A 144,179-nucleotide genomic window follows, 5' to 3' on the forward strand; every position below is an offset into this window, starting at 1 on the left:
AGTTAGTAGCCAAGCGATCCTCCGTTGGGTGCCACTGAGCCTTTTGAAGGACGTGTTTCCAGGAACACACCAAATGAGTAAGCAGCGATGAAGAAGAACTGGAAAACCGCGAATCAACATTAAGAACGTGCCACCAAGAACTCCGGAGTTGGGTATTGCCATGCCGAAGCCCATGGCCCTCGAGGAAATAACGGGCGATAGCGACCCACGGATGATGATCATCCGAGCACATGGTGCGGAAAAGGGACCAACGAAGCGCCTGCATGTGAGTTTGGGCATCTAAAATAGCTCCGCCACCCATGGTTTGGGGGTGCACGCATGCGACCACAAGATCCAGGAAATACCTGCATGCAATGAGTCCTTCTTCCATAGCATGAAGCGAATAGACTGAGTGAGAGCATTCAGAGTCGTAGGAGTCCAAGGCAACAATGGCAAGAAATATGTGAGCATTGGCAACATAATTATCTGGGCTACTTTAAGGCGAACATGAAAAGGCCAGGCCTGAGACTTCCAATACATAAACTTGGCCACCATTTTCTGAGAAATCCACTGCAGAAGCTGCTTTGGGGGAACATCAACACCCAAAGGGTATCCAAGTTGCCTGACAATGGAACCTCGAGGAACAACCAGACCCTGCCAGTCCAAGGACTGCAAATCCGACTCCGTGCAGCTTAGAATGGCTGATTTGAGGGCATTGATACAAAGGCCTGACACCTGCCCAAAGAGACCCCAAACATCCAATGCTTTTCGAAGGTTATCCTTGTCCGCACGCAAAATCATAAAAGTATCATCCGCCAGGGATTGGCTAATGAAGTGTTGTCCTGTAGGAAGCAACAGTCCGGCCAACTGGGAAGAGGCGGCCATATGTGATAACATGGAAAGAGCTGGATGTGTCGCAAGGGCAAAGAATAAAGGGCTCAAAGGGCACCCCTGTCTGACAGAACGGGCAAGGACAAATGGCTCAGTAACACCTCCGTTCAGCATGACTCGCGAAGACGCCGCAGCACTAATGGTGTAGATCAGACGAGACATCCGAGCACCAAAGCCCATAGCAGACATAAGGTCAGCAACGAAAGACCAGTCCAGATAGTCAAAAGCCTTTTCCAGGTCCAGTTGAATCAGTACCACCTCCTGATTAGAATGCCGGGCATAATCAATGGCCAATTGGGCATTCAAAACATTGTGTAGAATATTTCGGCCCTTAATGAAACCATACTGGAGAGGGTGCACAAGGGCAGGGAGATGCTTATGGAGCCGATTCACCATTACTTTGGAAAAGATTTTGTACATTGAACCCATCAAAGAAATGGGGCGCCACTGTGTCAACTTAGATGGCGAAGGAACTTTTGGAAGCAGTTTAATAAGTCCTTGTTTCCATGAGGGAGGCATGATCCCCGTTTCCCACACCTGCTGAAACAAAGCCTGCAATGGTTTCGCCAGTTGGGTAGCAAAGGCTTCAAAGAACTCATTGGTGAGACCATCCCAACCCGGACTTTTATCTTTGGGCAAGTGTAACAAGACATCCATAACCTCTGCTTCACCAATATCTGACTCCAGAGTAGCTTCCATGTCCTGCGGGAGCTGATTGCGGACCAGGTCATAAAAAACCGAACGGGCCTGAGTAATTTGGGCTAAAGGTGGAGAAGCGGAACCGAGAAGGTCACGGAAATAATTCCGGCACATATGCACAATAGTCTGTGGATCCAGGATAAGGTGGCCTTGTGCATCCTCGAGTCTGGTCATATTCTCTCGAGCACGAGAGGCATGGAGAGCTCGAAAGAACATCTCTCTCTCTCTCTCTCTCTCTCTCTCTCTCTCTCTCTCTCTCTCTCTCTCTCTCTCTCTCTCTCTCTTTTTCGTAAAAGGTAATTGTATTAATTATGAAAAAAAGGTACAAGATTACATGATTACATGATTACAAGAGACACGAGGGCCCTAGCCCAACGTGTGGGAAATCCCCGTACTAATGCACGAAAAAGGTTACACCAATCATGGCAACGACCTAGAGGCAATTGCCATATGCCAGGGAAGCAAATCCTCCCGAGGGAGCAAGTCGGAGTGCCGGATGAGATCTATCTCCAATGCAAGAGCCCTTTAAGCCTGGCAATATGTCTCCGTACATTAGAGGCCGAATCAAAGAGAAAAGCATTGCGCGTGGTCCAAATGTGCCAGCATCCCCAGTATCTGAAAAAGTGAAATAAGATCTTCATATGTAACTGTGGCGGTGTGGGGTACTTTGGGCGCACAAAAACCCAATCAAAAGGAGTTAGTGAGGACCCCACCACTGCGCGCCAGATTTGCGACAAGAGTGACCAGATGTTCTTGGCGAGCGGGCAAGAAAGAAATCGATCTCGGGCCGATTCCGCAGTAGTGGTACAGAAGAAACAATTGCCATTCGAGATTCTACGCTTGGAAAGGGCCGAGGCAAGAGGAAGACCACCAATCATTACCCGCCAAAGAAAGACCTTGTATTTGAAAGTTGCCCTATTCAGCCAGCCCTCCATCACCGTTGCCTGCCACCATGACTGCGATTTCCGCAGTCCCCAAACAGTATTAGCTTTCACACCCAGCCATTGGTGATCTTGAATGAGAAGATGATACACCTGATTAGTAGAGGCCTTTTCCAGACTCAACCGGCCTGCAAGGTCCCAGTCCTGCCAAGGACGATCCACAGCCAAGGCAGGAAAGGATTGCCTACCCTGAAGCTCCGACAAAAGTTGTTCCCATGAACCACGATATCTGCGCGGGATCCTGAAAAGTCTCCTAGCAGTCCGAAACGATGCGAGGACATTGCGAGTAACAAGGGTAGCATCCGCAATCGAGTCACACCTAAACGGGCCATGCGGTTAAATCTCGATCTGAGCTGCTGTTTGTCTTCCCATGAAAGTAATCTCGATACTGCCAACAATTCCAACTGAAAGGAGTTAGTCTACAAGCGGTCCCCCACTGGATGCCAACGGGCCTTTTGGAGCACCACTTTCCAAGAGCCGACCAAGTGCAGTAACAAAGAGGAAGAGGGACTGGAAAATCGAGAGTCAGCATTAAGGACATGCCACCAGGAGGCCCGAAGTCGTGTATCACCATGGCATAGCCCGCTGTCCTCAAGAAAATAACGGGCTATAATGGTCCACGGGTGATGATCCACACACAGGGCACGAAAAAGAGACCAACGAAGAGCCAGCATATGAGTTTCTGCATCCAAAATAGCTCCACCACCCATGCGTTTAGGGGTACATGTATGTGTCCATGAAATCCATGAAATACATGCCTTCAGTGAATCCTTCTTCCATAGCATGAAACGAATGGGATGAGTGAGAGCCTTCAAAGTAGCAGGCGTCCACGGCAGCAATGGCAGGAAATACGTTAGCATTGGTAGCATAATTGTCTGAGCCACTTTGAGGCGGACATGGAATGGCCACGCTTGCGACTTCCAATACATAAACTTCGCCGCCAGTTTTTGTGAAATCCACTCCAGTAGTTCCTTTGGCCGTACATCCACCACCAATGGGTATCCAAGATGCCTGACAATGGAGCCACGGGAAACCACTTGGCCCTGCCAACCTAATGACTGTAAACCGTGCAACTGAGTATGGCTGATTTAAAGGCATTGATACGAAGACCAGAGGCCTGACCAAAGAGCGTCCAAACATCTAATGCCTTTCGAATGTTGTCCCTGTCCGCCCGCAAAATCATAAAGGTGTCATCAGCCAAAGATTGGCTAATGAAGTGCTGCCCCAAAGGAAGAGACAATCCAGCCAGCTGAGCAGAAGCCGCCATTCAGGATAACATTGAAAGGACCGGGTGAGTCGCCAGCGCAAAGAAGAGAGGCCTCAAAGGGCAACCCTGTCTGACCGACCGTGCAAGGACAAATGGCTTTGTAACCCCACCATTGAGCATAACTCGTGAAGAAGCCGCAACACTAATGGTGTAGATCAATCAGGACATGGGAGTACCAAAACCCATAGCAGACATGAGATCTGCAATGAAAGACCAGTCCACATAGTCAAAAGCCTTTTCCAAGTCCAATTGAATCAATACCACTTCCTGACTGGAGTGCCGCGCATAGTCAATAGCCAATTGCACATTTAAGATATTATGCAGAATGTTGCGGCCCTTAATGAAACCATATTGGAGGGGATGCACAATAGCTGGAAGGTGCTTGTGAAGCCGATTCGCCAACACTTTGGAGAAGATTTTATACATCGAGCCCATCAAAGAAATTGGTCTCCAGTGTTGCAGCATTGACGGCGAAGGGACTTTTGGAATCAGTTTGATAAGGCCTTCTTTCCATGAGGAAGGCATGACCCCTGTTTCCCAAACCTGCTCAAACATAACCGCCAATGGCTTCACCAGCTACGTGGCCGAGTTCTCAAAGAATTCATTAGTGAGACCATCCCAACCAGGACTTTTATCCTTAGGCAGGTGTAACAAAACATCCATAACCTCCTCCTCGCAAATATCCGCCTCCAAAGTGGCTTGCATATCAAGTGGAACCTGCTAGCGGACCAAATGATAGAAGACCGAGCGGGCATGCGTAACCTGGCTAGAAGGCGAGGGAGAAGAACCAAGAAGTTCCATAAAATAATTTCTGCACATATTGACAATGGTCTGCGGACCAGTGACCATGCGACCTTCCGAATCCTGGAGTCTAGTCATATTTTCGCGAGCAAGAGAAGCATGCAAGGCGCAAAAGAACTTATGAGACTGGCAGGCACTATCTTGCAATGTGTCAGTCAAGTTATGCAGCTTGGCCTGCTGATAAGATTTCAACTGAAACACTTGAATAAGATGGGCCAAACGCATCTCCAGTGACAACAGAAAATCATCATCTGGGGTATCCACGAGCAACGAATGGACCAAAGCCAGTAAGTCCTCTGTTGCATGTCGACGTCACCGACATAGAGAGGCATGATGGATCCCATACTGCCGAGCAACCCGCTGCACATTAGAGAGCAGCCGTGCAAATGAAGCCAAGCCCTCAGAGGTGAAGTCCAATAAGAACCTCTCAATCAATTGCTGCATATAGCCCTGAAAAATTGGATGCTTTAAATAAGAGGAGTTGAAACGCAAAGGGAGCCTATCCAGCAACTGCATAAAAGGTGCAATAGGTTGTGCCCGCATCTCAAGCTGGAGGGGGAAATGGTCCGACAATGCATATTGCTGCAAGACCTTCATTTCCAGCATCTCGGGAAGAAAATCATCCCCCTGCATGATATACATTCGGTCCAACCGCGACCAACTAGTTGCATATTGTGCGGAATGAAAAGTGAACCCTGAAAAAGAAGGGTGAAGCCACGACCAAAGATCTTGCTTAAGTACGCGCAAAGCAAAGGAATTCCACACCCGACTTTCCGGCGCATCCATTACCGAATGCCCTGAAGTGGACTGAGAAGAGTCAACACACATATTGAAATCTCCCATCAAAAACCCCCTTCGGCCAAGTGACATCGAGCCCTGCAGAGTCAACCAAAGATCCCGTCGGGATGCGGGATCATTCGGAGCATAGAGGCCCAGCAACCATAAAATCTCTCCTTCAAATAAGACTTCGATTACCAGAAAGCGGCCCTGCACATCATTTTTAACAAGAATAGGCTGGTATTTTTCATGGACAATCATCAGCACGCCCGAATAGTGCGTAGCATGTGTTCCTGCATAAAACAGACGGAATCCATGACAATCCATGACATCCCACTGGTTCTCATGCAAGACAGTCCACATGGCATGTTGCTTATGGCGAGAGCAAATGCCTCGCACATTCCACGTGGCTATCTTCATATATCTTCAAAAAAGGAAGTCAGGAACGAGGCGCCTGTTGCCTCGATTTCACCTTTTCCGCAAGAGCATCCAGGACACCCTCATCCAGAAAATCAGCCAATACTGCAAACGAATTCTGGCGACCTGCTTTAGAGGTAGAAGGAAAATCCACTGCCTTGGGAGTGGGGCGGGGATAACGCCGATCCCAGGGTGTAATCACATTACCTTTTGCATCAAACGCCAGCTTACCAGGTGGGCCCTTGGGACCATCTGTATAGACTTTCCTTGTAGACTGATTACGGGGGGCAGACAGGGCCATAGTACGCGCAGCATGCTGTGAAGTGAACATTTCTTTCCTGCGCATATACGTGCGCACGGAATCCTTGAAGCATTAGGCCCAGGATCCGCCAGGCCTGCATCCAACTTTTTACCTTTTGAAGGGCCTCTTGTGTCGGGGCATCAAGCACCATGTCATCCTTGGGCAGCACAACATGCGCATCCTCGGAAGACGGTTGTCTTTCGGGGCATTCGGCCATAAAATGCCCCAATTTACCACATGAAAAGCAGTGTTCTGCAAAGTTGCCCCATTTCAAGCGAAAATGCAAAGGATGCATGCCAGAAGCCACGCAGGCCTTTTCCTGGCCGTGTCCCATAACATGCATAAACGGTTTCGATTCATAGCCCTGAGGCTTGGGGGAACCAGTACTGTTCCCACAACAGCCATCGCATCCTTCAACAATGGGCAATAGACCGCCGGACAATTTTCCACTTCCACCCACACCGGGCATTCTCGTTGAAGCAGACGCTGGAAGTCTCCCATAGGGCGCCATGGTACAACATGGACCAAGCGGCGATCAAAGAATAATGGCAACTTGGACAGGAGCTCAGCTCGATGTGTTTCCGATTTCAAACATAAAAGCCGCGAGGTCCAAGGAAGATCTCCTCAACACACTCCCCTTGCAATAAATGGTGCATCCATTGGCGAATATGTGAAAGCACTGGGATCCTGCCAGTGAAGAAAAGTATAACGGCACGGTCATAAAACACCGAAAAAGACCGCAAGACTGATTTCGGGTCGACCGTGGCTTCCAGCACGTCATCAGTTCCCGCGTCAGAAAAAGTTTCATTATTATGCTGGACATAATCGCCAAGCAGAGTATTGGCAAAGTCCAACAAATGCTCCCAGTCAATCTCCTGCGAATCCACAGGATCAGAGGCAACCTGCGCATAGGAACGTTCCTGAGGACCCATTGGCTCGTCAGAACTATGCTTGGAGCGTTTGCTCGCAGGCGGCAATTCAGAACCCGGAGGCATCTCCTCCGTGCACGGCACCATATCCTCCGGCTCCTCTGTATCAGAATCAGGGCAAAGGGCTGCCACCGTCCGGTCTAGAAAATCCATATCCAGGCCAGCCATACTGCTGTCTTCTCTCTCTGTCAGGGTCTCTCTCTCTTTTTTTTTCGTAAAAGGGTCTCTCTCTCTCTCTCTCTCTCTCTCTCTCTCTCTCTCTCTCTCTCTCTCTCTCTCTCTCTCTCTCTCTCTCTCTCTCTCTCTCTCTCTCTCTCTCTCTCTCTCTCTCTCTCTCTTTTTTCGTAAAAGGTAATTGTATTAATTACGAAAAAGGTACAAGATTACATGATGACATGATTACAAGAGACACGAGGGCCCTAGCCCAACGTGTGGGAAATCCCCGTACTAATGTACTACAAAGGTTACACCAATCATGGCAACGACCTAGAGGCTATTGCCATATGCCAGGGATGCAAATCCTCCCGAGGGAGCAAGTCGGAGTGTCGAATGAGATCTAGCTGCCAATGCAAGAGCCCTTTAAGCCTGGCAATATGTCTCGGTACATTAGAGGCCGAATCAAAAAGAAAAGCATTGCACGTGGTCCAAATGTGCCAGCATCCCCAGTATCTGAAAAAGGGAAATAAGATCTTCATATGTAATTGTGGCGGCGTGAGGTACTTTGGGCGCACAAAAACCCAATCGAAAGGAGTTAGTGAGGACCCCACCACCGCTTGCCAGATTTGCGACAAGAGAAACCAGATATTCTTGGCGAGCGGGCAAGAAAGAAAACGATGTCTGGCCGATTCCACGGTAGTGGTACAGAAGAAACAATTGCCATTCGAGATTCGACGCTTGGAAAGGGCCGAGGCAAGAGGAAGACCACCAATCATTACCCGCCAAAGGAAGACCTTGCATTTGAAAAGTGCCTTATTCAGCCAGCCCTCCATCAACGTTGCCTGCCACCATGTCCGCGATTTCCGCAGTCCCCAAACAGTATTAGCTTTCACACCCAGCCAGTGGTGATCTCGAATGAGAAGATGATACACCTGATTGGTAGAGGCCTTTTCCAGACTCAACCTGCCTGCAAGGTCCCAGTCCTGCCAAGGACGATCCACAGCCAGGGCAGGAAAGGGTTGCCTACCCTGAAGCTCCAATAAAAGCTTGTCCCATAAACCACGGTATCCGCGCGGGATCCTGAAAAGTCTCCGAGCAGTCCGAAACGATGCGAGGACATTGCGAGTGGCAAGGGTAGCATCCGCAATCGACGTCAGACCTAAACGGGCCATGCGGTTAAATCTCGGTCTGAGCTGATGTTTGTCTTCCCACGAAAGTAATCTGAAAACTGCCAGCAATTCCAGCTGAAAGGAGTTAGACTGCACGCGGTCCCCTACTGGATGCCAACGGGCCTTTTGGAGCACCACTTTCCAAGAGCCAACCAAGTGCAGTAACAAAGAGGAAGAGGGACTGGAAAAGCGAGAGTCAGAATTAAGGACATGCCACCAGGAGGCCCGAAGCCGTGTGTTACCATGTCGTAGCCCGCTGTCCTCAAGAAAATAACGGGCTATGATGGTCCACGGGTGATGATCCACACACATGGCACGAAAAAGAGACCAACGAAGAGCCACCATATGAGTTTCTGCATCCAAAATAGCACCACCACCCATGCGTTTAGGGGTACATGTATGCGGCCATGAAATCCATGAAATGCCTGACTGCAGGGAGTCCTTCTTCCATAGCATGAAACGAACAGGATGAGTAAGAGCCTTCAAAGTAGTAGGCGTCCATGGCAGCAATGGCAGGAAATACGTTAGCATGGGTAGCATAATGGTCTGAGCCACTTTGAGGCGCACATGGAATGGCCACGCTTGCGACTTCCAATACATAAACTTCGTCGCCAGTTTTTGTGAAGTCCACTCCAGTAGGTCCTTTGGCCGTACATCCACTCCCAACGGGTATCCAAGATGCCTGACAATGGATCCACGGGAAACCACCTGACCCTGCTAGCCTAATGACTGTAAATCAAGCTCCGTGCAACTGAGAATGGCCGACTTAAAGGCATTGATGCGAAGACCAGAGGCCTAACCAAAGAGCGTCCAAACATCTAATGCCTTTCGAATGTTGTCCCTGTCTGCCCGCAAAATCATAAAAGTATCATCAGCCAGAGATTGGCTAATGAAGTGCTGCCCCAAAGGAAGAGACAATCCGGCCAGCTGAGCCGAAGCCGCCATTGAGGATAACATTGAAAGGACCGGGTGAGTCGCCAGGGCAAAGAAGAGAGGACTCAAAGGGCAACCCTGTCGGACCGAGCGAGCAAGGACAAATGGCTCTGTAACCCCACCATTGAGCATAACTCTTGAAGAAGCCGCAACACTAATGGTGTAGATCAATCGGGACATCCGTGGACCAAAGCCCATAGCAGACATGAGATCTGCAATGAAAGACCAGTCCACATAGTCAAAGGCCTTTTCCAAGTCCAGTTGAATCAAGACCACTTCCTAACTCGAATGCCACGCATAGTCAATAGCCATTTGCACATTCAAGATATTATGGAGAATGTTGCGGCCCTTGATGAAACCATATTGGAGGGGATGCACAATAGCTGGAAGATGCTTGTGAAGCCGATTCGCCAGCACTTTGGAGAAGATTTTGTACATCGAGCCCATCAAAGAAATTGGTCTCCAGTGTTGCAGCTTTGACGGTGAAGGGACCTTGGGAATCAGTTTTCTTTCTCTCTCTCTCTCTCTCTCTCTCTCTCTCTCTCTCTCTCTCTCTCTCTCTCTCTCTCTCTCTCTCTCTCTCTCTCTCTGGCTCTCTCTCTTGCTCGCTCTGCAGGTCCCGCAGACCTGCAAAATCAGTGCACCACCCGGCTGCAGCAACAGGACTGCAACGGAGAACCGGGCAGACACGCGCAGATGATCCGGGGTGCCGGGTAACAGGAGAAACACGGGGGAGGCGTAAACGTGGCTGCGTCAGCCCCGCACGCTGACGCAGAGGAGTCTACCACAGGCGGAGCAGATGTCAGGCAGGGCGGACGACAGGCGGGGCAGACGTCAGTCAGGGCGGTCGTCAGGCGGGGCGGTCGTCAGGCAGGGCAGACGTCAGGCGGGGCAGCGTTCGACAGGAGGGGCAGATGCCAGACGTCGATGCAGGTGGGCAGACGAAGTCGCAGCAGGCGTCCAGCGAGCAGGCGCGAGGCGTGAACGAAGGCGTGAACGGGCGCAGGTACAGACGGGTGGTGGTACCTGCGACAGGCAAGGCCACGAGAGGGACTGACGGGCGCAGCAACGGCACGTCCTGACGGGGTTCGCGGCTGCACAGGGTCAACGACTCGCTCGCTAGGTCAGGCGGGATGAAGGTCCGCCATCGCTCCTCACTCCCGGCATCGACTTCAGCTCTCTCTCTCTCTCTCTCTCTCTCTCTCTCTCTCTCTCTCTCTCTCTCTCTCTCTCTCTCTCTCTCTCTCTCTCTCTCATTATTTCATTATTTCTGTCTTGCAATGACCAGCACTGCAAAGAAATCCAAGCTAAATCTAATGTATGCTATATGCAGTTCTTGGCTTCTGGTTCTCACAGTGACTAGCACCACAAAGAAACACCAAACTTCATTATTCAAGACCTTAGGTTGAGATGCAAGTGCAGGGAAAAGATTGCTTTCTTAATTGTACAAAAAAGATAGAGATACAGGTCTGCTCACACAGCAAAATAATCAACCTCTGTGACACCAAGAAAAACTATAGAGGTATGTAAATTTGAGCCAATTCATCAGCAAACTGGTCCTGGCAGCTTGAGTTTCAAGTAATCAAGGACAGCTTTTGTTCCTCGGTCTAGTATGGTGCGGCGTATGCTGTCACATTATACAGAGCCAAATAAACAACCACCAATCAGGGAACTTCGAGAAAGCCAAAAGTTTTGACATACCTACTTAATTAAATATCATGTTACTTTGAGACCATACCTTCTTAGAGGATTGCCATCAAGCTTCAAGACATGTAATGTTCCATCCAAAAGGCTCTGCCGAGATGCATAAACCCAACAATGATGCCCTTAGAAGTAACAGAGAAGCGAAGAAAAGCATGCTAAGGGATAACAAACCCATTATACAGACCAATTCAGCTGGCAGTGTGGAAATAGAATTATCTGATAGGTCCAATTCTTCCAGAGACTTCAATGCAGTTAGACCCTAAAGCCAGAAAACAAGTAAAGATCAACCACTTTTACACATTAATCTGAAACTTGCATGCCCATACTTATTAGGATATTGCTTACCACAGGAACAGCTGACAAAGAATTTTGGCTCACATCCAAAATTTTCAAGCTCACCAAACTGGGCACCTCCTGTGGAATTTCATGCAGTTGCATTCTCCTGTAATTTGTGCAGGATTTTCATGAACATTCATAACAGTCCTGCTAACAGCTATGACTCTCTTGGGTATGTCGCTTCAGAAATTTAACATGATGAACCTTACTTCAAGCGAAGCTCTTCCAATTGATGCATACTTGAAAGGGTTGGTGCAGACAGTAGTCTGGCAGGGATACCACTCAAATCCAGGGATTTTAGACCACCAAGACTCATAAAACAACCTGCTGGAAGCTGCACAAGACAGTCGTCATGATTTCACAAGCAGATGTAAGATATTCCATCTGCATGAAACACACACACACATACTTCGGTGCATAAATGTGCGCACTCTTTTTCTTCATAAACCCTATCTTGATATTAAGTTTGCACATGGAAAGTGGAATGCCTAAATGTGAGAAACTACCACTAAGAAAACAGTTGGCACACATATCACTGAAAAAGAGACTAACTAGAATTGCAGATCACCTGCTTAATAGGATTCCCTGCCAGAATCAACTTCTTTAGATTTGGGAGTGACTCAAAGACAAGACTAGGCCACTCTTCAATCATGTTATTGGACAGCATCAACACCTGCATTGAAACAGACACGTTATGCACATGCTCTAAATTTCTACAGCAGACATTTCACAAGTCAACAGATGTGATATATTATCTACATAGCTGCAGGATCAGGCCTGACAAGTTTAATCAATAGGAGCTGACTTTCAGGAGACAACTCAATCTGTTGTTATGCAGATTGTTAAACCGTTGCCAGTACTCCAAAGAAATTAAGATAATTACAAAACAGAAACTGAAATACTGGAAATCCATTCACCTGAGATTTATAGATACTTTTTTCCCTTGTTGCATGCAAGCTTTGCAATTGTCTGGTACCGACATGCACAAGCATCAACTTACTGTATTGCAACTTAAGCAAGTGTGTGCTGCATCTTTCCTTTAACATCATTGCATTCACAAATTCTAGGCACTGGCCTTTCAAAATCCAAGGTAATATTGATTACTGAGACATGTTAGACTGAGGAAACTCTGAGTAAGAATCTTGTCGATCCTGTATCTGCTGGATGAGAGATATTATCATATCTCAGCATGAAGCTACCAAGCTACCCTGATACAACCCATAGCCATCAACGGGGTTTTCTAGACAAAAGCCAAATGCAGTCATGCTTATAGATGTCGACAATAATTTCGAGATGTTTACTACAGGAGATATTCTTCTGCTGATGCTAAGATACACTACAGAATGAGAAATTGGCAAGCAGACTTTCTGATCTGATGATGCCCCCCGCCCACGCCCCTGGGCGGTAGGGTGCTGCATTGCCACCAGCCCTCTGCTCAGCTGCCTGCATCTCTTAAGAACCCACTCCCTGCCCTGCTCATCAATATGCAGCCAGCGCCAGCTCATGCTGTGCTTGCAGCCCAGCTCATGCTGCACCTGCATCCCTGTCCTGAGCCCCTTTACACCATTTTCACACTGCCCTGCACTGCCCTCCACACTGCCCTGAATCCCTTCACCCTGTGCCTGCCCCTCAATGTTGCTTCCACACCGTGCCCTGCACCCATCACATTAACCTGTCCTGCAAGCACCCCACCACTTTGTCCTGCTCCATGCTTTACTGGTGATGCGATGCTCCAGGCTCATAGACAGGAGGATATCTGAAGCAGCTTGAGATGGCATAAGGGCAATCCTCTAGAACCCATGAATGTCAACTGGAGTTGGAAAGAATAATCTCCCGTTGCAATGTACACATACTGCATGGAATAATGTTACTATTGAAATGCTTGCCTGATGACTTTATTATTCATCCATCAGTACTTTCACATTGCCAAGGAAATATTTCGATTAGCAGATTTGTCCAACTCTACCTCACAGCATTGAGGATGATCAAAAAGTATATGAGAGAAACACCGTAGTACACTGCTAATCTGATATCAAGTCTGATGAGGCACTCTGAAAAATGCCAACAATATAAAAGTTCTAAAACAGGTCTGAGCTAGTAAGGCCAAGAGTAAAAATCTATTTATCACCATGATGACCAGATCTGACACCATCACCCTCCAACCCCCTCCCCAGAAATGGGTGTCTGCCTCAGCCATCTGCATCTCTCACATTCCCTTGCCCAACCTGCTCATCATTTGCCCCTTGATTCAGGCAATCAATTGGCCTTCATCCGCTTTGATGGAGATGGAAAATGCCCCAAATTCAATTATTTGTTGGTCCCTCCACTTGAATAGGCTAAAAACAGCTCCAGCCCTGTTGAATCCAAGTCTTGGAGCTTTCAATTTTCGGCACATTTCCAAAGGCTGCTGCTAAACCCTAATTTCTGCTGCAGATTAGGGTTTACAACAGAGAAATCTGAAATTTCTCAGCCTTTGGTGATCTCAATGCTGCAATCTTTGGAGCAAGGCTGGGAGATGAGAGAGAATGCTGAGGAGACAGAAAATTCAGACTTTCATCGTGAAGAACTAAAGAAAATCTGTCATTTATTGCTACTGCCCTGTCTCAACAGCTTGTAGATGCAAAGAACTGAAGAAAATCAGTCATTTACTGCTGCTGCCCTATTTCAAGAGCCTGTAGATGCTATCACCTGTTGTTGATTGGTCACCCCTAGCTGTCTCAGAAGGTTCTCCAATGGCTGCAAATTAGACCAATAGGATCTCTTCCCTCTCTCTTACAAGCTGAATACACTAAAAATGCCTCTCTCCAACCTCTAAAGATGCTTTTCAGACTTGCATGGGCATTTTTGACAAGTGCTAGCCTTCCCAAATGGTTTTTCCAATATTATCCATAACTAAATATTAATTTACAGTCTTTAAATACTGAAAATTAATCTAATAATTATTTTGGTACCCTGAAAAATAATCTGACTAGCCAATAATTAAATTGGCTAGACAACTTCCATTCCCGAGTATCTTTGCACCATCTTTGACCATCAAATTGGCATTAGGTACCATTAAACGCCACTTCTCTAGTGTCACCAACTGACACTTATGGCTAATAACTGGCACCAAATACCACCAAGTACCTATGCGGCATAACTTATAGCAACTTATGCTTTTGACATCGCGTGATTTCCTAGAGTCCCAAGCTTGTAAATTTACTCTAACCCTAATTACACCTCACATGTGCAATATTTACTTAACAATGTGATTAAAAATTAATCCACATGTTAAGTGAGGTTTCAAAAATACATGTCCTCATGACAATAGGAGAGGATTCTCCATTCCAAAGAATTGGTAAATAAGATGCTAGGAAAATCTGAAGCAGCTTAAGATGGCATAGGAGCAATCCTCTAGAAGCCACGATTGTGAACTGGAATTGGAAAGAATAATGTTTGATTGCCATGCGTGCATGCTGCACATAATAAAGTTGCTATTGAAATGCTTGCCTGACAACTTTATTCATCCATGAGCACTTTCACATTGCCAAGGAAATGATTCAACTAGCAGAGTTGTCCGACTCTACCTCACAACATTGATAATGATCAAAAAGTCTATGAGAAAAACCCCACAATACAATGCTAATCTGATATCAAGTATGATAAACCACATTGAAAAAAGTCAACAATATAAAAGTTCTAAAACAAATCTGCGCTAGTAAGGTCAAGAATAAAAATCCATCTATCGTGGATTTGCCATGACGAGCTGATCAGATGCCACCCGCCCCCCCCCCCCCTCCTCTTCACCTTTTTTCCAGCACTACATAGCCACTATCCCTCTGCCTCGGCCACACACCGCCCTGCACTACCCTCACTCTGCCCTGCACCCCTTCACACTGCACATGCCCCTCCACATTGTGTCAACACCCTACCCTGCACCCGCCATATTAACCTGTCCTACACCCGCCTCGCCACTTTGTCCTGCTCCACACCACCACCCCCCCTCTCCCAACAGTGTCTTGCCACTACCCACTACCACAGCTTGTCCACAGCCTCCACCCAACGGCTGACCTACAAAACCCTCTCTGTCCCCCTCCCCCCTTTTGACTAAATAGACAGTTGCTCCCTTCCTGTGCCATAACATCCACTCATGTAGCTCCTCAGAGTACGTGCAATGGAAACCTCTGCTCTAACGCCGGCACACTCTAAAAGTGCTCCCTAGTGAAACACCTTGTGTGTCATCCTCACTGAGAAACAGCTCCAAAGAGTTTGCACAACCGAGAAGCTGGAAGAGACTGCGATCTCTGAACAGGTTATGGGTCACTCCCCTTCAAGAGAGCAACTTTGAGACTAGCTCTACTCTACCTTGCACATTGGCACCTTTCGGATAGCAGAGGTAGTATTACTAAGGAAAGTCATCTTCATGGCATGACTTACTCTCGCAACTGTAGCACAGGAGCTAGTCGACAAGAGTCATCGATGTGGTTCTATGTACAACACGTTCACAATTGAGAGCTTTGCACTCTATAAAAGATTTTCCCTCATATCACTCACTCTTCTCTTCCTCGGACTTGTTGTTCTCAACTTACAGCTAGTGGAGGACTTTGGGCACAAGCACTGAAGACAAGGGTTGCAGTGCCAGACCCAAAGAAGATCTCTAAGTTTTTGGAGATCGAGGCAGATAGACATGGATTCCGACAATGGATCATAGTGACACAGCAGCCCAAAAAGTATTTTTGTTGCCATGAGATTGGGCACTAGGCCTCAAAGTGTACATGCCTAGGGGCTAAGGCCAGAGAGCAAGCGACTGCACAAGCAAAGAACAATGACTACATCAGAGTCCAGTGACGTCAAGGCAAGAGGCAACCAAGGCCCCAATAGGGCACGCAACCCCAGCAACCTCAATCGAGGGCAAGTGGCCACATTGGTCCCACCCCCACCCCTGCTTCAACATACAAACCACCCCCCCCCCCCCCCCCAGCAGCGCTCTTATCTCCCCCTCAACCGCTCCACATACACTTTCACCCCTGCCTTCAGCTACTTCCCCCACTCCCCCTCCAGCAGTCCCCCCACCCTCAGCCTCCACACCCACAAGGAGTGACCAATCTCACACACTCATATCTTCTCCCTAACAGCAGCCAAGCAGGCCTATTAAGCTAAAAAAGATATGTTACACATTAAATCTTCATTAGCTCATTAAAAAGCCCCAAAATTCAAAGATTACCAAAGCTTCTACGTCCCATAAGTCAACACCCTAATTTTGGGAGGTTCCATAGCTATAAATAAGAGGCCGCCCAGACATTATGTTTATCTCTTTTTTGCAGGTTATAGCCATCAGCTCATGCCACCTAGTAGCTGTCCAGCCCATTGTGATTGCTGCCACACCTTCACCAGCCCAAGGAGCCCAATTTGCAGCTGTCATGTGGTTTCAGCACTCAGTATCCACCATCCATTTATTCACTTCAGAATTATCTTTCTTCTCCGTTTGTGTTCTTGCATTTTACATTTTGAATTTTTGTTTTGAATTCTTGTGTTTTAGCCGTGTTCATACATTATGTGTTTTCTCCACGCAAACCCTTACATATCTTCACAAGCCCTTCCCATGATGCTTCCAACACCTCCACCCCGTCAACAAACCACACCTTTCCACAGCACACTCATCTCATGGGAGTTCTATCGATGTGGCCCTAAATGGACATGAAAGTTATGTGTTGGGGGAAGTCCAATTCCTTTGGAAGTGGGGAAGTGGGAATCTTTGTAATCCACAAGTCTTGGAGTGGCAAAGCGCATTTGCCAACCCCTCTTGATGGGCCAAACTACTTCTTCCTCCTAGTTCCACTGTCGCAAATGGACACAAGACCTAAGTGGAGGTCTTCAATGACTAGGTATTTGAGCATGTTTCACAATGGCTTGGAAAGACATGGCTCAAGTTATTTTTGGAGTAGTGGCTGAGGTGCATTGTGCATGATGGACATTAACTGATAGATGGATGCAGAGCTCCTACACCTATGTATCTTCCTCCATGCAGTGAGGCATGGAGGAAGATTACCATTACAAGTGTTCATGTGGCCCTTTTCCCAGGCTGCCCAACACTACCAGATGGTCCAAGACTCAAAGGAACACTTGATAGCCTAGCTCTTGGAGGCACTTATAGTGGCTCAGGGAGCAAATATTGCCCCTGCTCTCTCCCCAAACCACCATGGGGGACTAGAGCTCACCCTCTAAGCCTGCCATCAAGCATCCATGCATGTCATGCGACTCTTGTTCTTTGTCTTTGACCATGTCAAGCAAGAGCCTATTCGACAAAACCTAGAGTTTCCTCATGAGCATACCCCTAGCATCCTAGAACATGAACCCCACTGCCACACCCATCATAAATCCATTTGGTCTCAATTTTAACAAAGGAAACCACATCATTTCCCACTTCCATACAAATCACAAATCCTTTTGGGCTTCCTCCCATCCCACCCCCTCCATTAAGTGCACCACATGTTCCAGCACACCAACTTGGGGGGTTCTGCACAGTTAGGCACATCATTTAGGATACCTCCTTACACCTATCTGGGTAGCATACCTATGATGGAGGCTCCACCTCCCCCACACACACTTTCACGCTATCCCTTTGGGAGTGCATCCCAAGCAAACCTCAGTGTGCCCTAGTTGGTATCATAGTTTGCCTCCATGGCATCACCTAGTGCACTGATGAGTCATTATTCTATTCCCCAGCCGACATTTGGACAAGGCTCATGTGTCCCATTGCCTCCATCCCCATCATTGGCACCTTATGGAGACATTCATGTTCAAGTGCCTCTGCATCAATTGACACTCATTGGGCACTCACAGCCTATTTCTCCCTACCCACCTAATCCATCCCTCTTATCCACCACCACCAAATCTACCTTATCCACCTCCATATCCTACACTATCTACATATCCCCCACCAACATCCCATTCATCCTCATCAACCAAGCATGCATTTTCAAACAAAACTCATTTGATCGGGTTGAATTTTATCATTGGGTCCAATCTGAAGACCCATATTTTGGATTCCCAAGGTTTGTGGGAACTTGTCCTCCAACAAGAACCCAGCCTGTACCCCCACTAGTTTCCATATGAGGTTTGTCACTCTTGGAAGAGCCAAAATGCCATAGCCATAATCGAGTTGATGTAAGGTCTCCTTCCTGAATTCTATTCTCAGCTCTAGCACTTTGACCTTGCCTATAAGCATTGGGCCCATCTCATTAACCACAACATCAACTTAGACCATAAGCTGCAAAACTTCACAATCATTGGAAAGGGTCACTTGAAACTCAACTTGGCTCGGTATTGACATCTCCTCAACTTGGCTCAGTATTGACATCTCCTCACCAAGTTCTAAACCACTCGAACCCCAAGGTCCCCTGACAATCAAGTTACCTTGTTCCTTAGTAAGTTGTCGAGGGAATATTTCCATTTTGTGCAGTACATGATCTCACAGCTTCACATGCCCACATTCTATGAACTTGAGTGTCAACTACTACTTATGCTCAGCTATTTGATTAGTTTCATGGGACATCCTCCACAAAGGGGGCCTTTGATATATCTTCTCAAAAGAGGCAATAACAACAAGGCAAGCAAACTAAAACTTCCAATCAAAATCCAAATCAAACCCAAGCTAGTGAGTCACAAGGAACTTTCTAGTCAAAACTCAAAACCAGGTTGCAAAATTTATCAAAGAGAAATCAATATTGCCAACGTTGTCAAAAGGATCGTCACTTTGACAATGAGTGTCATTTAAAGACTAAGGGCAGTCTATCGAAGACTCGCATCTCGAGCACATCCGATGAAGGCACTCCCGCCCCCCCTCGGAAACCGAGATAGAAGGGTAGATTCACTCCTCACATGGTAGTTGGTTCTTCTAGCTCCTCTTCACCTGAGGAGTTGTCAGAAATGTTTGCCCATCCTATTGTTGTAGACTTCAGTTATGCTCAGGTACGTGTTGTCCTTCTTGAGACGACAAACTTGATGAGTCCCCTTCCTACTTGGACTTGCCCTCTTCTTGGAGTTTGCAATTAAAAGCACTTAAGCCCACCTTCTCAAGAGACCATTTGGCCCAATAGATTGTGAACCTTCCTCTGGTTCAAATATCTATGATATTGATCGTGATTCCTTACCACTTCCCACCTACACATCACTTGATCCTTGTAGGGCGCACTCTAGTTTGTCTTCTCTTTTCTACTGCACATTTCTCCTTTTACTTTTTTACATTCTTAGTATGCCTGTCTTTTGATAACGGGAGCTTTTTCACATTTGTATATCACACCCACTTGCACTTTCTAATGAAGCTAAGATCTGTACGTTTTATAATCTAATGTCGTCGTTTTTGCTTCCTTTTGCAAGTTGACATTTTCTTCTACAAGATCTACTGCCTAGCTTGGAGCGAAAACTTGGAATGTTTGGTACTCCTCATGGTTGCACCTTTTGGTGGCACTTCTTTCCCCTTGATTTGTCATTGCCTCTTTGGAGGCCACCTTCGAGACTATTTATTTCACAACTTTTCAGCTATACATGTATCTCACTCTTCTTCTTTGGGTGCTACTCCTTTCCCCCATTGGCATCAATATCTTGGGGACAAAGGGAGTGTTTACTTCTCCTTCCACCATCCGATGGTAAGAGGGGGGAAGCTTTGGCTTTCCCCTCCACTTTGAGAGGGGGTGACTTCTTCTCTTGATAGTAACAATGATGATGCTTGGAGGTTTTATTTCAAATATTTTATTTATCGTGCATTCTTTAACATTGTATCTTCATCCCCACTATCAAGATGACATGATTGTAAAAGAGCGCTTGGGCAAGTAAACAATTCCCTTACAAGGGCACTGTCCAAGTGGCACCATTGCATAGTATTTTGCATCAGCATGGCATCTTGCATATCCCTTTGCATAATGCCAGTGCATTGTCATTCTATTCATGGAAACATGCTTCTTTGCACATTTATCCCTTTTCGGTCACCTTGGAGTGGTCGACTCTAGATCCACCATATTTGTGGCATTCCCATGGCAATCTCCAACCCCTATTATCCTCTTTTTTTCTCTAGTCTCTCCACATACCCCCCATTTTTTATACACACTCCACTAGCCTAATCCTTCGTCATCGACACCTAGTAGTAGTAGGGATAGCTTGCTTATTTTATGGAAGCCTTTGGATTTGCCAAGGTAGTCAACTATGATCCATAATTGGTCAACCTATTTTGTGGTAGGACAAAGCCTTTATTTTTGTCTATAAAAGGAGGGTGTGTAGCAACAATCCATTATCCATTCATGCACTTACAGATTCTTGGTGTGGAGAGAGGGAGCCTATGGAGTGTGTGAGTTAGCACTTAACCATTATATTCTTGTCATAAGTGGATGGTTTTTCTTGGTTATATCTTGTGCATTGTATCTTTCTTTGACATTGTATCTTTCATTATTCTACTCTGTGTTTTTCTCTTCTTATATATTAGCAGATGTTATCATTTGTCTAACAAGCATTTTCCATGATCTCATCCTTCCTGATATTGTTCTTATAAGCCAATATAGATTTGTGTTTTGCCATGCATAGCAAAAGTAGAACATTTACTAGTATCATAATGATAAAATTTAAAATTTTAATTACCTAAGTCAACACTCTTAAAGCCACGACCTCTCTCATGGAATGAGTAAGGAAGCCTATAGTGGTACCCTCCATATTTGTCATGCGAAGAACCTTATACAAGGGTGTGATCACAATAACTACAGCTTGCACCTCTGCCCAAAATGATTCTTTTAGGCAAAGCTGTTAAATGGCTCTGCTCTCCTCCATGCTTCCTATGGACCCCTCGTCCATCCATGCTTTAAATTCCTCAAAGACCATACACTTTTCCACCTTACCTTGTACGGCATAGAGTCACTCAAGGAGCAACCATGCGCATTTTACTTTTTTTGTGATAAAATTGATGATTGCATTTGCATACTTCACCCAACCGTCTCAAAAAGGCCCTAGGGACTTGTGTTGATCCTCTCCCTCTCCTCATCTAGCTTCTTTATGCGCATGTCGTTGTAGATAACTCCATGTCACCCCTCACATGGACCCACAACAGCAATAGCCTTCACCATTCCTTTGTCGCTCTCGAAGAAATGAGAGTGGGCTCGAAGCACATCATGTTGCCTCAGCAAGTATGGCTTATCTCTGGAGCCTCTTGGACACATCGGTGGCAACCGAGGTGGAGGTAGCCGAAGCGGAAGGGAAATCCAAGGGATATATGAATCCCTTCATAGTAGACATAGATGTAGCCAAAGGGGTGGCCATGATGTGCATATGTCAAGGGAGACTCTCTCCTCTTAAGCTTGCACCATACTAGAGCATACCTTGCCCGATGCCTTTGAAATGGAGGAATATTTCTTGATGATCTCATCAGCTATCCCTTGAGGGATCTTCAAGAATCGATCACATTCTTCACCTATCTTGGACATGTCAATGAGAAGGCATGTCACACTACTTGTTTGGACCTTGCCACAATACTTGCAAGTCCAACGATAGGCATTGGTGAGATTCATGGCTTTCTCAAGGTGTGAGGTATGAAGAGAGAAGGCTTCATGAAGGGCTTTAGGCATGGTGAAGAGATGGAGGTGGAGGTGAAGATGGAGGTGGTAAGAGAGGTCAAGGTGTAGACAGAGGACGTGATAATAGAGATGAAAGAGGATATGATAAGAGAAAGTGGTATGGAGTAACTTGGAAGTGATAATGGAGAAAGGGAGGAAGAGGGAGATGGAACTTGGAAGTTAAAAGGAAAAAAGGAAGAAGAGGGAGATGCAACTTGGAAGTTGAAAGAACGATGAAGAGGTGGAAAGATTAAAAAACGAAGAGGTGGTAACTTGAAAGTTGGTAGAGAGGAAGAGAAAGCGGAAGAAAGAGAAAAAAGAAGGAAAAAGAAGAGGTGGAGATGACTTGTAAGCTTGAAGAAGAGGCTTGAGCAATGAGGCTTGAGTGGAAAACATAGCATGCTTGAAAGTTGAGGTGAAGATTGAAGAGGGAGAGAGCTGTTTATAAAGGCTCAAAACAATTTAAATTTTGAAAAAAAAAAAAACTTAAAACCCTTCAAAAAAAAAGGACAAGAAAAATGGTTAAAAAGCGAGTAGAAACCGTCAAATTTGACCTTGGACAATGGTCAAAAAAATGGTCACTTGCACAAGTACAATCCGGACCGACAATCTTGGACAAATCCGACAGATTCAACCGGAATGGATGAATCGGATGGGATGGTTCCGTCCTTGGACAGAATGCAACTATGGGCTTGGCTACTAGTCTCCCGTCTGTTTCTTAATCAACCACCTACTTCCTTTTTGAAACTATCCTCATCACAAAAAAAACAAAGGTTCATTGTGGTTCCATCTGCCTTTGTAGGACTTGGTTGGCCACTCGGTAGCCAACATACACCCTTTCTTCGATGCCCTAGCCTCTGGGGTGACCACTTGGACTGCCTACGTAGATAATCATCGTCTTTATAGTCTTAGTAGGCCACTCAACAATCACCGTGCACCCTTTGTTCGATGCCCTAGTTGTTTTGGCCTGGGACGCCTTGGGGTAAAACATATCAAAACCAAAAACACTCAAAAATTTGGGTTACCCTTCCTTTTTAACTATGTCTTTGGGCCTGAGAGGGGGTGTTGCACTAACATAAGCATTACGTCTGGAATTGGCCACTTAAACAACCCCAAAAATGTTAATTAATCAGATTTTGAAAATGATGCACAGTTCAAGAGAGTTTTAAAATGGTGTGCCATACGAGGTCATGAAACTTTCTATAAATAGGCAAGTTGCACTCCATTCAGCCCCAATCTTGTTTTTGCAGGTTTCAAGTATTGTAGCTTTGCTGCCCACACCCCGTTCGTAGAGCAACTCTCAGTTCAAGTTGCCCCTTGCTGGTTGCATCCATTTGGCACCTATTTTCAGCCTATCTCTTTCATCCAACTATCACTTGCTCATCCAGTCACTTTCCACATTGTGTTTGCTACCAAGCCATTTCCCCAGTTGTCGTGCATCACCCATCACCATCCATGTTGCGTTTGCATCATCTAGGCCATCAAGAGTTGTCACCTTCAACCAAGAGCTGTCCCCATCAACTGTGCAAAGCCTGCGTTTGATCTTCTCTCTCCTACTAGAGCTCTTCTACACTATCGCCATAGTAACAGGGAACGGCCGTCCCAAGGCCTCGAACACGAAAACGCCGTCCCGAACGAATGTGCGGAAACATTCACTATCAATGTTGCATTTGCATCATCTAGGCCATCAAGAGCTGTCGCCATCAGCTGTGCACAGCCTGCGTTTGATCTTCTCTCTCCTCCTAGAGCTCTTCTACACTATCACTATATAGTAACACGGAACGGACGTCCCAAGGCCCTAGAACACGGAAACGCCGTCCTGAACGAATATGCCAAAACATGATGCCGATATGGGATGGGGGATGCCCCCAATAGCCATCCCCCTATCCCCTTGTCATGTCCCTTGTTAGGGGACTTCTTTTTTTATTTTGGCTATGGGTGTCTTTTGGGCGGACTTCCCCTTTTGTAACACATACACATATAAAATCAGCATATTTGATATAAGTTGAATCAAATCAATCCAAATTACACATGCAATTTTTCTACAATGGAAAATACATGTATGCATGCATGTGCATGCATATGTTCTTTGGTAGTATACATTCACCCACACACAGTAACATGGGACCAGTGTTGGGGATGGGGATGGGGACAAGTATAATGAATTGCCATCCCCTGTTACCATGACAAGGGGCTCTAACATAGGGATGGGACCTGGATGGTATGGGGATGGGATGGGACTAGGATGGGAAGCTACACAATGGGCATCCCCTATTACTATACCCGCACATCCACCCACCACATCAAATTCCCTATCAATTCCCTAGTTAAAATTACACAAGTAGGGAAAGTAAATAACAGGGAAAGTGGAACATTTCCTAGTAAGAGAAACTAGGGAATTGCATAGGAAATTCCCTACATAGGAAATTTTTTCCTATGTAGGGAAAGTAAATAACAGGGAAAGTGAAACATTTCCTAGTTAGAAAAACTAGGGAATCGCATAGGAAATTCCCTACATAGGAAAAAATTCCTATGCGATTCCCTAGTTTCTCTAACTAGGTACATTTTCAAATGCTATTTATGTATGCCATCCCTTCCCCCATCCCCGTTTCCTGGTTTTAGCCATCCCTCATCCCCAACCCTATCCTCATCCTTGTTCTCGTCTCCCATTCCATGTTACTATGACTATCGCACTTCATCCAACTACTTGCATTTGCACTCCTCTTCAGCTGCCCAATTTTTCTCTCTCCTTAGGTACCTACATTTTTAGACTTTCTCTCTTCTCACTGCCCGTCTACATCAAATCTATCTTTCATATCTTTGTTAGTTGGTGTTCGACCGTCAAAGTTGGTGTTCGATCCTCAAAGGCTGTTGCGTTTTTGGGATCTATTCAGAGTACGATACACACCTCAACTCATTACCTACACCTTGGTCCTCGAGACAGAGGAGTTCAAGGTTCAATATTCATTCACTGCATAGTGTGTTTGCTGCATGAGCACTATATTTTCAATAGACATTCACTTCAGTATTCTCTATATTCATTGTCTCTGAGTTACCCTAACCCTAACTGTATTCTATCAGTTTGTACTTTGTCATACAATTGGTTTTAAGGATTTTCATACGGTGTCCTAGAAAGAGGCACAGAACCTCATATCCTTGCCCACCTTTTGACTAAGACACAAGGACATGACTAGATGATCTACTAGGAATTGCTCCGCTAGCAAACTATGGTACCAAATTGTCAACACTCAAGACAGAGAATGCATGGGTAGGTAACTCATGCAAAGAATATCCCAAAAGTGCTCAGTTTGGAGAACGAGCCTCCACCACTGGTGCACCTCCATCACCTGTATATGCTGAAACCAATCTTTCTTCACTTATATAGGGTAGTAGTTTTTCTGAGTAAACACTAATTACCTCAAACATAAAATGAATATGTAAATCTTGCCACTTAATCTTGGACAATTAACTCCTAATTGGCCCCAAAACAAGCATCCTTGTGGTGTTTCTTTAGCTTCTATTAGAATTGGATAAAATACACTGAGATTTGGCTCCAATCTCCTTCAATTTCCAGTACCTCCCACCATCATTAAAGACCAGCAAGCCTTCAATCTGATTTGCCCCTTGATAGAACCATAGTTGCCAAGGGTTTTTGAAATGGGAAGTATGAAACAAGTTTCATATGAGTTTCGTAAAATGTTAGAAATGGGTCTCACTTGAGATGAACAAAAGTATGAAAGCTTTATATGCATATATTACATGACTTGTGTGACGTAGAAAACACAATTTGGCATTATTCATTATTTTACACGATGCAAATGAGCATTCAACATAGCATCAGTATTTGCATGCATAATCATCCACTACCCATGCCCAACATCAACTTTAGCTATAAAAGAAGTCATCAATATATGCAATCATAAATGGATAACAACTCAAAACAAAACTCCAACAATCAATACCAATATCCATGTTAACATGTTAAATAAATTCATTGTAAACGATAATTATAAAAACCCCAAGACATTTAGAGTATAGCGTTTCTAAAAGTTTAAAATAGGTGTTTCATACGTTTATGAAATGCACAAGTATGAAATGGGTTTCTTTGCAACTATGGATCGATGGCCTCCAATTGATCATTGGCTACTCAAAATTAGCCCAAAATCCTATTGCTATGGATAGCTTCTTGAAATCTTTAGCAATTCCTCGAATTCTAGCTGCTGATACCAAGTAATAAACCTTCCAATTTTTAGCATAAGATTGAAGGTGGCTACCAAACCCTAATTTCTACTATAAATTACGATTTACTACAGCAAAAACATAGATGCTTTTCACTGGAGAAGAGAGAATTTTATTTTTTTTTTGCAAGAAAGTGCCAAAATTAGCTATACCCTGATTTTTAACAGCAAAAATCCTATCGCAGCTGCTCCATGCCTGGATGAACCTGTCATCTGCAGTCCCGAAGGTTGGAATAGTAGTCGCCTATAGCCAAATGACCTTGCAAGCTCATGGACCTCTTGGTGGCTGGAAAATGGCTCCTCTCAGCTGGTGCTTGCTGTCTATAGCCTCTCTCCAATCCCTCTCCCCTTGGCAGCCTTCTTAATGGATTATTCAGCCATTTAGAATCATTTTCAGAATTAATAGTTCTGAAAATTTATTTAAAATGCCCTAGGCCAAAATTGACACTAACTTTTACCTTGGACACCCGTTGACAAGTCAAGGTCCTTAACCTATCATTATGATTTAATTGACTTGCACAACACGTGTGCACCTCATTTTGCACATTTGATTAATAACTATATCAAAAGCTAAGTAAAGCATTAAAAATTCACATCCCCATCACATAGACAAAGCTTGAGGAGCCAAGAGGAAGTGAACTGCCTATGTTTGTAAATCCCCCCATTGTGATGTGTGGTGAAACAGGTGGAATGGTTAAGGATGATGTGAATTAAGGTGTAAAGGTAGATGTAGAAGCAATGGAAGAAAAGGTTGGATGGGTGAGATTTGTAAAGTTGATGGAGATGGGGTGAATGCATTCGATTGAGACTTGAATTTGTAAATTGAATTATGGAAATTGAAATGTAGATGCAAAATGAAAATGAAATACCAACATCAAACAAAATATGAGAAGCAAATCTCAAAGAAGGAAAGCTAGAAGAATGTTAACAATCACTCCTCTTTGAGACTTATTCCATATTTAAAAAACTGAAATTTATCTTCTTTGTAATCCATTCTACAATCTTGTGTATAAGGCATATAAGAAAAAGAAGAAGTGGCAAAGGAAGAAACTTGAGTACCTTGCATCGAAGTAGATGGATCAATTTGAAAGAACATAACATATTCTACATTTCTTTTTCCAATAGGAGGACCCATCCTTGATAGAGACTCTAATAATCTTGCAACATCTTTAGATTTATGCACAATATCTAAAGGAAAAGAGTCATATTTACATTCAATGACTTGCTAGGCTCAATGCATAAGAATTGGGTAGTGTTCAGCTGTGAAGTCTAAAATGGCCGATAAGAGTCACGATAGTTATATATTTCTCTGCTAAGGTCTGAATCTCACGAAGCAAGCTATGAGGCCCACTCCTACTCGATCCTGGGATAGGCTACTCTAGGGACTGCAGTCGTGAGGAAGTATTCGAAGTCGTCTTCTCTTTGAGAGTCCATGTTTCTGATCTCAAGCTTTTGGATCAAGGCATAGGTTTCTTCAAAGAGTACCTAGCTCTAATACCATGCTCAAATGGAAGATAAATATGAGAGAGGGACAGATCGAAGCTCAACTAAGAGTACACAATTGACAGTGAAGAGAGTGTGAGAGTGAAGATACGACTCCCAATGCAATAATCAAAGACTAATGTGCAAGCAAAAAGTACAACCCTTAAACCTTAGGGTTGTTAATGTGCGTTCACATCTGAAAGGTCTAAAACACGATAAGTGCCCGAACTATGTAACATGAGCACATTAAACAAAGAAGAATATAACTGGGGGGGAAAAAACCTCTCATAAGGAGAGTAAAAAGTCTCTCAGTGTCCTACCAAGGATCACGAACAGTCCTCTATGAGCATAGGCATGAGTAAAACCCAACAAACTCCCCAGGAGTGAAAATTGATCAGCATACAAGAATCATCCACCAAAGGAGATCAAATTTAAAGCATTGTTGAATGCTTCAAATTTGTCACGAGGAAGTTTTAGTGAAGATGTCTACCACATTACTGGTGATAGGACAGTAAACAAGGCTAATATCTCCTGCATGTAGCCTCTCTCCGACAAAGTGATAGTGGATCTCTATGTGTTTTGTGCGTGCATAAAACACTGGGTTTCATGCCACTACAATGGTACTCTGATTGTCAATAAACAAAGGAGTAGGCTCCGTGACACATACATCAAGATCAGCCAATAAATGTCTCAACCATACACATTCAACTGTGGTAGTGAAAGCTGCCTTGTATTCAGCTTCACAAGACAACGTGGCAACAGTGGATTGTTTCTTGCTAAGCCAAGAGATGCAAGCTGAGCCAAGAAAGAAACAATTTCCACTCGTCGAGTGATGTAAATCAAAATCACCAACCCAATTTGAATCAATGTAACCATGTAGTTGTAGCGGTCCCCCCTTGGCATAAAGCAATCTAAGAGTCCTAGTCCCTTGCAAGTAACAAAAAACACACTTCATAGCTTGCCAATGTGACACGCGTGGGTTGTGCATATATCTACTCAGGGCTAAAACTACAAACTGAATATTTGGCCTTGTGTTGCATAAATAAATGAGACATCCAACTGCTAGAGCATATGTATGGATGTCAAACAAATCATTGTCATCATGCAAGGACAGCTTGAGTCCAACCCCCATTGGTGTACAAATTGGCTTGCAATCCTATAAGCCAAACCTCTCAAGAAGTCTATCAATATATCTAGACTGTGACAATCCAATGTCTCTAACATCATGAATAAACTAAATGCCCAAATAATAGTACAAAGGTCCTAAGTCTAACATTTCAAAAGTTTGCTACAAACTTTGTTTGAATGCTCAAATCTGATCAGCATGTGTCCTTATGAGCAAAAGATCGTCTACATAAAGACATATGACCAACAAGGATCCCCTCTCTTTACATATGTAAAGAGTAGACTCTGATAAGCTGTTAATGAATGCTTGGCTCAGTAAAAAGGCATCAAATTTTACATACCAAGCTCAAGGAGCTTGCTTCGAACCATACAAAGCCTTTTTCAGCTTGCATACCATGTTTGAATCCCTCAACTACAAAACCAATGGGTTGTTGTACATACACTTCTTTTTGAAGTTTTCCATCTAAAAATGCAATCTTAATATCAAGCTGGTGCACAATCCAACCATGATGGTCAGCCAAAGCAACCATAGACCGAGTGGTAGTCATATATAATGAGTTATTTCGCAAAAAATAGGATCACATAAATACAACCAAGGGAATAAGTTTTGCATGTTCTAGTAGGTGAGAGCCAAAATGATATAAAGATAATGCAAATGTATATGTTACTATTTATACTAGTAAGTGAGAGTATGCATTGGTGGTACAAAAAGGACTCACAAGGACTACCCTTTAAGAACACTTTAAGATCCTTCCTTTAATAGGTCAAATAGAAAATATACATTGTATTATAAATAATTGTATCAATTTCAAAGAGAAAAATCTAAAAATAAAAAATCTAATAAACTTTGAGTTTAATTATAAAAACTTAGTAGCCACATATTTATTCTTAGTAGTACTCCAAATGGGATAAAACGTGCACCACGGATCCATGCTTTGAAGGAGCAAGTGTCTCCTCATAGTCAATGCATTTCTTTTATGCATAGCCTTTGGCCACAAGCCTCCCTTTATACTTGTCAATGGATGCATCTACATTTCTTTTCAAGTTATAAACCCACGTTGTATCAATGGCTTTCTTCCCAACAGGCAATGTCACTAAATCCCATGTTTGATTATTTATGATAGTATCAAATTCAGCTTGCATTGCTGCCATCCAATGCACACTTTGTTGTGCATCTGCAAAACATTCAGGCTCCTCATCATCAAGTGTATGTGATGTCATAACAAACTCCATTGTACGAACATGATCGTACAAATGAGCTTGTCTTCTAGTGAGACCAACAATAGAAGCATCCAAATGACCATCTTTCAATCTGCAAGTACCATCTAGGCATCTGCCTAGCTTCTTGATTGTGTACAAGTTCCTGTTGAATCTCAAATTCAGCATCTTGCTAAATATTCAGATCAGCCATAGCTGAATTTCTGCATTGCTCAATGGAGCAGCTCACTGAACATTATGTTCATTTATCAATGCTTCAACTCTATCACCAAAAGAAATGGGCAGCAGCCCTTCAAAGACATCATTGGCAGCCTTATATATATCAAAACTGGCAAGGGATAATTCTGATTTTTCATCAAAAACCACATCCTTACTAACAAATACTTTCTTGGAACCAAGATCTCTCAATCTATATCCTTTGCTCTCACTGTTATACCCTACAAAAATGCATTTAACAACCTTGTTGTCCGACTTCTTTCTTAGTACTTTTGGAATATGAGCATATGCAACACACCCAAAAGTAGGAAAATGGCCAACTGAAGGTTTCCGGCTGTTCCAAGCCTCAAAAGGAGTAACATTCTTTAATGCCTTGGTAGGGCACTTGTTCAAAACATAGCAAGCACACATAACTGCTTCCATCCAAAAATCATGTGGCAAACTCTTAGCTTTCAATATACATCTGGCCATCTCCACAAGTGACTGATTCTTCCTCTCTGCAACCCCATTTTGCTATGGAGTATATGCAATAGTATACTCATGGACAATGCCATTCTGCTTCAAAAAGTTATTCAGCATGGAAGACATGTATTTCCCTCCTCACTCCAAACAGAGTCTTAATCCTACAGCCAGATTGATTTTCAGCAAGTGCAACAAAAGCCAAAAATGCATCATACACCTTTGACCTTTTCACCAATGAGTAGACCTAACAAAAACGAGTAAAGTCATCAACGAAGATGATGAAATAACAACCACCACCCAATGACTATGTCTACATAGGCCCACATACTTCCGAATGCACAATCTGTAATCTGGCGGTTGCCTTAAAAGCAATATCACAAGAAAACAAGAATCGATGCATTTTCCCCAAAATGCATCCCTCACAGATATGCTCAGGAGGTCTCTCTAAGAGAGGTAAGCCATCTAGCATCTATGTACATAGCATAAGCATCAAACTGCCATAGTTAACATGCCCCAAGCAAGCATGCCATAACTCTACCTGTGATATAGCAGGAGTTAGAGTAGATGCCAAATAGACCAACAAATCAACCGAATAAGTATCTAACTCATAGAGTCCATGACATAATGTGCAAGTCAAAACCAAAGTCAAGAATTCTTTATCCTTGACCATACATTTGTCATCATCAAATGTGACCTGCATACCATACTTTGCCAAAGAAGAAATGGACAGCAAATTCTTCTTTATGACTAGCACATATAATGCATCCTGTAAATGGAGAGTAGAGCCATCAATGGTTGTCAACACAATCTCCCCAATACCTCTAACAAGGTAAGATGCATTGTTGGGACACTGCACAAACTTGCCAACACGAGATACAATAATAGAGGAAAATAAACCCCTACAGGATGTAATGTGCCTAGAAGCACCACTGTCAAAGAACCAAGTGCTAGCATCCTTAGTAGAGCTAAATACTCTATCAGCCCAAGAAGAGTCACCACTGCAAGTATAGAAACAGTAGTTACGATCTACAACAAAAGACATAGACTCAGTAGTAGTAGAAGATGCATCACATACAAACATCCCCAACTCCTCCTTCCGCTTGGCTATGTGCTTCTTACATTTCGTGATGTAATGACCTGGCTTCTTGCAATACTGGCACTTGCCCTTCTTGGCTTGCGTGCCCCCTATTTCTTGCTGCTTTGTGAAGTACCTGAACTTCCAAAACTCTACGGAGCATTTTTAGACTAGCAGCCCTTGCCCTTCTGCCTCACTAAACATAAAAGCTTGTTCATAGGCTATTACATCCACCCCACTGTTCTTTCTTGTTTGCTCTTCTTCTAGGAGCAAACTAACCAACTGAAGGAAAGTAGATGGCTGCAGAGACATTCTCATGGTGAGATTTAGAGCCCTATGAAAGGCAAAATAAGAGGGCGGCAATGAATCTGAAGTAGAAGAGATCAACTATACATCCAACGAAAACGCTCCCCGCCATCGCGTTGTTGCTACCCCCCGTCCCCGTTCGAACTACCGTTGCACCAATCCTCCTCTCCCCCCGCCTGTGCCAGTCCCCCCCCCCCCCCCCCCCCCCCCGCCTTTCTCCAACCCTCCTCTCTCCCATTCTACAAAACCCCCCTCCCCCGTTTGACAGCTTTTCTCCCTCCCGTTCGCCAGTCTCACCCTTCGCCAACCCTTCCCCCCTGCTTTGAGGCTGCCTGCTCGCCCTGAATCCGCCGCCTGCCCGCCCACCTTGCATCCACCTGTCCTGCTCACCCTGCATCCGCCCCGCCCGCCCACTTGCCTACACTAGGCCTGCCCTCACCCCCCGCCCGCCCACCCTGAGCTTACTCCCTTGACCGCCTGCCTACGCTCCACCTTTTCTCCCCTAGCCGCTCCTTTAGGCAGCAGGTCATTGTGACTGGGCAACCAGGGCAGTACCTGCACTGCCACAACTTTGGGCACCACCCTTCGCCAACCCTTCCCCATCCTGCTTTGAGGCCACCTGCTCGCCCTGAATCCGCCACCTACCCGCCCACCCTGCTCGCCTTGCATCCGCCCCGCCCGCCCACTCGCCTGCACTAGGCCTGCCCTCACCCCCTGCCCGCCCACCCTGAGCGCCTTCCTATGCTCCACCTTTTCTCCCCTAGCCGCTCCTTTAGGCAGCAGGTCATTGTGACTGGGCAACCAGGGCAATGCCTATGCTGCCACAACTTTGGGCATCATGCAGCAGTTTGTACGCGTTTCGGAGCCAAGGCGGCTCCGCCCACAGGTCCGCAGGTGGACGCCAACGGTGTCACACGGGTCCAAAGACGATAGAGAGGGAGATGGCAAGGGGGGGCGCTGCCAGCTCCTCAAACCCAGCCTCGTCAGGCAGGGTGTTGGCGAGCGAGTGGCCCCCTCTTGGCAAAGCACTCCACAGCCCCCTTGTCCACCCCACCCGGCAGGACCATACCCCCCCCCACATGCACTACCCGCGCCACAGACTACCTCACCTGAGATCCCACAAGCCCCACACCTACCCCCCCACCATTGACCCTGGCCCACAGTCCCCCCTTTCCAGGGCCACCACCCCCCCATACCCGCCACGCACCTCCGTCTATCCCACCATCCCTCGATCCTCTTCGCCCCCACCACCTCCCCTACCAAGCACCCCCCCTGATCCGCACCTAGTTCAGGTGAACCACCCTAGACCCACCCCCCCCCCCCTCCCACAAGAAATGGTGAGCCACACAGGCCTACATCCTCCTCACACCAACAGTCTTCCCCCTCCCACACAGTAACCAGCTCACGCCCTCTTTCTTCAATCCTCTCACTGAGGGGATTGGACAACTACACAGATAGAGGAGGAGTTGAAGAGCTAGGTGGCGGACCACATCTCCCAGTGGATGGGAGAAGAAGAACTAGCATTGTTTGCACAGCAGTGGCCTAGTTGCATGATGGACATTAACTAGTGGGTTGGTGCCGAGGTCCCACACTTGAGCATTATCTTCGAGCCCCTCCACCGTTGAGGGCTCCGAGAGATGTGATCGAGTGGCTCCTGGCACAGGCGGCCCATTTCTACCAATGTACAGAGTCACGACTCTTAGCATGGCTAATAGATGCATTGATAGTACCACCTAGAGCATCTATCACCCCTATGGTCCAGTCAAGGGCCACCATGGGGGACTGGAGTTCGCCGCTCAGACCGGTGGCAAAGCGTACATGCATGCCTCATAGGTTTTCCTCCTCATCAGCCGCTTCCACACCGAACAGATGCCTGTTCGGTCACTCACAGGTTTTTCCATGAGCTTACACCATGCATCCTGGAATGTGAATAGTCTCCACTACAGTGGGGCACGTGGTTCTAGGAAGTTGATTGTTCGGCAAGAGCTGCAACTTGCCCTTGTTGAACGGATCGACATCTTACTTCTACAGGAGCCCAAGCTCACCCCCACCTAGGCCCAGCAAGTAGGGAAGGTACTCCCGGGCAGCTCGTACACATCCTAGGAGCACGCCATAGGTACCCATGGCAAGAGTCGAGGCGTATGCACCTCTATCGGCCCGAGTCTCACCACATGTGTACGAGACCACAGAACGATAGTGGCACGGAAGGTTCTATGGATCAAATTCGATATTGGAGACTCGTGCATTGGAGTCCTCAATGTCTATGCCCCTACGAAGGTTAGGGCACGTAGCAAATTCTGGGTGGAGATCGTGGATGGACTCCCAGAGGTGGACTCCTGGATCGTAGGAGGAGACTTCAACAATCTGAAGGCTTTGGAGGACCAGCACGACAGAGGCACAAACTATCAGGGCATGGCTAGGGAGGAGCAGGAGGCACGGGAGGTCTTTCTGATGGCAGTAGGAGCACGTGATACCTGGAAAGACCCTGCCTTCCACAAGAGGGAGAGGTTGTTGGACTTCTCTTGGGGTACATGCGGCTAGGTGGAGTCCTGCTGGAGCGGCTGGACAAGTTTTATGTGGAAGACTGGAAAGGCTCTCCTAGAGGCCAGATAGAGCAGTTGGCGGGCACCACGTTATCCGATCATTGCCCGGTTCTCCTGGCACTTGATCCCCCAACATCTGCTCTAGACACACGATCCTGTCGAATCCCTGATTCGATCTATAGGAGGGAGGAGGTGACGAGGCAGATAGAAAAAATTTGAACCAGAGAGTGGGGCAGGAGGGACCGGATAACAGAGGAGATTGCTGAGGTTCTAGCCGGTTCGAGCAGAATTTGCCAAGAGGCAGCCTTACAGGCCAGGCAACAGTGCTAGGAGGAGGAGAGAGCACTCCGGCAAGACCTTGCAACCACGCAGAGATTACTACGAAGGCACCAGGAGATCCCAACCTCCGCGAACATGAGGTGCGCGCGTGAGCAGCCATTGCTAGCCTAGAGAACAAGCGCTTTGAGTTCTCTTTCGGCACCTCAACAGCCTCTTGGGCACGGAAGGGGGATACCATATGCAGGGAGTTCTTCCAGTTGCACCAGCCTCGCACCGCAGGAGAGCAAATACGCAGCCTCTTGGATCAGTATGGGAGGACTCGTTCTAGCCTAGACGAGGTGATGGAGATTGCCACAGACTACTACACGCGCCTTTTCCAGCAGGAGATAGCCTCAGCTACAGGGACTAAGATGTAGGCAGCAGGTCTGGGATCACATCCCATCCCTTGTCACAGAGGAGATGGGACGCTCCCTCCTAGCACCCTTCCCAGTGGAGACCGATCACCTTATTATCAATGGCCTATAAGGCACTGGCAAAGATGATTGGTAAGCGACTACGCCCCATGCTTCCAGACATCATCCATGACACACAAACAGGCTTTGTCCAGGACAGAAGCATCCTAGACAATGTATTTACCTTCTTTGAGGCGACAGAGTGGGCTCAGCACAGTGGGCAAAGACTGACAGTACTACTTCTGGATTTCGCGATAGAGCCCCGAGAGGTATGGGCCGCTAGGTTTTTACCAGCAAGCATCTCCCTACAGGTGGCAAGTAGAGTGGGCGGCGCCCCGCAAGGGACTTTCTTTAGTGTGCAAGAAGGGGGGCGTCTGGCCTTGGACAGAGGGCAGCAGGATGAGGGGATAGCTACCCTTTCGTGGAGGAGGATTCGGATGGTGCGCCTACAGGGGAAGACATGGCAACTGGACCCCTATGTCTTCTAGAAGGAGCTCAGGGAGTGATGCCTCTGGATCTGGGAGGGCAGACCACTTGATGAGCTGGAGTGGGATCCAAGAGAGTGGCTATGGCCGGCCACTGTGGTCGGTAAGAAGCCACCAAGGTTCCTAGAGTACACTGCCAGGATTGGCAGACACGTATTGATGCAGGAGGATATGGATTGGACGTCGTCACGTAGCAGGCACTGGGCGGAGCAAAATATCACAGAGCCTTTCCTACGAACCTTTTGGCGCCGCCTATGGGATAGCTGGAGGCGGAGGAGGGTTTCGTATTTCTTATGGCTGGTGGCACATGGAGGCTTGGCGGTGGGAAGTTGGCTTGCCTAGATGCAGAAGGAGGGAGGTTGTAAGCAGTGCATACAGCAACCTCTGGAAAACCCAAAGCATTGTCTTTGGTCCTACGAGACAGCGCAGCTCGTGTGGAGAGGAGCATGCCGCATCCTTCATCGTATAGCACCCAGCTTTCGATGTATTTCATGGGGAGCTTTCTACTGGCAGGCAGTCAGCCAGGGCCATCACCTTCTGTATGAGGCCGGGATGCAGGACACGATTTTCATTATTGAGGCAGGTTCGTGCGCAGTGGTTGGTTTGGAGGCTCTACCCATCTACCAGGTACTAGACCCCACAGCAAACTACTCGGAGGTATGGGAGATCATAGGGAGTCTTACTGGATGGCATATCTGGAAGGTGGAGTGTCAGGAGGCTTTCAGTGGAGAGAGACTTTCACTACAAGCGACCTTAGTAGAGCTATGGAGCTCCATCATCCACTCCCTCCGTGATTGATGGGATTAGGTGCAGGGCGAGTCCAGGGCTAGTCAAGAGCTACGTTGTCAGTTCATGCGCACATGATGCAGCTAGAACCTGTTTTTCGTAATGCAGGCAAGCAGCCCCAGATGGCGATACAACCCCCCTCCATGGCTTCTTGCCCCTATCCCTCCCAGACTGCCTTGAGAGGCTTGTATACATGATGTATTTGTGACTTTGTATCAGCTCCAGCTAGTCTGTTGAGCATGAGCACCCCGTTGTAATCAGTTTTTTTGAGTAATATAATCAGCCACTTTTTACTTGACCAAAAAAAAAAAAAAAAACTGTGCATCCAAATAATACTTATCTACATTCATTAGCTACTCTCACAAGTCCTCAATTTTGTTAAGATGATCCTACATGGAATCACCTTCATACATCTTCACATTCTCAAGCTCTTTCTTCAAGAAAGAGATACGTGTCGTTTTTTCCAACAATGACACCCGCTCAAGTGTCAACCATGCTTCTCGTGAAGAAGCTGCAGACCATATGTGCGGGATTATAGACCGCTGAACTGCCAATGAAATCAGCGACAATGCTTGAGCATCCCGTGTGTTCCAAGTCTTTTGTATTGCTAATCTCCAAGAAGTGGTTGAGTTGGAGCGGGCCTTTGATCACGTCCTCCTTAAGGAGGTGTTGCAAGAGCCATAACTCCAAGATAAACTTCTTCACCACTAACATAATCCCAAAGACTTTTTGCAATCAATATATTTTTCATCGTGAAAGACCATAGAGAATAGTTGTTGCCATCCAATCTATCCTCCTTGGATACATATGTGCATATATCACTCTGTCCTTGATTTCCCATGACAAATGTCACCTTTTCAAAGAGCACAAGAGCAAGACCTAAAGCTGGACCAACTTGGAAATCTGAGAATTTCTAGAAATTGCAGCAAACACCATGCTGTAATTAATAAATCTGATCACACTCTGTCAAAACTGTCCAATGTACACAGTGTTCAATGCACAAATAGTGCTCAACAGCACAAAAAAAGCAAAAATCCCAAAATTTTGTTGTCCAAAATGCACAATTTCAGTCTATTTCAGACTGAGCCCGATGTACATTTGCCAACTTCTACACTGAACCAAAGAGCCCCAAATTTCTAGCCCGAAATTCAAGAAATTTCTCCAATAAATGTATCCCAGACACGTCTTGCAGCAGAAATAGCCTGCCCGAGCAAAAGCCCCTTATCTGAAATTCAAATTTTGAATTAAAAAATGGATAAATTTCTCCTTTTACCTCTAATGCTAGCTTTGAGCCAACTAGCCTGGTATCAAGATGCTGGAGGCGCGGAGCTGGAGCAGAGACAGGTGGCACTCAGCCGAGATGGCGGGTGGACCAAGCTAGTGACAGCATCATAGGACAGACTGCATGCGACTGGGGTAGGGCACAAGCGGCGCTGGAGCACGGCGCAAGTGGCAAACCTAGCACAAGCTAGGGAGGTGCTAGCTGCTGGCGCTACTGCTGGTGGCACTATTCGTGGTGCTGCAGATGGGCAGCGCTAGCTGGCAGCTAGCGAAGTAGCTAAGCTGTCGGGTGTTGGACTGGACCAGCAAAACTGGTGCTACAGTCAGCAAACAGATCCAGGTGCTGCTGGGAGGAGCTGAAACTGAGCCGAACCTCAGCTCTGATACCAAATGTGAGAGACAAACAGATAGAAGCTTAGCTAAGAGTACAAAGTACACCCCTTAAACCTTAGGTATGTTAATATGTGTTCACACCGGAAAGGTGTAAAACATGATAAGAGCCCGAATTGTGTAACATAAGCACATAAAATAAAGAAGAATATAATTGGGTGGAAAAGCCTCTCATAAGGAGAGTAAAAAGTGCTCCGGTGTCCTACCAAGGATCACCAACACTCCTCTGTGAGTGTAGACGTGAGTCAAACCCAACAATAAATACATACATTATGTACAACAAGGCACAGAGTTATAACAATAGAACTCGCAGGTGAAGAGTAGCTCACAGACAATAAACACAAAAGAAGAATGAAGAATGAATAGTACAATGCTCAATGCAGTAGAGTGAATACGATACCTCAAACTCCCACATCTCAGAAGGAGCAAGGAACAGAGAAACGAGCTAGAGAGTGTGTCATCCATTGAATGGATCCCAAATTGCAGCAAGCAGCTTCCAAACAGTGATCAGCTGCTGTAAACAAGAATGCAAGCTGTCCCAAAAACACAAGGCTGAGACTGAAGATGACTGATCCGATGAGATGAAGAGTCCAGAACAATAGCGGACAGCTCCAGATAGCAGTGGAAGATCAAGGTGGCAGCTGCAACCAGTAAACACTTGGCAAAAATCACCTAGTGAAAGCAGCATTGATGACCTTGCAGCTGTATGGACTATCCAGTCAGCAAAACGCAGCCTGTATGATGACATGGCAGTTGAACAAACAGGGCAGACTGCAAAATGCAGCCTATCTGATGGCATCTGCTGGCTGGTGATGGATGAATGGCAGCAAACGCCACAAGAATGGAGGCTGAATGTAGGAGCCTAGCTGGTAGACAGCAGCACAAACTGAGGTTTCAGCCTGGAGAGGGGTCTAGACAACAGTAGATTGGGCATCAACAATCTGCAAGACAAGATAGGGCTAAGTGGAAGGGCAGCCTCCTATTTATAGATGTGGATCCTCCCAAATTAGGGTTTGGCTTATGGGACATATACACTCTCTAGGAAAATCTAGTAATTTTAATGGAATTTTGGCAATAGCATGTTTTGGAGCTGTTTTAAAGAGCTGATGGAATGTTTTAAGTTTGTCATGCACTTTTTAGCTCAACAACATCTTCTCCGTCAAGTTGCACCAAGCCTGGGGTTGAAATCCTAGGGGACCTTTTGTTGGCAATCGGTTAGCCAGGCTGCCATCTACTATACAAGGCAAAGATGCATGATACAATCTTTATCATTTAGGCAAGCTCTTGCACTATGGTCGACTTGAAGGTACTGCTGAACGGCTACGTACTGGAGCCCTGATGCCATGTTCAGATGTTTGGGAGATCATAGGGAGCCTCACAAGGTGGCACATCTAGAAGGCACAATGTCAAATGATATTTGCTGGTGAGAGCCTCTTAGTATACACAACCTTGGCAAAGATTTGGACATCTATTATCCACTCACTCCATCATTGGGACTAGTTATCCACTCACTCCATCATTGAGTGAGCTCCAGGCCTGTCACAAGCTCCGACAGCACTTCATGCTCACTTGGGGTGAGCACAGCCTGTTTTTCACTACACAAGCGGGCAGCTCTGGGAGTCCAGTACATTCCCCCTCCATGCCTTCTTTTACCCATAAACCCCCACGCTGCCTTGACAGGCTTGCATATATAATTGTTTTGTGATTTTGAGACAGCTGACTGTTGAGCACATATTCTTCATTGAAAATTTTTTCTAAGTTATATAACTAGACACATTTTTAACCAAAAGTTTTAAATAAGAAAGTAAGCCAGCCCAAGAATTGGTGATACTTCTCAAGCTGAAAAGATAACAGAAAAGGCTGAAAGAATCTGTTCTTTAACTGTTAAACTACTGCCCACTTAAGTTTGCCTTTGCAAACGAGGTCAATTAAGAATTTGCTAGACATGCCAGCTTGACAAAGTGCTGAGGACCACATCTGCCTACCTGCAGCTAGTGTGGAACCAGTTGATTTCGGTTTGTGACCTGCAACTCTTGCATTTTCCTAACCAAGGTCCTGCTCTTCCCAATGCTAGCTGGAACTTGCCTCCTAAATTCGGAACTGATGCTCTGGTGATCTATTAGTGTTCACCTGTGCTGATCCATGCTTGTCACTCAGTGAGCAACATAAACTTCAGCATTCCACAAGCCTCTGCAATTTCACACAAGAAAGGCTCCAGTGCACTTAAAGAGCCTTTATGTCTGCAACCTCTCCTCAAGTCTACTCAACTCAGAAAATACTGCAGATAGTCTCTTCTTGCCAGGGCCTTCAAATGCAGGAACATCAATTTAGATGCCATCAAAGCAGTTTGAATGGTTATTTGTACAGTTTTACCATCATCAGTGTCCCAGGCATTAATACACAGAATGCTACATGCAGAGGACGAGCTTGTTGGTTATTCTTTTCTCAGGTATCAAATAACTTTAAGTACTTGCAAAGAAGGTATTTAGCAAGATGGGAGTTTTCTGCATATGGATCTGAGATATGTACAAGAATGTCCTACCAGTGCTTGTAAATTTCAAGTATAAAGCACACATGATTGATCAGAATTCTTGACACGTCTGTGCGCATACATTGAACATAAGAATCACATTCAGTCACATTAAGGACACATTTAGCATAGCTACTGGCCTACTTAGGAAGACCAAAATGCAGATTGCATCTTACCTCCAAGGAGCTACAATTAGACAACTCTGAAGGCAGTCCTTTTATTCGATTGCGAGATAAGTCAAGGCTAGTTATATCTCCAGTTTCCCAAACAGCAGGAGGAATACTTTCTAAGCCCATTGCAGAGAAGGATAACGTCTAGAAAAAGCATTAAAATTGCAGTAATTAAATTCATTCAACTTGCATTGTCAATGCTTTAGTTAAAATTAAACTGACCCTGGTTTGCAAACGGGAATGGGAAGGTGGAGAAAGCTTTGAAGAGTTACAAATTTCACAGTTGCAATGCAAGCAGGACAAAACTCAAGCTGATTTTTCCTAACCTTACTAGAAGAAGCGTTTCGGATGGCCACAACAACTTGTTCTTGAACGTCTGCTCCAAAGACATTTCCAGATGCAGGAGTGACTTTGGCATCTGAAAGTGACCAATCCTCCATTCATAAAATTGTATTGCTTGCTTAACTTGAAGCGACAAAAGAGCTTCCATTTGCAAAACTCTAGTTTATTAATTCAGCACAAATATTTCAAAGTAGGACTGATAAAAGAGTTTGTGGCTGAGCCTTTGTACCTTAGCAATTATGGAAATAAGGAGAAAGATAAACTGACAGCAATTACAATGATAATTGGAATCATACTTGTATGGTTGGTGGGACCGGATGTGTGAAATCAATAATTCCGTGTCCGTATGGAAAAGGGCAAAAATTCTCAACCATTATGAGATTAAAATTTTGGGTTAGCACAAATTTGAAATTATGCTTCTTTTCAAAACAGCCTCTCATACAAGGACAATGAACTGGTTCACAGGGAGAATAAAAACAACAAATAATAACAATTACAGGCAATAAGGACAAGGCTATAATTTACACTCTAGGAAGTCTAGCATGGGGTTCTGGAGTATCACTGAATTCACAAATGACAGAGTACAACCATAATCTATTCTCTAGAATGTCTAGCATCAAATTCTGGAGTATTGCTGAGAAGGTAGTGTGAGGTCAGTGATTCCTGGACATTTGCTCGGCCTATGCAACCAAGGAAGGTGGTTATAACAACTCCATGAACATTCAAATGTCTCATCATGCAAAGCAAATACTAGAACACACAGAAAATACAAATGAGATACAGTTTGGTATGTGAAGTCCACTATATCTATGACATTGGATCAAGCTTCCCTAATAAACTGTCCAACATCAGATTATGTAAGCATGGTTGAAAGGGTGGTGACAGCATCACACTTCAGATATGTCTCGATCTTCAGGCAAAACTAATGTACTTATGGATGTTAGTCTAGCAATCGCTCCAAACGTTCTGTGTGTTGAGCAGCTTCAAGCAACATAGCTAGCAGAATACATGAAGATTAGCCATGTGGATCACGATTCTCCACAATCACCATCTTCTCCAATGACAAAATCATCACATTTCTCCAAAATTTCCATCTTGCACAGCCAAATGAGAATGCTTCGCCTTTTTCAGAACCTGCTGTCATGCTGTTCATGCTGACGTGCAAGCTCCAACCAGATTGACTTGGGAGGATAAAGGGACACCCAACATAATAGATGTGGGCATAATCATGCTACCAGAGCAAATGAAAAGTTTGATCATGTTTGATATTGTATAACTGCCTTATAATTTCAAGGACAATTTCAATGATTGTGTTCCTAATGAAAACAATCATATTCCATACTTTATGTGCTTGTGCAATCAGCAATTGACAAAATCAACTCAATCTGTCCCAGCAGACTACAGAAGTATTCTCCTTTCTACAATCTTTTGGGTTACAACCAAATTCCAGCATCTTCGCGTTGATGATTGTCATCCCAGGCCCTTGTTCTCCAATGCACCACTTAACTTGGTCATATTGGCATGATTATACAGCTAAGAGCAGAAAGTCTCGCAATCCAGTGGTAGAGTAGCAATATTACTTGGCACTACCACAGGTGACAATGTTAATACAGTTCTCCATAAGGCACTTGTATCTAGTTGGTGAAGCCCACTTTCCAGATAGAGAAATGAAGATCACTCTCATTTTTGGTGTGCTTTGTTTCATTTTTTTGAGCTGATTTAGATTTGTCATGTTTTAACATATAATTAGATGCCCAACGAGAGTTTTGGAACCAACTGGTGTTCAATTTTTGAAGTGATATGTGTGTACTGAGTCATGTGACCAGGTAATGTCTTGAATGAGTTTCTCTTTTATCCTACAAAAGCAAATTCCACATGAAGTGCCATGTTGGCTGCTAAGTTTATGACTCAAATGTCAATCTTTCCTGAAGCGAATAGAATTTGTGAGCTGCTTTAGTATTTTGGACTCAATAAACAGAAAGATAATCACAGCAGCAAAGCTTTACATTGAATAGGGAATAAACACAAGTGATGTCATCTACATGGAAATCTTTGCATTACAAGGTGAATTGTTCAACCATGTGGGCTAGATGTGTACAAGGTGCCTGCTCACATCCTGCCCATTTCTATTTTCAAGAAGATTACTCGTGCCTCTAAGAAGCTCCATCTTCCACTAACTTGAAAGACAGAGCATGTCTTTAATGTCCTTTGGTTGCAGCCCTAAATCACCACATCTCAAGATGACCCCGTACCAAAGATATTTGATGAGGCATAAGTAGTTTTTCCACGCAGATTCTTCTCCATAGATGGAAGAATGGCACAAGCTTCCAGAAGAGACCGCTACAAGTCCAAGAGAGTGTGTCATAGGGACGTGAATTTTCAACTTATTGCTTTGGCAATAATTAAGTTGTGCACATGTGAACTACAAGTTGAATTGGGGCACAATCACAGTCAAATGCTACAACCTAGTCACACCTACACTACTATGTGGAGCAGAGATATGGGGTTGCAACTTGTACCAAAGGCATCTAAGCCCAAAGTCTCACTTCCAGGCAAATCTGCTGAGTGGTTACGAACTACCTCATAGGTGGCATCATGCTCAAATCTTGAGATCAGCTACAGCATCCAAACAATTTACACATACAACTCCAGGTGTACCTTCCAGTTTCCTAGTCTCCACTACAATTCCTTGAATATTATAGTTAGATCAGGACTTTTCTTTCATTCTACCAACGAGATGACATTAGGCATCCATGTACTCTAACATTGTCTCATTGTACACTTACTTTTAGCATTCTCATAGGCGTCTTATTTTATTGTTATCTCCAATAAGAAGTGAGCACCTATGGTACATATTTATTGGCCTTGGTAAGTGCACATAGACTAGCCATCTTTAATGGCATACCAAAAGGCTAGGATCCAACACTCTTAACATGTTGAAATCACAAAGAAGGGGCAAGCATTGTGGAATACCTGCTAGGCTCACCAGCATTGATACCAAACATCAAAAACTTTAAGGTATCTAAGAAAACAATTGGCATAACAGGAGATCATGCTGTTTTGACATTTGTGATCTCTTGTGGACATAGGAGAAATGGAACACCATGCCTCCCTAAACATCCCAAACACTACTAAACAGAGGATACCTCATGTCTATAGTGGCTCTCTGCGCACTAGCTTACAAACATTGGATTTGAGCATATCATTGGAGGAATGTACAAGAGACTTTACACAGGTCCTACATGGATCAACCATGTATGCATTCCCACACATCTTGCCCTAATATAGACCCACACACTAGTACAACCCAAAATAGCTAGGCACTCGGACACATCGTCAAGCAAGAACACTCTTCAATGCCTTGTGCATAAGAAGAAGCAAGTCTACTTGGCAAAAGCAAAGGCAAAGATGTATTAGCTATTTTTTGGATGGGATAGCAAGAGTGCATGGAAAATGTTTCATGAGAGAGGCCCCCCATACAAATGACATCAGCAAATGTATGGCTTGACTATGGGAGACATCTATATAATGTGCTAGAACAACCATCCATGAAGTCCCCACAGGCTTATAGGCCAACATACTAGTCTTTCCTCACATGGAAAATGATAAGAGATGTGATTTATAGATTATAGAATGGGAGGGCCCAAGATGAGGATGACCTAGTGGTAGAACATTTCTCACATGCTTGTGTGATACTAACACACATTCAATAGAGCAATTGCCAAAATGTGTGGGGTCTCCTATGAGCTGGTCAAACCATGCTATAATCACACTCTTTTAGAGTGGTGATCCTTCACCCCTAGCAATTACATGACCATCATGATAGGCCACACATTGGCCAAGACCCAAGACTAGCTAGTGATAACACTTTGCCTTTCCACGACATAGATGTTTTGCGACAACCAATCAATAACAACTTGCGGACCTGCTCATTGAGAGACATTAAGGCTTCGGTTGTGTTTTTAAGGGCTACAAAGATGAGCAAGATTCATGCTTGCTCATCCTAATATAGGGCTTGTGATAGCTCTCAAGAAGATGTCTCCAAACTGACATTGTAATGTACTAACTACTATAGCTCCATCACGACTCCCGACCAACGTGCCGCTGCCCTCGCCCACGTGCCCCGTGAACTACACCGCCTCCTCGCTATCACGCTGCCCCCCCTGGTCGTTGTCAACGCTGCACCACCACATCACACTTCTCCTGCCTCACCATTGCATCATGCTGCCCTGTGACCCCCACCATCACGCTGTGCTTGCGCCGCCCCCGCCACCACGCTGTGCCTGCCCCCCCCCCCCCCCCGGCCCTGCGCCCCTACCACCACACTGTGCCTGCGCCCCCGCCACCATGATGTGCCTGCACCCCCCCGCCCTGTGTACCTTTGACCTCTCCCACGTTCTCTCCCGTCTCTTCCACCCTGCGGCCACCTGCCTACACGCCTCCCACGCCGTCATCCGTGGCGCCCGACGCCTCTACCAGCATCAAAAAACAGAATCCAACCCCCCCCCTCGCCATATCCCTCGCCCCCTCCCCCCGGTTGCTCCCTCCATTTGCAGCAACTCCCCCCCCCTCCAGCAGTAAAGCAGTGTGTTTGGTAGGTTCTCAGTACGGAAGCGCAATGGAAACCTCTGGTCAGACGCCGGTGCATTCTACAAGTGCCCCCAGTCAAACATCTTGCGCGTTGTCCTCTCTAAGGAACACCTCTTGGCCGTCCGTGCCACTAAACTGGAGCTTAAAGAAACAGCAATTTTCAGCCAGGTAGTAGGACACTCTCCAGCCAGGGCCCAGCTTCGAGACTGGCTCCACTCCACGCTGCGCATTGTCACAGCGCAGATTGTGGAGGCTGTCTTCATGGGCCATGGGATCTTCATGGTTCGTCTCACCTCCGCGGATGCAGCTTGGGAGTTAGTGGAGAGCTCGCCCTATGCCTCCACGAAGGGGATCATTCACATGGTCCCCTACTACAGCGGCTTCACAGTGGAGTCATTTGAGCTCCACAACAGTTTTCTCCAACACCCAGTCACTTTACTTTTTCCTGGACTGGCAGTAGAGTACCGCCAGTTAGTGGAGGACTTTGGTCGGCTCTTCCGCACAATTCTCCCTGCCTCCTTCGCGGATGCTTTGACAGCTGCAGGAGTCCCCAAGGTACGGGTGGCCATAAAAGACACAAAGAGTATACCCAAGTTCCTAGAGATAGAGGCTAGAGGTCACTCTTTTAGGCAACAGGTCATTGTGACCAGGCAACCAAGGCAGTGCCTACGCTACCATGACTTTGGGCATCAGACAGTTGACTGTACGCGCTTCGGAGCCAAGGCGGCTCCGTCAACAGGCCCACAGGTGGTTGCTGACGGCTTCACACGGGTCCAAAGACGACAGAGAGAGAAACAACAGGGGGGCCTCCGCAGACACAGCCTCGTCAACAAGGAGCAAGGGGGCGAGCAACGCCCCCTCGGCAAAGCACTCTGTAGCTCCCCCTGCCCACCCACCCAACAGGGCCGCAGCCCCCCACGTCCAACACCCGCGCCACAGACTACTGCACCAAAGAGCCCACCACCCACACACCCACCCTCCCCCACCTCCCATGCCTACCCCACTGACCCGAGCCCACGCCCCCCCCCCCCTTCCAGGGCCATCAGCCCCCCCCCCCCAACCCGCCATGCACCTCCGACCATCCCACCATCCCTCAATCTTCTCTCCTCCCACCACCTCCCCTGTCGAGCACACCCCCCCTCTGATCCGCCCCCGGTTCTAGTGATCCCCCCCAGAACCAACCCCCCCCCTCCCACAGGAGGTGATGAGCCCCATACGCCTATATCCTCCTCGCACTAGCAGTTCTCCCCCTCCCATACAACCACCAGCTCATCTGCCCTTGCCGCTCATCACACTTTACCGAGACAGGCACAACTGTTGCCACAAGAGTTCTTCCGCAGTGGCTCATGGTCCTACATAAGAGTTACGGAGCACTGAGAGTTCCCACTACCTCTAGAGGTGGGGATCTTTGTGGTTCGCAAGTCAAGGAGGGGCAAGGTCCATCTACTAGAACCATCGGATGGACCAAACTACGCCTTCTTCCTTCAGTCCTCCCACTCAAGGGTTTGGACAACCATACAGATAGAGGAGTTAAAGAGTCAAGTGGAGGACCACATCTCCCAGTGGATGGGAGATGAGGACTAGCATTGTTCGCGCAGCAGTGGCCTGGCTGCATGATGGACATTAACTGGTGGGCTGGTGCTGAGGTCCCGCACTTGAGCATCATTTTTCGAGCCCCTCCACAGTGGAAAGCTCCACGGGATGTGATGGAGTGGGCCCTGGCACAACCGGCCCGTTTTTACCAGTGCAAAGAGTCACGACTCTCAGCATGGCTAATTGACGCATTGACAGTACCACCTGGAGCATCTATCACCCCTATGGTCCGGCCGAGGGCCACCATGGGGGATTGGAGTTCTCCATCCAGACCTGCGGCAAAGCACACTTGCATGTTCCCCATGAGCTTACACCTTGCATCATGGAATGTGAACAGTCTCCACTACAGTGGGGCACATGGTTCTAGAAAGTTGATTGTTCGGCAAGAGCTACAGCCTGTCCTTGCCAGACGGATCGACGTCCTACTTCTACAGGAGCACAAGCTCACGCCCACCCAGACCCAACGGGTAGGAAAGGTACTCTTAAGCAGCTCCCGCACTTACTGGGAGCACGCCATAGGTGCCCACGGCAGGAGTGGAGGCATATGCACCTCTATTGGCCCGAGTCTAGCCGCATGTGTACAAGACCACAGGACGATAGTGGCAAGGAGGGTTTTATGGATCAAACTGGACATTGGGGGCTCGTGCCTGAAAGTCCTCAATGTCTATGCCCCTACGGAGGTTAGGGCACGCAACAGGTTCTGGGTGGAGATCGCGGAGGGACTCCCAGAGGTGGACTCCAGGATCGTTGGATGAGACTTCAACAACCTAGAGGCATTGGAGGACCAACAGGGCAGAGGCAGAAACTACCAGGGCATGGCTAGGGAGAAGCAAGAGGCATGGGAGGTATTTCTACTGGCAGTAGGTGCACGCGATGCCTGAAGAGACCCTGTCTTCCACAGGAGGCAAAGGTCGCTGGACTTCTCCTGGGGATACAAGCGGCTAGGTGGAGTCCTGCTGGAGCCGTTGGACAAATTTTATGTGGAAGAGTGGGGAGGCTCTCGTGGAGGCCAGATAGGGCAGTTGGTGAGCACCACATTGTCCAATCACTGCCCGATTCTCTTGACACTAGACCCCCCTAGCATCTGCCCTAGACACACGATCCTGTCGGATCCCTAACTCAATCTATAGGAGGGAGGAGATGACGAGACAGATAGAGCAACTTTGGACTAGGGAATGGGGCAGGAGGGATCGGATCGCAGAGGAGGTTGCAGAGGTCCTAGCTAAATCGAGCAGAATCTGCCAAGAGGCAGCCATACAGGCCGGGCAGCAGAGCTAGAAAGAGGAGAGAACACTCCGAGACGACCTTGCAGCCACGCAGAGATAACTTTAGGAGGCACCTGAGGATCCCACCCTCCACTCACAGGAGCTACGAGCGCGAGCAGCCATTGCGGGCCTAGAGGACAAGCGCTCATAGTTCTCCTTACGCACCTCAACAACTTTCTGGGCGCAGAAGGGGGATACGATGTGCAGGGAGTTCTTCCAGGTGCACCAACCTCACACCGCAGGAGAGCAAATACGCAGCCTCCGAGGTCAATATGGGAGGACCCGCTCTAGCCCAGACGAGGTGATGGAGATTGCCACTGACTACTATGGTCGCCTTTTCCAGCAGGACACAGACTCAAATAGAGGACAGCGATGTAAGCAGCAGGTCTGGGATCACATCCCGTCCCTCGTCGCAGAGGAGATGGGAAGCTCTCTCCTAGCCCCCTTCATAGAGAAGAAACTAGAAGAGGCTTTCCATACACAGGATGGGCAGAAATGCCCAAGAGAGGATGGCCTCTCCAAGGCCTTCTTTACTACCTACTGGGAAGTGGTGAAGAACCCCTCCTAATGGCCTTCCAAGATATTTTTACTTCAAGATAGATGCCAGGAGCCTTTTGGCAGGCCTCATCAGTCTTCTCCCCAAAGGGAGAGACCGATTGGAGCTTTCCCAGTGGAGATCGATCACCTTATTGTCAGTGGCCTATAAGGCATTGGCAAAGATGATTGGTAGGCGACTACGCCCCATACTGCCAAACATCATCCATGGCACATAGACAGGCTTTGTCCAGGATAGGAGCATCCTGGACAATGTATTTACCTTCTTTCAGGTGACAAAGTGGGCTCAGCACAGTGGGCAAAGACTAGCCGTACTTCTCTTGGATTTCGAGAAAGCTTATGATAGGGTGGACTGGGATTTCTAGAGGGCACCATGGCGAGGTTGGGTTTCCCACAAGCTTGGATTCACGGGGTCTCTGCACTTTACAGATCAGCCACCAGCAGGGTTCTCATAGGTGGTAGGCGTGGGGAGGAGTTTCGGCTAGAGAGATCGGTCCGCGGCAGGGCTGCCACCTAACCCCATACCTGTTCCTACTCTTTGCAGAGGCGATGTCTAACTTCCTCAGGTCACGTGTGAGTGGTTTATGCGGCCTCCAACTTCTAGTGAGAGAGGAGACGGAATTGATAGACTCAGAGTATGCAAATGATACAGCACTCTATATAGAGGACAATGAGTCGATGTTGGAGAGAGTGGAGGCTGGCCCTTGAGGTGTTATGCTCAGCAGCGGGAGCGAAAATCAACTGGCGAAAGTCGGTTGGTTTTCTCACAGACTCGGACTCTAGCACAGAGTGGGGCGTCCACCTTGGATTTAGATGGGTGAGTAGAGGGCAGACCATCCGGTACCTAGGATTCCAAGTGGGACTCGACATCACTCCCGCCCAACAATTTATTCCAATCCTCGATTCTATTCGGAGGAAGCTGACCTACTGGAGCATGGCTTGTCTCTCACTAGCCGGCCGAGCCCTGGTGGTTAACCAGGTCCTCCTAGCGACGGCCTAGTTCATCGCCTCGTGTTGGTGTTTCTCCTCGTCTTGCATAGTGCAGCTTCACCGCCTTGCGCGGAACTTCCTTTGATCCGAGTCCGACAGCTCCAAGGATTCCCGGGCCAAGGTGGCATGGGAAACCATCATACGGCATCAGTCAAAGGGAGGGCTCAGGATCATAGACCCTGAGTTTCAAAGTACGGCTCTCTTGGGCAAGCTAGTTGTGCAAAGTCTCACACCGAGAGGGCAGACCTAGAAGGTCCTACTGTAGGAGGGTCTTTAGGATTGTAGACCAAGGCTTGGCGGTGAGTGGAGGCCGTCCCTGAGATGGATCTTCACATCAGCCCATATCACCCCCCCAGATCACCTTTTCTACGCAATTTACTCCGCGTATGGCAGGGCCTCCATAAGGCCCTAATCCAAAGCCCCCCAAGTTGCCAAGATCAAGAAGAGGCACACATTAGCAAGCGCCCCCCACATCCAGTGGGGTGGTAGGGAGGCCGGCCCGGCTCGTACCATCAGGACATGGCGAGAGCTGCACAGGATGGCGGACGAGGAGGTGCTACAGCGAGTATCAGGCTGCCAGAGAGGAGTGAAGTTGAGGCGAAGGGAGATGGACGCAGCAATACCTCTGGAGTGGCTTGCTCCCCCGAGACGAGTGCCAATAGAGCCCGGGGAGGTATGGGCAGCTAGGTTCTCACCAACAGGTATCCCGCTACAGGTGGCAGGTAGAGTGGGCGACGCCCCACATGGGACTTTCTTCACTGTTCAGGAGGGGGGCGTCTGGCCCTTGACAGAGGGCAACAAGATGAGGGATTAGTTGCCCTTTCATGGAAGACGATTCAGGTGGTGGGCCTTCAGGGGAAGATGTGGCGACTGGATCCCTATGTTTTCTGAAAGAAGCTCAGGGAGTGGCACCTTTGGATCTAGGAGGGTAGACCACTTGATGAGCTGGAGTGGGATCCACCGAGGCAGTCGCCAAGAAGCCACCGAGGTTCCTGGAATACACTGTCAGGATTGGCAGACACGTACTGATGCGGAAGAACATGGATTGGGCGCCGTCACGTAGCAAGCACTGAGCGGAGCACAGCATCACGGAGCAGTTTCGACGGACCTTTTGGTGCCGCCTATGGAATAGCTAGAGGCCGAGGACGGTATCGTACTTCTTGTGGCTGGTAGCACATGGAGGCTTGGCAGTGGGAAGTTGGCTTACCTAGATGCAGCAGGAGGGAGGTTGTAAGCGCTGCACACAGCAACCTCTGGAAACCCCTAAGCACTGCCTTTGGTCATGTGATGAGACGCAGCTCCTGTGGAGAGGAGCATGCCGCATCCTTCACCGTATAGCACCCAGCCTTGGATATATCTCATGGGGAGCTTTCTGTTGGCAGGCAGTCAGCCAGGGCCAACACCTTCTGTATGAGGTCGAGATGCAGGACACGATATTCATTATTGAGGCAGGGTCATACGCAGTGGTCGGCTTGGAGGCACTATCCATCCGTCAGGTACTGGAGCCCACAGCAGACCACTCCAAGGTATGGGAGATCATAGGGAGTCTTACTGGATGGCATATCTGGAAGGCGCGGTGTCAGGAGACTTTCAGCACAGGCGACCTTAGCAAAGCTCTGACCTCCATCATCCACTCCCTCCGCGGTCGTTCGGATCAGGTGCAGGGCGAGTCAAGGGCTCGTCAAGAACTCCATAGTCATTTCATGCATACCTAAGGTGGCTAGGACCTGTTTTTTGTGATGCAGGCAGGCAGCCCCAGATGGCAATACACCCCCTCTACATGGCTTCTTGCCCACATCCCCCCCAAACTACCTTGAGAGGCTTGTATTCATGGTGTATTTGTGACTTTGCATCAGCTCCAGCTAGTCTATTGAGCATGAGCACTCCGCTGTAATCAGTTTTTTTGAGTAATATAATCAACCACATTTTATTTGCAAAAAAAAAGTACTAACTACTCACTAGGAGTGTCTATTGTTTGTATGATAGGAAGAAGAAAGGAGGAATGACGCAAATCGATTGTTGGATACTAAGTGGTGTGTTGAAGGGGATGGACTCTATTTCTTTTATACTTAGATATCTCGAATCCTTGGTCGAAATTGTAGGCCACAACCCAAGTGTGCTCTCTAGGCCATCAAGATAGGTAATTGTATTAATCATGAAAAAGTTATAAGATTACAAGATTACAAGATGCAAGATGCCTCTAGGCCATCGAGCATAAAGCAAATACAACAAACTCAACAAGTACTCTCTAAAACATCTCAATCAAAGTACAAAGGAAGAATACGAGAACTAGAGGGGGGGCAAAAGAAACTACAACGTACCAAGAATGCAAATCTTCTCTAGCGAGGATATCTGCCAACTCAATCAAGTCAAGTTGCCAATGAAGAAGTCCTTTCAAGCAAACTATATGACTCTACATTCCTAATGAAGCATTAGAGATGAAGGCATTCCTCATAGTCCATATATGTCAACTACCCCAAAAGCATTAGAAATGAAAAAGTACTTTTATATCGGCCTGCATAAGATCCACAACCTTGGGATGTCTAAAGACATGCTCTTTTGGAAACATCCATAGCCCAACCACTCGAAACTAAATGGCCGATAGTAGTGACTAGAGCTTCCACGCCATTGAGCAAGTAAACTCAAAAAAGTTCCTATCATTAGAAATCCTCCACTTGGAGAGTGCAAAGGCAAGAGGAAGAGCACCAATCAACATTAGCCAAATGAAATCAACATTTGTTAAGCCAGCCTATCATTATCACAATCTCCACCGTGCTTGACATTTCTAGACACCGCACGTGGTGTTGCCCTTCTCGCATGTTGAGAAATCTGCACCCTTCACCTGCAGTTTGCGTTTTGGCATTTTGCATTTAGGGTTTGCAGCCCCCAAAAGGGTTGCCATCCTAGACTGACTGTGCCTACTTATAGGCCATTCAATCCGTCACCTCTTCTCTCCAGCCTCTCCACTACCCTCACACCCCTTCAAGAGAACATTGCAGTTCATGGTTCGTGGCTATCTTCATCATCTTCCTTGTGCTACGGCACCCTTGTTTCCTTGTATCACATTCACTCCATGATTCAGAACTTCATCATTCCATTCATTAGAGTTTCTTTTCTCTTCTCTACTCTTCTCCATGTTTGCCAAGTTCACTCCGTGTTCCTCCTCACAAACCCTACTATCTCGCTGGTACGTCATCTTTTGATATGGTATCAGAGCCGGATCTACTCAAACAGTGGCAAAGATCCTCCACTCCAGTGAAAGCAAAGACCGGTGGCGAGTTCGGCATCCACTTCTCTTCTTCCGCTACATCAACATCCTAATTGGTGGCTGCTCTCCCTTGCATTTGCCATTTTTCAGCCTGCATTTATAGCCTTTCTCTCTCCTCACCTACGTTTTTAGTATTTCTCTCTCCTGCACTATCGTCTGCATCAAATCCAGCCTTCCTTGATTGCATTTGCCCACAAAGATCCTCCTTATCAGAGAAGACAAAGAACGGTGGCGGGTTCGGCATCAACATTTGGTTTCTCTATCATTTCCACCACACATTGGGAGATATCCTTTTTCTCCCTCCCCCACCCTCCCTTCTCAAATTTGCCACACCGGTACCATGGCGTCTCCACTATCAGATTGTCCTTCTACTGGGCGCTACTACTGCAGCACGAATGATCATCCCACCGAAGACTGTCGACATCGACCTTTGCTCCCCACCCCTCCAGAGTATATGCGTCTTCCACCAGGTACTCCTTGTGCCACCTCTCCTTTCAGGGCCACAAAGATCCTTCTACATCGGCTATTGGAGTATTATGCTCAAGGCGATAAGCTGCAACCAACGCACACTAAGTCCTTTTGAACACACGGAGGCTCTAAGACCTTACGAGGTGATAAGCCCTCCTAGAGACCACACCACTGGGCGGAGGTTTCCCCCATCCAATTCCGGGTATAGTGGCTTCCACGGCCTGCATCATCTCCTCCACAGTCCACTCTCCTGAGAGCCTGTGTCTGTTCCCCACCCTTGGCTCATCCTGAGCCTCCTTCCCAACCCTCTTCCACTCAGGTTTAAGAGGCCACTTCATGGTGCTTTCCGGCTTCTTCCGAGCCCCAGATACCTTCGACACGACCGGCGGCACTTCCTTCCTCATTAAATGCTTCGCAATCCGTGAGCCATGACTGGTTGTAGTCCCTTTCTCTCTCAAATTGGGATTCAAAGGGGGATTTTCTTACTTTGCCCTCAGAGGGGGCTTCCAATTCTTCTTCAACTTCAGAGGGGCTCCTACTTCTACTCCTTCCGACTCAGAGAGGGACCGTATGTGCCATGAAATTCTTCACACACCAACACCTTTCACTTTCGAGGAGTGGCTCTCCTTTAAGCAATCATTTTCTCTACTCATACCCAAGATCTAGAGAACCTGCTTAGATCGGGGCCCTTGGATCTTCGACAGCGACTTGGTGACTAGACCTTCCTATTTCTTCCAACATGGAATCACGGAACTAGTGGCTTCTCCCGAGGTTGAGTTTCGGGTTCTACGGCTCATCCAGTCTCCTAACTATTTTCAAAGGTCTCCTTTCAAGTAGTATTCTCAGATTACAGAGTGGATCTTCTTCGTCCCTTGGTCAACATGCAGCCAACTCCCACGATTGAGTACATGCATATCCTTATGGTTCTAGACACCACACAAAATCCAACATTTCTCCTATGCATTGCATGTTTTCATCATCTTTGTACTAGAGCGCTTGGGTAAGTGAACAATTGTGAAGAAAACTGCTAGGGTTTACACTGAGGACACACAGAGTGTACAACCACAACAGAAACACAAACAGACAAACACAAACATACAAGGCAAAACTCAAACCCTAAACGGAAAACTCAAAACTCAAACAGAGAAACTCAAACACAATATTAGATCTATCTCAATACTTTTTGGTACACACTAACTAATTAGGTCCCTATTAGCCAAGGTTCGAAAACTGCTACTTATTAATGGCGTGAGCCAATGCACCACCACCTATTGGGACCAAAAATAGACCTGTCTCACTGTGGGCTCTTCTACACACCAAACAACACCTACAGCCTTGCATCTACTAGGAGCATCTAGATGCAAGGAAATGATTTATCTCACAAATGCATTTGTAGACATGAGTTTCAAACTATAGTCCAATGTATTGTCCAACTCAACTCCAAGCAAAGGGAGTATCCCGTACATAAAGGTGACTAACATCTTGTTATAAAAGAGAGGGAGCTTGAGCTCTTGCAAGAAAAATGATACACAAAGAATGCATAAAAGATTAACACAAACAGAAGAATTGAATGTTGTAAATGAATGTAAGAGTGTATAGTGTGCTCAAGGGCAACAGAGTGTGATTTCTACCAAAGATGAATCCCAAGCCTCTGACCACCAGTCGGAGTGTGAAGAGAGAGAAAACTACAAAACGCTGACACCGAGGGCTGCCAGAGACAGAGACGACATCTGCAGAGTAGTGAGATGACACTAGGCGGCTCCAGAAGGAAGCAAACACAGGCTGTAGGATGTCGCCTAATAATGGAGATGCTAGCGATGGTAGCTCGAGCCCAAACACAGCCTAGGATATGGCGCCTGACAATGGGCGGCAACTGGAAGAAGGCGCCAGGGTACTGCAAGGCTGGAGGGAGAGGTGGCTGCAATCGCGAGGGCTGGACAGCCACGTGGAGGTAAACTAATGGCTGAAATCTGCACTGGAGAGTGTGAAACCTACACAAACAAAATGAGGCTGAATGGGGGCAGCCAGTCTATATATAGATGTGGAAGGGCGCCCCAAAATTTAGGGTTTTTAGGAGGCCACTGAAACTCTCTTGGACCGCTCCCCTTTTTAGGGCTTTTCATTAATTAATTGTGTTTTGTTTTAGTTTGTTCACGCACCTTAAGATAGACCAATTCCCCTTCTTCAATGGAGATGTCTCTTTGGTGAGGATCTGCATAAGCTCTAGCTCGATTTTGAGCTTTCTTAATATTTTCTTAAGAAAATTTAACATACTATTCATATCCTCCAGAAAATCCTTTGCTGCCTGAACCTTTTCCTTGTGCAGTCCTACTACATGAGGAGATCTGGGCTGAAACCCATACATTAGCATAAATGGACTATATCCAGTGGAAGAGTGCTTGGCACTATTATATGCAAACTCTGCTATCAGTAAATACTCTTCCCAATTAGTTTGCCTTTTACTTACATATGCTCTTAATATATCTTCAAGGACTTGGTTAACACTTTCAGTTTGCCCATCAGTTTGCGGGTGCTCCGCCGTACTCATACTAAGTTTAGTATCTAATTTCCTAAATACAGCATGCCAAAATTGACTATCAAATTTTCTATCCCAATCAGAAACTATATTTGCCGGAAGGCCATAGAGTCGGTATATGTTCTCTATGAACAATCTAGCCAATTCTGGTGTTTTAACATCAGTTGAAGTTGGAATAAACCTAGCCATTTTGGTTAACCTATCCACTATCACCCACACAGAGTCGTGCCCCCTCTATGTCCTGGGTAATGCGACAATAAAGTCCATGGAGATACTCTCCCATTTTCCCGAAGGAATCTCTAATGGGTGGAGAAGTCCTCCCATTTTCAATCTTTCAGCTTTATTAACCTGGCATTTATTACATTTGACCACATAGTCAAGGACGTCCTTATTCATTTCAGGCCAATAGAATTGCCTTTTAATAAGACACTCAAAGAGTATCTGGCGTCTTATTTCTTCATCTTTCGGGACACATGCCCTACCCTTGTAGAGTAAATAACCATTATCAATGGTAAAATTCTTCCACTTGAATCCCATTTGAGCAAACTCTGATGCTCCATTTGCTTGTTGAACATCCTCAAATGTTCCTTCCTCAGTGGAGGCTTTTCCATTTGGATCCCCATTTTCTATTGCTTCCCATATGTTGGAATGTGCTGGATCAACCTGGCATTTCCCTTTGAATAAGGATTCAAGCAAATCGGAAGTGAACTGAGTAAAACTCAATTCATTTATAATGGGCATTTTGCTAAGTGCATCAGCCACTATATTCTACTTTCCTTTTCTATATCTTATCTCATAGTCGAACTCTTGGAGGAGCTCGGCCCATCTCGCTTTACACCCTTGTAGATCCGGTTGGTCATTAAGCCACTTAATGCTTTCATGATCTGACAAGATCAAAAGTTTGGCACTGTACAAATAGTGCCTCTATTTCTTCATTCCAAGTACTATTGCATACAGCTCCCTCTCATAAACAGAATAATTCCGTTTTGCACGGTCTAATTTCTTGCTTTCAAAAGCAACTGGTCCACCTTCTTGTAATAAGACCGCGCCTACTGCCCTATCACTGGCATCAACCTCAACCACGAATGGTTTATTGAAATCCACAATTAATAGTACTGGAGGTGTAGCAATAGCTATCTTAAGTTTTAGAAAACTTTCATTTTGTTCTGTTCCCCAATTAAAACTCTTTCCTTTCCCTTTAAGTTGGTCCATCATTGGAACAGCTATTTTGGCATAATCTCGAATGAATCTACGATAAAATCCAGATAAACCTAGGAATATTTGCAGCTCTTCCACGTTCCTTGGAGATGCTTATTCAATAATTGCCCTTACTTTTTCTAGATCCATCTTGATTTCCTAATATGCCCTAAATATTTGATCTCTTGTGTGAAGAATTCACATTTAGTTTTCTTCGCATAAAGGGAATGTGTTCTTAACAATTGGAATACTAATTGTAAGTGTTCCAAATGTTCTCCTCTTGATTTACTAAAGATCAAGATATGATCCAAGAAGACTACTACAAAGTGTCCTACATAGGGCCGTAACACACTATTCATCAACTTCATAAAAGTAGCTGGTGCATTAGTGAGGCCAAAAGGCATCACCAAAAAATCATAATGCCCATATCTAGTACGAAATGTTGTCCTAGGAACATCCTGGGCCTTAATTCTTATTTAGTGATAGCCTGATCTTAAATCAATCTTTGTGAAAAAATTTGCCCCTTGTAATTGATCAAAAAGATCTTCCATTCTAGGTATAGGAAATTTATTCTTCACCGTTATTTTATTAAGTGCTCTATAATCAACACGAAGTCGCATAGAACCATCTTTTTTCTTCACCAATAAAATTGGCGAAGCCCAAGGTGAATTGCTGGGTTGTATAAACCCTTTATCAAGGTAATCCTTAATTTGTCTTTCGACTTCTTGGTGCTGTGTTTCACTTAGCTTGTAAGGTGGTTTAGAAAGAGAGTATGTATCCCTATCTATATCAATTGGGTGATTGACATCACCCCTATCTGGTGAAAGGCCACTTGGTAAATCAAAAGGAAACACATCTTTAAATTCATCTAACAAACTACTTAATTTATTATTTACATTCAACTCACAAACATACAAAAATTGTTGCTTAATATTACAAAAAGTAAAAGTATCCTGTACTACAAGAAGAAACCATAACATATATACCTCACAAGCTTCCTTCTTTATCAGCTTCTGAACTTCGAGGAAACACATCAAAGGGTTATCAGATACTTCATGTTCACCTTGAATCACAAAAAGTCTTACCATCCCTTTGAAATTCCAGTGTATTATGATGATAACTACGCTTTAAGGATGGTTCCACTCCCTCCCTGAAGCAATATCGACTCTTTCCATGTTCATAATTTGGAAATCAAGCTTATCTTTATATCCTTGGATCTCAATTTCCAAATTGGATACCATTATATCCTATATTTTATTATCCTGACCTTGCATCATACGAACAACATATTGATGCTCACTCTTTTGTTGGGGAAGTTTCAACTTTTTGACAATTACATAATCTATGAAATTGTGGGTGGCAAAGTCATCAATCATGACTCTAACCTCTTTCCCGCTATCAATCCATGCACTCTAACTAAATCATGTGGCCCAAAGGTAGGCTGCCACATAGAAGTTGACATACAACACCTGTGTTGTACATCCTTGTGCAAGACCTCTAAAGATTTATACTTTTCATGCCCCTTTAATTCCAAGGTCTGCACTACATGGATTTGTTTCTCTTTTCCCTTGCCCTTGCCCTTATCCTTTCCTTTATCTTCCCCCTTTTTCCTTAAAGGGCAATTCCATGCACAGCATGGTTAGGAGATAGGCAGTTGAAACACAGCCTTTCTTTTTTGGCCATATCAAAGTCATCTTGACTTAGCTTTGGCCTTACATATTGTTTCTTTTCCAAGGGTTGTTTTTTACCCTTAAGAAATGGCATTTTACTTTTAGATTTGCCTACAAATTTTGAGGCTTCAAATTCCCTAGTCTTAGGCTCCGTATCCATGAGACTAGTGAGTGCACCTGGACGGGTATTATCTTCATTAATTAATGCCAATTTAATTGCCTCTTCAAGCATCTTAGGAGAACTCCTTTTAACTTCCTTTTACAGGCCTTAACTAGTCCTCTTATGAAGCCTCTTGTCTTTTGAAATTCATCTATTCCTTCCAATTTAAGGATTATCTCACGATACTCGTCAAGATATGTCAGCAAAGGTCTTCTCTTTTGTCTGACAAAATCCCAATCTTTCCAATTTCTTTCCATTTCATTTTCAAGAAGGAATTCTTTCAAAAAGACTGATTCAAATTCAGCCCAAGATTCAAGTATTTTATTTGCCTCCTTTAAAGTTCTCCACCATTTATATGCTTTCGGCCCCAAGGTTAGACTGGCCTCCAGTGCTTGGAGATGTGGTGGAGTATTCTTTAATTTGTGCAAATTTTTCCATTTTTGGAGAAAATTAAAGATAGTATCTTTATTTCTGTCTTTTTCCTCCCCATCAAACTGAGGGGGTTTCATATCTTTTAACACTAGGTTATCCCTCAGCTTTTGATGGGGTTCCCTAGAGTCTCGCATAGTCACATCTAGATCTTTCGATGAAGATGGAATATCCGAGGTCTCTACCTTACCTTTATCCTTTTCTAATAATAAGGCTAATTGGGATTTTATTTCAATGAGTGCTTGAGTTAGTAACTCCATTTGAACCCCCTGTGCTTACCCAAAGCAGTTAGATCATCAGATTGCTCCCGTGTAGCAAAAATTAATTCCCATTGTTCTTCTTGTATTTCCGTTTCATGGGAATCCACCATAGGGTGGTCCCCGGAACTAGAGCCTTTGGTTACCCCCTCTTTCTCTTTCCCCTCCATTAATACACTGGAATTTAGAAAGCAAACATAAGAAATTTGCATACAAAGAAGAGGTACTTCCCTGATTACAGAGGGGCACAAAGAACGGTGAAGCGTTTCTCAAATCTGCACTAATTGTGTGCAGAGTACGCGAGAATAAATCCTGTTAGGCAAGAACGTTGGGTAAGGATGTGATTAAACACCCCCCCCCCCGCCAGGTCATGTGGAAACTATCTGTGACCACATTGTAACTGAAAACAGGATTTTGCCCGACTTGCACTGTCCCAATGGACTTTGCCCAACTTGCACTATCTCGCCGTACTCGAAGTACATGGGCTTTGCCCGCGACGCCAACACGGAAGTGATCTCTCAGGCAATGCCAACACGGAAGTGATCAAGTGGACTCCGCCCGCGCGGGTTCAAATCCTGCCGTCCATGCCAACCCTGCAACCGTCGCCAACACGGAAGCGTCAGACGCTTCTACACGCCAACACAGAAGCGTCTGAAGACAGGACCCGTTCACGCCAACACGGAAATTTCGAAACGGCTGAAGATGAGGACAAAACCCCTTTCGACAGGACATGGCCCGACAGCTCTAATACTAGTATTAGATAACTTTGAGTAAGTAAATTGTTTTATCAGATCTGTCTTTTGCTGATGAGCAACTCTATTCCGGGCAAACAAGCTCGAGAGACCTTTCTCTCTCCTCTCGACCACGCTTAGGAAGTTCTTCCAATGCCACCCCCTCGTGACCCATCTACCAGCTATCATTACCTGGTGAGTTCTACTATTTTAGTATTACTCACTTACTTCCTAAGCTCCCCTTAACCCCGTACGAGCGCCCAAAGTGCCTTGGATGGTCATCCCTCGCACTTGTCTCCCCATATGTTACATTTATTAATGTAACACCTCCCTATTCCCGTCTTCTTGGTCACTTTTACTCAATCGGCCGCATCCCATAAAATTTAACTCTCACTTAAAACAAAAAAAATGTTCAATATGATTCCATCCGCTTTTGTGAGGCTTGGTAGGCTACTAGGTAGCCGATGTACACCCTTTGTTCGATGCTATGTCCTCTCTGGGGTGACTACTTAGACTCCCTTCGTAAGATAACCATCAACTATGTAGTCTTGGTAGACTACTGGGCAATCGATGTATATCCTTTGTCCGATGCCCTGGCTGCCTTGGGATGAAACACCTTGGGGTAAGTAAAGAGGAGCGGTTCGAGAGAGTTTCAGTGGTCCCCCAAAAACCCTAATTCTTAGGGACATCTTTCAATATCTATAAATAGACAGACTGGCCCCATTCAGCCTCATTCTATCTGTGCAAGTTTCATACCCTTGAGTGCAAATTTAAGCCATCAATCCACACACACGTAGTTGTATAGCCCCAGAGACTGTTGCCACACCTTCTACTACTGCATTTGCTCCTCCAGTGTGTAGGCAACAACTCGCAGTCCATCTCCATCATCAGGCGACAGCTTCCGCTATCAAGCGACAGCTTCTCCACACCAAGCAATAGCTGCCAATCCTCTTCGTCATCTATCTAGCTTGCGTTTAGTGCTTCATGTCCTCCTGAGACATGCATTTGCTGCATCCTCTCCATCTTACACTCCGACTGGTGGTCACAAATTTGGGATCCATCTCCAATGGACGTCACTCTCTAACAAGCTGCTCTGCCCTTGAGTATCTGAATACTCTTACATTCATTTACAGTATTCATTCACTTCAAGTTGTGTTTTTTTTTCTCCTTCTGTTTGTGTTTGAGTTTCTGTGCTTGAGTTTTGAGTTTTGCGTTTAGTGTTTGAGTTTTGCTTTCTATGTCTGTGTCTGTCTCTTTATGTTTCTGTCATGATCGTACACTCTATGTTTCCTGAGTGCAAACCCTAGCAGTTTTCTTCATACATGGGTATGTAAATGTATAAATACCTACAACAATACATACCCAAATTTCATGCAAAACTTGAGTCTTCATGTCATATTATTATCTCAAGCTCAACCTTCGACTCCAGCTCTAACTTACCTATCATGCACGACCACGTGTGGCCCTCACTCTACTAGCTCTAGCCCTCCTCTGTGCATGAGTCTCATATGCCGATGCCGATAGCTACTCATAGAGCATGGAGTAGATATCTCGCTCCTCCTATGATATCTTTGGAATGTCCTGCACGTTCTCTATATCGATCTTGTCAACATTCACCTATAAAGATGAGCAAGACAAAGATATTAGAGAAGATTCAACATGTTCAATGTTCATACATATCACAATTTACAATCAAACTTCCAAGCAATGTCAAGTGTCAAGGTTAAAAATTTAATTATAAAAAATACTATTCATTACCAATTTACCTGTGAAGGCTTAGGAAACAGAGCGGTGCTCTCAAGAAGCTAGAGATTGCAATGGCAATATACTAAATACTACAACTGGATAGTTGTGAGCTTGTTGCTCTGGCCAATGTGCTCTAGTTCCTCTTAGCATGCCCTGAACTACAATCTTGCAAGAGAATATAAATAGCAATGCATTTCTATTCAAATTTAAGAGATTGAGGTTAGATAATTAGCAATTGCTAATAGACAAGCCCCAGAATCAACATTTAAGTGGACAATAGACTATAGAACTTGTAATCTATTACCTAGGTTGCATAATGCATTAGATTATCAAGATTCAAAACATAAAAGTCACTAGTCACATACCAAAGTAGAAGCACAATTGTTGTATTCCTCCCACCAAGAGACAAGCTAAAGTTGTATCTCGCGAAGCCTAGTTGTTACATTAACTTATTTCTCTTGAAGTAAAAACTTGTTACAAATCAAGGCCTTGCCAATTTAATCCATGTACTCATATAGAACGGCCAAAGTATTCCCCTTCATATCAATGATATACAATATAGTGTAAATAGAAGTGAGACTTTTCACCAATGCCTCTGCCTCAACCCACTAACTGTCATTTAAAATATTGCAACTAAAAGCAAGAGACTTTTGAGACTCTCTCACTCCATGTGAGTCACTCCTAGCATGCAATGTTCCGAATCAAATTTGAACGGAGCCGTATCAACTACTTCCATACAATAAACATATAAGCAAATCTTGTGACGGACGGCTTAAATAGCTCAACTGTACTATCAGTTCGAAACATGCTTGTGACGGATCGTTTTTTCTTCACAAATCTTACTATGCTTGTTGTTGTCTTCAAAATGTCATCCACCCAAGATATTTACCCAACATCTTCAATAAGCAAGTCAAGGCAATGGAATGCACATGGAGTCTATATTATGCTAGGAAACTCCTCCTTAAGCACATGTCTCATAGACACACAATTGCTTTCATTATCTGTCACCGCTTGCACCACATTTTGGACTCCTATATCCATGATGAATTGTCGCATGTCCTCCCAATTTGAAAACGCACGCCAAGTGGTCTTTCATGCGCTTATTACACTCCATAATTTCTCCAATCCACATATCTTGAATTGCCTTTTCTACGATCCACCGCAGCCCTCATATCCCTTGATTGGCATAGTTAGTTGGAGATTCAGAAACGGCGAAACGAAAACAATGGAAAAACAGTAGAAACGGAGTTTCATCTCCATGAAGAAACGAGAAAATGGAGAAACGGGAATACAAGCAAATATGTAACTCCGATTTAATATATAATATAGATAATAGATGACAATAAGCCACACTTGTCACTTGATCGAGAAATACTTGGCATACACCCGATTGATTATTAACATTGAAATTTGATACTATCATACTAGGTCGGAGGTCCTAAATCCTAACTTCTATAGCTTGTTACCTATAGCCTGCACCAATTTCCAAAATCGAAAGATACATCAGGATTCATACAATATACTTAAACTTTGAATTGGCAAGTACCAAGCACACTCCAAAGATATTCATAGATCACACTTTAAAGATTAGATCATTACAATTTACATGTAACATGATAATAGATACACATGAATCACAAAAATACCCAGAGGCTAGATCATATTCATGAATCATGAAAAAAAGATACACCTGGAGGCCCTGTTGCTGCAAAAGCTACATCATCTACTCCCCTTTCCCCTATAATTGATGCATTTTGATTGCCTAACCGACTGAGCTTCCACGCTTAAAGAGAAGCCTTCATGTCAGCGGGTACATTTGGGCATGGGCCTATGTCTTTATTTGCCACATGTGCAAGATGATCTTTGATCCTTGTGACTGCCCCTCCTCTTTCAATGCCACAATAATTACATCTCCATCGCTTGGAACCACCACTACCTCTATACTCGGTGAGAATCATCACATGATCCCATGCAGCATCCTTCACCATAATGAGTGCAGGGCCCACGCTGCAGCGTGAGATGGTCACAGCTTCATGAATCAGAATCACGATTCACAGGCTACAACCTACAACCATACAGAAATTTGAGATAGAAGATTCGAGATGAGAGAGAGAGAGAGAGAGAACGTATATGTATGTGTGTGTGTACATGGTTCTGGAGTTCTCAGTCGACAAAGACTCACGTTTGGGCCAAAGTTTTGCCTCAAATCACAGTCTGCAAAAACGTCATTTCTTGCGCGTTTCTGTTTCTAGAAACGCTATAGCGTTTCTAAAACGCCAGAAACGGCATTTCGTGTAACTATGGACGTCGGTAGGTAAAAAGGAGTGATTGAAATATGATGCTACATGGAGTCAAGTGGGATACCACATACAAATATCATTTTTTTGTCTTTCTAACACTTACCCGTAGCGGGAGTCGGGTTGATAAATGAAAATCCCAAGTGGTATCATACATGTTCGACACGTGGTTGTGATATTTCAATTTTGAGATACGTGTCTCAAGCAGGAAGAGAAGGAAATGTGTTTTCACTTCTAATTTTGAGTCCCCAAGTGGAATTGTACGTGGCAAGGGGCATGTTTGCCATCTAGTAACTAAGGGGAAGCAAGGGGCAGCTTGGAAAAATAGAAAAAAAAAAAGTAAAAACGTAAGGAGTTTTTAGAAGAAAAAAAAGAGAGGGGAAAAGGGGTCAACACAATACAATCAAAGAGAGAGAGAGAGAAAAAAAAAATCTTGCAGCCTGAAGAGAAGGGAGAAATTTGAAGTCAGAAGAAGAACCAATTCTTAGAAGAAAGAGGCCGTGAAGCTCAAGTTATCGAAGCCGTGGAGCATGATCGAAGGGCTGTTGAAGTCAATGGACTGATGCGAGTTCTCATTTTTCAGATGATGGTAATAAGAGTCTTTTTTTTTGTCTTGTTTTCTTCTACTGCTGCGTGGGACAGAGAGTATGCAAATCTGTTCTGAGAGACAACAGACGGTTGTTCTTTGTCGTATTGAGAGTGACATTTGTTAGTTGCTTGCATGAGGCTTCCCGCCAGCACAAAAGAATGAAAGTAAAGGATCTCTACTTCTGAAACTGGGTATGTGGAAGAGAATATGTATTATGGGCAGATGTTGAATGCATGGACTTGAGTTAGTGGAAATCTGGAAGGATTTGCAGCCAAGAAAATAATCAATCAGAGTTCATAAAGTTCGAAGCTCCCGCAACTCTTCATCAATGCAAGATATGATGAGATGTATCTGCTGGTATGCTGTAATGACAATCTAAAATCAAAGAAAGTGTTTTTCCAATTGCAACTTGGTGCTTTTGGAGCAAAGAAATTGTATTTTGTTGTATAGAGCATGCAGAAATTTACGACTGCAGGCTGTGCAAAGCTGTTTCAGGACAGCAGATCAAAGAATTTGGCTTTGAGTTGTTCTGGAGAGTTATAGATTGGAAAGAGAGCTACAACTTTTCTTTTTGAAGCTCGGCGATCTGAGATCTGGTTAGAAAGTTATGAACTATTCTGTGTAGTGCTCTATGAGGCAATTTCTGTGCTCTATGAGGAAACAGGTAAATTCAGCAACATCTACGTCACCAACTTGGTTTCCCATGAAAGTCATCATGATTTTCCATTGTTATATCAGTGTAAACTTTGTTTTGATGCAGTAATGGAATGTCTACAAAAGTGAAATGCTTGTAGCCGTTGAATTGGTATGAAAATTTACCGTATAAAGCTTTTGGTTACCTATGTATTTGGATTGTATTTATGTGTACTCTAAGAAAAGAAGAACAAAAAGGATCTACAACTGGTTTTACACTGATTGAAGCAACCATGCTTTGTGAGGCAGTTTGCTGCGTGGGGTTGCCATTCCTAAAAAATAGGATTTGTGTGAGTCTGAAAGCTCGTGTTGTCAAAGTCTCAGCCATGGTTGTTTCAATGTCAGATTCCCTCTAAAAATGGTAAAATCTGAGCTTGAAGGTTTAAGATGCTTAAGTATTGAGTTGAAGTCTTAGTGAGGAGTGAGTGATAAAAAATATTTTATCATGTGTTCAGTGGTGCTGTCTCGTGGGATTTGTTGAGGTGAGATCCTCAGTCTTTATCCTGTGGTGTTATCTTGGGGGTTGTCAGAGGCTGACTAACCAATTCACCTACAAACGTGCTTTCAAAATGGATCCGACACCGATTAGGTAATGGAAAATTGAAATTTGGAAAGAGAATAAGTAATAAGAACTTAGAAGAAGATTGAAAAAAGAAGAGGACGATGACGACGACGACGATGACGACGACTATTGCTGCTGCTGCTACTTGTAAAAAGAATCAAGAAGAAGAAGGATGGAAGAGATGTGGATGGAAGAAGAAGAAGGAAAGAAGACCCTTGGAAGAAGACGAACTTAGAAAGAGGAAAGAAGAACAAGAAGAAAAGAAGTGACGAGGAGGAGGAAGGTGCCCTTTCTACTTCGCTAACTATTAAATTGGGATATTGGTTTTTGGAAGGATTCTTCAGCTTAAAATAGATAGCACCACGGCAAGGGAGAGCAAGCTGCAATTGGAGTGCAGGAGTTTGAAGGCGAAAATGCAAAATGAGGCCCGTAACCCATTTTTCCTCTACATAACCCGCTGCCCATTTCCTACAGGACCCCAAAACGACATTTCCCCATTCCCATTTCAAGCCAAAACCGCCATCTTATTTCTGCAACTTCGAAACGTTGTTTTCGGATACTATACCCCGCATCCCAATTGGGCAAAACCCACTAGGAGAAGCACGGAGATGGCAACTCTCAGCAAGGGCAGTGGTGAGGCCAAACCCACACTACCCTCCGTCAATCATCACAGTCGGCGAACTACTCAACTCCAAAGGGTTTATCTGACTAGCCTGCAAAGGCCCACATCATCTCCTTAGAGACATCGAATGCGAGTCTCGTTCACATCTGTGAGTTGCCTCCTTATGATATGTTTGTAAAGGCCCACTCGTCACATCTGTGAGTTGCCTCCTCATGATGTGTTTGCAAAGCCCCACTCATAACATCCAACCACTTTAGCACCTATTTGGCTTGTGGACAGTGAAGCTACGGAGGAAGTCTATCTAGAGTAGCCTCTCGCCTTTTCTTCCATTGACCGAACTAACAATGTATGTCACTTGTGGAAAACTCTTTATGGACTGAAGCAAGCATTGAGATCTTGGTAGCACAAGATAAACGAGCTCTTACGGACTCATGGATACCATTCAATCCCCTATAATCCAAATCTATTTTTCCACGCATTAATTTAAACTTCATTATATATATATATACATATATATATACATGTATATATATATATACATATATATACATGTATATATATATATATATATATATATATATATATATATATATATATATATATACATGTATATATATATATATATATATATATATCTATATGTATATATATATATATATATGTATATGTATATACATATATGTATATATATGTATATACATATATGTATATATATGTATATACATATACATGTATATCTACATATACATGTATATGTATATATATGTATATACATATACATGTATATGTACATATACATGTATATGTATATATATGTATGTATATATACATGTATATACATATATATATACATATACATGTATATGTACATATACATGTATATGTATATATATGTATGTACATATATATGTATATATATGTATATATATATATATATATTATACATATACATGTATATATATATATATATATATATATATATATATATATATATATACATATATATATACATGTATATATATACATATATATATATATATATATATATACATGTACATATATACATGTATATATATATACATATATATATATGTATATACATATGTATATATGTATATATACATATGTATATACATATATATATATATGTATATACATATGTATATATACATATATACATATGTATATACATGTATATATATATATGTATATACATGTATATACATGTATATATATATATACATATATACATGTATATATATATACATGTATATATATATATATGTATATACATGTATATATATACATATATATACATATATATAACTTCTTCGCCCACAAAAAAAAACTTTCTAGCCTCCAAACAAAAACTGCCATGTTTAGCACCAACAAGCCAACCGCCTAGCATACCAACAACAAAGGAAAGGAGACAAGCAGTAAAGCCATTCAATGCAAACAAACCTTCATTTGTAGGTAAACGACTACGAAGATGCTTCAGCAAGGCAGGAGTAGGTCCCATAACCAATGAGCTGCAAAAACAATAAGCTATACTCCAGCTAATCTCAAACACAAAATAAACAAAAGAGAAAAGCATTAAGGCTACAAAGGTACCTTCTCAAAGTCCGCAAAGGATTGCCAGACAACAAGAGCCTTCGTAACGTTGTCATGGTTCCTAACATGCACAAGGATGAAACTTAGGAACAACCAATACGAAGGAAGTGATACATTCAGATGGCTTTAATCAAAAAGTAATATCGTGTTAGTAAGGCACCAAGCTCAGCAGGTAGTCCTGCCAAATTGTTGTTGGACAAATCCAACACTGACAATCGTAGCGAACAGGCTTCTACAGGGAATTCTTTTATCTACAAAGCAATCAATTAGATGTCAGCATGAACATAACTTGACCTTTGGGATGACATACAACACCTTAACCCAATAAAGTTTTTTGCCTGATTTGTCTGAAGATCTAATGTTCCCAAATTCTTCAATGAGCTGAGCTCTTTGGGTAAAGAAGAAAGCTGATTATTCCTGAAACATAATCCAACCATCCCCCCACAAAAACAAAAGAAATCCGGGAAAAAAGAAGGCAGAGAAAAAGGTCAGAGACAAGCTTGAGACATTTCAATTACAGGGCACGGATGAAAAAGATCTAGTTACATAAGAATCACATTTCAAGTAAAATATTGAAACACAATAAGAATGCCTCACAAAAAAAGAACCAACTTAGACCTGAGTTCTCACCTACCCAAGTGAAAGTTCAGCCAAGGAGGAGCAACCTGCAATGGATGAGGGAATAGAGCATATTGCTGCCAAAAAATTGTTGAGTTAGCACTGGTAACATTCCTCAAGATTTTAAGTGAATGTTTACAAAAGTTTAGGTTCATATCAGTGATTAATTTGATATGTGTGGCTTTAACTGTGAATATTCAATGTCTTAAAAGAGTTATAAAATCTAAATCATCTTGTCACATTCATTCTCATACAAGTACCTGAATATGACTAGCCAGGAAGTTTTACCTCATTCTTTTAATATCCACTTTCAGAAGACAATATCTTCTGACATATGGATTGGTCAGCATCCAGTGCTTCTATTAAGATATGTGGATTTCGAGATGTTATTTCAATAGCCAATCATTGGCATGGTCCATGATTTAGCAACCATCATGTTCTACATAGATCAAGAAGGGTCACAGAACAGATCTGGGCATCCCTACTTCATATAAATACCAAAAATCTGGTTCACTTACAGATTTGGGCTCCTAAGGAAATACGAAGTTGGCTAACATTTTGGTATATGGTCCATCATGTCCGAATAAACCTCAAGCAAGCAAACAAGGGGTTTAGTTGGCATTGCTCTCACTTTATTGAGGTTTAAAAACGCGCGCGAAAAAGCTCTCCTGCCCAACACGTCGCTGTGCCCCCGCCTGCCTGTTCGTCGTGCCCCCACCCGTCTGATTGTCGTGCCCCGCCCCGCCCCGTCCTGTCTGTTCGTCGTGCCCCACCGGTACAGCGCCATCGCCAGCGACTCCCTCCCTCACCATCGACAAGAACCACTCTCCTCGTCATCACCTGCGCCCATCCTTCTCGCCTTTTCCAGGGCCCTTCGCCAGCTCCCTGCGCGCCGCCTGCGTCCGCCCTCCCCCCCCCCCCCCCCCGCGCGTCCGCCCTGCCCCCTCCGCCTACGCCTACCTACCGATTGCAACTGGACTCCCAGAGGTGGACTCCTAGATTGTTGGAGGAGACTTCAACAACCTGGAGGCCTTGGAGGACCAGCAGGGCAAAGGAAGAAACTACCAAGGCATGGCTAAGGAGGAGCAGGAGGCATGGGAGGTCATTTTGCTTGCAGTCGGAGCACGTGATGCCTGGAAAGACCCTGCCTTCCACAGGAGGGAGAGGTCGTTGGACTTCTCCTGGGGATACAGATGGCTAGGTGGAGCCCTGCTAGAGCAGTTGGACAGGTTTTATGTGGGAGAGTGGGGAGGCTCTCATGGAGGCCAGATTGAGCAGTTGGCAGGCACCACGTTATCCGATCACTGCCTAGTTCTCCTGACACTTGACACCCCAGCATCCGCCCTAGATACACGATCCTGTCGAATCCCTAACTTGATCTATAGGAGGGAGAAGGTGTCGAGACAGATAGAGCAGATTTGGACCAGAGAGTGGGTCAAGAGGGACAGGATAGCAAAGGAGGTTGCAGAGGTCCTAGCCGAGTCAAGCAGAATCTGCCAAGAGGCAGCCATACAAGCCAAGCAACAGTGTTGGGAGGAGGAGAGAGCACTCCGGCGAGACCTTGCAGCCACGCAGAGATTATTGCAAGAGGCACCAGGGGACCCCACCCTCCACGCACAGGAGGTGCGTGCGCGTGCAGCCATTGCTGGCCTAGAGGACAGGCGCTCGGAGTTCTCTTTCGGCACTTTAGTAGCCTTTTGGGCGCGGAAGGGGGACACAATGTGCAAGGAGTTCTTCCAGGTGCACTAGCCCCACACCGCGGGAGAGCAAATACGCAACCTTAGGGATCAGTATGGGGGGACCCGTTCTAGCCCTGATGAGGTGATGGAGATTGCCACCGACTATTACACACGCCTCTTCCAGCAGGAGACAGCTTCAGCTAGAGGACAAAGATAAAGACAGCAGGTATGGGATCACACCCCGTCCCTCATCACAAAGGAGATAGGACACTCCCTCCTAGCCCCCTTCACAGAGAAGAAACTAGAGGAAGCTTTCCATACACAGGATGGGCAGAAATGCCCGGGGGAGGATGGCTTCTCTAAGGCTTTCTTCACTACCTACTGGGATGTGGTGAAGGACCCCCTACAAAGGGCTTTCCACGAGATCTTCACCTCAGGACAAATGCCAGGGAGTCTCTCGGCAAGCCTTATCAGTCTTCTCCCCAAAGGGGGAGACCGGTTGGAGCTCTCCCACTGGAGACCGATCACCTTATTGCCAGTGGCCTAAAAGGCACTGGCAAAGATGATTGGTAGGCGATTACGCCCCGTGCTTCCAGATATCATTCATGACACACAGACAGGCTTTGTCCAGGATAGGAGCATCCTAGACGATGTATTTACATTCTTTGAGGCGACAGAGTGGGCTCAGCACAGTGGCCAGAGACTAGCAGTACTACTCTTGGATTTCAAGAAAGCTTATGACAGGGTGGACTGGGACTTCCTAGAGGGCACCATGGTGAAGTTGGGATTCCCCCACGCTTGGATTTGCGGGGTCTCCGGCCTGTACAGATCAGCCACCAGCAGGGTTCTCATAGGCAGAAGGCGAGGGGAGGAGTTTCAGCTGGAGAGATCGGCCCGACAGGGCTATCCCCTGGCCCCATACCCGTTCCTACTCTTCGTAGAGGCGATATCTCACTTCCTCAGGTCACATGTGAGCGGACTACGCGGCCTCCGACTTCCAGTGAGAGAGGAGACGGAGTTGTTAGACTCAGAGTACGCAGACGACACAGGCCTCTACATAGAGGACGATGAGGTGATGCTGGAGAGAATGAGGCTGGCTCTTGATATGTTCTGCGTTGCAGCGAGTGCGAAAATCAACTGGCGAAAGTCAGTTGGTTTCCTCACAGACCCGGACTCCAGCATGGAGTGGGGCGTCCACCTGGGATTTAGATGGCTGAGCAGAGGGCATGAGCAAAGGGCAGACCATCCGATACCTAGGGTTCCAGGTGGGACTCGACATCACTCCTACCCAGCAGTTTCTTCCTGTCCTAGATTCTATTCGGAGAAAACTGACCTACTGAAGCACGGTTCGCCTCTCACTAGCCGGTCGAGCCCTAGTGGTTAACCAGGTCCTCCTAGCGATGGCCTAGTATATCGCCTCGTGTTGGTGCTTCTCCTCATCGTGCGTAAGGCAGCTTCGCCGCCTAGTGCGGAATTTCCTTTGGTCTGGGTCTGATGGCTCCAGGGACTCCAGGGCCAAGGTGGCACAGGCGACCATCATACGACATTGATCAGAGGGAGGGCTTGGGATCATAGACCTAGAATATCATAGTATGGCCCTCTTGTAAGCGCTGCACACAGCAGCCTCTGGAAACCCCAAAGCACTACCTTTGGTCTTGTGAGGAGGCGCAGCTCGTGTGGAGAGGAGCATGCCGTATCCTTCGACGTATAGCGCCCAGCCTTGGGTGTATCTCATGGGGAGCTTTTTGTTCACAGGCAGACAACCAGGGCCGTCACCTTTTGTATGAGGCTGAGATGCAGGACATGATATTCATGATCGAGGCAGGGTCATGCGCAGTGATCGGTCTGGAGGCTCTACCCATCCGCCAGGTACTGGAGCCCATAGCAGACCGCTCGAAGATATGGGAGATCATAGGGAGTCTTACTGGATGGCATATTTGGAAGGCACGGTGCCAGGTAGCTTTCGGTGGAGAGAGACTTTCAGCACTTGCGACCTTAGCAAAGCTATGGACCTCCATCATCCATTCCCTCCGCCGCCGATGGGATCAGGTGCAGGGCGAGTCTAGGGCTAGTCAGGAGCTCCGTGGTCACTTCATGCGTATCTGGGGTGGCCAGGGTCTGTTCTTTGTGATGCACGCAGGCAGCCCCATTTGGCGATATAACCCCCCCCCCCCCCCCCCCCCCCCGCCCCATGGCTTCTTTCCCCCATCCCCCCTAGACTGCCTTGAGAGGCTTGTATACATGATGTACTGGTGACTCTGCTTCAGCCCCAGCTAGTCTGTTGAGCAGGAGCACTCTGTTGTAATCAGCTTTTTGAGTAATATAATCAGCCACATTTTACTTGCAAAAAAAAAAAGTTGGCATTGCTGGTTTCTAAGAAATCGGAACGAGTGTTTTTTGTTCCATTAAAACACTTCATTTATTAAGTGACAGCTAATAAGATATTAAGCAAAATGTGATTGCATGTTTCAAAGACTAGACCATAAACTTTGTCACAAGGTCCGGACATAAGTTTAGTGATAGCATTCAATGCAAGCTTGCATTTGAAAGGATCCGGCTCTGCACGCATTTCCTTTAAGTGCCGAAGTTGGAGTGTGATGTGCTTAGGCAAATGTCAAATAGTGAAACATGGGTTTGCATGCCAAATAGAACCCTCAATAAGAAAGCGAGAGCTAGCTCCACTTTAAGTTTCTCAAGTATGTGCTGCACAACAATACCCAAAGTCCGGGACAATGCAAACAATGAAACAGAAGGACCTAGTGAAGCAATAATCCCTTCCACAAAAGACATCTACAGATAGCAGACCCTTGAATAGATCAATCAAGTAGAATTCAAAGGGCTATTAGCCTCACCCAATGAAAATAAAGCCTGGGACAACTCCAACTAGCCTTCACTTCCCTCACAAGGTGTGCAACCATACATTATCCTTCAGCGGTTTCAATGTTTATGGCAAGAGTCTGGGGTTACTTCTTTCCAGAGACACCGGAGGGACCCTGCAGATCAGCCAGAATAATCTGGCATGACAGCTTGAATATGTCCATACATTGCAGAAGCTAAGAAAGGGCCACAAAAGTAGCTACGTAGGCTGCACCTTCATTGGTGGGACAATCTAAGTATATACTAGGTTTTGGTCCTACACAAGCGGCAACCATGCTTTGGCTAGGTGAACCATTACACAAATCCTAGTATCGAGACCCTTAAGGAAGAGCCATTAGTACTGGAAGCAGAGATATACATTTCCTTCAAGGCAAAAGATTGTACAGACTTTGTGTGTATCCATCTATGTTGGCCCATGTCTAGGGACTTTTTATGATAAGTTTGAGGACAAGACCCACTGGATTTGTATATTTGAGAGGCTACTCCAATGGACTTCTGACACCTGGAAGAGGATGTTCTACAAGATGTTTGCAAAGAGACTCTTGTAGATAATGGTTGACCCTATGGTCACAGTGCACACTGTGGATGTTAATGCTCTCTCCCAATTGATATATTTTTGTTTGAGGATGATGTTGTTAGTGATGATTTAGAGATCGGTCCATTGAATGTGGTAGGTAGCTTTATTGGTTTCACATCAAATATTGACTTCACTTCTTTAGATGATATTAATGCAGAGAATGAGGATGTTGCTTTTCATTGCAATGATTTCTTTTGGATGACGTGAAGCATGTATTTCTTGATTAAAGAACTTTTGACTCCAGAGAGAGTCGTTTCAGTCAAGAGCAGAGGCATCTTAGTTCATGCAAGCGCCATTCTTGTCCCAAAGGGGTCATCTACAACCAAGTCTCAAAAGTGGCCATCTAGGTGTAGGTCCTTGAGGGACCATCCTTATCTCACATGGAACTACTTCACTTTCGGTGGACTTTTTTAGCTGTTTTTTGGTGTGTCCTAGACAAGGTTGAGACTGATATGACAAAGCTTACAAACACCACTATTACAAGTTTACAGCATAATTTATTCCATACACATACATATCCAGGTATGGAAGTATGGAAAAAGTATGGTTGGTTTCTTTTAATCAAACCATACATACCCCTAAATTCTTTCATCTTACCAAGACCAAGACGTAGGCAATAATTTAACAAGTTTTACAACAGCATTCCAAAATACACCTTCAACATTGGATAGATCTACAACTTGTAGCCTTTAATGAATCATTGAGCAAAATAAATGAATCATCATAGATCCATAAGGCTTAAGAGATGAGTTTTTTTGTTATTTAGGCCTTAGAAGTGTACAACATCATGTGGTAGACAAACAAAACAAAAAATGTCAAAGTCTCAGCCAGTTGACAACTTACTTTGAAAATTTCAGTTAGTCGAGTGAGGTATTGCATACCATGCGTAGTTTTTACAAACATGTGCAGAAGTATAATAGTTTTTCTATTTGCATATGGAAAAAACTATGGTTTACAGAGGTCTTATCAAAAGATTAAAGAAGAGTTCCAGCTCCAACTCCAGATTGAGACTAAGTTTGAGTTTCAATTTATAGGCACCACAATCAGCACTGAGTTTCTCCAACCGCACGTTTGCATCACACACCTATATATGTCTTTTTCCAGGGGAACACTGAGTTCCTTCAATATTAAGTTCATGGCGACACACATCTATACATCTTTTTAGAGCAGGTGCTTACCCTCTTTCCTTTCACACTCTTGTTTCCTAAGCACTTTATGGTGCATCTTACATAGTTTTGGCATTGAGAGGGGGCTATTTCTTGTACCTTTCATTCACTTGTGTTCTTTCAATTGTAACCCTCCAAATTCATTTGGGTTTCCCCATCTTCATTTCATTCCCACAATATCATATGAGGGGGTGTTGAGATAGTGTTCAGCTCCATCTGGGTAGACCCATCTTTTGTATTGGGTGCCCAATATTGTACACACTTTTGTGCACGTTTAACAAAGTATCGAGTAGCCCACTGTCATTGAGAATTTATATATCACACATATCAATTGTAAAATTCTACACTTAATTCAGTCAAGATTAGTATGATACTTCACTGTACATAAACATTTCTCCTTCTATCTTGGTAAGTTGATGTGAGTGAGCATTCCTGCATCCATCAGCTCTGCAGAAATGGCCTAGTCAAGACTGATAACAGGAGAGTTTTCCCTTGACTCATCAAGAACCCCATCATGACTTGTGACCCTGTAATCTTTGTCTATTTATGTACTGATGGAGTTCAACGAAGGTAAACCGCTCTCCAAGAGTACTAGCAATCTCTAAAGAAAATCGTCCCAAGAAAAGTGTGATCTGAGATCTCTATCCAAGAGTGTGCCTAGTCTATGTTCGGACGTAAGGACATAATTGTTGAAGAGAAGGAGCTGCATCATATGCATCCCTTGGGAGTTCATGCACACCCAATATGCAAGAGGGAGTTCATGCACACCCAATAGGCAAGAGAGGGTGTTAGTGTTAGTAGAGTATTTGTCAGCTCATGTGTGAGCCTGAGCTTGATCTGCGCTAGGTATTTTTATTAGGTATTTTAGGTATTTTTCTGGTGTGGCATTTTATGCCAGTGAAGCATTTTATGCACCAGTCGGCCAGCATTAATGCTGGCCGACCAGGATTTATTGCTCCCCACTTTTCAGCCTATTTATACTCAGTGGCTCCTCCTCAGTCATCATCATCATCTTCACCATCTGCAGACTCTGTGGAGAGAGGAGCCAGAGCCAGTGCCAGTGCCCACGCAGCCAGTGACTCACTGTTGTATGCGACTGTCTCGTATTCAGATATATGGATTCCATTTCCCGTGCATACATCTGAGTTCTCATCTGCATCGTGTTCTTTTCTTTTCTCTTTTTGTCTCGTGTTTCAGCAGTTTATTTCAGCACATGTTTATGCTTCCACCGCTGCTCCACTTCTGACATGGTATCAGTTTTCAGGATTTGTGTTTTATTGCTGATTTCACGACTGTTTTCCCCTTTTCTGCTCAGGCGGCTGCTGCTCCCTACAGGCAGCCTGTTTGACCTGCGTTTTCTGCAGTCTTACCATCGCCTGCTGCCTACGCACCCTCTATTGCATGCGCTTTTCATCTGCAGCTGCTGGCGACAGTTTTCTACCTGTTTTTCTCCAGTTTACAGCCTGCGTTTTGCTGATTCAGCGTCTCTCGTGGCTAGGTGACTGTTAATTCAAGCCGTTTTTGCTGTTTTTGGCAGTTTTTTGACTGATTTTTTGACTTTCTGCAGCAGATTTTGGGTTATATTGCATGTGAACTCTCATTTTCTGCAGTCTGTGCTTGTGTTTTGGCTGTGTTTCCTCTCTAAATTCCATCTCTTCTTTACTTCTCTTCTTATCCTCTCCATATGGCTCCTCCGTGCACTTCCACTAATGATAAGTTACATGGACCTGATTATCTCACATGGAGTGCTGTTATGAAAGCTTGGTTTGTGTAGAAGCGGTTATGGTACATCGTCTATGGAGCTATTCCTCGACCTCTCCATCCTTTTCCTCTTCCTGAAGCCTTTAATGAGGACAACCATGAGGAAGCGGTGCTCACATGGGACTCGGACGATGCCCATGCTTACTCGGCGTTGCTTCGGTGTATTTCTAAAGCGGTCTTACCGGCGGTTACCTCCTGTAGGACATCTCCTGAAGTATGGCAGAAGTTGCAGCAGATGTACGAGACACCTTCCACCATGCGGGCAGTCACACTTTATGGCCAGCTCCAGCAGATGAAGTTTGAGCCGAAAGATACTATTCAGTCTTTTCTTCTTCATGTTACGCAGGTACAGGACCACATGCAATCTGCTCTTCCCGAGGCGCATCTCGTCGGGACGGTCATCTACAAGCTCCCCCCGAAGTTTGATGGAGTGGCCAATGCTTTGCGAGCGCAGACATCATCGACTCCTGTCAGTTTTACACATATGACCTCGATGCTTCTTGAGCATGAGACATCCTTGAGATTACAGGGGCGGCTTCCGGCACATTATGGAGGCAAGGCTTATGTAGCTTCAGAGAGGGGTAACGGGAAGAACAAGTCGAAGGCCCAGTGTTACCATTGTGGCAAGAAGGGACATTTGCGAAAGGACTGCAAGACGTTAGCGGCTTCCAGGAAGAAGGAGCAGAAGACGAAGCGGGATGTTGACTCTACCGATGAGTCCTCTCCTTCATCCGACTCCGACTCCGATCCTCCGACCAAGGTGAAGTCCAAGGCGCGGAAGGGATCCTCTTCTTCGGATTGCGGGAAGGGCTTGGTGGCCCCTTCCTCGGCTGCTTTCTAGTGGTGGTGATGAGGTCATCCCTCATGACTCTCTTGTGCCAGAGAGGGAGTGTGAGCGGGTGTTCAAATGGGGCAGCCACGCGCCTCATCTATACTTTTCTACAGGTGCACAGGTTCCAGAGAGGGACGTCCCTGACGCATCGCCTTCAGTCTGGCGGAATCAAATCCTGGAGCTGGGATTGACATCTAGGTTCATGTTGAGCTGGTTATCTGACAGAGAGCGAGAGGCTTTCGTCTAGAGCTCACATGAGGGGACACTTTGGCGGTCTGGCCAAAGGCGGGGAATCCATGGTCACCTATGTTCAAGGGCATTTTTGACAGGATGGTCTTGTATGCTACTGCGAGCCATTGGTGATGGACACAGAGACATTCTATGATCTTCTCTATTTTCCGGTGTTTGGTACAATCGACATCGACATCCGGTTCTCTCCGAGGCACCTTGGTGGTGGCTTGATCACCCACTGCTTGGGTATCCATGGTTCTACTTGGTGGTTCTATGTTGTATAGTTTTTGATCCCTTTTCATTGTACTATTGTATTGTATCAGATCACCCATGATCTGAGAGAGGGTGTTAGCAGAGTATTTGTCAGCTCATGTGTGAGTCTGAGCTTGATCTGGGCTGGGCATTTTTATTAGGTATTTAGGTATTTTTCTGGTGTGGCATTTTATGCTAGTGGAGCATTTTATGCACCAGTCGGCCAGCATTAATGCTGGCCGACCAGCATTTATTGCTCCCCACTTTTCAGCCTATTTATACTCAGTGGCTCCTCTTCAGTCATCATCATCATCTTCACCATCTGCAGACTCTGTGGAGAGAGGAGCCAGAGCCAGTGCCAGTGCCCACGCAACCAGTGACTCACTGTTGTATGCGACTGTCTCGTATTCAGATATATGGATTCCATTTCCCATGCATACATCTGAGTTCTCATTTGTATCGTGTTCTTTTCTTTTCTCTTTTTGTCTCGTATTTCAGCAGTTTATTTCAGCACATGTTTATGCTTCCACCGCTGCTCCACTTCTGACAGTTAGCGGTCATGGTCGTCTCCTGGTTGTGAGCCCTACAATGAGTCAATGAGGGAAATTAGGAGTGTCAGTCCAGTCATCTTGGTTTTTTTGTCACTTTGTCTGCTGTCTCTATTGTTTGGGACCATCCACCTTTTGACCCAGGATGCTGTCCTAGAGTTTTTTAATCTGTGTCTTGCCAATCCATAGGTTTACCTGTCAATTGGTCTACACTATTTTCAGTCACAGCCTTCTTCTGTATCACATCTTCGCATTCCCAGCACCCTCACTGCAGCTACACACTGTAGCATGAGCAGGGGCTGAGCCTTGTACCAGCTTTCTTCATTATTCACCCAGGTTCATCTTCTTGCCTTCATTCTGATCTTGCTCTTTCCTTCTTCCACTGTCACTCTCACAAGGATGCCTCAGTGCATACTGATCAGAATTTGCAGCTTGTACACAGTGACATATGCTGTTTATGCACTTTGGTGGAGGATGTTACTATGTTGTCACCTTCATTGATGGTGCTATATGCAACCAAACATTAAGTTGCATCAATACATGTGTCATTCAAGTAGGCTCCCTTGTTAACTGATGCGTCTCAAACTTGTTTTCTTGAGCACACTTCTGGTGGTAAGGAAATAGTAATTTAGCTGCATGTCATCTCACTGATTTGGCATGTAATGCCTATTTCCAAAAGAAAACTTCAGACCATCACCATGATGTTTGTTGAACCCCTTTTCACAACAGGCACTGACATGTGTATTACGGTAGTGGACCAAGGCAGTAAGTTCTTCACGCCCACTGCATGCAAGCAGACAAATCATACCTCTCTGTTTTTCCATCTAGCATTGATACCTCATTTTTGGTTTTTCTAGTAACATCATTTCACATAGGAGCCCCTCAGTTTTTCAAAAGCATTGTTTTAAACTTCAGGACCAAATTACATTTTTTGGTGAATATCTTCCCATGCATACAAGCAACCATTACACATTAGGACTTCATAATAATACAACCAGAAGTGGCGAGCCTTACCATTTTGGTGCAGATTCATCCGAACCAGACGAGACAGGCATCCCACTGTTTCTGGAAGCTCTGTTAAACGGTTCTTAGCTGTGACATTAACGGCCCAACAAAAAAGAAAGATGAGAACACTTGAAAGGTTGAAACATTGAACTCTATGCGCCATACCTACAAAGTAAAATAAATCTGCCAATACCACTCCACCTGCATTGAATTCAGTGAGGTTCACAAGTGAGCTGAATACAGTTTCTGGAAGCTGCTTCAACTTATTGCCCTGTTAATCCCATATAAAAAGGTTATGCCAAAGCAGACACCACTTGTTACTCAAACTCCAGATTATACTATTACAGGCAATGACTCCTAAACAGATCCACAAAACCCTTTCTGTATCCTTACTAGTCCTTCACGAAAAAATTCACTTAGTCATCTAGAGCATCACATGTTCGGTACAGCCCCCTTGACAAACTTCTTCGCTCAGCTCGCTTACAGAGAGAAGTGGTATGATGATGAGTGTGTAGTCACCCGAGCTTGCTTACAAAGAGAAGTGGAGCTAGGCACTCAGACACATCGACAAGCAAAGACGTTCTTCAAACGCCTTGTGCGCAAGAAGAAACGAGACTACTTAGCAAAAGCAAAAGCAGAGATATATCAACTATTTTTGGGGCGGGATAGCAAGAGCGCATGGAAGATGTTTCATGAAAGACAGCCTCCCATACAGATTACATCACCAGATGCTTGGCTTGACTATGGGAGACAGCTGTATGACCTGCCAGGACAGCCATCTATGCAGCCCCCACAAGCTTGTAGGCCAACACAATGGTCCTTCTTCACATGGAAAATGGTTAGGGATGCAATTTATAGATTACAAAATAGCTTAAAATTTGAACCCTAAAGTTTTATGGCTACTTTCAGCCCTGTTTTGTCTATTCAAAATAGTCCGTTTTAGTAAGCATGAAAACTTTCTTCCCTCTCCAAAATCATGCTCTAGATAGTCTCCGCCTTCTCCGCTTGTGAGAGCCCTTTCTCCTTGTCTCACACTTGCCTTGCATGAGCTTCTTCCCTCCATCTAAGTATCCATCAAAGCAAACCCTTCTTCAACCTATTTGTGCCAATTTTGGCTAAAATAGCCTCCTTTTCTTCACATGTTTCTCCTTCTTATTGATCAAGTAATTGTTAAGCCACTTAGGTGACTTGCACATATGTTCAATAGAGCAGTATGTGAAGGTTTCCCTATGAGTTGGTCAAACAATACTATAATCCCGCTATTTAAAAGTGGTGATCCCCTGATTCCTAGCAACTACAAGACTATCATGATCGGTCATACTTTGGCCAAGATACATGGATCTATATTGGAGCATGAACTCAATGAGTGGGCTGAAATGCAAGGCAAGAGAGCACAAGGACACGCAGGTTTCAGATGAGAATATACCACGCTGGACCATATTCTCACACTTAAAGCCATTATTGAGGAGGGTCGAGCCCGAGACAAGAGGATCTATTGTTACTTTCTAGACTTTCGCAAAGCTTTTGATACAGTGCCTCATACATGCATCATGTAGAGATTGCAGGACATTGGAGTACCAGAGGGTATACGATGGGGTGTCTATGCATTATATGAGGCAGTGACAGGTCATGTACGAGCACCTGGGGGGCTATCAGAGAGGATTGACAGTACCATAGGAGTGAAACAAGAATGTCCACTTTCACCCACATTGTTTAGTCTATACATAGATGAAGTGTCTAATTACATAGACCTAGGAGGAGGAGCTGGAGCCAGCCTAGCAAGGGTGCTAATACCAATATTACTATATGCAAATGATATTGTTCTCATTTCAAATTCAGCGGAGGGATTGCAGTGCCATCTAGACACTTTGCATATCTTCTGTAGAGATAAAGACCTCACAATGAACGTTGGGAAGACCAAAACCACGGTTTTCAATACGTCAACAGCATGGGTGACTAGATCTATGTACCAATTCACATTTGGGAGAGACATATTGGAGCATGTGAGGGAATATGTTCTATTTGGGAGTCACCTTCTCTAGCCCACGTTTTTCGTTGAGAGGGGCATCAAAGGTACGTCTGGCACGTGGATACGCAGCACTAGGGGCACTCGAGAGTCAATATGCTCACATACAATTCCAAGAGCCCCACACCAAACTCTAGTTGTTTGACACCTAAGTCACACCTACATTACTATATGGAGCAGAGGTATGGGGTTACAGCTTATACCACATGCGTCTTAGCCCACTCATTGATAAGATTGGAGTAGAGAGGGATTATTATGATGGTTGGGATAGCATGGAAAGGCCATTGATCATGATGATAGCACGCATGATTAGAAGTAAGCCCTCCACCCCACATCCCATTGCCAGAGCAGAGCTAGGGGCAACACCTATAGTTATGGAGGCACTCTTCAAGGCAGTGACCTTTTGGCATAGACTATGGAAACTTCCACGCCATAGATACTCTAGATTGGCACTAACCTCATCTAGATAACTAGCAGCAAGAGACGAGAAGAACTGTTGATTTTCACAGATGGCTATTTGGATGAGCCTACATGGTTTGGATATTGACCGTCTTCCACCTTTGGATTATAGCATTGACTGCCCTACACTTTCTCTCAGCCAATCAGAGCTGAACCACGTGATCAAAGCTGATGTCTTGAGGATTGAGACAGCAAGGACATGGATCCATCCACCACTCCCTCTACAGTCGGATTAGGGCCACTATCACGAGACACCAAAGACTCGCCACCAGGCATATGAGTGAAGCAGCTAGGGACCGCATCATAGCTGAGATCATGTGCAGATCTTGAGATCACCTACAGCCCATAGTCTCCACCACACTTTTGTGCATGGCTCTATCAAATCTGGTTCTCCTTTCCTTTCCTTTTCTTTTCTATCGATGAAACAACACTACACATGGTTCAACCCTAGTATAGTCCCATCGTATAGTTATTTTCAGTATTGTTTCATAGGCCACCCACTTATTTGTAATGTTATCTTTACCTTACTGATAAGATGACATTAGACATGGATGTACTCTGGATTTTGTCTCATAGGCCACATTGGCCTTATGTAGATGTTAATATATCTTTCTTTCTTTCTTAGCCCTCTTGTGCATCACATGTTCAGTATGTCCCCCAGTGGAAGCTTCTTGCATGACCACCTGAGCTTTGACTCACCGTGTTTTTCTCATTTGTGTGCTACTGCAGCCATTTTATATTACCTTCTTGAAAATCAAAAAATAAAAAGCACTTTCAAACTTGTCCACACAGTTTGGCTTCGATACGACCAACAATGCCCATGTCAGAGCAAGTGCAGGTGAGACCCAAGGCAAAGGAGTTGCTAAGAACAGAGATCACCACTGGCATACATGCTTGTACCACACTGATGCTCTTAATTGTGCCACTAACCCCCATTCAGCGTAGAAGGCACACTCGTGCATGACTCATTAAGCAGTGCTCACTTAAAACTTTAACGCTCTGATTGGATGAAAAGTCCCCAAGACACCTTTGTTGGTTTCATGTGTGGCATTCACCCACATTTTTCCCACTTTTTGCATTGCCATGGCACTCCTCTCCCCTTAAGAAGAGTTGTTCTCCTCAACAACTAGTTTCTCTGTGGACTAGGTTGACTACCTTTTCTGTGTCTGAATAATGTCCTGAGTAGATCCGTCTCATAGACCATCCTTCCACTAAGTGCAATTGTGCCTTAAACCATGACCTCTAAAATCTAGCATTGCTTCCAGTTTAGGTGGTTGTGTAGGAGGATCTATATGACCGACCAACATCAATAAGGTTATCACTAACATTAACACTTACCTTCAGTCTGATCGCATGAAACACTGATGTAAATTTGAAGTTCAAGTAACCTTCAGCCATTAGCCATAAAACCTATCTTTTTATGAATAGACCACGATACCTAGGGGATAAGTTTGGCCATCAGGAGATTCAAAGTTTTTCGTGATTTAAGATAAACTTTCTACCCTTCTTGAAAGGATACTTTTCTTCAATCTTCATCAGTATAGTACTTGGCACGATCTTCAGCATGTTGCACATTATCTTTTGCACTCTTTCAAAGTATCATTCATATATTGCAAAACACTTCTTCCTCCAGCCCTACGTCCCATAGGAGCTACGCAGATAAACCAATAGATCTTGGTCAACTAATCCACAATATTGGACATCCTTAAGCTTGGCCAATAGGACACTTTTACATGTCTTTCATATCTTGGGATAACACAGCTTTTGAGTGTCATGACACTTTGCACTCAACAGTCATGATCACCATCCTTTGGTATACATCCTACATTTATGTAAAAGGTAATCAGTGCCGAAGGAAAAAAATTTAACAAACAACCCTTTTGGTGTTATGTAAACATATGTGTCATTCAGACATCCACTCTTGTGTGGCAAAACTAATGGGATCCCTTTTCCTTAGTACATATCCTACATCTATGTAAAGGAAATCATTGTCTAAGGAAGATCCCTTTTCCTTGGTGCATATCACTAGCAAATGTCAAGAGACTGAGATTGTTTTTTAATTTTTGGCATTCTACTCAATGCATCAGATAAACATTCCCTTTTTTATATCTAATCTGAAAACCAAACTATTTAAGCATTTCAGTCCATTGGGGTTAGTCAACTCACACTCTCTAAATCACTAAGCTAAAAAAATTTGGTATGTTATGTCTAGCTTTTTGCTTTTAAAAGCGATTGGCCTTCCATTCTAAGTTAAATCAATGCCTGCAATAGGAGCTGTCTCCACAATCAAAGGTTCATTTGGGATTTACTACCCAAAGAAATGGAGTTTAGTCATTTCCACTTATCAAAACTTTTCTACTAGGCTAGCCCTGAAGCAAAGGTTGTACAATTTCCTTTTAGATGATCTGGAATCAGGCAGCTTTCTTCTTTTTTCTCAAAAAAAGAAAATTCCATCAATAATACCTCAAAGAAAATCCCCCCGACACAGAATGCAAAGTACAAGGAGCTCTGTAAAAAGTACATTACAAATACAATGGTTGTGTGAACAACCAATCTAGTGGGTGCTAAATCAAGGCATCAAAGGAGTAGAATGGAAAAAAGTGCCAGAGCCCAAGGTCCACAAGAAGGCCACTCCCCCCTCATCATCCTCTTAGAGCCGCCTAGCATCCTTTCCCATTTCTTGCAAAGAGTGTGGATGATCTCTGTCCAAATCTTCGAAAGAGTTTTGATTGTGGATACATCCTAAAGGTCTATAGCATGGCTGCACCTTGCGGCACGGTCCAAATGTACCAAGCCAACGAAAGAAAAGCTCCCCTGAACATCCTTATAGCCACATGCTAGTCCTCTGTATGTCACCTGTGACCCAAGCTACAGTTCCCAGGCTGTAGCCATGGTCTTTGTTGTGCCAAAATATCATCCTAAGGGCTCTCCTCTATAACTCCTAAGCTATATGATAGTCACATAGGTAGTGTCATCGAATAGCCACCTTTGCATACTCAAGTGAACTTTCTATAAAATCTCACTATTAGTAATCCTTCTAGAGCAGTAGGAGCTGGCCATCCCAAAATTTCTTGGACTTGCTATGAATCCTTTCAACAAAGACTATGTGCCCTACATGGTCAATTACTTTTGTAAAGATTCATACTTGATTCAGGGAATGTTCTCTTGGTGGCTTAATTACTTGTCAAGTGTTCGAAATGTTATTCTTCTCTTTTGCCATAGATCAGGATATCATCTAAAAAAAGGAGAACAAAATCTCTTAGAAAAAGTCAAAGGACATTGTTCATTAGCATCATAAATGTGGTTATAACAGTCATTAGCCCAAAAGATAATATTACAAACTCATAATGCTCATATCTATCCACCTTTTGAATCCTCCTTGGTGATATCTGAGAAGCCCAAGGCAAAATACTTGGTCATTTAGAGCATATTGCAAGATAGTTGCCTAGGTGTCGTTCTACATCTGTTTTTCTTTTTGGCTGAGCCTTTAAGGTCGCTTGCGGCTTGCTTATAAGTTTACCCTAAAGTACTAAATCTATTTAAAAAATCAAGTGATTATTCAGGAGGAACTCTCTTGGATAGATCTCCCAAAGATATATCTATCAATTCATTAGTAATGCTTTTAAAGAGCTCGTTCTGCCATTATTACCTTTTGCTTTTCTAACCTTCTTAGATTCTAATAAAGAACACAAATAAAAATGTATGAAATCAGTAAGAATTGAACAACAGAGAAATATGTGGTTAAAGCTTTCCCCACTCCAAAGAAGCAATGAGTGGTAGGTACATCATGGGTCCAAATGTAGGTTGTGTAAAGCCTGCTTGAGAAAAGAGCTACGTATTTGATCCATGTTGTACAAACCTCCTCTCGAGTTCCTTCAAGCAATGCAAATCAGTCCACTTTTGTTAAAAAACTGATCAATGACTGCATCTTTTTGTGCTTCTTGTCTTCCCTCAAATAGGTAGCAGGAGGCAATTTTTTTAGCATGGTGAACACTATGAATGATTCAACAGACTTAGGTGGCAAAATGTCTTGGCAACCACTGAAATAACAATTTTATCAGCCAAGGCTGATGTTGATTGCTCCTCTAAACCAGGATTTGCTTAGTTGAAAGCTTTAATACTTCTGTAACTCCATCTAAGCTCTGTTCTACATACTCCAGAAAACTCATTGATGATGGTTGCACTCCTAAAATTAGGCGTTTTCTAAGTTGAAAACCTCATTAATTCTTTAACTCCATCTAAGCTCTGTTTCAGAGACTCAGACAACTCTCTAGTATGTTTGTGTGCACCTTCTGACTGCCGTAACTTTCGTACCAGATTCTCTTCCTCAAACTCTTATTCATGAAGACTTGACCCCATTCTAGAGGATCTAGTACCACAATGTGTGGGTGTTCATCCATCCTTATGTGCATAACCTAGAAGGTAATCGTGAGATTAACAATACAGCATAGTATTATGGTTGCATTTCTCAATCCTTTCCTGAGATCACCCAGAAAGCTTCACTAGTCTGATTTTGGGGCAGATAGGATTCTCCAACCAGCAAGCTCTTGCTCCCATACAGCTCAAACAGCAGATATGAATGAATGCTCCAGCTATTGTATTGCAAGTAGATAGAACCCATTATATTGCTCTCTTAATCTGCCCCATGACACTCACTTTCAGCATGCTGCATCCCAAAGTGCTCCAAAATTTGTTGTATCAGATTGAGTAGGCATAATTCTATAACTAGATACAAATCCCAAAATCCAAATGGTACCCAAATGGGATGTCGCACATGAAGGAGCAAGGTATAAAGACTAGGGAATAGGACTTCACAAACTTGAACCCTTACGCATTGCTTACATGTGATATTAAATATTTAAGAATTTACAAAAAAATTGATAGACTAGATTTTGCACACATGTGAAGCACTTGAACTGGTTCAAAGCAAAAGCTTCCCATCCAATGTAGTACAAAGGTGCTAGTCACAATCACGATGTGTCTGTAAGAATGATAAGTATGAGAAAGTCAAAAGATCCTAAACTTGCCACAAAGCTGTAAAACTAAATATACCTCTATATCTAAAATTGTCAATCTTGTGCAACTCTGCAACTCTGCTGGTATTGTCAATAAATGATTATTGCTAACCTGCACTAAGATAAGAAAACAAGTTATATTGTGAAACTGATCAAACCATGAACAGTAAACAAACAAGAGCTAGAAAATAGGAACTTGATAGGTAAAGTCGTAAAAATGTTCTGGTATATGTGTGACTGTGAGGATCATGAAACACCCTTTGAATTCCTATTTTATGAAAATCAACAGCACTGTGCAACAACCCCTTAATAACACAAAAAACGGCTTCCATGGAACATGCATATCCAAAGAGTTCAAGTGCTAGGCTGAATGCTTGTCCTTCAGGATATTAAGCTGACCATGATCAAAAACTGAATGTGGGGATAATTAATTGCTTCAGATTCCCAACCTCAGCTTGATTTGCCTCTATTGAAGTCTGAAATGCAGACGCTAAATGCTCATGAGGGCTGGACTTTTGTTGGCTAACCACAACTCAATGTGGAAGCTTCAAACCGCACGAATCATCTAGCGGCTACCATCAAGACCACCATCTCAACTTAGTTGAAGATGACAACAGCCATGCTTTGTGAGGATATAAGGGGTGTGAGAGTGGAGAGTAGAGATAGTAGAGAAACCCATTATTCCTATGCAATGTGCCACTTACATTTTCAAGAGAGAGTTTAATTCCCAAGCAATTGTTGAGCTAAAATATGCATTACTTGCTGATTAGCCTCTTAAACAGCCCCAAAACACACTAAAAATGCTCTTTTAGAGTAAAACCCTAAAACAGGGAGCAGTTCGAGAGAAATCAGTGGAAACCCTAAAACGGGGAGCGGTTCGGGAGAGTTTAGTGGAAACCCTAATTTTTGGGGTGCCCTTCCACATCTATAAATAGACAGGATGCCCCCATTCAGCAATCATCCTTGTTTTGCAGGTTACACCAACCCACACACCCTCTGCTGCTGTTGGCACCCAGTTTCCAGCCTGCAGCCCGCCTCCATCTGCTATCCAGCCATCATCGACTGCAGCCACATCATCTTCAGCCTGTCCATTGCTGTAGGCGACAGCTCTCAGCTGCTGGTGACTGCTCCAAACTGTCCCAGACTGCTGTTCAGCCTGCTGTCCATCATCTCCAAGGTCAGCCAACCTGCGTTTTCAGCATTGCGGGCCCTGACACTCTCAGACACTGTTTCAGCTTGCTGTTTACAGTAGACTGTGCACAGTTTCCAACCCCCGATCGGTGGTACACTGCTGCGTTTACCAATTTCCAGCCTCCAGACTGCTGCGTTTTGGTGACCAGTCTACTGCCATTCACTATTCAGTACTCCTACACTCCGACTGGTGGTCACAGACTTGGGATCCGTCGTCAGTGGACATCACACTCCGACATTGCTCTGCCCTTGAGCACACTGTACACTCTTACACCTCTCCCTTCTTCTATTTGTGTTTGAGTTTTGTGTTTAGGGTTTGAGTTTTGCCCTCTATGTATGTGTCTGTGTCTTTGTGTTTCTATCTGGTCGTACACTCTATGTGTCCTCAGTGCAAACCCTAGCAGTCTTCTTAACATGGTATCAAATCCAGTGCTCTTGTAAAGAGTATCCTACGGATATTGTTGAGAGCTAGTCTTTGTGCGAGGCACACAATACGACTTGTAACCGAATCACAATGTCCCAGACACCTTCTTCTCTAGTTCCTATGATGTCTTATCAGGCTTCTCCATCATTGGAGGCCCTAAGGCGACATTATGGACTCGGTGAGGAGAATGACACTCCACCTTCACCATATTTCACTAACATGACAGAGGAGGACTTTGAGGAGTACTATCGCAACAAGTACGGTAATGTTTACACCCCTCCTACCAGTTTTGCTACCACATCCGGACCAGTTGGTGAGGCTGGTCGCCTCTCCGATCATGGAGGACATACAACATTCGGAATGTCTGGCGATTCATCTTCATCATCTCAGCCAGGTCAAGCTCGCCTCGCAGGTCCTCCATCTTCGTGATGTGCACCTTCATGGAAGAAGAATCATCAAGACTGAGCATCCGCAACTTCTTCTCCAAGGAAATCTTGTGGGCAAACGTCTTGTGCTGATACAAAGACGCAAGCTTCTTCCACACTTCCGCCGCGGTCTGTAACCTGTGAACATGTACAAGAACGGAATCATGTAAACTCATAAAAAGAAAGGAACGGGCTCGTGAGTTGAGCCTATCCCACAAGGCCGCACGGTCCATAGAGGTGCCATCTGACGAAGCCACGGGGGGACGGTCGATGGGCGAAGAAACAAGCTCCCATAGGTCGAATGTATCGAGGATGCACTCCACCTTGCACGACCAGAGAGAGTAGTTGGAACCATCCAACTTATCTTCCTTCGGAAAGGAAGGGAGAATCGGCACCTGAATAGAGGGAATCAAGAAAGGCATCCGCACATCTGAAGCAATCTTCACGGAAGGCACCTTCACGGTAGATGGAACCCTCTGAGATGCATGGACTGAAGAGGGACGAGTGCGAGGAGGCTCCTCCCGACGTCGAAACTCCTGATAATCCCGCCTCCGCTCAGAGGAATGATGAGAAAGGAGCTCATCCTCTGAGTCGTCAAAGCCTGAAAACTGGTAAGACATCTTCCAATCTGCAAAAGACCAAACACCAAAGAAAACTGTGCCGAAGCCGAAGTATGACCAGCAGTACGTTAGAGATCATAGCCTGCACAGTCGGACCAGCAGGGCAGCTGCACAGTCGGACTGCCACGTGGCAGTCCGACTGTCTGCAGCCCAGTCGGCTGCATTTAATGCAGCCGACTTATTTCCAGCCTGCGCCCTATTTCTGGTGCCCCATTTCGTGGCAGATTTCGACTATTTATAGTCGACACTTTCAGCAGTCTGTACACTCTTCTCTGACGCAGATTACAGACCGGTGACGCGCAGTTTCTGTCTCTGTTCATAGATTTCAGACAGCAGACAGTGCAGACTGCAGCAGACTTCGAGGTGGACAGCAGGTCGCATCGTCGAGGTGGAGACACGCAGTCCAGCGCACTGCGCCCGTGTATATCTTTGTATTCAGCATTCTATATACAGCAGATCTTCATCGTCCACTATCTCTTTCTCTCCCTTCTCTCTCTGCGTTCTCTCTCTCTCAGTCCTACGCTTCCGCACCGCTGCACTCTGACATGGTATCAGAGCAGTGTTTGAGGGCTGACTGAGCGCAGAATCAACCTGAAGAGGAGTTTCCATCGCGACACAAATTTGTGTTTTTTGCGTTTAAGGGCAGACAGGAGGGCTGCGCCTTGGAACAAGGCTGAAACGACTGTGGGCGCACAGGAAAGGAGTACAAGTGGTGGATTTGCTGCTGTTTACTGCTGTTTGACGCGGAGGAAGTTTGAGTTTTCAGCCTACAAGTGCAGGCTTTGCTTTTTCATCGCCTCCGGCGGGTGAAGAACGTTCAGGACGCGGAAGAGCCTTAGCAGGCTGAGTTTTCCCAGTCAGAGGGGGCTGCTTTTGCGTTTGTAAAGGCATTGCAGGTGAAGATGTCTACAGAGATTGACTTGGAGTTCCAGGCGATTATGGACTGGAAGGTGCCTGTCTTACCGGCTCTTCCTACAGATCAGAAGCTCGACGGCGACAACTACCGCATTTGGCGCGTCATGATGTTGGCCATTCTTGAGTCCTATGATTTGGCGGAGTTGGTACAGGAGGAGATTGACCGGCCCTCGGTAAGAGATGAGTCCAAACTCTCTTCCGAAGCTCGTGCGAAGTTGGCCAAGGCCCAGTCTCATTGGGACAAACTGAATGCCAGGATTCGATCCTTTCTCTTTCTATCATGCACTACAGCCGTGATCGCTCACATCGAGCACTTGACGGTGGCTCGGGAGATATGGCTGGAGCTTGATCAGATGTACAATCGGATGACCCTGATGAAGAGGGTTTCTTTGGAGGTACAGATGCGGACTTTGTCCGTAAATAAGTCTTCTTCGCTAAGGGAACACATTAACAAGCTAAGGCAGCTACAGATGCAGGTTCAGAATGCGGGGAAGCCGATTTCCTCCGAAGACATGGCGATCACACTACTGTCCCAGTTGCCGCCACGATTCGGTACATTTTACTCTGCCCTCATTGCTTCTGGGCGAGAGTCTACTCTTCGTTGGGAAGAGTTGGTTCCTATGGTCTTGGACCAAGAGGAACAGTTAAAGGGACAGAATGCTTCCAAGACGGAGGCGCTGACAGGTCAAGCCTCTCAGAAGAAGGGGAAGGACCAAAAGAAGAAGAAGGGGGATAACAAGTCCAAGAAGGACAAGGAGAAGGACAAGGACAAAGACTCCACATGCCATATTTGTGGCAAGACTGGCCATTGGAAGAAGGATTGCCCTGACAAAGACACGAAGGACACCAAGAAGAAGGAAACCAAGGATTCTGGAGCGGTGGCTGCACCCTCATCAGCTGCATTTCTTCATCTAGCTCTCATTGAGGACGCTTCACCGAATGCTTCTGATGCTGCGATGACGGCCCCCCAGGCTCGAGAGTAGATTGTTGATAGTGGTGCCTCACGGCACATGACTCCTTCATCAGATGGTGTTGCCCAGTTGCGACCCTCGCGTGGGCAGATTCTCATTGGCGACAGCTCTTCAGTTTCTGTTGCAGGTCGGGGTAAGATGCAGCTTATTCCGGATGGACGAGGTGGTACCCATACCTCAGAGGTTTTGCATGTACCAGGACTAGGGTACCATCTCCTTTCAGTTCATAAGATTTGCTCCCTTGGTCTTCTGGTGGAGTTTGATAGTACTACAGTGCGAGTCCTTGATCATGAATCGAGGAAGGTTCTATCATCTGGATATGAGGAGAACGGCATTTACAAATTGAAGTCTTCCACCGCCCTCTCTACTCTTCTTCTCACCTCACGGTCACAGTCAGAGTTATGGCATGCTAGGTTTGGTCACCTGAACTATGACTATCTTCAGAAGGCGTCACGTGGACAGCTTGTTCGAGGGTTGCCGGATATAGTGGTGAGCCAGCAGCCATGTGTCTCCTGCATACGGGGGAAGCAGTATAGGGATGCCATTCCCCACACAGCTTCGCGGCGGTCTACTTCACCGATGGAGCTAGTATCTACGGATCTATGTGGCCCCATGAGGAATGAGTCCCTGCGTGGGAGCTCGTACTTCATGCTGATCGTGGATGACTACAGCAGGATGACATGGGCCTACTTTTTGGCATTAAAGTCAGAAGCTTTCTCGCACTTCAAGGATTGGCTTCTCTTTGAGGAGAACCAATCAGGCCGGAAGTTGAAGACCTTGCAATCCGACAAGGGAGGTGAATTTGTGTCTAATGAGTTTGCTCGGATTTGTGCAGATAGAGGAATTCACCAGGAGTTTGCCAATACCAATACTCCTCAAGAAAATGGTATTCTTGAACGGAAGAACCACAGTGTGATCGAGATGGCGCGCACCATGATGGAGCACCGACAGACCCCTCAGGTTCTGTGGGCCGAGGCTGTGGCTACTGCAGTCCACATCCTTAATCGATCCCCTACTTCGGCCGTGGAAGGGATGACTCCATTTGAGGCTTATTTTGGGACGAAGCCAGATGTTTCTTACTTTCGGGTCTTTGGGTGTGATGCCTATGTTCACATTCCCAAGGCTCACCGTGATAAATTTGAAGCGGCTTCTCGAAAACAGGTATTTGTTGGCTACAGCTCCCAGTCCCAAGGCTACAGACTGTATGATCCCGTCAAGCGGGATGTGTACACTAGCCGTGATGTGCGGTTTGTGGAGGTTTCGGCTACTTCAACAGGTGAGGAGCATCCCGTTCTTGGAGATCCCGGGGAGAGTTGGGCTCCTTCTACAGTTCCACTGGAGCCCGTGCCTTTTGATTATGATTCTGTTTCTGACACAGAGTCTACTGTTCCACCGACACCTCTGAGGAGTTACCACCGGTGGATATTCCAGAGTCTTCTGCTGATGGAGAACGACGAGGGGAGGTTCGACCTCCTCCTCGCTGGGCCCGTGACACACTCCATGATTCAGGGATCGAGGGGGTTCCTGAGGAGTGGGGACCGCAGGATGGTCCGCGGCGGTCACGGAGGCACCAGGCGCATTCTTCGGAGCTTGTTTGCTCCAACTATTGTTTGATGTCCCGTGTTATGCAGGATCGAGAGCCCACCTCCGTGAAGGAGGCTTTACAGTCCGCCCCATGGAAGAAAGCTATGGAAGCTGAGTTGGAGGCTATTGAGAGGAATGGCACTTGGTCACTCGTGCCACGCCCCCCGAAGAAGAAGGTGATTGGAGTCAAGTGGGTCTTCAAGACCAAATACCTCAGTGATGGTACTTTGGATAAGCACAAGGCTCGCCTTGTTGCTAAAGGTTTTGCACAGCGCCCAGGGATTGACTGTCATGACACTTTTGCCCCCACAGCTCGTATGGCGACCATTAGAGTTGTTCTTGCTTTGGCTGGTCATAGGAGATGGCCTGTTTATCAGTTGGATGTGAAGTCGGCCTTCCTGAATGGTGATTTGAAGGAGGAGATCTATGTTGAGCAGCCTCCTGGCTTTGGTTCTTCAGATGGGAAAGTCTACAGGTTAAAGAAGGCCTTGTATGGCCTCAAGCAGGCCCCGCAAGCTTGGAACGAGAAGATTGATTCGTTCCTCCAGTCTCAGTTGGGATATCGGCGGTCCAAGGCCGATCCGCAGCTGTATGTCCACACTTCCGAGGATGGTTGTGTGCTGTTTGTCTTATATATTGATGATTTGATTGTCACAGGTGATGTTGCACAGCAGGTCCAGGAGACAAAGTCAGCTTTACATCGGACGTTCGAGATGACGGATTTGGTTCTACTCCATTTCTTTTTAGGCCATGAGATTTATCAGTCTCAGAGGGGGATCTTTCTCTCCCAACAGAGATATGTACAGGAGCTCTTGGTATCTTTTGAGATGGATGATTGTCGGGCCCTCTCTACTCCTATGGATCCGAACTGGAAGGCCACTTCCCATTCCGCTTCTCCTTTGGCGGATGCGTCCCGCTACCGACAGTTGATTGGGTCTTTGATTTGGCTTCTCAACACGAGGGTTGATCTATGTTTTGCTGTTGGGCTCTTGGCAGGGTTCATGAGTGAACCTAAGACGGTGCATTGGCAGGCTGCTCAGAGGATACTTCGGTATCTGAGGGGGACGTCTGATTTAGGGATTCATTACCCCGCAGGGACAGATGGGTCAGATCTTGTACTTGCAGGTTGGAGCGACTCGGATTGGGCCGGTGACGTGGACCATAGGCGGTCTACTACAGGTTACTGCTTTACTTTGGGTGCAGGTGTTATTTCATGGAGTAGCAAGAAGCAGCCCACGGTAGCCCTTTCGTCTACTGAGGCGGAGTATCGGGCCGCGTCTTCCACCACATGCGAGGTTGTGTGGCTTCGAAGATTGTTGGAGGAGCTTGGGTGCCCCCAGACTCGTCCTACATTACTGCGATGTGACAATGAAAGTTGCATTGCCTTGGCAAGGAACCCTGTTTTTCATGCCCGGACGAAGCACATTGAGATTCAGTACCACTTCATCCGAGAAAAGCTTCTGGATGAGACCATCACTGTGGAGTATTGCAAGACGGAGGACAATCTTGCGGATTTGTTTACGAAGGCGCTTCCTCAGGCTCTACTTCGGCAACATTCCAGATCCCTCAGGCTTCTGCCCTGTCCAGCCTCTGAGAGGGGGTGTTAGAGATCATAGCCTGCACAGTCGGACCAGCAGGGCAGCTGCACAGTCGGACTGTGCAGTCGGACTACCACGTGGCAGTCCGACTGTCTGCAGCCCAGTCGGCTGCATTTAATGCAGCCGACTTATTTCCAGGCTGCGCCCTATTTCTGCCGCCCCATTTCGTGGCAGATTTCGACTATTTATAGTCGACACTTTCAGCAGTCTGTACACTCTTCTCTGACGCAGATTACAGACCGGTGACGCGCAGTTTCTATCTCTGTTCACAGATTTCAGACAACAGACAGTGCAGACTGCAGCAGACTTCGAGGTGGACAGCAGGTCGCATCGTCGAGGTGGAGACACGCAGTCCAGCGCACTGCGCCCGTGTATATCTTTGTATTCAGCATTCTATATACAGCAGATCTTCATCGTCCACTGTCTCTTTCTCTCCCTTCTCTCTCTGCGTTCTCTCTCTCTCAGTCCTACGCTTCCGCACCACTGCACTCTGACACAGTATGGTCACCAACCACCAAAACGCAGGCTGTGATAGCCTACAAACACCTGGATCTGCAAAACGCAAAGGTAGCTGATGAAAATCACCGGAACAGAAGCCCCCAGTACCAAAACGCAGCCTGCAAGTGGGTCGCAAGCAAGAGATGAGCCGCCAGGAGTGGAAACAACCATCAGATCTGCAAAACGCAGCCTGATGATGTGTCACGCAGCTGAAGGAGGAGCCGCCTGTTGGAAAACGCAAGCAGAAGGGGTCGATGGATGACGTGGCAGCCTCTGGCAGAGTCGTCTGCAGCAAACGTAAGAAGAATGGCCACCTGGAGGGGCCGCCTGGGCAGTTGGAGATGAGGCGACAGCAGCAGAAGAGGGGTGAGGTATCTCTCCACAAGGTTAGGTCCTCCGTTGCTCTCAGTCAGGCGATGATACCATGTGAGAGTGCGCAACGGAAGAAGAACACGAACACAGAGGAGGAGAGAGAGAAAGCAGGGAATGAAGGAAGAAAATCTGCACTGACTGAAATGAAATGCTGAATACACCAAAGTGGACTGATCAGTCCCTGCACGCAGCCCGGAGCGTCAGTGAGGGCACCAGAACAGACTGAAAGCAATGGCAGCACCAATGCCAGAGTGGGAGAGGAGGGAGAGTGTGCTGAACCTGCAGAAGAATATGCTGAGAATGACTGGGGGGGCTGCTATAAATAGCCCCAGGACAGAAAAAACTGGCCGACCTGGCCAAATCTTGCCGACCTGCCCAAATATGGGCCGACTGCACACCAAAAAGGCCCATTTTGGGCTGTGTGACACCCGAAAAGGGAATACAGACAAAAAACAGCAGATACAAAACTGACAGAGCTCCTCTGTCTCCTGCCAGACTCTGACAGGAGCTCACAACCAGGAGATGACAGACTGAGAATGAAAATAGAGCAGGCTAACAGTTTCAGCCTGCTGTTTACAGCAGATTGTGCACAGTTTCCAGCCCCCAATCGGTGGTACACTACTGCGTTTACCAGTTTCCAACCTCCAGACTGCTGCGTTTTGGCGACCAGCCTGCTGCCATTCACTATTCAGCACTCCTACACTCCGACTGGTGGTCACAGACTTGGGATCCGTCTTCGGTGGACGTCACACTCCGACATTGCTCTGCCCTTGAGCACACTGTACACTCTTACATTCATTTACAGCATTCATTCACTTCAGAGTTGTGTTTCCAGCCCCCAATCGGTGGTACACTACTGCGTTTACCAGTTTCCAACCTCCAGACTGCTGCGTTTTGGCGACCAGCCTGCTGCCATTCACTATTCAGCACTCCTACACTCCGACTGGTGGTCACAGACTTGGGATCCGTCTTCGGTGGACGTCACACTCCGACATTGCTCTGCCCTTGAGCACACTGTACACTCTTACATTCATTTACAGCATTCATTCACTTCAGAGTTGTGTTCTCTCTCTCCCTTCTTCTGTTTGTGTTTGAGTTTTGAGTTTTGCGTTTAGGGTTTGAGTTTTGCCCTCTATGTCTGTGTCTGTGTCTTTGTGTTTCTGTCGTGGTCATACACTGTGTGTCCTCAGTGCAAACCCTAGCACTCTTCTTAACAGCAATAGTAATAAGGGATAGTCATCCCAGTGCCTCAAGATGCACAGACATTGTCTCAAGCAACTTTGCCATAGGAGACCTCATACAGGAACAGGGAAGATCCCTTCTTCAGTCCCCCACAACCATCTCCCCATGTTCGCCATCCCATGCCCTGCCCCCTTGTTATGGACAACCGACAAGGACAGGTTTCTTTTTAGGGTTCCTTTTTTCTCTTTTTTCAAATCTTAATGTGGCAATTACATCTGTTTCTTCCTGTCTTCTCACACATACACACACATAAAGTTAGCCTACATCTCAAGTTTTTGAAAAAATGGAATGCACACACACAAACACACATGTGCACGCATACTTCGCATACAATGTTTTGTGATTGAGCAGCAATAGTTGACACAATACTATAGTCTAGACACATTTATTCAATTATTGGACGTGCGGTATGGCATGAACAACACATTTATTTTTTCAATTACATCATTGAAGCTAACTTGTAGTATTTTCAAAGTCTCGTTGTTTGGAGATGTTATTTTTTCTATGGTGGAATTTCCTTAACAAATCAATGTGTATATTCTTTATCAATAATATTTGAAATGTTTGCTTGTTCGTACCAAATGTATGGCGCCTGGCATACCTAACCATCTTGTGCCCTCACCATGCACCCATGCTCACACATCCGCATGCATGTGCACGAAAACACCCCCACACTCACACCCACCCACGACGTGGCATGCATACATCTAGTGAATATAAAATGTTGTTTATGTATGTTCCCCCCCTCCCCAATCCTTACTTTTGACCATCCCCATCCCCATCCCCATCCCCATCCCCATCCCCATCCCTCATCCCATGTTACTAGGATACGAGTCCCTTTTAGGATTAGGGTAGAGGTTTCAAGACATTTTCTCGACATCTATGGAATATGACTCAAGTGATGTATACATTTGCAACTTAAATTTCTTAAGTTTCATATATGCAATCATATACAAGATAACATACAATGGTTTCAGTACCCATTAATAAGAAGCTGCCAAACTATTCTGTCAGTTTGTTGCATACATCTAGTGAATATAAAATGTTGTTTATGTATGTTCTCCCCCTCCCCAATCCTTGCTTTTGGCCATCCCCCATCCCCATGTCTCGCCCCATGTTACTAGGATACAAGTACCTTTTAGGATTAGGGTAGAGGTTTCAAGAAATCTCCTTGGCATTTATGGAATAGAATATGACTCCTCAACTGCTGTATGCATCTGCAACTTACATTTCACACCTCCCCTTAAGTTTGATGTATGCAAGCATATACAAGATAACATACAATGGTTTGTGCACCCATTAATAAGAAGCTACTAGACTATTATGCCAGCTTGTTATAGCCATAAGTTTCTGTAGCTCTTATTTCAATAAACTAGGACTTCAATTTGATGTCTATAGCCTTTCAATCACTTCTATGATGTCAAATTGATCAAAAAAGCATCAAAACAAAGGGGTCCAATTTGGTGCAGCTTGAATTAGGTATAACAAGTAGAAATGAGGCCACATCATAATGGACAGCTTATTTCTTATCAAAACATTGAACCTTACGTTGTTATTTAATCCACAAAAGTTCCAAAAATCTCCATTGAATTTTTCAACATGTCGTGTGAAATTTCAATTTTTCCATGTAAGGACCATTAGCCTATGTTCCATGTTGCTAAATTCCTAGACTTGATGATGTGTCTGAAACTTGAAACTTAATTTTATTTGAAGTACAAAAGTTCGGCTTGGTTCAACAATTTTGTCAAACTATTGATAACTTGATCAATGTTAAATAAATCTAAAGATCTAACTTTGTATAACAACTTTTGTATCCAAATTGAACCATACGCCTAATTTGGTCCTTGCATGAAATGTTGAATCTGTTGCTAGCTATGTGTTGCTCATGTTGAGAAACCCTTCATCCTTCACCTGCAGTTTGCGTTTTTTGCGTTTTTGCGTTTTGCGTTTAGGGTTTACAGCCCCAAAAAGGGGCGCCACCCTAGACTGACTATGCCTATTTATAGGCCACTCTCTCACTCATTCTTTACAGCTGATTCATTTAGTCTGTCACCTCTTCTCTCCAGCCTCTCCATTGCCCTCACACCCCTTCAGGAGGACATTGTGGTTCATGGTTCGTGGATGTCTTCATCATCTTCCTTATGCTACGGCACCCTTGTTCCCTTGTATCGCATTCACTCCATGATTCAAAACTTCATCATTCCATTCATCAAAGTTTCTTCTCTCTTCCCTCCTCTTCTCCATGTTTGCCGAGTTCACTCCGTGTTCCTCCCTGCAAACCCTATTGTCTCGCTAGTACGTCATCTTTTGACATGGTATCAAAGTTGGATCTACTCAAACAACGACAAAGATCCTCCCTTCCAGTGAAGGTAAAGCCTGGTGGCGGGTTCAGTATCCACTTCTCTTCTTCTTTCACTACATCAAATCCTAACTAGTGGCTACTCCCTCCTGTGTTTGCTATTTTCCAACCTACATTCAGGGCTGCTGCTGTCGCCTCTACCTCCCTGCTGCTGGCGACTTAGCCATGCTGGCGGCTCAACCATGCTGGCAGCTCCTCCCTGCTGCCGGCGGCTCCTATCACAGCAAATTTTCTCTCTCCACTGCCTACATTTGCTATTTTCTCTCTCTTGCAGCTTGCATTTTTAGTTTTCTCTCTCCTCACATGCATTTTTCTACTAATTGCAACCTCTTACTGCTAGTCGCATCCTCCTCCCACTGGCAACTCACTTCCAGCCTTTCCACTACCCTCCTAGCCCTTGAGACAGACATTGCAATTCATGGTTCGTGGCTGACCTCTTCCTTCTTCAGCAAGGCACATTGGTACCCATGGCTTTTTTACCAACAGATGACTAGACTACTAGGTGCTCCTATTGTGGCATCATCGAACACACCAACGATGCTTGCCGACTTCAGCCTTTGCTCCCCACCCCCCCCCCCCCCCCGGAGTATATGCATCTTCCACCAGGCACTCCTTGTGCCACCTCTCCTTTCTGGGCCACAAAGATTGTTCTCCATCAACTATCAAAGTACTATGCTCGAGGCAATAAGACGCATCCAATGCGCACTAAGTCCTTTTGAGCACATGGAGGATTGATTGGCACTAGGACCTCCTGGAGATCGTTGCAATGCCAGCAGCAGTCTTCTCCCACCTATTTTCAGGCACAGTGGCTACCATGACCCACGGTTCTGCAATCCGCTCCATCGAGAGACAATGATTGTTTGATGCCGTCTCCTCATCGGTCCGCTCCTTCCAGAGACAATGGCTACTTGACTCCCTCTTCTTCGGCTTCCCAATCTGCTCCATTGAGAAGAAGCGACCGTTACCCACTCATTGCTCAGTTTGAGCTCCACCCTTCACCCTCGCCTACTCAAGTTTGAGAGGCCACCTCTGGGAGTTCTTCACCACCCCAGATACCTTCTTTGGCACGACCGGCGGGACTTCATTCACCCTCAGACATTTCGAAGTCCGTGATCCATGAGTTTTTGGATTCCCTATCTACCTCAAAGGGGGATTCAGAGGGGAATGATCTTTCTTTGCCCTCTGAGGGGGCATCTACATCTACTGCGACTTCAAAGGGGACTCCTATTCCTCCAGTTTCAAAGGGGGTCCCCACCCACCGCTCAATCCTTTGCACACCCTGGCGGAGGCCTTTTACCTCCTTTTTCTTTCCTTGGATGGGGTGGCTTCCTTCCAACAGTCATCTTACTTTTTGATACCCAGGATCTAGAGGATCTACCTAGATCAGGGCCTTGGAGATTCAGCCGACTTGGTGACAAGACTTTCGTATTCCTTCTTACATGGATGCACGGAGCTAGAGGCTTCTCTCTCGAGGTTGAGTTTCGGGTTCTCCAGTTCACTCTATCTGCTATTCTTTACTGCTAGTTACCTTTCAGGTGGAAATCTTGGATCTTAGGGATCATCTACATCTTCTTCCTCCTCTTCTTGCCTTGGTCACTTGGTCAGCATGTAGTCAACTCCCGAGATCGAGTATGGGCATATCGTTATGGTTCTCAGCACAAAGTCTGACATTCCTCCTCTACATTGCATGTTTTCATCATCTTTGTACTGGGCGCTTGGGCAAGTGAACAATTTCCCCATGAGGGACATTGTCCAAGTGGCACCTGCTAAATGAGCATTCTTCAGCATGTAGCATTCCATCTCCACCTCACTCTTCTTTTCTTCCTCTTTTTGGGCTTGAGATAGGGTGTTGAGAAACCCTTCACTCGTAGTTTGCATTTTTGCGTTTCTGCGTTTTGCGTTTAGAGTTTGCACTCCAAAAAGGGACACCATCCTAGACTGGTTGTACCTATTTATAGGCCACTCTCTCACTCATTCTTTACGGCTGATTCATTCAGTCCGTCACCTCTTCTCTCCAACCTCTCCATTGCCCTCACACCCCTTTAGGAGGACATTGTGGTTCGTGGTTCGTGGTTCGTGACTGTCTTCATTGTCTTCCTTGTGCTATGGCACCCTTGTTCCCTTATATCACATTCACTCCATGATTCAGAACTTCATCATTCCATTCATCACAGTTTCTTCTCTCTTCTCTTCTCTTCTCCATGTTTGCCAAGTTCACTTCCTTGTGCTACGGCACCCTTGTTCCCTTCTATCACATTCACTCCATGATTCAAAACGTCATCATTCCATTCATCAGATTTTCTTCTCTCTTCTCTTCTCCATGTTTGCTGAGTTCACTCCGTGTTTCTCCCCACAAAACCTACTGTCTCGCTGATATGTTATCTTTTGACAGCTCATAGTCTCTAATTAGGTGATACTTGGATATTCTCATAATCAATGTCGGCTATTTTCATAGCTAGATATTCTAAACGCCATGTGATAAATGGTTCTAGCCCAAGTTGCAACTATGTATCCAATAAGATCAAATTGAGTTGTCTTGACATACTCTAAGCTATAGTTCCATGTTCCTACAAGATAAAACAGTACCCTTTTGCAATGTATACATGTGATTTCTTTGGCACTCACATTACTTTGCCAAGCATCACTTAAGTAAAACCTCAATTGTTTGATGGAATTGCACCTATTGGCTTTGATCAGTCAGACTATGTTGGCTTCATATTAGCCTCCAATTGCTGTTGTTTGTTACTTTGCTTTATTCAATTCAAAGTTAATGTAGTACCTCTCATCCATACTTACCCTTTGTTGAGCTAAAAATGCATTATCAACTAGTTGTCCTTTTCAAACAGCTCCAAATCATGTAATTACTAAAACTTTCATTAAAAAGAAACACATTCCTAGAGAGTTTTTGTGTCCCATAAGCAACATCCTAATTTGGGAGCATCCTAGACACGCTGCCCTCCATTCAGCCTATCCTTGTTTTGCAGGTCACATCAATCGGCACTCTCTCTCCTACTATTGGCGCCCAGTTTTCAGCTTGCAGCCTACATTCATCGGTTGTCCAGCCTCCGTCGACTATAGCCCTCACCTGGCGCCTGTCCACTGCTGCTAGCAACTACATCGAATTGTTGATTACTACATCCACCCCAAACTGCATTTTCAGCCCCAACTGGCCACCCTGCTGATCAGCTTTCACAGCAACATCATTTTTGATAGTGTAGGCCCATACAGCATCCAACTCACCCTACTCAGCTGTCATCCTACTGTTTTGAGCCTCGATGATCAGTTTTCCAGCACTTTCAGGTGGTAGATTGCTGTGTTCAGCTAGATTCAGCTTCCAAACTACTGCATTTTGGTACCACCTTGCTGCCCTTCCATTTTCAGAATTCCTTCAGCTCCGACTACTGGTTACAGCACTTCTAATCCATCTTCGGCGGACATCATACTCTGAGTACTCTCATTGCTCTACCTTTGAGCATCTTGTACATTCTTTCCATCATTTACAACATTGATTCGTTCACTTCAGAGTTCTCTTTCTTCTCTATTTGTGTTTGTGTTCATGCAAACCCTAGCATATCTTCACATGGTATCAAAGTTGGTGCTCTTGTAAAGAGGATCCTATGGCTATCATGGAGAGCTTGGTTTGTGCAAGATAGATGAACAATGCATTCACAACGTGTCAAGACTCCTTCTTAGTATCTACATGTCTTTTATCAGGCAAAGTGAGCATTAAATGCAGCAAAACAAGCATAAAATAATGCTGAAAACAAACACACAGACTACTAGAAGCAAGATGTTGATCGAGAAGGCTGGAAACAGGCCATTTGGAGGCAGCAACAGGTCTCCTAAGAGCAGTAGATTGGAAGAGGCTAATCAAAAACAGTTGGCAGACCTGCAATAGCAGAAAACAGCACTCACAGCCCTAACCATAGTTGTTAGGTACGAAAGGTATGATACGGTACGGTACGATAAAATACAATACTAAATGGTACCTTATGATTTTATAAGGTACGGTACGATATTAGTACGAAAACAATTAAGATGATTTTTTAAATAACAAAAACTATAAATCATTAAATGATACACCATAGAATACATGTTTAAAGTGGAAATAGCCATTTCATTGAAGAATAAGATAAATACATGAGGATGACCATCGCGGTCGCATGGGCTGTACAAAACATGTGATACAACTACAGTCTAGTATATTTGATACAAAAAAAGAGACCTATGAATCTATGATGAGGCATCACTATCATCATCATCATCAAAACCATCTAAGTGCTCATCAAGAGAGTCTGAAGATGACTCCTTGGGATCCGATAATGAGACACACTCATACTCATCCTCACTGATGAGGTTACCATCACCATCAAATGATGGCTCCATAGGTGGCGGCCGTGTAGGCAAGGGGGGGGTGTCATCATGAGGCACATGATGTGAGCTACTAGAGCCCTGCCTTACATATGTCTGCAAGCCACTCGAACCACCCCTCCTCCATGATGGAGGGTGTCGAATGACCATGCCCCTGCTACCACCTACTCGAACTCCTCACCCAAGAGCATGCTGACTGCGAGTGTCACGAGTATCTGCTGCTATAAGCACTCTATAGAGCTCTGCAAAAATCATCTCCTCCTCCTCGTCCACCTCCTTATGTATACTCGAAAGAGTGTCGCCCGTCAACTTGAATGTATCAACATTCACCTACACAATGCAGTGATGCACGTAAGATTGATCATTGTAAATGCTAAAGTCTAAATTGTAAAGTATAAACTTCAAAGTTCAAAGTTTAAAAGTTAAAACAACAAATTTTAAATGCGATGGTTAAGTATTTAAACTTTACCTGCTTCAGACTACCCATGCTCATCATAGCCCTCATCATGCATTAGTTAGTGCGGCAATAGACTAGTTGTTCTAACTGTCGTGTTCTAAGCCGATAGCGAAACTTTGTATGAATGAGAGAATAGGCACTCCAGTTTCTCTCACATGCACCTGAAGAGCAATCTTGGGCAAGGACCCTCATGGCTAAGGGCTGAAGAGTCTCCAGTGCGTATCCAAAGTTTTACCACCAAATTAAGGCTTCACAAGTGACTCTCTCCAACACCCATGGGTGGTTGGGATAGCTTGTATGGTTTGTGTTGTGGTATATCTAACCATTCCTTTTCATTCGCCCCCTAAGGCACAATTACTTGATAGGACGGAAATATTTTTCAAAACAATTTCCTTTTTAAAAAAAGTTTGATGACATTCCATCTACCTTTGCATATCTTGGTGAGCCACTGGGTAGCCGACAAGCACCCTTTATTTGATACCCTGGTGCCTCTTGTGTAATCAGTTGGGCTCCCTTGGTAAGATAACCATTACCTTTGTAGTCTTGGTAAGCCACTGGGCAACCGATGTGCACCCTTTATTGGATTCCCTAGTTGTTTTGGGGTGAGACACCTTAAGGTAAAAATGGGCTTAAGCTTTTCTTACATTTCCTTTCTAATTCTAGTTTTGGGCCCGAGAGGGATTGTTAAGATAAAAATGCATGACAAACCAATTAGCTCCTTTAAATAGCCCCAAGACAAGTAATTACCAAGGCTCGTTAAAGAGAAATGCGTTCCTAGACAGTTTCTGTCACACAAGCAAAATTCTAATTTAGGAGGATCCTTCTATGTCTATAAATAGACAGACTACCCACCATTCAGCTTATCCTTGTTTTGCAAGTCACATCCATCCACTCTCTCTCTCCTAATATTGGTGCCTAGTTTTCAACCTGCAGCCTACATTCATCCATTTTCCAACCTCCATCAAGTGCAGCCCACACCTGGTGCCTGTCCATTGCTGCTGGCGACTACATCCAGCTAGTGACTACTTCATCTCCCCCAAACAATTGCCTTTTCAGGCCGAGCTGGCCACCCTGCTGATCAGCTTCCACAACGACATAAAACTGATAACGTTTTTTATAGTGCAGGTGCATACAACATCCCACTCACCTTCAGCTGTCACGCTACTGTTTTTCAGCCTCAATGATCAGTTTTCCAGTATTTTCAGGTGGTACACTACAGCATTCAGCCAAATTCAGCCTCCAAACTGCAGTGTTGTGGTTACAAGCCTACTACCCTTCCATTTTCAGCATTCCTCCAACTCTGAATGCAATCGCAATCCATGTTCAGTGGACATCACACTCTGATTACTCTCATTGGTTTGCATTTTAGCATCTTGTATATTCTTTCTATCATTTACAGCACTGATTCATTCACTTCAAAGTTCTCATTCTTCTATGTTTGTCTTTGTGTTTTTGCCTTTTGCAATCAGATTGGAGTGCATTCGAGACCCATCTTCAGTGGACGTCACATCCCAACTACTTTATTTGCTCTACCTTTGAGCATCTTGTACATTCTTTCCATCATTTAAACATTGATTCATTCACTTCAAAGTGCTCTTTCTTCTCTATTTCTTTTCATGTTTTTGCATTTTGCATTTTGCGTTTCTGCATCTTAGTCGTGTTCTTACATTCTATGTTTTAAGCTTTGCTTTCACTCCACATATTTGGTCATCATTTGAGCCAATTCACTACAAGCTTCAAGCAGTTCTGAGATCGTATAGCAATAATCAACTTGGTGAGCAAATAAAATGAGACCTCAATTAAGAAAATTTTATCATGCATTGGCCTAATTTAACTCCACAAAAACAGATCCAATAGAATATTTTATGAAAAATGCATTTTATTTGTGACCGCAGGACAAATGCTCAAAAATCCCTATGCAAGGGTATATTGTGGACATCCATCCATTTGTTAGCAATCATGTGTCTCATGCACAATCATCTCCTACCGATGAGCCTCAACCAAACAAGGACATTAGGGGCTCTGACATTCAATCCGTCGTGTGTTTTGACACAGGAGGCAACTCTTTCTAGAGCGTGGATTTCTTTTCTAGTCAGTTTTGGGTGTGTTCACACTGTCAATAGTGGACAGTTTTCAACACTTGCATTTCTTTTTCAAAGGTGGTTGGAGACCTGTTCACACTGGATAGGTAGCAATTTGATCATGTAGACTACATTCAACATTCCTTCTGGCGATTTCATTATTTTGTTCTCCAAATGCAGGTCGACAAGCCATTTTGCCCCCTATTTGACTAGGTCAGCCAGTTTTGGGCAATTCCTCCTATTTATAGCTAGCAGAGTTAGTTGGCTGATCATTCATAGTTCAGCCTTGCAAGTTTCATCATATTTTGAAGTACAAGGTCTCTTCTCCATCTTCCAGTACTACCTTCTGTCATCGGCCCAATCCCCCTTCCCTTGATGATGCCTTGGGCTGCATGCAAGGACTGATCAGTCTTGTTTTGTATTCAGCTTTCATTCAGTTCATGCAAATTTTCTCCTTCCCTTCTTTTTTTTTTCATAATAGGTAATTGTATTAACCATGAAAAAGCTACAAGATTACAAGATTACAAGATGCATGATGGCTCTAGGCCATCAAACATAAAGCAAATACAATAGACTCAACAAATACTCTCTAAGACATCAAAATCAAAGTACAAAGGAAGTAGACGGACTACATGGGGACAATTGCCCAAAGAAACTACAATATGCCAAGAAAGCAAACCACTTGAAAGGACTTCTTCATTGGCAACTTGGCTTGATTGAGTTGGCAGATATTCTCCCTAGGGCCTCTTTCAAATCCGCCCCTTTTCTCAACCTTAAACAACTTTTTATTCAACTCCTCCCCACTCTCTAGGAAGCACGAATCCTTTCTACACAGCAAAGTATCTACTGTAGCCATAGTCTCTATGAGCTTAGACATGCTAGACACGATGGATTTAATACAAAAATCCCTGATTCTGTTGGGTAGTCCTTAAACATATTTTTCCACTTGCTCATGAAGGAATACGAAGCAGTAAGAAATAATAGGCAACAATGCATCCCAAAACTTCTTATTATATTGCTCCAAATTCTTACATTCCTTAGTATCCAACGTATTCCAAGTTGTCACGATGTCCACATCAAAGGTATTGATTAACCAATTCAATGTAAACATTTGCTTGAATGTACCCATGTTGGCAGTGCTCTACCTTGCATCAAAAGAGTGGACCATCAGTGCAATGCATTCTCCTTCAAAAAAGTGTCTGCCTTTCAAATCTTCAAGGACTCCATGAAGTTTCCCCCTGAATAGGCTACATCAAACTGTTGAATGAAAGTCAAAGCTTTCAACCTATCTTGTGCACCACTAAAGGACTCAAACTTCACTGCTTTTCCACCCTCATCGTAGTCTTTTGCTACCCCTTTGGATGTCTAACCATAGTATGAAAAATCGTGCTTCCACCAAAGTATCCTGACTACCCCATCATAGCATGCATGCCCGGCTATCCAAAACCCATTGGATTGGCACTTCCATGATGGCCTTGCATTTGCATTCCTTGCCCAGTAGGTACCAATTGTTTTGCTTCATTAGAATCTTTGGAAGCTTCAAGTGAAGACTTTGGCATTACCTTCGGTGCACCTTGTTGTCTAGGAGTGTAGAAGAAGTTTTCTTCTTCTTATCCTTGTTGTCCTTCTTCAGAGCATTCAAAAATCGAGTATACTGAAGAACCTTTGCCAATTCAACAAAAAGATTTGCTGTTGTCTTCATCTAATTCTTAAACTAGTCATTAAATTCCTCTTCACTTTGTTGGTCATCGGCCTCATTATGTCTTGAAGGCCCTACATCTTGCCCAATAGCAACATTTTCAGCTTGCTATCTGTGATCTCAGCCTTATCCAAGATCACGCATTACATTTCCTTCATTTCCATGTGAATATTCATACTAAGAGCCATCATCATTGCTTGATTTCATTTCACTGTATGAAGACATATTGCTATAATTTCTCAGTTGAGAGCAAAAATCAGTACTAGTGCAAAGCTTTGGCTTGCAATCAAGTGCCTCGGACCCACCAAATCAAAGGATTGGGTGGTGTCCCGACAAAACCATGAAACCAACCTTTCTTCTTGGAGAGGGTGGTAATTCCCTCATTAAACACTTAATTACAGCAATCAGCAAATAAACATAAATTGATATGTATAATATACCTTAATAATCTTGGACATTGGGCACCTTGTTGGCCCCAAAATTGGCATCTCTTTCAATATTTCTTTAACTTAGATTGCTAATGGAATTAGTACAAGCTGAGATTCCACAATCTCCTTTGCTATTCCAAAAGCCCCTTGCTGTAATAACAATCAGCAAGCAATTCGAGCCGTTTGTCCCTTGACTTTTCACCCACAACTTGCATAATTGGAGCCACAAACTGACCAATGCTGCCCCAAATTACAATGAATGGGCTGGCATCTAAATTCCTTAACAATTACACAAATTTCAAGTGCTGAATTCAGTGTATGATGCCTTCTCCTATTGGCACAAGTTCTGACCTAGTTGTCAAACCCTAATTTTTGCAAAAATTTAAGGTTTGCAGCAAAAATCCTCCCGCTATGCACCAAATATGGCTGTGATTTGCTCCAAATGGCTGAGAAATGCTGAGAATGACTGAGCAAAGGGTGGAGAAGCTGAGAGAATGCCAAAGAGAGGAAATTCAATATTTCTTCACAAAGAAACCCTTCAAATTGGCAGTTACCTATCAAAAATTGCCCTAGCAGTTGTCGCCTACTTCCAAAGATGCTGGAAATTACTGTCGCCAGCTCTTGTAAACTCCAGAATTGATATCACCTACAACAATGGGTTGATTGTTGTTGTTCTAGCCTCCAGAAGGTCACCCATTGCAGAAAAAACAAACCAACAGTCTATTCTTTTTTTCGTAAAAGGTAATTGTATTAATTACAAAAAAAATACAAGATTACTTGATTACAAGATACATGATGACACTAAGCCATCATGTGAAGAGGTTCCAGTACTAAGAGTTACAAAGTCATGGCAAAGACGCGGAGGAAATTGCCATATGCCAGGGACGTAAGTCCTCCCTAGAGAGCATGTCAGAATGCTGGAGAAGATCTAGCTACCAATACAAGAGACCCTTAAGCCTAGCAATATGCCACTGAACATTATAGGCGGAATCAAAAAGAAAATCATTCCGAATGGTCCATTTATGCCAACAGCCCCAATATCGAAGAAACTGATACACGAGCTTCATATGTGGCTGTGCCGGAGTGGGGTATTTGGGCTACACAAAAACCCAATCAAAGGGGTGTAGCAAGAAACCAACTACCGCTCGCCAAACGGCTAACAAGAATGACCAAACTTTCTTAGCGATGGGACAAGAAATAAATCGGTGCCAGGCGGATTCCACACTAGTGGTGCAAAAGAAACAGTTGCCGTTGGAGATTCGTCGCTTGGAAAGAGCTGAAGCAAGCAGAAGACCACCAATCATCACCCTCCAAAGAAAGACCTTATATTTGAAAGGTGTCTTGTTCAACCAACCCTCCATCACAGTTGCCCTCCACCATGACCGGGATTTACGCAATCCCCATAGAGTATTCGCTTTAGTAACCAGCCATTGATGATCTTTAATCAGAAGATGATACACCTCGTTAGCGGAAGCTTTGCTTAAATTCAGCCGGCCTTCGAAGTCCCAATCCTGCCAGGGATAATCCGAAGCAAGGGCAGGAAAGGGTTGTCTGATCTGGAGAACCATCAAAAGCTGTTCCCATAAATGCCTATATCCACGAGAGATCCTGAAAAGCCTCCTAGCTATACGAAACGATATTAGCACATTGCGACTGGCAAGGGTGGCATCCGTGACTGAAGTTAAGCCCAAACATGCCATCCGGTTGAATTGTGGTCTAAGCTCGTGTTTACCTTCCCATGAAAGTAACCGCGAGACTGCCCCCCCCCCCTCTCTCTCTCTCTCTCTCTCTCTCTCTCAGCCTGAATACATGAATTCCTCTCTCCAATCTCCAAAAACGTTTTGTAGTCTTGCATGGAAAATCTCGCCAAGTGGCAACCTTCTCCAGTTGTCACGGGGATATGAAATTTTTTAGATGTTTTAATCTTGCCAATAACAATGTGCAAGGTTGTTTAGCACATGTGATGCACATGGCAGTTATTTTATGGTAATAGGCCAAGGACCTCGAGGATGCAATGGATGCCAAAGGCAAAAGCTGTGATAAGTAATGCTAACTAGGCTAGTTGGTGTCAGTTTTGACCTTGGGCAGTTAATAGGCCAATAAGTATCAATGGTGACACTAGGGGCTAGCATTAATTAATTAATTAATGCTAGCCTAAGGGTCAACAGAGGTTGGGTACCACTTCACGTTGCAAATGGCCTAGCCAATTTAATTATGGATAGGTACGTTTAATTTTGGGCAAGGTCAGAAGGGCTAAATTCTGAAAATTAATTAAATGGGTAGATAATGCTAAAAAATGACTTATCACGGTAATTTCATGCATTCGCTCATCTCATAGGATATTCCCCAATGCACCACACCATAAAACCATAGAATTGTTAAGCATAAGTAAGGAAGTTTCAAATGAGACATGAGATGTACCAAAAAAACATGAGTTGTACACCTAGAAATTTAACCACCCAACATGGTCTTCTAACAAAGAGAACATGTGGATGTTGAGGTGAATAAAGCATGAGGTCAAAACTTGATAATTTATTTTTTGTAGAAAGATTTGAGTGTGCAAATGCTTGAGAACCTCATTGAAGTGTGAATGATTCTAAAGATCTTGATTTCTATTGGCAAAGGGGGATATTATGTACCTTGAGTTCTGCAAGCTCTATGCACGATCCTATGCTGGAAGGAAGAGATGAGAACGCATTGTTTGAGCAATTCAACCTAGTATGTCACAGACAGGAGAATTACACACGTGTGGCACATGTAATACAATCAAATTGCACACTTTATTACTAATGTAAAATTCGACATCCGGGCATCTTGTAGAATTGAAGTTCTGAGTGGAATCAGACTGTTACTTTAACATTCTCTTAAGCACACATACCTAACTAATGAAGTTGCTGAGCCAATCTCTGCTGGTAGTTCAGATAGCTTGTTACCGGATACATCAAGGTTTTTCAGCAAGATCAACCTGAAACTTGAAGTTGAACCCTTTCATTGTTGGAAGACATCAAAGTTAAAATCAAAATGTTACAATACCTAAAGAATTATTTGGACCTGCCAATGGAGGGTGGTAATGATGACAACTGATTATAGCTGACATTGAAAACTGTCAAGGATGTTAAGTTTCCAATTTCCTCTGCCAATTCTTTGATATTATTATGAGCTAGTAACAGCTTTTGCAGCTCCACTGCCTAGCAGGACATTTCAAACAGCATGCAATTCAGTAGCTCTTTAAATCAAAATTGATTTGTTCACTTAAATTTTTCATCATACTATCTGCTATAGATTTCGTATTCAATGTTCTTTACAATACAAAATTCAAATCATAGAAATGTAAGCAGCAACATATTATCAATTTCCACCCTGTACTTTTAGGATAAATTGCATAAAGCAAATGTACAATTGCATTCAGGGCCCCCGGCAGAGCTCTTAAATTTGCTGAGAAGAGTCTCAATAAGCAACCTCAGAGTTTTTCCACACTACCACAAGACATATATACTGTTATGAAATTTTTTGTCGAGGTGCTTTTGTTTTGTCAATTCAAACAAAACCAAGAGTGTCAAGAAGACACATCAAACTCCAGGATAATTCAGATGGTAGATGTTTCCTGTTCTCAAATCTTTCCTTCACGACAATATCATCATTGCCTCTTCCTCGCATGCCTGTTCCTTGAATGGAAAGAGATTGTGTTCTAAAACCTCGGGAGAAGTACAAAAAGTGTGAACACTGTATCAAACCTATAGAAAGTAACTGTTTTACCAGACAATGAAGCCAAAAAAATAAGGATGTACATAGATCTAGACTCTTCTTTTTTTTCAATGGTTCTTATTATCATCCATATACAAAAGCAAAGGTATCACAGTGAGGAACCCTACACTACAGTCTAGAGTTTAAAGTAGTGGGTATACAAGTTCCAGCAGGAATAATCTTTTCTCCTGTAACTGAAAATTAGGCTATTATGATCATGCCCTACTGCTACCACTACACAGCACATAGCCCAGAGATTCAGCCACCTTGGCAAATTTTTTACCTGCAGCACAGCAAAATGGAGATGAATGATGAAAAACAACAAGAGTGCATCCATTAAAAAGTGTGGAAATCATGCAACCCTCTCAAATGAAGAGGGCATCCTTTTTAGTATTTCAACAAGATGATACAAATCACCAGCTCTTCAAAAAATCCCATATATCCAAAACCCAGCCTCCAGAATTGTCAGAATGTAGTATATGAAAAGGGACATAAATGGTGAAAAGCAATGAGGTGATGAGCATGGAAATATAGGGCAAGTAGAAGTATAACTTGCAAGAAGGTATAAAAAGCCCAAACACCCTGCAATCTTTTAGTTTACCTTTTTAGTTTTTCAACAAGATGATACAAATCACCAGCTCTTTAAAAAATCCCACATATCCGAAACCCAGCCTCCAGAATTGTCAGAATGTATCATATAAAAAGGGAAATAAATGGTAAAGAGCAATGAGGGTATTCACTGATGAGCGTGGAAATATAGGGCAAGTAGAAGTATAACTTGCAAAAGGTATAATAAGCCCAAACACCTTGCAATCTTTTAGTGTACGAAAGGCCAATGTGACCAAAGAGACCAATGATGAATGCCATCAATAAGAGATGGGTCAGCGAGATGATCTTAGATTGTGTGTACAGTACACAAGGCTATTTTAACATTGTCCTTTGCTCTTCTCTAGTCAATCAAGTCATTTGAGTCTCATTGTCGCTAAGCTCACTCCCTCTCACAGTCAGTCCCTCCCTGCCCATAGAAGCTTCTACTGATGCTGCTAACTGCACCCATTGACTCTTACTTCTGCCCTAGTCAGGCTCCTCCAGATCTGGAATGGAAGAAGAAATAAAGTGACAATACTTTGTCAAATTACTCAAATGGAAGACCAGATACATCTTCCAAGCAGCCGGCAGCTCCAACCTGTAGGCAACAACATCAACCTTCAAGAAAATGCAAAAAGGCCCCTTCTTACATGGCCCGAGCTATGTTGAGATCTCTCTCTCAATGTGCTCCACACATTATTTTTTGAATCTCTCTATAGTAGACCCACAGCCTCTTGCAGAAGATGTATTGCCATTGATTCTCATGAAGTTTCTTTGCCTCTTTTTGTCTTAACTTGTTTCGGCATTTGATCCATGTAGGTATAAAATGTTCAAACCCACTTGTTGTCATCCAAGGAAGAGAAATTGAAAGAAAAGATTGCACCGCAGAAGATATTAGTAAATACAATACAAGAAAGAGAACATGAGACACTAGGATTCCTGTTATATCAGACTAAAGATATAATTGATGACTAACGATTTTGATAGTCCCACAGCTCCTTGCAAAAGATGATTTTCCCATCAATAATTATCAGGTTTCTTTCTTTGCCTCCTTTTGTCTTTCTTGACTTGTTTCAGCATTTGATCCATATCAAAAATAAAATGTCCAAACAACAACTGTCAGCATCCAAGGGGGAAACTTAAAGAAAACGTTGCATACCAATAGACAATAGCAAACACAAGACATGAGAGAGAACAGGAGAGACTTAAAATTCCTTTTTATTAGATTGGATATAATTGATGACCAACAACTTTATCCCCCCACGCACTCCTACAAGCTTTGAGATTTGGCAGTCACATGAGAAGCAAAATGGAACGAAGACAAGAAACAGGGAATGCGGAATGGGGAGGGATTGCTATCCATTCTGACTACACAGTCACATGGAATGGGATGGGGGACAAAAAGAAGCAACTATCCCCACAATCCTCAAGCCCAAAAATGATAATCCCTTGTGACTATGCTCAGATTTGGGACGTTGGATGGAGCACTCAAATGCAAGACATGTGAGTGCCCAATAGTTAGACAATGCACTCCACATTTACAGAGAATGTTAGTTCAGCGGCCAGGCAGTCATAGATGCATGTGGGCAGTCTGATTGGAGACAGACAGGAAAGGAAGACTTTGTCACTAGCAAGACCGTGAATATTTAGTCTTGCAACTGGAGCTATGAGTTGCATCAGCATAAAGCAACCTATTATTCCTTTATCTCATGCTGAGATATAGTATAGAGGAGCAAAATTGGCATTTCATATTGTCAACATGAGGGTGTAAACTGTACAACAACCGCAAAGAGGTACACTACCACTTCATCAGCGAACTGGTCTTGGTTGGAAAGGAAAACCAAAGATCAAATACCTCATATCTTTATCAATCACTGGATAGAGACAAGCTTCAACATTTCAAGAAGAGGAAAGTGAACACGGAGAGGAGACAAAGAGAGAACGCAAGAGAGAGAAGGAATAATGTAACTACAATGGTTGAAGGTATAAGGCTGCAATAGTCAACCCCAACATGCAACTCAGCATGTCAGTATGGGCACCAAACGGTAGCACAAGGATGAGAGAATGGAGAGGGCTCGCTAATCACGAAGGATCAATGATGGATAATGGATAATAAGGCTGCCTATATACAGGCAAAATGATGGAAAACCCTAAACGTAGTCAAACCCTTAAAAAATAGACAAAACTGCACAAAAAGAAATGCACTAATGTGATCTCCATCTAAAGTGTCTAAAACACATAAAATGACAAACAAATACAATGTCAAAGCTCTTAATGTCCTTGTCATTGAGGCTCACAAGAAGGAGATGACCACGCAAGACACACACATGACTACTAACGAATCCCACACTTGTTCCATACGAGGTTGTCCGCTCATGGAAGGCTCAAAATGTCTCCGCTATTATTGAGCTAATGTAAGGTCTATTACCTAAATTTCATTCACAACTTCAATATTTTGACTTAGCATCCGAGCATTGGGCACACTTGACTAACCACTATGCGGCTCGAGATAGAACCCATTGCATCAATCTGGATCATGAGCTCCAAAACTTTAAAATCACTAACCATGATGACTTGAAAGTCAAACAGGTTGAGTATCAGCACCTTCTTGCCAAGTTCTCTACCACGGGTGCTTCTAAGTCCTCGGACGATGAGGTCACATTGTTTTTAAACAAGTTGCGGAGGAAATACTTTCATTTGTGCAACACGTGATCTCACAGCCTACCATGCCCACATTCTATGAATTTGAGTGTTAGCTACTGCATTACGCTCGGCTGTTCAATTGGCTTCATAGTTTGACCTCTACAGAAGGGGTTCTCATTGCTTCTTCTTAAAAGGGGTAGCAAGGAAAGGGTAAACAAAATCAATATTTTCATCAAAATCAAAACCAAACTAGTGAGACCCGAGGAAACTCCTTGTCATCTCTAAATACTTGAGAAGGCAAACAACTTCTTTGAATCTATTGTAACAAAGGCAACTAGGGTTGGCTAATTTCTTGGCGTGCTATGCTTTATTTTGAGGAACCAAGATGGAAAATTTGATCATCTACCAATGTTTATTGCTTCTTCAAGTGAGGCTTAATAAAGTTCTTCTAGATAGAGTAGTTGACAACGATCAATTTGATATTGAGGATGAACATGGATGCATTCTTCTAGGTTCATTATACCTAAGGTTCAATACGACTCCTAAGTCTATCAAGGCCCTCTTTCTAGCTAAATCACAATCAAGCTGCAATAGCAATTTTGTTTTTCCATCTATACGTGATCTATTAACATATAGATCAACCATCTTTTTTTTTTCAAGGGATCGGTGGCTGTCGCACTTTGTAAAGGCTCATTTTGGAACTTACAACTCATTACAAATTTCCATTGCTTACCCAATGAATACCCTATTTCACAAAAGCAAGTGCAAATTTTTCAAAATGACACAGGAGATTATTGACTGAACCATGCAGCAATTGTACCTCTCAAGAATCACTCTTGATCAATGACTGTTTGACAACAATAAGCTATATCTAAAGCAACAATAGATACCCAATTTGAAAGTAGTTAAAAGAAAGAATCAAACACACTATGAAAGGGACTCAACATGGCAAACCAATCAACGGACGTGGACAAGTGCTCACAATGCATGCACACCTTTGGGAGACGAGTGCCTCTTGTCTCCCACAATAGCCCAACCCACATACTAAATTATACCATCTCATGTTGAAAGCCCGAAACAACCTCTCGTTAACTGTTCATTTAAATAAGATATATTGAGCCAACATGCACCATGTGCTTTACAAAGGTTACAAAGGCCAACATGGAACCATGCAAACAAGACATTCCTAAAAATGATAGCCCAATTCTTCACACTGTGGATGGCTGCTCCTGATGATGCTATACTACCCCTTTCTTGGCTTTACAATCCTATTCTTCCCAAACCACCTTAAGGAATATCTTTTGATGTAACTCTCAAGTACAGCTTCAGAGTTGAGCCCATAAACTTCTTTCATTTTGTGATACCACCAGGTACACATTTGTATGCACCCACCCCAAAAAAAAAAGAGAGAGAGAGAGCTCCATGGTGTTGGCTGCTTCAATTATGAGTGGCATTGCAGGTAGCAACACAATACACAGACTACAAAATGGAGATATATTGAATTATATAATGGTATGGTGTGAGATTTGAACTTGGGTCTGCCAGGTAGGAAGGCCATTAGACTATCGATTTGATTGCTTGAATTTGGAAAACAAAATCTATAACAGGAGAGAAACTGACCTCCCACCACTTCTCGTCAGTGCCAGCAGCCCCCAGTAAGTTATAAACTTGAGGTGGAACCTCACTGCGAATTGACAGAGGAAAAAAGTGAATATAACTATCTTTACTTAATGGATGGAACTGAGGTTCTCATTCTTCACCTACGAATGGATGCTTACACATTCTTCACCTACAAATTAAGCCAGTCCAAGATGACAGCACACAAATGCAACATTCTTCACCTAAGCAAGACGGCAGCACACAAATGCAGCATTCTTCACCTACAAATAGACGAATGTGATGCAAGATGAGAGCGTGCAAATGCAGCATTCTCCACCTACAAATAGATGAATGCGATGCAAGATGGCTCACAAAGGCAGCATTCTGTGCATGTGATGCAAGATGATGTCAAAGTGGATGTTCCAACATGCAACATCGACAGTAACAATCAATGCAGGAACTGGTCATTGATGGCAATGGATCTCCGAGTCCAAGTTGGATGGAGCTACCGTTTCATTGGAGCAGACCTTTGCTTCAATGTGTGTGTATGTGATGTCAATGTTGATGTTCCGACGTGTGAATACAGCATCAACGGTGACAACCAATTCAGAAAACTAGTCATCAACAGCAGCGGATCTCCGAATCCAAGTTGGATGGAGCGACCGTTTCATTGGAGCTGACCTTTGCTTTAATGTGCGTGTGCGTGATGTCAATGTTTGGTGTTCCAACGTGCGAATACATCATCAACAGTGACAATCAATTCAAAAACTAGTCATCAATGGCAACGGATTTCCGAATGGAGCTGCTTTTGAGTATGTGTGTGTATGTGTGATATACAGAGAGAGAGAGAGAGAGAGAGAGAGAGAGAGAGAGAGAGAGAGAGAGAGAGAAAGATAGACAGAGCTCTGTGTACCTAAGAGAGCGATTTGAGAGGTTGAGGGATCCGGAGGCGCGAGCGACTTTCAGGAGCTTGTCCATGGCGACCGATCGCTGCTGCTGCTACTACACACTTTCGGGCAGAAATTCTTTAGTGGAAGTGAGAGACGTCCACTTTGTAGAGTGGGCCTCATTTTCAGTACCAATTTAATATTTAAACCCCCCGATAAATTTTAAAACATTTTGTGTGTAGCACTGTGGTACAAGGATATTATTCTTTGTTGGAATCGAACCAAAAACTTTAAACAAGGATATTATTCTTTGTTGGAGTCGAACCAAAAACTTTAAACAAGGAGACAGATCATTATTTGAGAAAAACAGGAAACAGAAAAAAGCAAGTTGAAATTTGGCATATTTAAGGTCCGACGTCCAAATCTCCCTCATGGATTTTGGTTGACATCCGAATACGAATTTAGGTCCAAAGTCCGAATCAAGCTGAGATCCTCGACGTCCGAATATGGATTTAGGTCCAACGTCTGAATCAAGGAAAAGCCTTTAACTCCAACCTCCTCTGACATCCGATGCTAGTGATCGTTTTCCCGCCACCTCTGGGCAGGAACCATCTCCAAGTGGAGGGCATGTAGCCCTTCCTGCAGCCCTTGGACCCCTCGGCCAGCACCTCTAAGGGTGTGGTCGAGATGATGCCCCCTCCCGCAAGGATTCCCCCTTCTCTTTCTACTCCTCTAGTGATGAGCTCGGCTCCGATCAATCATTGCCCTTCCCCTCAACTTTTCATGAATGAAGATTTGCTGACGATGGGAATCCATCCCACACTCGAGCCAGGATGAGTATCATCACAAGGGTCGTCCCCTCTACAGCAAATATTACATGCCTCACCCCACTTCTCTTCGCCATATGCGCATGTTAACCCGCTATTTAACATCTCTCAACAAGTTAGTTCTGGACTGCCCCAGGGTCTCACCTTTGGCTCACGTCTTGCAGGTACTTTGACATTGGCTAGCCATGGAATACCCCATTTATTTAGCTTGCAAGGAAGCTATTCTCTGCAAACGAGAAGACATAGCACAAGCTCCTACACCGGAACAGTACATTCCCACCCTGAAGCGGTACACTCCAAAACGTGGTCCAAAGAGGAAACGCCCAAGTCATAGTCTGTATGTAAGAACTCCTCCCCAAACCAAGAAGAGGAAGGTATGTGCTCCGTTACCCTGGAAGATGAAGTAATAGATTGTGTGCTTTTCCTGTATTACTACCGTGCCCTTATTGGCCCCTACCATGGCCCAAGACCTCTAATCGAGGTCTTGAGATCATGGATTAGAGAACACTGGGGCAACCTAGGATACAAGGTTGTATCTACCATATATCTACCCAATAACTATTTCATTTTTTTGTTTGAGACCAGAGACATGGCGGTCTCCGTTCTGTCTCATGGTCAATGGATGCTGTGTAATGCTCCACTAACTTTATTCAAATGGTCTATAGATTTCGACCCTAATGGCCCCAAGCCTACAAAAGTGCCTGTCTAGATTGAGCTCCCAAATTTACCTGACCCCTTCCACTCCCTATTAGGCTCAATAGCAACTCGATTAGGTAAAGTATTAGGGCAAAGATCCTCCTTTGATATCAATCTGAGGTGGCATCCCCAAATTTTAGTGGAAGTGGATATCATTAAGAAGCTTAAGGACACGATAATAATCAGGAACTCGAAGGGTCAGCCCATTCGTACACAACCGGTCATATATAAAAACCTCCCTAAATTTTGCTTCAAATGCATGAAACAGGAACACTTTATTAGGGATTGCCCTGAATGGGGCAAAGAACATAAGAAAGAGGAGGTGAAGGAGCACCCCTCCCCCAAACACATGGAGATGAGGAAGGATTCCAGAGAGTGCAGAACAGAAAGCATGTTAATAAGAATAAGAATCAAAAGTCTTGAACATGGAAAAATATTAATAATACTAAGTTTAACTCTCTGAATAGATTCACAGCCATGCTTGAAATTTGTGGTGATATAGTCCATGACGCTAATGGGCCAGGGAAAACCACTGAGGTAGAATCTAACCACAATGACAACTTTGTAGACGGAATGCAAATTTTTCAGGAAACACAGATGCAGGTGGAAGAATTTGAGAAAGAAATTAATGACTTAGATGCAACTAAAATGGAGGAAACATTGGCTGAGGAGATTTCAAATAATGAGAAATCTGTGGCGGAGGAGGAGTCCCTCCCCACATGCCCTCAACTGGCAGACGCGGGTCATCACCGTTCTACCCCCCCCCCCCCAAAATTCAATTCGAACTCTGGAAGTGCTGGAATTAATAAAAGAAGATTATCTACCATGAATGCAGGAAGTGCCAGCCCCCTGCCAACAGGTAAGGGTCCTAAGGCTAAAGGCTCCAACTCTAAAAATAACAAGAATTAATGATAGACAAGCTCAAGATAATTAACTTCAACTATAAAGGGCTTACAGACCCCAATTGGGCCCAAATCATCAAGAGCTGGCTCTCTCTGGACAATATCAAACCAAATATAGTCAACTTAGAGGGAGTGAAGGTGGTCGGGTCCCCATCTTGCTAAAAATCTAGAGATTCTTTCACACCAATTTCAATGGATATTTACAAACCATCCGGGTGGAGGTGGTGGCACAGCCATAGGGATCTCAGGAAAATTATCCCATCTCATTAAGGCGGTACTCAAAGACACTGCCCATGCTTGGATATCAGTAGTTTTCCAAGGATAAGAAAACTGGGCGGTTATGTCTATCTACGCCCCCTCCTCTCCTAGAGTTAGGATCACCACCTGGAATTCCCTAAAATCCATTCCCTTCCCCATTATACTAGCAGGGGATTTCAACATGGTGGAACATATTCGAGATCGCTTTGAAAGTAAAGGCAACATCATAGGGGGTGTTGAGTTGCTAGAATGGAATGGACTAGTGGGGCTCCATGGTCTGGTAGATATTAGCCACATAGGGGGCCTTACTTGGTCTAACAACCAAAGACCACCATATATGAGGAAAGCTCGTCTAGATAGGTGTTATGTATCTACAGTTGTCCTCACATCATTTGCTGACTATGCCCAAACCACCTCACACACCACAACAATGTCGGATCATAAGCCAGTGATCCCTTCCTTCTCACTAGCATCATCTACCTCATGTAGAGCGGGATGGTTCCACGCGGACCCGACGTCTTTAAATACCATCATGTTCGTAAGGGAATTGAATCCATATGTTCCAAGCATTTCCCAACGACAAGCAACCGAGCCCAAGCCTGAGCAGCTACCATCAAAGAAAGCCAAAAACTTTTTAGTGGGGCGAAACAAACACAAACAAGGGTAAGGCAAGAGCGGCAGGTAAAATTGTATTAGGAAATATCTTTCATAGAAGATAAAATAACTAAAGGGAAACCCCACCTTTAGGATTTGCTTCTCTCTAGAAGGCTGGCCCTTAGACAAGAAGAGGCCTTAGAAGCTAAAAGTTTACACCTTTTTTTTAGAGATTGGTGGTCAGACCACACGGATAGACATGCTAAAGTAAATTTTAGTATCCTGAAGGCCAAGCAGGCCAAAGAGAGTTCCCTTGACCTAATGGCACCCTTGCCTCAGACCAAGTAGAAAACCTAACGATCACCTTTAACCATTTTTTCGACCTTTTTGGGAAAACAAACAAACCTACATTAGAGCATACAGCCGCCAAAGCCATAATTTCTCAATATAGAAAAAGAGTTATCCCACCCAAATTAACTCCAATTTTGGACATGGACCTCTCAGACGTTGAGATAGCAAACTCGATTGATTCTTTAGCTAAGGGAAAATCCTCGGGCCTTAATGGGCTTCCCAATGAATTCTTTCAAGAATTCAAAAACCTCTTGGTCATGCCCCTTATGGAGGTATGGGCTGAAGCAGTCCATTATGGGGCTCTCCCTATCACAATTAACCAAGGGGTGGTTAAACTAATTCATAAGAAAGGAGCTAAGGAGTAGCTGAGCAAATGGTGGCCCATAAGTTGTCTCAACTCTGCGTATAAGGTATTTGCGAAGGCCTTGGCAAGGAGGCCGGTACACCACCTCCAAGCTTGGATATGGAAGGAGCAGAAAGGCTTTATTAAGGGCCACTACATATTGGATGCTATCATCAATTTCTAGGAAGGAATGGAATATGCAGAGAAGCAACATCAAGACTTCGTTTTTCTCAAGATAGATTTCGATAAGGCCTATGATAGACTTGAGATGGATTATACACTACAATCCTTAGTAGACATGGGTTTAGGCAAGAAGTATGCCAAATTTGTCTCTACTCTGCTTGGGAATGCTACCACATCCATCTCAACCAATGGCATACTAATGGAGTCATTCCGTTTGCGCAAGTCCATCCGGCAAGGTTGTCCCCTAGCACCTCTCCTCTTTGCCATAGTTGCAAAGGAATTAGGTTGGCTCTTAGAGCACTTTAGACTTCAGGGTAAAATTAGGGGCATTAAACTACCCAATAAAAAAGAAATGATACTTAACCTATTTGTAGATGACACTAATGTCACACTCAATAACGATGTAGAGTCCATCCTCACCTTTTGGAACTGCCTGTACATATTTTGTTTAGCCTCAAGCTCCAAAATCAACCATACCAAGACAGGAGTCAGAACTCTTATCCAGGCCCCTCCTCAATAGATCCTAGACGCCGGTTGCCAAATAATCCCGGAGGGAGAGGTTTTTCGATTAATAGGTATCCCTATGGGCTTTGGCGTGACACTAAAACAAAGATGGCAATGGGTAATGAACAGGAAGTGCTTCATGCAACGTTATTCTCAAGCACATCCTGATTCCTACATGTGTCTACTTCTTGGCATGCTAGTGCCCCCCCAAAGGATCCCTCAAACAACTTGAATCCTTATTTAGGAATTTTCTTTGGGGGAGAGACCCTTATAAATATAAATGTCCCAAAGTTTCTTGGAACACGTGCACCCTCTCAAAAGACAAAGGAGGATTGGGCCTTACAAACCTCCTCTCTCTATCCGAGAAGTTAGCTGCGAAATGGGTCATCAGATGCATGCTTAACCAAGAGGAGGACTGGGCAATCCTTCTGCTTAGTCAGTTCCAAGGCTTCAATGTCCATCAATACTCTTGTTTTAAGTACCTACCAATCCACACCATAGTATTCTCCCCAAGTAAGTATAAATCCCGCACTACATCCCCACTGGTCAAACATATTTGGGAAGCATGGCAGTAATATAAAAGGCTGGTAACCATCCTCGAGGCCTAGAAGCTAAGGATATGGAGTGGAAGAGACTCCATTTGGCTTAGCCTTACTCTTCCCCCAATTGAACCTCATCAATATGGGACAGCCTCCAAACTTAATAGGAAAGGAATCAAAATCAGGTTGGACATTTGGGACAAGGACAATAGGACTTAGAGGGATTCGGAAGAGCTCAAAAGGCACTACAGAGGCTGAACAATGAAGACTTAACGTTCATTCAAGACCAAAAAAGAATCTAGCAAGATTTTAACCCAATGCTTATTTAGTGTAATGTGCAGGTTAAGATGAAGGATTACAGGTGGAACACCAAGTCCTCTCTGCTCCCTCTGCCCAAGTTACCTAGGGACAACAGTAAACTAATCGCTGCCCTCAATCAGAGATGCTTTTGAACTAGAATAACTATCAATGGGAATATCGTTTTCAACAAATTTGGACCCCTATCTCCCCTCGAAGATCTCTCATCTACTATGGCTCATACTCCATAAGGCGGTTTGGACCCAAGCCAGAGCAGAACATATTGGGATAGGCAATGGCCTTTGTCCACGGTGCAAGAGGGATAAAGAAACCATCGTACACCTTTTTATTTTATGCACAGGTAATAGGTGTTATTTCAACTGGTTACAAGAGTTCATCTCCCCTGGCCATCCATATAAATTGACATGGAAAGAAATCCTCCTGGGGGAAGCAAATGGCCTCTCCCCCTCCTTGTGAACCTTGATATGCGGAATGTTTCTATGGTCCATATGGCTTGTTCACAATGAAAAAGTATTTAATGGTAAAAATGTTGATTGTCTTCCTCAACTTAAAGTGGATATTTGTTGGAAGGTTCAAAGGAATGCCCGAAAATAAGCGACGCATGACATGTAGACCTCCATCAAACATTCAAGTACCAGATGCTTGAAGGAGGAAAGAGAAGCTAAAAACAAGAAGGAGATTGCTGAACTATTCCAAAGCATTATTAATACTACAACGACTAGGGACTACACCATCAGGATTCCCGTCGATGTCTTCTCTACCTTGCCGGATTGGGGCTCACTGTCAACAATTTCTCGGGCCACTGAGAACCCCTCTATAGTGGATAACACAGCGGGTCTAATGACTAGTATCCCTCATGCCACCATACCCAATAGCTCCGTTGATAGCCCTCTCTCTTCACCACTTCTGAACCAACCTGTGCAGCTCCCAGTAGCTCAGGCTCAGGCCCCTTCCATACTAGATACTGTTAATGGACCTCAGGCTCTACACCTCAGCCAAATGAGCAATTGAACTCACCTTGTTTCATCCAATTAGAACAGCTCCACCAAGTCCTCTTGTATAAGTTTTCGGAAAAGGGGTAGCCTTGTAAGGCATGTGATTGTCGTAGTCCTAATGTTCTTCCTTGCATCTTGAAAGATTAGATTGATTCTAGCTTCCCATATTGATTGTAATCCTAGTCTAAGTGAATGAAGCACAAGCTTCTTATACTGATTACTTTCCCCTATATCCTACAAGTTGCTATGTTTTGTATCTCGATAGCACCACATACTATTTGAGTAGGACCCAACCTTGTTGTGCAATGCACCCCTTCTGGAACAAATGAAGGAGGGACTCCTCATGCCCACATTTGTAGTTACCAATGGTTACTTCCCTCTTCTTCAACTTGTCACCATCAAACAAAGCATCTACCATGATCCTCCACAAAAAAACCTTATCTTTTAAAGGAAGGCTAAGTGATCTGTTGCCCTCTAACATTTACCTTTTTTAATGCAAATCAATGCCCCACCTCTTGGAATCATCCAACCTTCTAGCCTAGGATCTACTTAGTAATCTATTGATTGTTTTGATTTTGAGCTTGCATTGAGTGTTCTTGCCCTCAAGTTCTAGATCGGGTGGAAATAGGCTTTGTGATATGCCTAGCTATAGACCTAGGCATTTCCCCCCCAAGCTGATAGGCAAATTATGAGTATATTTGACTTCTTCAAAAGAAACCAACTCATCAGATGCAGTAATCTAATCCGTAGCTCTATAGAGGCCTGCTTTCATAATATTAATTATTCCCCTCCCAAGTCACATTGGAATCAAGGGCCCAAACCTCCATGACCAGAATAGATTCTCATTATGTGCCAACCTTCTTAGTGATACATTCTTCTTGGCCTTCCCCATTACCTTTATCCAAGAGATAGAAGAGTGGCAATAATTTCCTTAGCTTTGACCTTCGTTATAGCTAGGGATTTAATCACATCATCTCTTGATAATCTCCATGTAGAGTACAATTTATTTTTCTATGTGACAAGCAAACCTTTGAGCATGATGGAACTTCTTCACTATAGCACCTAGGAAATAGTTTGGTTCTCAATGCTATGCAAGTAATCCCTAGAACGGAGCAAGATATTTGTTATTGCCATTCTTTCCCCATTAAAAACTTCCAACTATAGAATTCCATTGTTTATTCTCCCTACCCCCAAAAAGTAAGTGGTAGGAAGAAGTAGGAACTACGATAGATAAATCGTTTCAATATCCTTAGCTTCACATGTAGAAGCCAACTTTGTGTAAATTAATGGTAAAACCAGTAGCCTTCCCATATAGGTCTAGCATCTCCATGGCTTTCTTAATATTTTCATTGGATTCCTTCAATGACATTAAGAGATCATCTCCAAAGCCCTATCGTATCAATTGCTTATGCATGTATCTCACACTTCTCAACTTCCCTTGTGTGAGGTGTCCGCCATGTTCATTCCAAGGCACACCTTTTTGTAGTACATTTATATGTTTTCCAAATGATGCCACCCGGCGCTCCCTAGGAACATCACAGGGTTTGTCACTTAGACCCCCCTGAGTCTACATCACAACGGAAGTGTTCCAACTGAACCCACTAGGATCGACTTGAATTTTCGAGTTTGTAAAATCAAACGAGTCTCCAAACAGCTAGCTAGCGTTAGTAATTTTGAGTCCCACTTCTATAGGATTACTCGATCTAAAGCGGAATTGCCATTGCACTTGGTTCAAAGAGAATGGGAGATGGAGGGGAGTGCGATATGTCAACCCTCCTACCCATAAGGCAATATCCCATTCTGGTTCCCTAAAATAATGCAAGTCTGTTCTACCTAACAACTATTTGGTCAATTTATCATCTTCATATTTTTATCTGATTTAGAAAAGCTCCCACCTAATCGGGACCACCTTATCATTGGATGGACCCATCAGGGGTTACGCCCACCTGCTTTCCTTTGATGATGGAATCATCTTTAGTTTTTTAAATTACCTACAATACACCTTTCTTGTTTTCGCCTTAGTCATTTGAGTGTTTAGTGTTTTCCTTGTCTTCCATCACTCCGACTAGTGGTCACTGACTTGGGATTTGTCTCCGGTGGAATGTCACTCTCTAACACTTCATTGCTCTACCCTTGGGTATTCTATACTCTCTTACATTCATTTACAACATTCATTCACTTCATTATTTCTTTTCTATATGTTTATCTCTATGTTTCTGTTTTGATTTTTGTGTTTTGCATTTAGGTTTTGAGTTTTTCTTATCTCTGTTCAAGTCTTTCTGTTTCAGTCTTGGTCATACATACAGTGTTTCCTTAGTGCAGACTTTAACATATCTTCACACCTAGAATCTGAGAAAGTAAAATAGAATCTTTATATGGGGTGTACCTGAATGCTCTGTACTAGCCATAAGCAACAAAGCACTATCGGTTTAGAATAAAAGCATGAAAAGAACTATCTTTGCACTTTCACAATGCTGATTGCTAATGGATAAAATTATTTGAACACGACAGTCATACACAATTGCATTGCACACACCATATGGTATTATCCTTTATGCACAACAACTGTTTGTATGAGGCGATGACCTACGTGGAGAGTATGAGGTGTTGGTGGGTGCTCTTCCCCTTGCTTCAACCCTTTGCTGCTCATGTATTTCTAATGGGAGTTATTTCTTCTGTACTACTACCATGGAGTCTTCCCATCACCAATTTATCTTGTCCTTTTGCCCAAAAATTTTGGCTCTTCCTTTTTGACATTTGGCATGCTGCGATGTGCCTTTGAATGGTGTCTTCTTGTGGCATCCCTCCATCATTGTTAACTTCCACCAGGCTTTAGATAGGTGCAATCCTCAAAGTGCACTCGCTTTGACAAATACCATGAATGATATTTGATTATGGGATTGTAATCTAATTAACTAAAGAAGATTGGATAGTCAAGTGGACTGGAAATTTCCAATTGGTGGTCCTATAAAAGTCTAGAGACTTTGCCCCAAACATCACGGCAACCATGAGGGATCCAAAAAATCTAGTTGATAGTGTGAAAAGACAGGAGCATGCATTGATGCAAGGAAGTGACATCAACCACCAAGATCAGCCCAAGTAGAGCCATATGATGAAACTTAGGTCTATTCTCTGCTTTGTCCTCTCACGAGAGGCAACCAAATACTGCCAAATTTTTCATGTGGAAAGAATTGGCAACCAATCTATCCTCCATTGACTGCTATTGAATCTTGAAAAGCACCATTTTCCATGAACATACCAAGAGGGTGAGAAGAATTGAAGCAGATGTAGAGAACTGAACCTCAACATTAAGGAGATGCCACCATTAACCTAGAATATTTGTATTACCTTGCCAAAGGCCGCGATCTTCGTGAAAAAAATGGTAATAATTGTCATGTCGATTGTTGACCAGTAGACATTGACTACCAAACGAACTAGTGAAAGGCTATCATATGGGTCTACACATCCAAAATAACCCCACCTCCCATGGATTTCAGTGTACAAACATGATTCCAAGATATCCATGATATCCTTCAAAGCAATATTAGTCCAAGGCAACAATGGCAAAAAGTAAGTGAGCATGGGGAGCATAATGGTTAGCGGCACCACTTTAAGGCATATATGAAAGGGCCAAGCTTGAGATTTCCAATAAAAAATTTTGGCTTCTTATTTGTATGCGATCCATTTCATATCCACACCCAAGGGATAGCCAAGATGCATCACAATATCTACCTGCAAAACAACCACATCCTATTGCCATCCCAAATCTGACAAATTTGAGCCCGTGGAAACAGTAAGGCATGATTTGGCAACAATAATATTGAGATCCAATGTGTATCGAAACAAATTCCAAACATCCAAGACCTTGCATTAGCCAGTTGACCAACAAAATATTGGCGTGAAGGAAGAGATAAACCAGCCAACTCTCTTGTATCATCAAGATGCGACAACATAGAAAGAATGTGATAAGTATGAAGTGCAAAAAGAAGAGGGCTCAAAGAGTTGCCTTTGCAAATCAAGCCTGCAATATAAAATAGGTCAATGACTCCACCTTTTAGCATAACATGGGATGCAACCACCACACTAGTGGTGTAGATCAACTTGGACATACAAGGCTCAAAACCCATGGCTTGCATGAGATCCACAAGGAAAAACCATTCTAGGAAATCAAAGGCCTTTTCCAAGTGCAATTATACCAAGACTACCTCTTGTGGTGTATGTCCTACATAATCAATGCCCATTTGGGCATTTAGGATATTTTTCAGATGTTCCTATTGCTAATCAAAGCCGTATTGATGAGGATGCCTATGGCCAAGTAGTTGCTCACATAGTTGCCTCCGTACCATGTATGATATGATCCGTATGGTACCATACAGTACGTATACGTATGAATTTGTAAGTCATTTTGGGCCACCTTGCCTACACGTCCTACGTCTCCCAAAAGCACCAAGGGCATCCAACAAAGGGTGCACATCAATTGCCCAATGGCCTGCCAAGATTATAGAGACAATGGTTATCTTACCAAGGCAGCCCAAGTAGTCACCCCTAGAGAAGATAAGGCATCAAACAGAGAGTACTTGCCAGTTGCCTAGTGGTCTACCAAGCCATTGAACTTTAGTTTTTGTTTTGTGTGAAAAAGTTAATTTATGGGTGGCAGTCAATTTAGTAACACTGACCCAAAAGACAGGAGTAGGGATGGTATACCCAACACATCACAAACCACTACAAGCTTATCCATACTTGACAATGTCAATGATGAAGGAAAGGTGATCATGTGAAGAAGGATGGTATAAGCCAACAATGGAAATAGTTTAGCATATATCTAGTAGTGCTCTGCACAATGGGATGCATGGTATGCTAGATGTTGAAGAATGTTCATGAAGCATGTACCACTTAAATAAAGTCTCTTGTGGGAAAATTGTTCACTAGCGCAAGTGCCCTAGTACTAATATGATGAAATCATGCAATGCATAGCAGAAGGTACAATCGAAGGGGAGACAGATGTCAAAGACAAGTGCCAAAGCCTATAGAATATCAAGAAGGGTAGAAACCCCCTCTCAATTTGAATGTTGATGCCAAAGAAGGAAGACAAACTTGATGATATTAGTCTTCATGTGGTGCTGAGAACCATGTGGATGAAGATGATGAAATATCCCTATTGGAAGAGCAAGAACAGAATAAACTACCATGATAGCATCAAGAGACATGTTGCATAATTTGCCACTAGAGGGAACACCTCCATACTAATAGAAGAGCAAAACTCCAAGTAGATGGAACTATGAAAGGAACAACATGTAGCTCTTGACTCCAGCTTAGGAAGGAATAGTGCAAACCTACATGTGAGCCCTATACTAAAATATAAAACCCTGTAAAAGAGATCCTAATCTGCAAGCACAAAGGTAAGTAGTGAGATGCTTTGGAGGAGCAAAACTGAAAATAAAGAAAAGTAGAGCTAAGTGCAATGTAATGAGTATGTAAGTATGCAATAGAAGTCTAAAAAGTTAGAGGCGAAGTATGTGGCCACCATTGCATACGGCGAGGTGGGGAAGTGGTCCTAAAAGGTGTAATGGATATCCTAGGAATGGATGCACTAAGTGTAATAGGTGAGTCACTATAGCAAACCAATTAGCTGATCCTTCGGGAGAGTAGTGAAGCATAAAGGTTGTTGAGGTTGTCCATGTGCCACATGTCCAATAGCCATTGGGGTAAATGGAGCAGATGGTGCCGCAATGGGAGGTGTAGCCCCACTACACAAACCAATTGGAGTGGAGGCAGCTGCAATAGTCTGTCGTGGTTTTCTAGGTGGAGGACCTTGGGTCTTGGTATGATACTCCTTATCCACATGGCCCGTCGACCTTTGGTAGTGTATGCAAAACCTATTTTTCTTAAAAATTTGTTGCCAAAGGGGTCGTGGTTCTTTGGTTCTGTCAGAGGAAGGGATGCCATCCTTGTTTTGGCTTGCCTTCGCATCTTGCGAGTTTTTGCTACCATTGGTTTTCCCTCTCGAATAACAAGCAACCAACCCTCACCCCTTTGAATGGATGTGTGTGGAGGACTTCTTGTGGACTTGATCATGCATCTTTACATAGTGCAAGAACCTGTACTCAAACTCGTAGAAGGTTAGCAAACTAGATAGTGAGATAATGTGTTGGATAAAATGGAAATGTTTGTTAAGCAACTTGTTTAGGAAGAATGTGATGTGATCATTGTCACTTAGTAGTGGCAAACTGTGTAACTGTTAATGTTCGGCCAACTTGACTTTTAGATCATCCCCTTCCTCAACGAAGAATTGAACCTCAAAATCGAGATGATACCTCGATGAAATCTCATGCCACATAGCACTCAATGCAATGAATCCAAGGCTTAGATGCAAGGGGAGAATGTTATAACTAAGAGTGGAATTCAAGAAGCAAACCATGCATTAACTCAACATTTGCCATGGCATTGCAAGCTCTCCATTAATGGATGTGATCAGGGTGAGCTAGTCGAGCCAACATAGGTTTATACCAATGGCAAGGTCCTTAAGTCCCTGAGATTCAAGTACTTGTTGCATGAAGTTCGACCCATTAAAACGAGTCTTATTTGTGAAGGCATTCTTGGCCGTTGCAATAAGAGTAGTGCTAGGACATAGAGAAGGTGTGTAATGGGGGTAGGATGGGGGAGTGAAGTACACTTGGGAAGCAATCCCAGAGTCCCCACCATGCATAAATACAAGAAGTGTGCACAGTGGTTCCAAATGTGGGAATGGGAGTATGGGGTATGGGCATGGTAACCGCATGAGGAGCCTAAGGTAGAGTAATAGGAACATATGGAAAAGAGAATAGAGATCCTTGTATAGAAGTGGCCCAAGGGATGTGTGACGATAGTCCATAAGTAGAGGATGGATATCCCTACATTTGAAAGGTCGTGTGGGGGGGTTGTGAGTGTTCGCGGTAAGTAAGGGGTTACCCAATATAGCCTTCCTAGAGTTTAAGGATGTTGTAAAGTGGAGGTATGTAGAAGGTACAGTGTTAAAGGGTAGCAAAGCAAAAGTGGAGTGTAATCCAAGATTTTGGAATGAAGATGTGAGGAGATCCAAATGTGGACAAGATAGTGGTGGGACGGGAGGGAGTTGAGAAGTGTAGTTTACTTTATCAAATGAAATAGACCGTAAAGATAATACTTCGTGAAGGGTATCTACTTCAAGAGCCTCCTCTATTAAAGTTAACATATTGAAAATAATATAGATCCTTCACAACAAAAGAAGAAATAGGAGAGGGTTTTGGCTCATACGACTCAAAAGGGATATACGAATTTGAGATAAGACCTGGTTGAGATGAAGGAGATGGATTGCTAGACATGCCGAATGACATGGTCCCTCCAAGATTAGAGAGAGGGACAGTCTCACCAATCAGTCTAGACGGAGTAATAGCAACCTAACTATACATCATGCGCAAGTACTCCTCAAACTCCTCATCTATAAGATGGCCAAAATGTGAAGAAAAAGATGGTAAGGGTGAAGGTGTTGTTGAAAATGCATGGATCTAGAGCATGGCTATGGCGGATGGAACACAAAGACAATGTTCATGATGACATAGATTAGATAGACCAATTGTTACTCAAGTGAATTAGGTTCCAAGATGGAAGCTTGGACTCATAAACACAATCTTGAGTATGACACTAATTATGACTGAAAGGACAAAGTACAATTGTATTCTATCATTGAATGATAAGAAGGTACATCACTTTATAAGCTCATGAAGGTTCCCTTTTTCTCCACTGTGCTTATGGGATTCAGGCATCCTCTCTAGTAAATTGTGTAAGTCTTGCCCTATTGCTCCATACAAAGAGGCTCTCACATGGGTATGATTGCATAAATCTCAACACCCCTCCTCAATCACAACCAGAAAGGCACAAAGCTTTAGTGAGTCATCACCTGTAAAGTCCCACCACAAACATGGTAAACACTAGAGGTTGTCACAGAAAAAGCTAAGTGTGGGTACTAAAGACATGGTGGATATCTAGAGGTTGTAATAGGGGCCTCACAAAGTGTATAGAGGCTGTAATGCCATGTCACATGAGGAGTTTTACAAGGCGTATGTTATGAGCATTAATGGCAAGTACATACAATAAAAAGTTCTAGTGAAAAAATGGAGACAAGGACCGACATCCCTTGTGGTTTTCTTCATCAGATATGCCATGGTAGGCATAACAATTCTTCTTTTCTTTGTCCACTTCTTTGATGTAGTCCACTTTGCTTTCTTTGATGCTCTTTTTGTCTTCATGGTCTTCTTTTTCTTGGTCTCCCTTTTTATGGTCTTCTTGGTCTTCTTCTTCATGGTCTTTCTGATCTTCTTCTTCATTGACTTTGCTTGCATTATTATTCATGTCCATGTCCCCCTCAAGCAAAGGTATCACCATCTTTGAGGCAACATAAATGTCATCAGAGTCTTCAAATAAGATCATTGATTGGTCTTTGACGTAGGTAGCTCCATATCTTCCTGCAAGTGGAGGACACAAGTCTTCCATGTAGTGTAAATGAGTAAGAAGAGATATGTTACTCTTCATGAAAGGTGTCCATTTAAAAATCCTCATGTTTGACATTTCCATGGTTGAGAATTAGCACCAAATCTCTGATTAAATCAATGAATGAGTTGAAAATGATTGTGTCAAAGGACACGAGAAGCATTAGTGTTAAATAATACTATTTAGTATCAAAAAGATACTAGCTTGTTCTTGAGTCTCCAAGTTGAATCTTGAATCCACTCTTAGCTGATTTGAAGTGATGCTTCACTAGGAGCTGAGTAAGAACTCAAATCAAAGTGGCATAGACTTCAGTGAGTTGGAATGAAGTGAAAACACTAAAGTGGGAGAAGGACTTGAGCTTAGTGTTGGATGCTTAGTCTTGAGGTCTTCAAATCTTCCAAAGTCTCCCCTCCTTGCTAGTTTGATGGGCAAATGTTACTCGAGACTGATTAAATTAGTGACTCAGAGTGGCAGTAGGCTCGGTTTAAATGGCAGGAGAGAGAAAATGAAGAAAAAGTGAGCTTCAAGTGAAATGGCTCTGGAGTCTTCTTCTAGGGTTTAGTAGTCGACTGGTTTTTTGGTCATAGCAGCATGTAGAGGCAATCATTTGATGAATCCTTTGTTGGGGAAAGAGCTCATGAATCAACCTTCAATTGCCCTATGGTCGTAGGGAAGATCGCGGCCTTGATGATGGCATAGAATGGGCAGTGAGCTGGAATTCATGCAATGCTGGTCTAGAGAGGCAGCAATTTAAGGGTTTTAGGTGACATAGAGAAGTGCCCTAAGTAGAGGGAGATATCTCCATAAGGAATCTTGAAAAGATATGGCTTCTATGAAGAGATCCAAGGGCTCAAAAGAGGCAGGGTGCAAGCTAGCTATGGTTGCCACAAGGTGGAAGATGAAGATGAAGTCATGAGCTGGACACTGAGTTGGACTAAGGTTGAGAGAGACTAAGAGAGTAGAGAGAGGAGCTGAATTGAGCTTAGCCATACTCGACTGAGCTCTAATACTATGTTGAAAATGCATGGATCTAGAGCATGGCTATGGCGGATGGAACTCAAAGACAATGTTCATGATGACATAGATTAGATAGACCAATTGTTACTTAAGTGAATTAGGTTCCAAGATGAAAGCTTGGAATCGTAAACACAATCTTGAGTATGACACTGACTATGAATGAAAGGACAAAGTACAATTGTATTCCATCATTGAATGATAAGAAGGTACATCACTTTATAGGCTCATGATGATTTCCTTTTTCTCCACTGTGCTTATGGGATTCAGGCATCCTCTCTAGTAGACTGTGTGAGTCTTGCCCTATTGCTCCATACAAAGAGGCTCTCACATGGGTATGATTGCATAAATCTCAACGTGCATTTCTACCTCCTCGTCGAGACCATAATACCTTCTCAGAGCCTCCGATGATGGTGAAGCCTAATAGGGCATCATAGGATCCCTAGAAGAAGGTGCTTGAGTCATTATGAGTTAGAATTGAATCATATGTGAGTCTCGCACAAAGACTAGCCTCCACAATCGCCGCATACTCTTTAGAAGAGCACTAGCTCTAATACCATGTGAAGATATGCTAGGGTTTGCACTAAAAAAGCACATCATGTATGACCAAGATTGAAACACAAATACTTAAATAGACACAAGCAAAACTCCAACCCCAAATGCAAAATTCCAAACACAAGACTCAAGACGTAAACACATAGACATAGAGATAAAAGAGCCATAAACACATAGACATAGAGATAAAAGAGACTATGAAGTGAATGAATGCTATAAATGAATGTAAGAGTGTACAAAATACCCAAGGATAGAGCAATGAAGTGTCAAAGGGTGATGTCCATCAAAGAGATAGATCCTAAGTTAATGACCACTAGTAGGAGTGACGGAAGATGAGAAAAACACCAAACGTTGATCACCAGAGTCTTAGATGACTAAGGCAACAATAGGGAAGGTGCTTGAGATAGTAGGCGCAAAATGTGAAGAAGAAGATGGTAAGGGTGAAGGTGTGTCTAACTCCTCCTCAAGACCATAATACCTTCTTAGAGCTTCCAATGATGGAGAAGCCTAATAGGGCATCATAGGATCCCTAGAAGAAGGTGTCAGAGTCATTATGAGTTAGAATTGAATCACATCTAAGTCTTGCACAAAGACTAGCCTCCATAATCACCGCAACATACTCTTTAGAAGAGCACTAGCTCTGATACCATGTGAAGATATGCTAGGGTTTGCAGTAAAAAAGCATAACGTATGACCAAGATCGAAACACAAAGACTTAGATAGACACAAGCAAAACTCAAACCCTAAATGCAAAATGCCAAACTCAAGACTCAAAATGCAAACACAGAGACACACAGATGGAAGAGACTTTGAAGTGAATGAATGATGTAAATGAATGTAAGTGTGTACAAATGCCCAAGGGTAGAGCAATGAAGTGTCGGAGTGTGATGTCCATCGAAGACAGTTCCTAAGTTAATGACCACCAGTGGAAGTGACGGAAGACAAGAAAAACACCTAACATTGATCACTAGAGCATTAGCTGACCAAGGCAACAACATGAGAGGTGCTTGAAACCATAGGCACAAAATGTGAAGAAGAAAATGGTAAGGGTAAAGGTGTGTTTGGCTTCTCCTTGAGACCATAATACCTTCTCAGAGCCTCCAATGATGGAGAATCCTGATAGGGCATCGTAGGATCCCTAGAAAGTACTTAAGTCATTATGAGTGAGAATCAAATCATGTGTGAGTCTCACACAAAGACTAGCCTTCACAATCCACAAGATACTCTTTAAAAGAGCACCAGCTCTAATACCACGTGAAGATATGCTAGGGTTTGCACAAAGAAAGCATAGCATGTACGACCAAGATTGAAACACAAAGACCCAGACAGACACAAGCAAAACTCAAACCCTAAGTGCATGTTAGGATTCGCACTAAGAAAGCACAACATGTACGACCAAGACTGAAACACAGAGACTCAAATAGACAAGCAAAACTAAAACCCTAAACGCAAACATAGAGACACACAGAGAGAAGAAACTATGAGGTGAATGAATGTTGTAAATGAATGTAAGAGTATACAAAATGCCCAAGGGTAGAGCAATGAAGTGTTAGAGTGTCACATCCACCAAAGATGTGGATCCCAAGTCAATGACCACCAGTCAGAGTGACGAAATACGAGAAAAACACCAAATGTTGATCACCAAAGGGTTAGATGACTGAGGCGACAACATGAAAGGTACCTAAGATAGTAGGCAATAGCAAGAAGCTGCAAATGCAGCTATAGGAGGGTTGCCAATACGTAGAAAACAGTCACCAATTGCCGTCTGGGAAAGTAGAGGTTGCCGATTGCAAGTTGCACACTGATGCTTGATGAAGAGGGAGGGCAACTACTTGGCATTAAGCTATTGGAAATTTGAACATAGGCAAGAGGAGGCAATCTGAGGGTTGGCGATGGAAAATGGACCAAACACAGCAGAGGAGTGAGAACCTGCATAAAAGGGACGAGGGTAATTGGTGGGCAACCTATCTATTTATAGTTGTTGAAGGGTGCCTCAAAAGTTTAGGGTTTTGGGGGACCATTGAAACACTCAAACCTCACACCACTTTTGTGTTTTCCATTAATTAAGAGTGTTTCTTCAGTGGAGCTTGATGTTATTCAACATTCTGATACTTTGTTTGAAGAGGACTTAGTACCTTGCCATCCCACGATCTCTTTAGTGACCTTGCCTTGTTTTGTACTCATTTGTCTTCTTTTCTCATGTGACTTTTGTACTAGCCCCCACAAGCTACTACTCATGAGTTTGTTCTAGGAGCCCTACCCAATTATCACATTTACGTTTCCCTATACTTATTGGATATTGTGAGATCTACATGGCATTGTTGTATCTCACTTGCATATAGCTTCATGTCTCTATATGTTTGCCCAAATAATGATACCTACACTTATTGCGCATTTAGATATAATTTTTTATTTTTCACTTTTTACTATAACATGAGGATATTCCTTTGTACATGGATAGGTCTCGTAGTCTGATTCGGTCTTTAATACTCTCTCTCTCTCTCTCTCTCTCTCTCTCTCTTGTGATGAAGCTTAAATCACATTATGCAACAGTCCTTGTACCAGGGTCTAATGATGAACCCATCTTCAGTGACACTCATGAACAGGACTTTTTACTGCTACATCTTTGTGGGAAGAAGATTTTGGGGTGCCACCCATGTCCTATATGTGTGTCTTTGGTGCTTGATGATCATGTTCCTCTTAGTCTAACAAGAGTTGTGGACAAAAGACAAGTCAGGGTCATACTTGATGGAAGGTAGGTTCATCATATTGATGTCCTATCCAACCAAGAAGTGCTCTACTTGGAAGTACCATGAGCTTGCACATTCCTCACAATGTCGTACTACGTAGACAGAGTGTAAAAAACTCTAGAATACATTGTCATTCGGTTGGCTTGTTGATCTAGAGAGTGAATGCCATATTAGTCATTAATGTCAGTGTCCGTAGTGTGGATGGTCCAAAAATAATAGATTTTTGGACAAGTTTAGCCAATTTTTGATATTATCTCTTGTAAAAATCTAAAAACTATAAACAACTTCTAGAATAGAATGACATGTAAAAGAAAGCATGTAGCTTTCAGCCGTTTTTGGAGGATTTCATGTAAGAATAAGGATTGGCAAAATCATGCGATGCACGATCGCAGTTTTCAGGCAGTGAACATCACTCCAAACTGGGAGATGAAGGAGGAGCGATCTAGCAAAATTTTGGCCATGAGTCTTGGTATTTTACCCCCTTTTGGAGCCAATGGAAGCAACAAATTGGCAGTCTGAGCAGCATAGAGAAAGGTATTGTTTTATGCATGTTTTTGTCTACAAGAGTTTTATCTTCTCATAATGCAGAAATAAATTGATAGGCTTCACCTCTGTGAGTATTCTTCTACATCTTCTATTTCTTTGAACCCCTTCTCTTCCGTCTACTCCTCTCCTTGAATCTCCCTTCACCCAGCTGTCTCTTACCCCGAATAAACTTTTGACCCCAAACACTCCAACAACGGGCCATCTGTTGAAAGGCCTCCAATGCCCTCCATGGTAACTTATTAGATGCCATGTTCTATTGTCACTCATAAAATTGATGATTTGAAAAAAGGCCTTTATTTAGGGCCACTTTATTTGTGTCCAAACTAATCTAGCTTAACAATATGGATCTAAACATAGACATGTATAATCAAAATAATGTAATATCAAACTATCTTAACATTAAAAATCCTATATACCTCAAGAAACTTACTTTAGCTTTAACTTTCACTAAAAAAGATAGAATTAACACTTCTCAAAAAATGTAAGAATTGATTATAAAAGCTGCAAATATCTTTTTCATTGTTTGTATGACTTCTTACAATGGTTCAATAAGCTCTAGCATTACAAATCTATACAAGTTATGATTCATACATGTAGAACATTGTATGCATAGTATATGGTATGTGTAGTTCATTGCAAAGTCAGTACTTTGAACTACAGACTTAATATATTAAGTCAAGGGTATATCAATTTAAATCTATTTGACATAAAATACAACATACATAATCAATTAAAGAGGGTGAAAAATTCTTAAAATCCATAAGAAAAAAACATTGCATTAATCATATTTTAGGCTTAGCCCATCATCATTGTATAATAGTTGATTTGAATTTTCTCAAATGATCAAAATGAGTATCGGGACTAGAAGGTATATACTCTAGTAAATGATTGAATACATTGCCGACATTGGAGGTCTCTTGGTACTTATAATTTGTGGAGCTATATAGCGATGCTTTGTACTCTAATTTCTTCTAGTGGAGGAATTAAGTCTTGGGAACTTTGGAAAAGTACTACTTGTAGGATATGTAGTAGCACACTCTCAATTTGCTATTCCCAAATATACTTTCCATTGGGTATCAAAATATAGCAAACTATTGTGTATACAAAGGTAGTTGTACTAAAAATAGTTGTTACGCATAAACTGCAGTATATAAAGAAAGCCATTAATAATGGTCCATATGCTAGTACGTACTGTGGGAGCTTTCGCTCAACCGCCAAGACCCTCGGACCGCTTATTGTTTCAAGCGTTCCAAGCCGAGCACTAATGGCTACCTCTCACATAGCCGACACGCCATCCATATCTATGGGCGTAGTGAGCTTACCTCCATGCCGTTCAAGTTACCTCCTCTCCCGCACACTCCGATGGCTCCACGATCCAAGTGCAAGCTTCAAGCAAGCTCCATCCTCAAGCTCCATGCTCCAAGCTCCATCATCACGAGCAAGAGAAGAGAAGAGAAGAGAAGTGAAGAAGAGAGGAGAAGATGGAGAGCTTCTCCTCCTCGGTCCCTCACCCTCACACACTCACTCCCTCACACTCTCACACTCCCTCTCTCAAGCACAAGCTCAAGCAAGCAAGAACAATAAGAAGAAGAAGAAGAGGAGAGCCACTTTTGGCCACACACAAGAATGAGCTTCTCATTCACTTTTCAACTTTATATATGTGGGAGCTTTCACTCAACCGCCAAGACCCATGGACCGCTTATTGCTTCAAGTGTTCCAAGCCGAGCACTAATGGCTGCCTCTCACATAACCGATGCGCCATCCATATCTATGGGTGTAGTGAGCTTACCTCCATGCCGTTCAAGTTACCTCCTCTTCCGCACACTCTGGTAGCTCCACGATCCAAGTGCAAGCTTCAAGCTAGCTCCATTCTCAAGCTCCACGCTCCAAGCTCCATTGCCACGAGCAAGACAAGAGAAGAGAAGAGAAGAGAAGAAGAGAGAAGAAGATGGAGAGCTTCTTCTCCTTGGTCCCTCACCCTCACACACTCACTCCCTCACACTCTCACACTCCCTCTCTCAAGCACAAGCTCAAGCAAGCAAGAATAAGAAGAAGAAGAAGAAGAAGAAGAGAGCTACTTTTGGCCACACACAAGAATGAGCTTCTCATTCACTTTTCAACTTTATATACAAAACCCTAAATCCCTTTTGGGCTGTCATCCCCTTTTCCTCTTTTTTACATGGTCGGCCTAGGCCCTTTTTCCCATTATCCTTCTATCTTCCTAGCTTCCTTTCCACCGCCCGTCTACATTTACAAATTGCATGGGTGAGAGCCGATGCTCCTTGAATTAAACCATGATGCGCTTGTGCTCTTTTACAAAAGTTTTGACTTGCGCTTTTCCTTGTGTGCCTTCCTCCATTATTTAGGACTCTTCTCCTTGTGCGTCTTTGTCTTCCGTTTCTCTTTGCCTTGGCCTTTGTCTTTGTCTTCTGCTTTAGCTTTTCTGGATTTTCCACCTTCCTTCATTTGAGGGTTAACATTACCCCCCTAGACGAGTGCCAGTCCCATGGCACTCACCGTCGTAGGTAGCAGGCTGTAGCATGCACCGAAGACGTGGGCGACAAGGACGCCTATGGTTTCCATGGAGGAGTGTTGGTGGTGGTGTGGCAGAAGGTCCTGGGGGCTTGTTGGTGGCCAAGGTGGCTGGTGGAAGGTTGTTGGAGTTGGTGGTAGGGCTATTCTGTCTTGGGGATTGCATTGATGGCCAGCACAAGTGTTGGTTTATTGGGGATTCTGCACATAATGATTCTTTGCGGGCTTGTCGGATGGTAAGGGATAAGCATTCAGAGTTGGGTGTTGATGAAGAGCGAATGACACTTTCGTTGGAGTCTTCAACAGCTGCAATTGAAAACCTCTCATGTGGTCTCTCCCTAAGGGTAGTGCTAGTCTTGTCTATTGTGCACAAGACATAGTGCAATTAGTTTGGGAGATAGGTCGAACTCTAAGCAAGCTGAGAGTATTGTCCTACACTTGAGGACCCAAATTGTGTATATACTTCTGTGCAGGTATTATATGAGTGCTTGTGCATACTTAGATATTACTTAGTTAGAAGACTGTCGGCCTGGTTCCTTGTATAGCAATGGGTCAATGAAGCAAGGGGCTAAGTTGATGGAAATTTTTGTCGATGAAGACGGGGAGTACACTTGAAGATTGCTGGAGACATCATTATGGTCTTGTCAAGGCCATGTAGCATAATTGAGCTCCTTGATGTCTAGCTCTTGGTAGCTAGCGACTACTTGTAGTGCTTGAAAATTATGGTGTACTTTTCCATTGTCTTTCATGCCTGAGATGGAGTGCAAAAGAAATGGCAAGTGGTTCAGGGTGACAGGTCTAACCATAGGTGAGGCGAGCTCCCTAGGTATGTCCTACCCTTGATGTGCCCTGAACAATTGTGGGGGATGTACAAAGGGCTAGGGAATTAGGGACGGAGCCAGCCGACCAAGGTCCCTGGGCCTACCTAATTTGAGGACCCCTAGGTGTGGTGCTGTGATCTGTGCGTTTTTCTTTTTCTTTTTCTTTCTTTCTTCCTTTCTTTTTTGTTTTCTTTTATTTTCTTTTCTTTTTCCCTTTTTTTTTGTGGGAAAAGTGAATACAATCAATGCCATACATTGAGACTGTTAGCCTTTCATTTGGATTGAGAAATGTTGGGATTCAAAGGCTATGAAGAATTGATATTACAGAGATGATTGTGTCACCAACCTTGATGCTAGAGGAACTATTGTTGAGATGAAGAGATACACTTGAGATTTTGCAAACCTCTTTGTAACATGTGAGACATCAAACAATTGAGGTAGCACTTGGAGTGAGCTGTGCATGGACAAGGGCAGAGCATCTTGCGAATTGAATCCTGGATGATGAAGAGACGTTCGCCCTTGTTGAGAGCGTGGCTCCTGCCCAAACATAGAGTTTGGCCAAGAAGGAGGAGGTAATCGATGATTATGCTTTGGCCATGCTCAGTTGCAATATGTGCTTTTTCTGCAGAGGTGTCCTTGGGTTCTCATCCAGTGGCGTTTCTGTCATGGCTTTTGTTTCTTGGTATTCCTGTCACTTCCTCCATAATGGTTCTTTGTGGGGTTGGTGGTCTTATGGTGACTTGGTTATTAAACGCTTCTAGACATTGACCCGTGTCATTCTGCATCCACTTGTCACTTCGTGAGAGTATATGCTCGCTTGCGTTAAGTACATCGGACCAATGCAATCATGTTAAGATATAATTTTTCAGAATGCTATGATGCTTATCCCATTACTTGTTAAGGTCGCATACATTAACGGTAGGTGAAGTAAGTGTGTACAAGTGGGGATCTTGCCCCTTTACTCATCAAAAACAAAAAGTTATGGCATGATGACTTGCCAAGCTACGGCGGGGTGAGTCCGGTTGGCTAGGCGACCAGGGCGGTGCTAGTGCGGGCCTTCCGCGAGGCTAGGCAGGGAACATGTCGGCCAGTACATTAATGGTGTAGTCTCGGGCCGCTATCATTTCCAGAATGTTTTTAAACAATTCATTAAATTCTTCCCTATCCCGGGCCGCCTTGTCACTTCGTCAGCACTTGGTGCCTGAGCGTGCGTTGGGGGTCTGTGCCACTGGCGTTGCCACATGCTGCGCGTTTCTTCGAGTCTCAACTTTCTTGGCCCGGGGGTTCTTCGGCCTTCGTCCGGGATGGTGTCGCTTAGGGCCTCACTTCTTCGCGTACCTTTTGAGTGTGGGCACGTAGCGCACCGGTGGAGGGGCACATGCCGGATGTTCCTGTCGGCCTGCAGAGAGCGTCCTTGCAAGCTAGCTGCCCTTGATTCTCCATGCTTTCCTCACAGGGGGACCTGTAAGATGAGAATCGAGGATTAGGATTTGTTACATGATAAGATCATTCATATGTAAGGGATTATAGTGCGGGTTATCAAGCGCATAGGACGAGAAGGGGAGGGGTAGGGCATACAATGCTTGTTGTAGAGGGATGGCCCCCGTGATGTATACTTAGCCTCCTTCCATTAGTAGATCTTGGCTCATGCTGAGTTACGTCTGTTGGCGGTCATGAATTTAGGCAGGGCTCAGCCTTGGAAGGATAGACCGGAAAGGGAAGAAGGTGTATAGAAAGGGACTGCACCCTGTCTACACCATCAGGGTTATTGGTTAAGGCTGCCTATGGCAGTAATATGGGTTGCATGCCCTTCACTTGGAGGTGGGGGTGGTCACACAGCTTTAAATGTGTGATGAGAGGAGGACTTGAGGAGCTTAGCCTGTCAGACCCAACTCTTCTCCCTGCACTTGACTATAATTGCTTGTGTGTGTTGATATTGTCTATACACAGTCACACAAAAATCAATGTTTATTTATATACATATTTATGAATCCATGTCACTTCCGAGGATAAGAACCAATTGTAGAACTCGGGATTGTACTGGAGCGTGGCACACGCATCTAGCACTCGTGGCAGCTTACTTAGTACCGATAGATATTTTGCCACATCGAGCAGCATGGA

At 44.2% G+C, this 144,179-nt stretch overlaps 1 protein-coding gene across 1 annotated transcript; it reads right to left on the reverse strand.

Annotated features, from left to right (window-relative positions):
• Nucleotides 1-10,677: 10,677 nt before the first annotated feature.
• On the reverse strand, nucleotides 10,678-118,997 carry LOC148008694 (plant intracellular Ras-group-related LRR protein 6-like). Its single transcript, XM_087674068.1, has 21 exons — nucleotides 118,852-118,997; nucleotides 117,960-118,023; nucleotides 112,416-112,552; nucleotides 112,243-112,329; nucleotides 112,004-112,079; nucleotides 88,167-88,241; nucleotides 80,831-80,900; nucleotides 80,639-80,716; nucleotides 69,718-69,778; nucleotides 69,422-69,500; nucleotides 69,244-69,334; nucleotides 69,084-69,144; nucleotides 68,934-69,001; nucleotides 41,239-41,330; nucleotides 40,919-41,056; nucleotides 11,869-11,973; nucleotides 11,510-11,634; nucleotides 11,310-11,406; nucleotides 11,149-11,223; nucleotides 10,999-11,054; nucleotides 10,678-10,887 (listed from the first exon to the last, which is right to left on the reverse strand). Exons 1-21 carry the CDS (start codon nucleotides 118,914-118,916, stop codon nucleotides 10,806-10,808), a joined length of 1,782 nt encoding a protein of 593 aa, XP_087530194.1. The 5' UTR covers nucleotides 118,917-118,997; the 3' UTR covers nucleotides 10,678-10,805.
• Nucleotides 118,998-144,179: the final 25,182 nt, after the last annotated feature.

This window comes from Lygodium microphyllum, unplaced genomic scaffold, assembly GCF_053477565.2.
Source record: "Lygodium microphyllum isolate KBCC unplaced genomic scaffold, Lygodium_microphyllum_v1.1.10 scaffold_81, whole genome shotgun sequence".
Classification (NCBI taxonomy): domain Eukaryota; kingdom Viridiplantae; phylum Streptophyta; class Polypodiopsida; order Schizaeales; family Lygodiaceae; genus Lygodium; species Lygodium microphyllum.

Coding starts and splice junctions, on each gene's coding strand:
- LOC148008694 (XM_087674068.1), bottom strand. CDS start 118,916: ATGGACAAGCTCCTGAAAGTCGCTCGCGCCTCCGGATCCCTCAACCTC. Junction 11,974..40,918: donor CTAATTGTAGCTCCTTGGAG/GTAAGATGCAAT, acceptor GTTTCAATGCAG/GTGTTGATGCTGTCCAATAA. Junction 11,407..11,509: donor TTGGAAGAGCTTCGCTTGAA/GTAAGGTTCATC, acceptor CACAAATTACAG/GAGAATGCAACTGCATGAAA.